At 54.7% G+C, this 135197-nt stretch overlaps 8 protein-coding genes, 2 long non-coding RNA genes, 2 other non-coding genes and 1 pseudogene across 25 annotated transcripts; 6 read left to right on the top strand and 7 right to left on the bottom strand.

Annotated features, from left to right (window-relative positions):
* The first annotated feature begins 13039 nt into the window (after positions 1–13039).
* On the top strand, positions 13040–18954 carry PLPPR3 (phospholipid phosphatase related 3). Its single transcript, XM_037042303.1, has 8 exons — positions 13040–13489; positions 13806–13926; positions 15793–15978; positions 16061–16202; positions 16303–16498; positions 16588–16645; positions 16820–16993; positions 17352–18954. Exons 2-8 carry the CDS (start codon positions 13852–13854, stop codon positions 18693–18695), a joined length of 2175 nt encoding a protein of 724 aa, XP_036898198.1. The 5' UTR covers positions 13040–13489; positions 13806–13851; the 3' UTR covers positions 18696–18954.
* Positions 18955–19239: 285 nt separating this feature from the next.
* PTBP1 (polypyrimidine tract binding protein 1) lies at positions 19240–33946 on the bottom strand. 3 transcript variants are annotated; one of them, XM_037042300.1, is made up of 16 exons: positions 33839–33946; positions 30760–30790; positions 26332–26407; positions 25877–26049; positions 25629–25775; positions 25364–25479; positions 25047–25101; positions 24865–24975; positions 24601–24775; positions 24250–24327; positions 23390–23538; positions 22184–22217; positions 21672–21764; positions 21371–21587; positions 20932–21009; positions 19240–20844 (listed from the first exon to the last, which is right to left on the bottom strand). In XM_037042300.1, exons 1-16 carry the CDS (start codon positions 33844–33846, stop codon positions 20712–20714), a joined length of 1674 nt encoding a protein of 557 aa, XP_036898195.1. In that variant the 5' UTR covers positions 33847–33946; the 3' UTR covers positions 19240–20711. The 3 variants fall into 3 exon arrangements, with proteins under 3 accessions (XP_036898195.1, XP_036898196.1, XP_036898197.1); XM_037042301.1 differs by lacking the exon at positions 25364–25479 and having other exon boundaries at positions 25047–25217; XM_037042302.1 differs by lacking the exons at positions 24250–24327; positions 25364–25479 and having other exon boundaries at positions 25047–25217.
* A 7282-nt stretch (positions 33947–41228) lies between these two features.
* Positions 41229–42979, bottom strand: LOC118984593 (uncharacterized). Its single transcript, XR_005065947.1, has 3 exons — positions 42553–42979; positions 42211–42273; positions 41229–42069 (listed from the first exon to the last, which is right to left on the bottom strand). It is a non-coding gene; the product is annotated as an uncharacterized LOC118984593 (long non-coding RNA).
* Positions 42980–47504: 4525 nt separating this feature from the next.
* On the top strand, positions 47505–47615 carry LOC118984657 (U6 spliceosomal RNA). The gene has a single exon (XR_005065951.1). It is a non-coding gene; the product is annotated as a U6 spliceosomal RNA (small nuclear RNA).
* Positions 47616–49701: 2086 nt separating this feature from the next.
* On the bottom strand, positions 49702–50567 carry LOC118984592 (exosome complex component RRP4-like; annotated as a pseudogene).
* A 6965-nt stretch (positions 50568–57532) lies between these two features.
* MISP (mitotic spindle positioning) lies at positions 57533–67876 on the bottom strand. Of its 3 annotated transcripts, none has more exons than XM_037042297.1 (5): positions 67802–67876; positions 61067–62789; positions 60144–60271; positions 59405–59443; positions 57533–58842 (listed from the first exon to the last, which is right to left on the bottom strand). In XM_037042297.1, the coding sequence occupies exons 2-5, from the start codon at positions 62733–62735 to the stop codon at positions 58753–58755; spliced, it is 1926 nt and encodes a 641-aa protein (XP_036898192.1). In that variant the 5' UTR covers positions 62736–62789; positions 67802–67876; the 3' UTR covers positions 57533–58752. The 3 variants fall into 3 exon arrangements, with proteins under 3 accessions (XP_036898192.1, XP_036898193.1, XP_036898194.1); XM_037042298.1 differs by lacking the exon at positions 67802–67876 and adding an exon at positions 66149–66205; XM_037042299.1 differs by lacking the exon at positions 59405–59443.
* A 123-nt stretch (positions 67877–67999) lies between these two features.
* PALM (paralemmin) lies at positions 68000–92249 on the bottom strand. 4 transcript variants are annotated; one of them, XM_037042288.1, is made up of 9 exons: positions 91792–92249; positions 81355–81406; positions 80872–80952; positions 80559–80689; positions 78729–78879; positions 77183–77233; positions 75922–75979; positions 73458–73589; positions 68000–70090 (listed from the first exon to the last, which is right to left on the bottom strand). In XM_037042288.1, the coding sequence occupies exons 1-9, from the start codon at positions 92232–92234 to the stop codon at positions 69558–69560; spliced, it is 1632 nt and encodes a 543-aa protein (XP_036898183.1). In that variant the 5' UTR covers positions 92235–92249; the 3' UTR covers positions 68000–69557. The 4 variants fall into 4 exon arrangements, with proteins under 4 accessions (XP_036898183.1, XP_036898184.1, XP_036898185.1 ...); XM_037042289.1 differs by having other exon boundaries at positions 75922–75981; positions 77200–77233; XM_037042290.1 differs by lacking the exon at positions 73458–73589.
* On the top strand, positions 91118–102215 carry PRSS57 (serine protease 57). Of its 2 annotated transcripts, XM_037042293.1 has the most exons (6): positions 91118–91206; positions 96414–96799; positions 97295–97448; positions 98750–98894; positions 100343–100606; positions 101815–102215. In XM_037042293.1, the coding sequence occupies exons 3-6, from the start codon at positions 97354–97356 to the stop codon at positions 102058–102060; spliced, it is 750 nt and encodes a 249-aa protein (XP_036898188.1). In that variant the 5' UTR covers positions 91118–91206; positions 96414–96799; positions 97295–97353; the 3' UTR covers positions 102061–102215. The 2 variants fall into 2 exon arrangements, with proteins under 2 accessions (XP_036898188.1, XP_036898187.1); XM_037042292.1 differs by lacking the exons at positions 91118–91206; positions 96414–96799 and adding an exon at positions 96810–96931.
* Positions 94369–94472, top strand: LOC118984661 (U6 spliceosomal RNA). The gene has a single exon (XR_005065955.1). It is a non-coding gene; the product is annotated as a U6 spliceosomal RNA (small nuclear RNA).
* A 339-nt stretch (positions 102216–102554) lies between the features above and the next one.
* On the bottom strand, positions 102555–108540 carry FSTL3 (follistatin like 3). Of its 5 annotated transcripts, none has more exons than XM_037042282.1 (5): positions 108403–108540; positions 106908–107132; positions 104528–104743; positions 103823–104050; positions 102555–103734 (listed from the first exon to the last, which is right to left on the bottom strand). In XM_037042282.1, the coding sequence occupies exons 1-5, from the start codon at positions 108512–108514 to the stop codon at positions 103676–103678; spliced, it is 840 nt and encodes a 279-aa protein (XP_036898177.1). In that variant the 5' UTR covers positions 108515–108540; the 3' UTR covers positions 102555–103675. The 5 variants fall into 5 exon arrangements, with proteins under 5 accessions (XP_036898177.1, XP_036898178.1, XP_036898179.1 ...); XM_037042283.1 differs by having other exon boundaries at positions 102555–103731; XM_037042284.1 differs by having other exon boundaries at positions 106914–107132.
* LOC118984381 (uncharacterized) lies at positions 104721–107000 on the top strand. The gene is made up of 3 exons (XR_005065923.1): positions 104721–104796; positions 105351–105465; positions 106922–107000. It is a non-coding gene; the product is annotated as an uncharacterized LOC118984381 (long non-coding RNA).
* A 6410-nt stretch (positions 108541–114950) lies between the features above and the next one.
* RNF126 (ring finger protein 126) lies at positions 114951–126095 on the top strand. 2 transcript variants are annotated; one of them, XM_037042281.1, is made up of 9 exons: positions 114951–115124; positions 121871–121929; positions 122247–122310; positions 122742–122889; positions 123931–124003; positions 124073–124142; positions 124867–124960; positions 125207–125322; positions 125427–126095. In XM_037042281.1, the coding sequence occupies exons 1-9, from the start codon at positions 115050–115052 to the stop codon at positions 125574–125576; spliced, it is 849 nt and encodes a 282-aa protein (XP_036898176.1). In that variant the 5' UTR covers positions 114951–115049; the 3' UTR covers positions 125577–126095. The 2 variants fall into 2 exon arrangements, with proteins under 2 accessions (XP_036898176.1, XP_036898175.1); XM_037042280.1 differs by having other exon boundaries at positions 114955–115124; positions 122645–122889; positions 123931–123999.
* A 1986-nt stretch (positions 126096–128081) lies between these two features.
* Positions 128082–130918, bottom strand: FGF22 (fibroblast growth factor 22). Its single transcript, XM_037042761.1, is given in 3 exon segments — positions 128082–128131; positions 128200–128435; positions 130680–130918. Coding segments are annotated over 3 exon segments (525 nt in total).
* Between the last annotated feature and the right edge of the window lie 4279 nt (positions 130919–135197).

Below are 135197 nucleotides of genomic sequence, written 5' to 3'. Positions count from 1 at the left end.
GCCCCTGGTATCGAGTGTGTGGGGCAAAGGACATCCTCAACCCCCCATAACGCCCACGATGGCTCCCCATGGAGTTGATCTGCTCCTCTGACCCCCAGGAGAGAGTGGAGAAGCCCTGGTTGATTGTTTGGGGAAAATCCGAGCTCACTCTCTGCTCATAGTAGATGCCAGAGTAAATCCCAGTGGTCAGACAGAAAAAACCAGATGGCTTCAGCATCTGTGCATCCCCTCCCCACTCCGTCCCACTCAGGCTGTGTGTTCAAATGTGTGTAGCCTCCCAGGACCTCCGTAGGCAGAGGAGGACCTCCACTGAGCAGGGAGTGTCCTGGGGCCGGTGGACTCCCTGACCCAGGGGTTAAAGGAATGAGGCGCTGACACTTGCTGCAATGTGGATGAGCCCTGGAAACGCGACGCTCAGTGAGAGAAGCCAGACACAAAAGGACAAACACTATTTGATTCCATTTATGTGAAATGTCCAGAAAAGGCAACTCCAGAGACAGGAAATGGGTTAGTAGTTGGTTGTGAGGAGCCGAGGGAGGGGTTTGGGGAGTGACTGCTGATGGGAATGGGAATTTCTTTTTGGGGTGATGAAATGTTCTGGAACTATATAGAGGTGGTGATTACACAACATTGGGAATGCACCAAATGCCATTGAATTGTTGAATAGGCAAGTTGTATATTTCATAAAGTATATTTCAACAAAGCTTTAACCAAAAAAGAAAAAGAAACACACACACACACACACAAACCCTGCTAGACAACTTACTCGCTAAGGATCTGGGGTCCTCCTTTCGAAGCACTCTGCCCCAGGTGTGCATCACAGGGAGGCCTGGGGGGCAGGCAGGTGAATGCTGGGGTGGGGCTGCCTGGAGGCGGAGGGGATGCTGGGATGGGAAAGCTGCTGGCTAGGGCGAAAGCTGGAGGCTGTGGAGAGCCTGGGGGGTGTAATAGGAGGGAACACCCTGGAGCCTCTGAGGGTTCAGCTGGCAGGTGGAGGGGAAGTAGGGGCTGGAATCTGTTTCCTGGCCCCTTCCCACTCCAACTGTGGGTGGCATAACAGGCAACGGCCTCAGGGGAGGGAAGCCAGGTTTATTGAGTCACCAGGACCCTGGCGTGGAGGGAGAGGGAGGGGGCGGGATGTCCAGCTTCAGCATCTTCGTCTATGTCTGCTGTTTCCTCTCCTCTCCTTAAAAAAGGAAAATATTCTCTTTTGAGTATTGGGGGCCTCCAAGCTGGGAGACCATATGCTCCTGGACCCCAGCCCCCTTTGGTTGGTTTCCTGTCTGAACCAAGAGCGGGCAGTGGCTCTACCTCTTTAAGCTGTGGTCAGGGCCCCTGGCCTGATTTAGTTTCCTGAGCCACTGACATTCCCCTCTGGGCCTCAGTCCCCCCGTGTGTAAAGTGGTTTGGTGGCAATGCAAATAACCATGGTGGCCTGCCAGTCTAGGTGAGTGTCAGCGGCTTCTAGGGGGCTGTGGGTAGCTTTGGGATCACCCACACTTGGGGCAGGGGACAGTGGGGTCCCATAAACCCTGATACCATGCAGTCCAGGGTGCAGCTGCAGCCCCCTTTGTACCGTTCAAGGGTCCCAGGCCTTTGTGGGCTGTGGCACGTATGCTTTTCTACATGCCTGGAACCCCAGGTGATCTGTGGCCCATTCCATGATTGAGGGGCTGCCTCTAGCAACTCAGATCAGCAACACCGATGGCCCCCTAAAATGCAGCTTGGCACCCATTCACAGGCTCCCTCTGGCACAAACAGGTGCACTTCTCTTCTTCAACTTAGTATTAGTCTTTTATAAAGATATTATTTATTTATATTTAGAGGGGAAGGGAAGGAGAGAAGGAGAGAAACATCAATGCATGGTTGCCTCTCGTGGGTCCCCTGCTGGGAACTGGCCTGCAACCCAGGCATGTGCCCTGACTGGGAATCAACCCCGATCCTTTGGTTTGCAGGCCCGTGCTCAATCCACTAAACTACACCAGCCAGGGCTGCAACTTAATATTAATTTTTAAATTTAATTTCCACCCTCATATGGTTCAACCATCTAAAAGATGTGTAAAAAGCTTCCCTCCGCAAAGACTGGACAGTCTCTCGCATCCCTGTCTCTTCGCACCCAGGTAAACTGATGGATTCTCTTGGACTTCTCGGTACTCCGACGGGCAAATGAGCATGCGCCCCTCACACATGCATACACATTACTCTGCCCAAGGGTCTTTCGTGTTCCCACTGTCTTGTAAAGGCCCCTAGGGTCAGTGAACAGGGTGCCTCCACCTTTTACAAAGCTGCATAATATTCCCCAACTGGCTGAACCAGATTTTGTGCATTTTGTGGTCTCCTCCTGAGGACACTGGGTTGTTTTCAGTCTCTTTTCCTTCTACACATGTGGCAGGAACAATCTTTGTACCCTTGTCATCTGCACAATGCAAAGTGGCAGGGGAGGCAAACCCGCGGGGTGGTGCTGTTAGCTCTGATGCCCAAGATCCAGCTCTGCTGGAGGCGTCCCAGTTACCTGCCCACTGAGGTGAACACGCACAGAGTTCTCAAACGCTATGGCTTGTGCACAGCCCATAGGCTGAAAAAATGGTATCCTTGAGAAAGTTTGCTCGTACTTCTAATATAATGAATAAAGGTGAAGGTGTTTCCATACCTTCAAGATTCCTTTGTGTTTCTTGGCTGTGGACTGCTCATCTCCTTTACCCATTTTTTATACTAGGACTGTTTCTTTCTTATTGATTTTAGGTGCTCTTCATATTTTAATCGTAACTATATCCCATTATATATTTTTAAATATACACATTTTATTTTTTAAAAGGTTTTGTTTATTTGTTTTTATACAGAGGGGAAGGAAAGGGGAAAGAGAGGGAGAGAAACATCAATGTGTGGCTGCCTCTCTCACGGTCCCTGCTGAGGACCTGGCCCGCAACCCAGGCATGTGCCCTGACTTCGACCCTTTGGTTCGAAGGCCAGCACTCAATCCACTGAGCTAATAGGACTAATAGCCAGGACTAATAAAAATTTATTTTAACAAACTACATTCTGTAATATAATTCTATTTATATATATTTTTATAAATTTTTTGGTTGTCAAATGATCTTTAGTTGAAATATCTTCCTCTGTAGATCTTAGCTGGCCGGGCATCCCACAGCACCGCTGTCCATGTTACCCGTGATGCTGTAGGGGTGGCAGCCATCACACTGCAGCCCACAGCCTGGGCCATCCCCGATCTCTTTGACGGTTCCAGGGAGCTCTCTAGCTGAAGATCCGTGCTGCATCTGTCCGGCAATGTTGACGATCTCATCAAGAGTGATATTTCCACTGTGCTTGATGATTTCTTATTTTTTTCTGTCTCGTGGCGGTTCTTTGAGGGCTTTGATGATCAGGGCAGAGGCAGAAGGCACTGCCTCAGTCTGGGCCTGTCTGTTCTGAATGGTCAGTTTCACTGTGATTCTCAGACCCTTCCAGTCACCGGTTGCTTTGGTGATGTCATCAGCAACCATTTTCTGGAGACAGGCCCGGGGGTGGATGTGGCACTGACTTTGCTGCCAGTGCACCTCAGGTAAATGACTGATCTCCTCGGGGCTGAACTTCGGTGGCTTGGTGGAGGCGGCTGGTGTGCATGAACCTGGATTCAGGATGACCAAGAAAGTCGCACCTTCACCTCCTCCAAGCTGAAAGCCAAAAGCATAATGGTTATTTATTATTTAATAGCGCTCCCTGTAGTAGGCGTATTAGTCTTCTGTGAGTCCAGTGGCAAACACTTTTTGGCCAGTGTCCTGTGTGCCTTTTGACTGACTTCCCTGCACAGTATATTCTTGGCCAAAATGACAGGTGGTTAAGGGGGTCTAGAATCTCACAGATTTGGGTTCAGATCCCACACTGGCTGTGTGGCCTCGGTGAGTCACCCGAGCTTTCTCAGCCTCGGTGTTCCCTCTGTCAGGTAGAGATGATGACAAGCCCTGGCTCTCAGGGCTGTGAGTGATTTCAGTGAGTGGAGGCCACTCTGCCAGTAAATGCTCCTTGCCTCCTGTCCCCAGTCCCCGCCTCCCTGGCAAAGCAGAGGCCAGGTGCAGAGAGAACAGGGGTGGCTCCTTTATTAGAGTCCCAACTGCACACGCTGAGATGTGGGTGGGGGACAGGCCCGGAGGTACGAGGTTACATGCCATCTTCCCAAGGGCTCAGCTGGGGGCTCCTCCGGCCAGTGCTGGTCCAGCAGGGAGTTTAAAACAGAATTGATCCAATCCTGGAAGAGTGCCACAAAGGCGAAGGTGTTAGGGCCCCTGCCGTAGGACTCCACCGAGAAGGAGGAGCCCAGCTGTTACAGATTAGGTGCCCCCATCACCCTGGATGGGTGGCAGACCAGTGAGGGCACCCCAGGCCCAGCTCACCACTCTACTGCAGCCACAGAATGAATGAGCTGGCCGCTGCCACCACAGCTTGAGCCTTTCTCCGGCAACCCTCAGACCTTGTTCCAACCCCATGTGCTCTCATGCTGCTAAAAATGCTCAGATATTCATCATCCAGGTCTAGTTCCATACTCAGTCCAGGGGTCCTTGTCCTGGCCTTGCTCTCGCCCACCATGGGGAACTAATTATCTTTCAAGATTCCTCCTCCCACCATGGGGGAGCCCATGCCAGGTTGTACCCAGCCTGTACCTGACAGATGCTGCCCTGGCAGGTGAGGTCGCCCCTGCACACATTTTGGGGTGACACTGGTCCAAGAAGGTCACAGTGATGTTGAAGACCTTTGGGAAACTGGAGAGAAGCCCCCTACAGCTCTGGCTGGTGGGCTCAATTGGTTAGGACATTGTCCCAATACGTGAAGGTCATGGGTTTGATCCCCAGTCAGGGCACATACAAGCAACAACAAATGAATACATTAAGCAGAACAATGAATTGATGTTTTTCTCCCTCTCCCCTTCTTCTTCTCTCTCTCTCTCAAATCAATAAAGTAAAAACTAAACTAAAATAAAAAAGCCCCCTGCACCTTTGGATCCCCCAGCCCACGGCCTAGAAGCTGATGGGCAATGGTACCAGTGCCATACCGCTGTGCTGCTGGTAAGGTCGCCACCCTCTATCTGGGGAGGGAAACCAAGTCAGGAGAAGTTGGAACTGGGACTGGAGTCCCATGGGGTTCAGCTGGAAGCCAGAGTGGCAGTGAAATGAATTCTAGTCTCTGAAGTGGTTTGAGTTCTAGTCCCAGTGCGAGCAATAAGCTGCTGTGGGATCCTGGTCAAGTCACTTGACCCCTCTGAGCCTCTGGTTCCTGCACCACAGAAAACTAATGGTCAACAGTTCCTGCCACAGCCCTGGCCGGGTAACTCGGTGGGTTAGGTCGTCAACCAGATACACCAGGCTTGCAGGTGTGATTGCCGGTCACGGCACATACAAGAAGCAACCAATGTACAAATCAATGAAACATTTATTTGTATATCTCCCTTTCTCTCTCTTAAAAGCTGTGGACCGGGGCACGCCTGCAGAAGTGCTGCCCCTGATGCTGAAAGGAGGTCAGGAATGGGGAACTCCTGTGACTTAGCCTTCTGTTCCCAACGAGGTCCACAGGTGGGGACTGAGCCAGGGGGTGGGACATGTGCAGTTCCTTAGTCCCAGCCCCACTCCTAGAGGGATACCCACCCCTGCTTCCCTCACCCCACCCAACACCTTCCCTAAGAAGATGGGCAGCCCCAGGTTCCCTGCACACCCCTTCAAGGACTATTCAGAAACAGTGTGGCTGTGTGGCATGGGCTAAATTGTTTTCCCTCTCTGAGCCTTAAGTCCAGAGGAGCAAGGACTAGGCTGCTGTCCCCTCCCACATGGGCCTTTCCCTCTGCAGCTGGACCCCCAGGAGAGATGGGCATGCCTGGCATGGGTGGGCACTTATCAGCCCTGGAAGTTGCCAGCAGGCTGGCCAGCAGAGCCAGGAGTCCGAGTGTGGGCATGACAGGACCGCTGAAGGTGCCTGGGGACGGGGCTGCTCTTATGCCTAGGGCTGTGGCTGTTGGCAGCACCCTCAGCACAGGGTCAGCCTCTCCTTGTGGAAAATGGAAAGTTGTCCAAGGCCTCCACTGGCCTCCAACTGCTCCGGGAACCTGTCTGGACTCTGCCAACTTGTTAGATAGGACAAGGGTCTCATGGTCTGAGTCATTCTTAGTAAAGGTTATTCTTGCTAAATATGAAAATGTAGTACAATATTTTGCAGACCAGCTGTAAACAGGGATTTGATAGGAACCCAACCCCATAAGCATGGCCAACTTTGAAGAAGAAATCAACATGTAATCGACCAAATAGTGTATATAAGCCATGGCTAATCCTCGCTTTAGGAAGGCAGGGCTTTGGTTATGAATCTCCTGTCTTCTTGTTGCAAGTGAATAAATAAAAGTACCTTGTGACAACCATGTCTTGTTTTTTTGTAATAGAGCACCCCAAGTGGTGAACCCCTGGAGTCCAGTAACAAACTGGCAACTCCAGATGGGACTCTTCTAAGAGGATTCCTCTTGGCCTTGTGTGGACGCTTGGCTAAGCAGTCAGCAGCAGCACCGTGTCCAAGGCTGACTTGCCTGCGTGGCCACTGGACAGAGAAGCTGTTCTATGGGATAACCCCGCTTGGTGCTGCCCACTGCAATAGCTGCCTGGTTGGCTCTACAGCAAAGCGGAATGGCCACCTGAGTCTGTTTCCTTCAGAACTTTGAATGGCAGGCCGGCGGGTCAGCCCCTGTCATCATTTTAATTAGTGTTTCTATTCCCGTTTTGGGTGTAGGGTTGTTGGAAAGGTAATCTCAACTTTTGTGCACTCTTGGTTTTGATTGGTTGGGCAGGAACTATCTCCAGGATGGTGGATTCAAGGGCCTGAGACAGATCTGACTCTGGAGGCTTGAGCAACTCCTGCGGGAAAATCCAGGACACGCTTGGGTGACCATCCCTGGTCTAGCCGTCTGCTTGTCTGTCCCACAGGAGATGGATTTTGCTCCTTGTGTGTGCATTTGGGGTTGCCTTGTTTGTCTGATATGTAAATGTGTAGGCTACAGGGAGCTCCAATTTGATCCCTGAATGCAGCTTCTTCAGAAATGGATAAAAAAGACTGTTTATTTGACTTAAAGAAATTAAACACTTAAAATAAATTAAGAAATATAACAGATAGCCCTGGTTGGTGTGGCTCAGTGGGTTGAGTGCTGGCCTGCAAACCAAAACGTCGCTGGTTCCATTCCTGATCAGGGCACATGCCTGGGTTGCAGGCCTATTGATGTATCTCTCACACATCGATATTTCTCTCTCTCTCTCTCTCTCTTTCTCTCTCCTTTCCCCTCTCTCTATAAATAAACAAAATCTTAAAAAATACTATAGCTACAGTCTCCTTAAAGTTTGGAAAAACATGCATTTAAAAAAAGAGAAATGTAACAAATAAGTTAGTGGTAGGAAACTGCTTGTCCTATTTGAAGCAGCCTTGCTCCAGGCTGGGATTGTATTGTGGATTTGAGAAACATGTTTTTTTTTTAATTGATTGATTGGTTGATTCTTTTTTCTTTTTTCAGAGAAAGAGATCAGAAAGGAGGGAGAGACAGCGTAACTGTTTTTCTGCTCCTTTATGCATTCATTGGTTGATTCCTGTATGCGTCTTGACGGGATTGAACCCATGACCCTGGCATACCGGGATGATGCTCTAACCAACTGAGCTACCCAGCCAGGCAAAAGGCATTGTTTTCTGAGTGCAGCTTCTTTGCTTCCTCAGGTTTCAACATTTAGTGACCACGCATAAGCTTTTCCCCAGACCCTGCCATCTGCTTCCGTCCAAGGAGTGCACTTTCTAGAACACCTACAGCCAGGGGGTGAGCTCTGCGGGCAAAGGGAATTAATTGCCTGCCAGCAGTTTCCTGAACTACCACGAGGTTCCCATCAGACAGGCTGTACCACCTTCACTGAGGAGGACAAGCTAGTGAGCTCCTGGTTTCCAAGGGAGGTGACCTGGGACAATCAAGCCTGAATGGCACCCTGGCCAGTTTGGATCAGTTGATTGGAGCATTTTCCTGTAAACTGAAAGGTTGTGAGTTGGATTCCTGGTCAGGGAACATGCCCGGTTTGTGGGTTTGGTCCCCGGTTGACGTGCACACGAGAGGTGGCCAATTGATATTTCTCTGTCACATCGATAGTTCTTTCCTTCACTTTCTCCCTTCCTTCTCCTCTCTCTAAAAATAAATAAAATCTTTAAAAAATTACATGGCAGCCCTGGTTGGTGTGCCTCAGTGGTTCGAGCACCAGCCTGCAAAGCCAGGGGTTGATTGTTTGATTCCCAGTCAGGGCGCATGCTTGGGTTGTGGACCAGGTCCCCAGTGGGGGGTTCACAAGAGGAAATCATACATTGACCTTTCTCCTTCTCTTCCTCTTCCTCTAAAAACAAATAAATAAAATCCTTTAAAAAATTACCTGGCACATCTCTTCGAAGAGTCTCATTGATATAAAGAGATATTCTATTAGAAGGTGTGATTTCAGAAATCTTACCACAGGTATGGTAACAGAGACCAAATATCCTAGGAATATTGGAAACTAAATAAAACTAAGATTACATGATTGGATTGGGGCAAGAAAAAGAGAAAAGCCTGCTATGATTCGAAAATGCAGTTTGAGTGCACTCCCTCTCCCAGAAGTGTGCCCACCCTTTCCCTGCCCCCACAGGCGCGCCTCTCCTGAACTCTACACTTGGCAATGAGGGGAGCAATGGGCTTGTCCAGGGCTAACCCCCTAAAACTGTCCCCAAGGCCCCTCTGTTATTTATTTTATCCTAAGCCCTTCCTTTGTTTCACTGTCCCCAGTGTTAATAAATGTAATAAATAAATAAATACTTTTGAGTCAGCTTTACTGGACTTTAACACAAAGCAGGTGGAATCAATCACAGGTTTTTTGGGGGTTCTTTTGAGAGAGAGGGAGGGAGAAACATTGATTTGTTGTTCCACTTACTCAGGCATACATTGGTTGATTCTAGTGTGTGCCCTGACCTGAGATCAAACCCACAGCCTTGGCAAATGGGGACGATACTCTAACCGATGGAACTATTTGGCCAGGGCCCACTTGTATGTGTTTTGAGACACAGAAGCCAAAAGGTGGGCTTCCTGGCCACATGGTATGGGAGAAAGGTGGAAATGACACAGGGAAATAAATTGCTAAAATATTAAAATTTTAGAGTAGTCTTAAGAAGTAATTTACTGGTTTCCTTTCCATTAAGCGGCAAAGACAGTGTTGAGATCACTGACTCTGGGCAGGTGCATGTTTATGCGTCCTTGTGTCAGAGCCCACTGAAGTCCAGAAGATGTATAAGACCTCAGTTTCTTTTCTGAGCCCATTAGCCTCCCCCTCCTTCAAAGTTGTGGGGTAGCTGGGGATGAGGCAGGTCCAGGTGAGAGAGCTTGCTCTCTGTACCCACAAACAGGACAAGGTACTTCTTAAGCTGTTTTCCCCTCCCTGGGGACTGGACCCACTCAGCCTGGGCCCAGACCCCTATGGCTTTGAGAGTCTGCTGACTGGCAATGGAGCGGGCTGGCCCGGGCTCTCACGCTGGGTGAAGCAGCCTAGGGTTTTGCTGTAGCAAGAAGCAGCCGTGGAAGTTTAGGGACAGAACACTGCCCTGCTAGTGTGTGATCTGCAAGGGAGACAGGTGCAGGGAGGCCACACCGCCCTAACCTTTAATTTTTTTATTTATTGATTTTAGAGAGTGAGTGAGAGGTGGGGGGAAACCACTGATTTGTTTTTCTGTTTATTTATGCATTCATCGGTCACTTCTTGTATGTGCCCTGACTGAGGATCAAACCTACAATGGTGATGTATTAGGATGATGTTACCTGGCCAGGGCCTGAACCTCCCCTTCAGCAGCACGTGAGCTGAGCTCTAAAACAAGGTATCCTGGTCTTGTCCTCTGCCTCTCGGAGTCCCAGTTGCCGGGAACTGGGCGGTCAGGGGGCAAGCCTTGCAGAGGTCTTCTCAGCCCTTCTCCAAGAGTCCAGAAGCCAGAGGACTGAGAAGAGCTGGGACCTGTCACTGCAGTAGGTGACTCTGCTGACATGCACATTCTTAGCCAGAGAGATGAGCTGAGGCTGGGCGGTGCCTCCCGTGAGAAGCTCCTTGTGGCATTAATGCTGGTTGTCTTTACTTTCCCTCCCGTTTCAATACCACCTGTGCTCACATATGTTTCCTGTCTTCACTTTATTTATCTTTTTAAAAGATTTTATTTGTTCATTTTTAGAGAGAGGGGAAAGGAGGGAGAAAGAGAGGGAAACATCCATGTGCCAGAGAAACATCATCAATGGTTGCCTCTCACATGCCCCCAACCCAGGCCTGGGCTTCAACCCAGTCATGAGTCCCAACTGAGAATGAACTGGTGACCTTTCGCTTTGTGGGGACGAAGCCTAGCAGCTGAGCCACCCCAGTCAAGGCCTGTCTTCACTTTCAGTCTTGAGCTCCCAATGTTTCCCAAGTGGGGACAAGAGGTAGAAGGAGCCACAGTCTGCAGAAGATGGAAAGTGGGGTAAACAGACCTCAGGTATTCACTCATCTCAAGGTTTGCTCCAGTGCTTCCTGGGCAGGGGGTTTGGTTGACAAAGAGGTAGCAAGTGACTGGTACTTTCTCCTTCTATCACAATTTTCAGAAGGGTTTTAAATCTCTGAACCGCAGCTGCGTGGCTTGCTAACTAGGCGAGGATGTCTAACAGGATGTCTGAACACAGAGGGCCCATGCTGTGAGGGCTTGAACAGCGTGGCCACACGTGTTGGACCGGAAGTGTACATACACACAGGGAATTTACAGTCCCAGAGAGTGCCTCCTGCCATTGCGGGGTGTGGATGGGGGGCTTTTCTGTGGTGCACTATCCCAAGACTGCTGATTCAGAGGGCTGTGTCAGAACTTCCTCCCAAGCTGTCCTCCCATCCCAGGCCAAGGTGCAGCTCTTCCCTTAGCCACATAGCAAGCATCCCTGAGCTTGAGAAACCACGGCATACTGACCGGTCCTATATGGTGCTCCTTCCCCCCACCCTGGAATTACTGTGCTTCACCCACTAAGCTTACCCTTCCTGCAGAGTCACTTCTTATGCAGATCCTACCTGTCCTTCAAAGTCCTGGACAGACCTAGCAGTCCAACATTTGCCCTTGCTGGCATCTTTGTCCTTAAGAAAGCTGTCACTCCGTTCCATCTTGCTCAGTAGATCCCCACCAGTGTGTGAGTTCATGAGTGGCAGGATTCATGAGTGGATTTTGGTCTCCTTGATTTTTCCCCTACTTCTTCTGCCTTACCTCTTCTGCTTCATGTCTCCTGTTACAGTAGAGCTCTCTATGCCCTCCCGTGCTCAGCAATCCCATAACCTAGGGGACCCTGAGACTTTCATAAGTCAGGCAGCCAGAGAATTTCACTTTCCTAACTCAAAGACATACTCTGTCCATGTTCAGAAAATAGTTACAGAGGTATGACCCTTGTCCCTAATTCCCTCCAGAATGAGGAGTGCAAAATCTCTAGGCGGAAGTGTTAGATAGGGCAAAGGTCCCAAGGTCTGGGTCATTCTTAGTAAATGCTATTCTTGCTAAATGTTAAAATGTAGCACAGTATTTTGTAGACCAGATGTAAACAGGATAAGCTTGACGGGAGCTCAACTTTTTAAGTGTAGCCAACTGCAAAGAAGAAATCAACATGTAATTGACAAAATAGTGTATATAAGCAATGGCTAAGCCTCTTCTGGGGAGAAAGAGGTTGGGATAGGAATCCCTTGTCTGTGTTTTCTTGCTGCAAGTAAGTAAAACTACCTTATGACAACCATGTCTCATTTTTCAATAATGCACCCCAAGTGGTGAACCCCTTGAGTTCGGTAGTACACTGTCTGCTCTTTGCCTCAGTTTCCCCATCTGTACAAGGGGGATATGCACAGTCCTCCCCCTTTCTGCAGAGTTGTGGTGAGTACAGAGTTTATGAGTCTCTGAGGAGCAACCTAGCATGCTCAACACCTCTTGCCTGCTCTAACCTCTTCCATGGCTCCCTAGTGCCCCAGACTCAAGCACAGAACCCCAGCCGGGCAATGTGCCACCACAGTTGGCTCTTGCTCCATCTCCACCACCAGAGACTTGATGATAAGAAGGAGCCCCCACCTCAGATCTGATATTTCCCCAGACCCTCAAGCTACCAGGAAGTTCCTCTTCATGCTCCTGCCACCCACACCCCCACCCCAGACCCCTGGGCCCAGGAGGTACCCAAGAGTGATTGTCCCATCTTCCACTCCTCCTCTTGCCTCTCAACGATTGACTGTTTGTAGTCACCTTTCAAGAGTAGATTCCCACCCATGGCCCAGGAAAACTGAGGCCAGTCCACCACCAGGCCTAGGGAGGTGTAACAGACAGCCCTGGTCTCACTGGACAGCCTTGGTGGAGTGTGAATGGCTGACCAGGAACAAAGGCCAGAGGCGAGCTCAATAACGCAGCCCTCACCCCCAACACTTGAGTACAAGGCTGAGCGTCTGGGCCTGTCCTATTTACCAGGGCCCTTGGTCCAGGACCAGGTGTACGGTTGGTGCTCAAGTGATAGTGAATAAATGAATAATATCCTGTCCGTTTGGGGGTCTGGTGACCTTACCAGTGACTTTTCAGTTCCCCGGGGCCTCAGTTTCCCCGTTTGTAAATGAGGGCTCAGCCAGCCCCCACCCCACAGGGCTGTGTGTCATAGGAGGAGATGACTACAAACGGCAAAAGCTGCCTAACTGCGCACCAAAATATTAGCCCCGAGAGCTCTACCCGCGGCCCCGCGAGTCTGGGGCTGCGGAGCCATTACACCTGGGCGGCGGTGGGCTTGCCTAAGGGGCTGGACCGGCGGATCTGACGGTGGACCGCGGCAGGCGCAGCGGCGAAAGTAGGCGGGGTGGAGGGAGGTCCGGTTGGGGGGAGGACAAGCCCCCCCCCCCCCCGCCCGTCTTCTTTGTGTACTGATTGCTCGGTGCTCAGGGAGCTCGCCATGGAAGCACCCGTGAGTTAGGGTAGAGACGCGGGGTCGGGGGGCGTCAGAGACAGGGAGAGACGCAGAGATGGCCCTAGACCCAGGAACCCAGACCCTCGCCCCCGGACCCAGCATCGATGGGTCTCCCGAGGCCTACCCTTGGAGGGGAGGAGACCGCAGACCCTGACCTTAGCTCGTCCACTCAGGACACTGGGACCCCTGGGACCCAGATACAGAGCAGGCGGGAGTCCGGGAGGCGGGGACCGCACGCCCAGGGCCTGGCCAGGACATCGACGCGCGCGACGCTTCCAACGCTTCGAGACAAAGAGCCTCCGCCCCTCGCGCCGCATCTAGGCAGTCGAGGGTGCTGGGTCTCCGAGCCGGGCGGTGTCCCCTCCGCCTTCCCCTTCCCTCTGCCCTCCGCCCCTCTCTCCCATCTCCCCTCCGCCCCTGCAGGGGAGGGGCCGTGCTTTGTGCTCCGCGCTCCGCGGAGCCGGCGCGGCCGCCAGCTCCGCCCTCCGAGCACCCGTGCGCCAGGTGAGGGGCCTGAGAGCCAGGCCCCAGACCCCCTGTTCTCCCGGAGGCCCCTGCCCCGGCGCGGGAACAGCGCCGGACTGAGACCCCTCAACCAGGCTGGCCCCGCCCTCTTTGCCCGACCTTCATCCTTGATGTGAGGGTGTCAGTAGCCGATTGTTTGTCAGGGCCACAGTGTGGGGAGAAGGCCGCAGGGACACCCCTCTCCCCTGGCCTCAGTTTCCCTGGGGGAATCCTGCCCATCCTTGCCCGCGCCTCCCCTGTTGTTGCCCGTTCCCTGGTCCCCGGACTCAGTCTGTGCCTCCCCTCCCTTCTCCAGCGCAGCTTTATCTCCTCCAACCACAGCCTGTGGTACCCGCGGCACCATGATCTCGACCAAGGAGAAGAATAAAAGCCCAAAGGACAGCATGACGCTTCTGCCCTGCTTCTACTTCGTGGAGGTGAGTGTGTGGTGGGGGGTGGCCCTGGCAGGGCCTGGCAGAGGTCTCAGTTCCACCAGCCCTGGGGACCCCCATGCTGAGGTGCAAGGGTGGCACCACTCAAGTCACCCTTAGGTAGGGGCACAGCTAGAGTACCTGAGGGTGGGGATCCGAGGAGTTGGCCTTTGCAGGACGGGTAGAAGTTCGAAGGGCGGAAGGGTATTCTAGGTTTCCTGAAAAGCCTGGGCAAACGCTGGGAGGTAGGACCTTCAGTCTGGGGTTCAGGCCAGTAGCTCGCCTGGAGGGGCTGGGACAAGGTGCTGGGGGTCATAAGGGTGCTGTGGTTAGTGAGGGTGCCGTGTCTTCCTCCAGCACGTGGGCTGTACAGCCTGAGGACCTGAGCTCACATCCCTGCTGTGCTGATCTTGGGTGCTGGTGCATTTCACTACAGCCTGGACACATAGAGAGGGCTGAATGAGTGTTTAAAAAGTAAAAGATAGGAAGTGCAACAACCATCTGGCACATAGAAGTGCTGATGATAACACGAGGTGGCCTTTGTCCATTTTTGGAGGTTTGGCACTGACTTTAGTCTCCCTGTAGGCAAAATCTCCCCAACTTGACATGCCAGCCAGCACTTTAAATGCTCCTTGGTCATGAGACCTGCTCTTAAAAACCCCACTAGGGCATTTCCCCCCCAAGATCCCTCAGCCTGGCCCCTCTCTCTGTCCCAGCCCTCACCATGAGGCTGGGGGCATCTGCCCCACTCTGTACCCTCTCCAGGGGTAGATGGATGGCTGTGGCCCCTCTTAACATGCCATACCAGGCAGATGTTAAGGAGGAAGCTTCTCTTGGGCTTCATCTGTGCTTCAGTTTCCTCATCTGTAAGATGGAGGTGGGAGCTTCTCAAGGCAGCTCCCCTTAGGCTCTTGCAAACGCTCTACCCTCTACCCCCCATGGTGCCATCATTGTCTGTCCCCTGTGACTATTTGAGTGAGACCCTAGGATGAAAGTGGGAGGCATAGAACTGAACGCTAGGGGAGTTTGCTTTCCCAGAAGATTCTGCCAGAATCTGTGCTCAAAGGCTGTTTGAGGCCCAAGTAAATAAACAAGTGAGTGATACTCCTCTGGGCACCATGCTTGCGTGATGTAATCAAGAACAGCTCAGCTTTCCCAGCCTCAGTCTTACTTCCTGTACCTCACGGATGGCATGAACATATGGGACCACCATATATGCTGTAGTGCCAGCTTGTATGTGTGTGGGGGACACATGACAAGGGTGTGCAGAGGACAGCTGCATGAATTAGCAAGTCAGTAATTTCTTTTGGGCATTCATTGGGCACCTGCCATGGGCCAGTTGTCTATGTTCTTGGGGCTGAGGGGCAGGTTGGCATGCAGGTTTTGGGGGCCCAGAGGAAATAAAGTAGTACAGGGATGGAGAGATGGGTGGCCAGGGAGGGCCCTTCTGAGGAGGGCTGGACACCAGAGGGATGTCTGAGGGCATCAATCCATCCTTAAGACAAAAATTCCAGAGGCAGAAACGTGTGCTATTTCTAAGTTGTTCAAGATGGCGAAAGTGGCTGGAAGGAAGAAATGGGTGGATGAATTGTGGTAAATGATGCATGGAAAGAAGGAAACGTGTGGATGGAGGGATGGGTAAATCCATGGATTTATGAATGAGTTCACGAGTGCAAGAAAAGCTATGATGAAGGGATGGACAATGGACACTGTGCAATGGGTGGTGGGCTAGCCACCACATGATGGGTGAGCTGACGGTTGGGTGAACTGCAGCATGGACAGGTGGATGGGTGGGGGGCTCAGTGGATGGGACTGAATTCACAGACAGGTGAGTCAGTGAATAGGTGTGACTGGCCAGCCATCTCTCCATAGCTGCCCATTGTGGCATCCTCCATCGTGTCCCTGTACTTCCTGGAGCTGACGGACCTTTTCAAGCCTGCCAAGGTAGGTTTCCAGTGCTATGACCGCACGCTCTCCATGCCCTATGTGGAGACCAACGAGGAGCTCATCCCGCTGCTCATGCTGCTCAGCTTGGCCTTCGCTGCCCCTGCAGCCTCGGTGAGTCCCAGTGTCCAAAGGGTCTCGGTCAGCCTGTGGGCACCCCTGGCCAGGATCCAGCTGAGCAACCTCCTTTCGGCAGATCATGATGGGCGAAGGCATGCTGTACTGTCTGCAGTCTCGGCTGTGGGGCCGTGGAGGTAGCCCAGGCGGGGCTGAAGGCAGCATCAACGCTGGCGGCTGCAACTTCAACTCCTTCCTGCGGCGCACTGTGCGCTTTGTGGGTGAGTCACTCACTGAACACACCCAACCCTCCATCCACACCCGGGTCTGGGCAGGTTCAGCCCCCAGCTCCCACACAGTCCCTGATCCTTTCACCCTCAGGAGTCCACGTGTTTGGCCTGTGTGCCACAGCCCTCGTGACAGATGTCATCCAGCTGGCCACAGGCTACCATGCGCCCTTCTTCCTGACGGTCTGCAAGCCCAATTACACACTGCTGGGGACTTCGTGCGAGGCTAACCCCTACATCACGCAGGATATCTGCTCTGGCCATGACACCCACGCTATCCTGTCTGCAAGGTGAGCCGGCCCCAACCCCTTTCCCATTTAGTATGGGGAAACTGAGGCACAGAGGGATACAGCGGGGCTTACTCAGACATCTCTTACAGAAAGACCTTCCCATCCCAGCATGCTACACTGTCGGCCTTTGCTGCAGTCTACGTGTCGGTGAGTCACCGGTTCAGGCCTTGCCCACCCTAACCTGCCCCACATCGCTCCTACCGGACCCCACTCTTGCCCCACCCACATCTGCCACAGCTGCCCTGGCCCCACCCTCCCCAGGCCCTCTCTCTCTTCCCCTACTTGCCTTTGCCACCACCCTGATCGCTGCACCGCCCCCAGATGTACTTCAACTCTGTCATCTCCGACACTACCAAGCTGCTCAAACCCAGCCTGGTGTTCGCCTTCGCCATTGCAGCGGGTGTCTGCGGGCTCACCCAGATCACACAGTACCGCAGCCATCCTGTGGATGTCTACGCCGGCTTCCTCATTGGTGCTGGCATTGCTGCCTACCTGGTGAGGGTCTGCCCAGGGAGTCTGGTGGCCATTAGGCTGGTCCTGGAGGGGGAGATCTGAAGGGGGCTTCTGGCCCCTGTGGGGGATGTCCGAGGGGGGGAGGCATGGGCAGCAAGGCCTGGCCCTGCCCTAGGGGACTCTGACAAGTCCCTTGGAATGCCAGAATCAGAATCTCATGGGCTCAGACCTGCCCATTGTGCAGAGTGTGAGTGCCCAGAGGTGAGAATATGCCCCACTGGGGAAAGATAGACTTTTCCCATCAAGGGCCAGGCCTCCCCTCAGACCCCCAAGTCTATGCCTGGTGGGGACTCTGATCTCCGGCCTCCGGCTTCACAGCCAGCCTGAATTTCACCCCCAGGCCTGCCACGCGGTGGGCAACTTCCAGGCCCCACCCACAGAGAAGCCCACAGCCCCAACACCTGCCAAGGATGCACTGCGGGCCTTGACCCAGCGGGGCCACGACTCAGTGTACCAGCAGAACAAGTCTGTGAGCACCGATGAGCTGGGCCCTCCAGGGCGGCTGGAGGGCGGGCCTGGGCCTGTGGCCCGAGAAAAGACCTCACTGGGCAGCCTGAAGCGGGCCAGTGTGGATGTGGACCTGCTGGCCCCACGCAGCCCCATGGGCAAGGAGAACATGGTGACTTTCAGCCACACACTGCCCCGAGTCAGTACACCCTCACTCGATGACCCAGCCCGCCGCCACATGACCATCCACGTGCCACTTGATGCCTCACGCTCTAAGCAGCTCATCAGCGAATGGAAGCAGAAGTCGCTGGAGGGCCGTGGCCTGGGGCTGCCTGATGAGGCCAGCCTGGGGCACATGCTGGTGCCTGAAGAGCCCATGGCAGAGGAGGAAGAGGAGGAGGAAGAGGAGGAAGAGGAGGGGGAGGAAGAGGGCCCAGCCCCACCCTCACTCTACCCCACAGTCCAGGCCAGGCCAGGCCTGGGGCCTCGGGTCATTCTCCCACCAAGAGCTGGGCCACAGCCACTGGTGCACATCCCTGAGGAGGGGGTACAGGCAGCAGCTGGCCTGTCCCCCAAAGGCAGTGTGGCTGTGCGGGCTAAGTGGCTCATGATGGCTGAGAAGAGCGGGGCTGCTGTGGCCACAGCCTCCACCCAGCCCCGCATAGCCAACCCACCCCGGCTGCTGCAGGTGATTGCCATGTCCAAGGCGCCAGGTGGACCTGGCTCCAAGGTGGCTGAGACAGCCTTGTCCTCCAGCTCCAGCTCTGACTCCTCACAGTACCGGTCACCATCAGACCGCGACTCGGCCAGCATTGTCACCATTGATGCACATGCACCGCACCACCCTGTGGTCCACCTATCTGCTGGTAACGGGCCCTGGGAGTGGAAGGCTGCCGGGACCAAGGGGTCAGAGGGTGAGGGTAGCTATGAGCTAGGGGATCTGGCTCATGGCTTTCGTGGTGGGCCCAAGCCACTGGGTGTGTCCCCTGGCTCATCTGTCAGTGATGTGGACCAGGAGGAGCCAAGATTTGGTGCTGTGGCCACAGTCAACCTGGCCACGGGTGAGGGGCTGCCCCCACTGGGCGTGACCGATGGGGCTCTGGGGCCAGCCAGCAGGGAGTCGACACTGAGGCGTAAAGCTGCCGGTGTAACACTGAGTGAGCGGGAGGCCTCCTGTGAATCAGAGGCTGAGAGCTACTACCACAAGATGCAGGCAGCCCGCAGGTTCAAGGACTGAGCACCCAGGGGCTCAGTGGACTGGGGTGGGACAAACAGCATGGGGGTACAGGGGGAATGAAGGCTGATCAGGTGTTTTATGATCAGACAATAAAACGTTATTGGAATCCTGGCTACAAAGTCAATTCTGGTCAGTGGGTCTTCCAATGCAGGCAGGCCATGCCATCCACCGGCCCCAGGGTCCTGGGCTGGCCAGTGCTCTCAGGCAGTGCTTGACTCCTTTATGGTGGGAGGCCACGAGCAAAATGACAACCTGGGCATGGATAGGACAATGGGTGATGTCATGTGCCCAGAAAGTTACCTTATCAAGACACACATGCATACTCCCCAGGGGAGGCTACCCTACAGGGATAAGTGGGACTCCTCAGCAGGTGTCACTGGCCCACAAGACTGCATGCCTGGACATCAAGTCCCACCCATGGGTAATCCCTCCTATCTTCCTTGTCCTAAATTGGGGGCAGGGGGAAGAGAGCAAAAATGTCTGAATTCACACAGAAGAGAGAACAGCAGTGAAGACAAGCAGGCCCAAAAAAGAGGGAAATGAGTGCAGGATACAGAGAATTTATTCAAAGTCCAGTACAGACTGCCCAGACTGCCTTTCTACAACGTGAACAGAGAGCCTGCAGAAAAGGCAAGAGTTGTTATAAAATCGCTTTAATTCAGTTCTCTCCACATTACAAGCCGTCAGGCAGGCAGTGGAATGTGCCATGCTCCACATTACAATACTGAGCCTGTAATTGCTGGTATCAAAATATACATTTGTGTCACCATAAAAAAAAAACACCCTGCATTTTTCTGCCCCTCATGCCTTACAACTGGTATAAAAAATTATAAATATTTAAACCCTTGTCCCTACCCCAACACGAACACTCAGGGGTCCAGGCCCCGAGAAGAGGGGCCGGCCAGCACAAGGTCTGTGCACAGGAAAGCCCCTCAGACACGTGAGTGCAGGACTACACAAGGTAAAGGAGACAGTTAAGACTCAACAGCTGTTGTCCCACCTTAAGGGGCCCCAGCATTAGAGGCAGACAAAAACAACTTTGGTCCAAAATCTGCAGGATATTAGAAACCCTGAAAGTTTAAGAGCCCTTGTCCTCCCAGCCAGAGGACAGGTTAGGTGTAAGGCGTCTGGAGGTCTCGGGCCTGGGCTCGCTAGAAAGAGCCCGGCTCCTCAGTGGCCCCCACTGCGTCTGCCCTGGAAACTAGATCCTGCCCTGCAACTTCATTACAAGGAATAAAATAAAAGTACAGTATACAAGGTCATATAAGCAGGAAATTTAGATTACACTCATACCATTTATCATCTTGCTATATAAAAGGTTACTTAAAACTATGTCTTTTGCATATAAATGAAGATTAGAATATTTGGTCAACTGGAAATATTGCTAGGCACAGACATCTGCAACTGCATCAAAGCACAATAGATTTTACAATGAAACAAAGCTCCAAGCTGAAGAAGGGCAGGGATGCACCCTCAGGGCAGGGGGTCTTAGCCCGGGAGGGGCACCTCAAGCCAGAGTGGGGTGGGGTGGGGTGGGTAGAATCACACACTTGATTAAATGAGATCAGCGGAGTATCAGCAGATCCTGCAGCTGGCAGCCTCCTCCCCTGCCAGGCACGTGATCCCTGCAGGAGGCTGTCCCCAATCCCCAAACCTCTACATTTGCTACTGAAAGAAGGCTCTGCCAGAGCAGTGGGTTTTAAGGCACAAGAAAATGGAATGGAGGTTTGGGACTGCCCACCCCGCAGGCTGCAAAAGGCACAGGCAAGGGGCCAGGGAGGAGCAGGCATAATGTCCATGTGTCACCAAGAGCCTGAGGCTGGCACCCCATTTCCCCAAGGTGAGCAAGGTGAATTAGATTTAATTTTTTTAAAAACAGGTAAACTGATTTCTCTTTAAAAAAATAGAATCTCTGGTCTTTTAAGGTCACTTCAGCTGCTTTTAAAGTGGCTATTTTCTGGAATGATGGAAGTTGTCACCGGGACAGCCCGGCAGGCTGGTCCTTGGTGGGGGAGCCTAGATGGTGGACTTGGAGAAGGACACCCGCAGGTGGTGGTTCTCGCCCAGGTCGTGGTTGTGCAGGTCAATGAGCGCCTGGATGGCTTCCTCCACGGAGCCCATCTGGATCAGCGCCATCTTGCGGTCCTTCCTGTGGGACAGGAGAGGGACAGGACATGAGGTGGGGAGGAGGCAGGGAGGAATCAGAGGACAAGCAGGGAGAAGGTTTTGTGCTCACTGGAAGAACTTGAACCCTTTGACAACTCCACCATTGCTGGAGAAGAGGATCTTGAGGTCATCCTCGGATACAGAGGGCCTGTGGAGAGAAGGAAGACCTGAGCCATGGTCCTCTGAGGAAGGCCAAGGCTACGGCTATTCCCTTGAGGACAGTAATTCTCAAGAGAGAAGCAAGACCTGTGGATTGCTCAACCTTTTAGGGACCCAGAAATAGGGTACTGAAGAATAATTGTATCAAAGTCTGCCAAAATCACAGAAAACATTCCATGTGGCTTCCAAAACTAACGCCAAAAAAAAAAAAAAAAAAAGCCACGCCTCTTCCCTCATCTGTTTTGAGTGTTCAAAAAGGACAGAAGCAGCACCTTGTAGCAAGACCACCTGTCAAAAGCCTAGGGTTTCAGGGAGGGGGGCCCCGCCCTGCCCACCCATAAGCCACCTACGGGATGTTGGAGAGGTGCAGGGTGGCTGAGGGTGGGAAGATGTTCTGAAAGTTCTTGGAGCCAGGTTTCTTGAAGCGGTGCAGGGGTGAATTCCCATAGTCCTTGGTGAGGCCCTGGTCTTCTTGGCCCTCACGGGGCAGCTGCACGTTCTGGTGCTTAGACAGCGTGATGCGCACAGGCTTCCCGTGCAGCTTGTGCCCATTGAGGTGGCTCATGGCTGAAAAGGAGAAACCCGTGTGACCCAAGGCCCCACAGGCACATGTCTGGCCCCCCACTCCCATCCCAGGCCATCACCCCTTACCCAGCTGTGCCTGGCTCCCGTCGGCCATCTGTACCAGGGCATTCTCCTTCTTGTTGAATAAAATCTTCACCCGCTGCACATCACCATACACGCCTTCAAAAGCGCGGGGACAGGGCCCTGAGCCTGGGATCTGCTGCCGCCTCCCCCACCAGCCCCCGTGACCCCGCACACCCTCACAGGGCTGGCTCTTCCCGAAGGTTTGCTATTCTGCCTCTGGGGACCTGCATCTAGTCACAGGGATGTTACCAGGAGGACTACCTTCAGCAAAGAAGTCATAAAATCCAGAAAAGGTCAATTGCCAAAGAGTCATCACTTTACATGCTACCAACACGCTTAACTGCGAGAGCATGCAGGGCAATGAACCATGCGTGTCTACAAAATCCAAATAAATACACAAACCGAAGGCAAACCAAGTAACGAGGCAGAAATGCAAACTCATAGTAAATCTTAGGGCGTAAAAATAACCTCAATTAAATGAAAACAAGATAATAAAAGTGTGAATGATAACATACCGAAAAGAATAAAGAGGCTTTGGGGTGTGACTCTCTTTAGAGGACAGCAGAGCAAGGCAGCGGAGGGACAGGGAAAGGGAGAGGTCAGGGGGCGAGTTGCCATCGTCCACCACGAGGAGGCAGCCCCGCAGGCGTGCAGGTTGATGGATGATGAAGTTGTCAGGATGTTAATATTCAAGGGCAGGTTGGTTTCCGGAGAGCAGGGTTTGAGGGGGAATTTTGTTTTTATTTATTTATGGTTTTGTTTTGTTTCAAGCAACAACAGGAAGCAGAAGTACCGTGCAGTCAGTTGGCAAAGAAATTCCGGATCAGAAAAAAAATTGGGAAAGGGGAAGGGGAGAAAAGAAAAAAAAAGTAGCAAAAAACACAGGTCAGTAAATACATAAGAAAATCCGCAGTGTTCCATCAGTCAGATCTACACACATTACTAGTCACAGGTCCACCTCGTGGAGCAGGCAGGAAAGCACCTGTCCGCACAGTGAGCAGGAGACGCTGCTGCCCCTCCGGCCTCGCCCTGCTCCTGCCAAGCCCCTTGCTTGGCTCAGTTCCCGGGAACCTGTGTCTCCTGCTGACTGCTGCGGGGAAAGTATAAACGCTCACACAAGCACCAGGGGTGGAGTCTGTTAGTGAGGCTTCTAGAGCATCTAACTCAGACAAGGCACCGGCCGCCCCAGGCCAAGAGATCACAGGAGTGGTCAGATAGATGAGAAAACAGTCTGAAATGCTAATTGAACATTAATCCCATCTTTCAAGAGTTAAATATTTTGAGCCTTGATCTCACCCAAGCTCTCTGGGCCAAACTTGGCCCAGAGCCAATTACAGGTTGGCTATTCTAGGGACTGTGACTCGGGAGTCATGGGGGCAGCGCAGACCATGGCCCTCCTGAGCAGAAGTGCCCAAAGACCTCTTCAGACAGAGGCGTGACTGGCTTGAAATTTTATGATTACTTTCACTTTCAAGTACTGAAAAATATTTCCACTCTGAATACTATGGAATTGGAAATGTAAACCAGGACATTAGGGGAGATCCCAGCCCAGTGGGAAGGAGGGGAAGATGCAGCGTGCACAAGTGGGGCTGCACAAGGACTGGCCTATGGGTGAGCTCCAGGGGGTTACAGGAGCGTGGCCTGCTAGCAGTTTGCACTAGGACCCGAGAGCACAACTCCCCTGCTAGACTGTCCGGGAATAGCCCGGAAGAGCCACGTACCTCGGGGTTGAGGTTGCTGACCAGCAGGACAGAATTTCCAGCACCTGCCAGGCCTGGGATGGCAATCCGGCCTGCTGCTGCTGCCGCTGCCGCTGCTGATGGGATGGCCAGAGGGGCCAGGGCCCCATGCACATTGGGAACAGAGAGGCCTGCAGAAAGAAAGGCAGTAAGGAGATGAACAGCAGCACCTGCTTTCCACCAGGAGAGGAGCAAAGTCCTGCCCATCCTCATGCAAAAGGAGATATGCAGAAGGCACCTGCATTCTGCCTGTCCTGGCCAAGTGGCCTGCTGGCTCCTTCATCTTCCTCACAGCAAACTGCACTGGGTTTGGACCCGGCTACATGCACCCATACAGCACAAAAGCTCTAGAGCTCCATGGATGCAGAATTGAGCCTTGGCCTTGTGTGCATGCAGGTGCCCATCACCATGCAGATGGCATGCTGGGCAGGACACAGCAGGCTCAAGACCTCATGAGAGTCACATGGTGACTGTCACGTGGTTGGGCGCCCAGCCCCCAGGAGGGATGCTCAGGTGTGCCCGCCCAGCTCATGCTGCTCTGCTTACCAGGACACTTAAATTCACCTACTAGGGACACAGCCCTCCAACCACTGTGTGTACACGTCCTTGCCCGGGAGGTGCTTAAAGGAATCAGATCAGAGACTGAGGGGTTAGAGTACTCTCTGCATGGCCCTGTCCTATAACTACCCTTGTCCAGGCTCCTCAGGAACCCAGAGGCCCGCGCCCAGGAAGATGGGCTCCCCCCGTGACTGTGCCCGTCAGCTCGCGTGTTGGCAGAGCTACTGAAAGGTGTGTGGGCATGCACAGTTGGCTGTGGGGACCAAGACCAAGTGTTTGAGTACCTGCAGCTTGAGGAATGGCAAAGGTGGGAGGGAAACCAGCTCCTGCATACGGAGAGGCTGACATTATACCAGGTGCACCTAGAAACAAATGAGACACTAATCATCGCACCCACAAACTCCGCCACCAGAGCCAAGTGAGCCGCGTCAGTGTATCCCCACACCCAGCAGGCAGGTCCAATGTCCACCTGTGCTGGGTGCCATGGCCATGTAAGGAGTAATGAGCACCAACCTCCCTGGGCGCGGGGCAGGCACCATGGGACTCCTGGGGCCTGGGCACTTAGAGACTGAGCTATGTGTCCTGGTCTACCACGGCACATGGTACTGGGTACCTCACCGGGCAGGGCATCTTACCGAAGGCTGCAGCCATGGTCTGGTCCAGTGAGGGCTGGCTGTCACCAGAGGGCAAGTCAGGACGAGTGTAGTCTCGGCTCTTGTCATTATTGTACTTGACATTGAGGCTGGTAAGCTTGGAAAAGTCAATGCGGAGTGTGCAGCAGGCGTTGTAGATGTTCTGCCCATCCAGTGACTGCAAGGAAAGATTGTGAGTGGCTGGGGCCCTGCTGCTGGGGTATTGGCAGGCAGGCAGGCAGGCAGGCATCCCCAGGACCCACTCACCAGCTTGGCGTGTTGGGCGCTCACAGGTTCAGCATATTGCAACAGTGCCTGGAACTGGTTGTTCTTGGTGAAAGTGATAATTTTCAGAACTGTGCCAAACTTGGAGAAGATCTACCAGAAAAGAACAGTCAACCTCTGCCCAGAGCCTGGATGGAAGATGGGGCACATGGATCCTACCTCACCTGGTGAAGCACATCCAGGGTGACCGGGTAAAAGAGGTTCTCCACGATGATCCTGAGCACTGGGCTCTGGCCAGCCATCGCCATCCCGGCATCCACAGCAGCGGCTGAGGCAGCTAGTGCCAGGTTCCCCGACTGAACCGAGTTCACAGCGTGTAAGGCTGCCTGGGCCCGCTGTGGGGGAGGGGAGACAGCTGTCAGCGCTCCCAGGCCCACACCAAGGGCCCTGCCCCAGACCCCAGAAGGGATGAAGGGATGAGGGGATGAGGGGATGAGGGGATGAGGACGCACTGCCTGGTTGGGGGAGCTGTCGGTCTTANAGCACTGGGCTCTGGCCAGCCATCGCCATCCCGGCATCCACAGCAGCGGCTGAGGCAGCTAGTGCCAGGTTCCCCGACTGAACCGAGTTCACAGCGTGTAAGGCTGCCTGGGCCCGCTGTGGGGGAGGGGAGACAGCTGTCAGCGCTCCCAGGCCCACACCAAGGGCCCTGCCCCAGATCCCAGAAGGGATGAAGGGATGAAGGGATGAAGGGATGAAGGGATGAGGGGATGAGGGGATGAGGGGATGAGGGGATGACGACGCACTGCCTGGTTGGGGGAGCTGTCGGTCTTAAGCTCCTTGTGGTTGGAGAACTGGATGTAGATGGGCTGGCCGCGGAGCACAGGTGTCACAGAGGTGTAGTAGTTCACCATGGTGTTGGCCGCCTCCTCGGTGTTCATCTCAATGAAGGCCTAGTGGGGTGAGAGCATGAGCCAGGCCCAGACCTCTGGAGAAGCCCTGCACCCCACCCTGAGAGCAGGCCCAAAGCCACTGCCAGGATGGGCTCACACACCTGATTTTTCCCTTTCAGCATCAGGAGATTGGTGACCTTCCCAAAGGGCAGTCCCAGAGAAATGACCTCGCCTTCGGTAACATCACTGGGGAGCTTCCGGATGTGAATCACTCTGGAGGGCACACCTGCACTTCTGTTGTCACCTTTGAACTTCTTACTATCATTTCCATTTGCTGAAAAGAGGGATTGTTTGTCTGGCACAGAGCACCTCCCAGGCTCCCACACAAGATTCCCCCTCCTCAGAACCAGCTTCTTCCATGACGTGGCCAGAGTGATTTCCACATCAGGTCCGGCCTGCCCCCAAACCCTAGTTTCCAGGTAAATGTGTCCGTGTGCGAACTGGGGCGCAAGATTACAGCCCAAGTCAGTTCACCTTAGGTGTCCCTCATAGCACAGAGCATACGACAGAGAGGGAACCCGTGAGGCAGGGACTAAGGGCTATAGTTAGCAGTTACCTGCAGAGGCCGAGTTGCTGCTCATGATAAAGGGTCCGTTAGTAACGCAGGCAGAGAAGAGCTCGTCCGATCCCCGCTGGAAGAGAGGGCGCACTGGAGCAGGGATGGAGGTGGCCTGGCAGATGGCTGCAGACCCCCTCTACTCCCAGAATACCTTGCCACTTGGACTGCCTGCCCTGTACCTGTCCCACCTTGAGATGGCCTCATAGTCCTCCTAAACCCCCCAGATGTAGCTGCTTATCCAAGACAGGGGCCTGCATGTCACTCCCATATCTCAGTTCTGGGGTTTTAGGAGGACTATCCGTTAGTAACGCAGGCAGAGAAGAGCTCGTCCGATCCCCGCTGGAAGAGAGGGCGCACTGGAGCAGGGATGGAGGTGGCCTGGCAGATGGCTGCAGACCCCCTCTACTCCCAGAATACCTTGCCACTTGGACTGCCTGCCCTGTACCTGTCCCACCTTGAGATGGCCTCATAGTCCTCCTAAACCCCCAGATGTAGCTGCTTATCCAAGACAGGGGCCTGCATGTCACTCCCATATCTCAGTTCTGGGGTTTTAGGAGGACTATCCGTTAGTAACGCAGGCAGAGAAGAGCTCGTCCGATCCCCGCTGGAAGAGAGGGCGCACTGGAGCAGGGATGGAGGTGGCCTGGCAGATGGCTGCAGACCCCCTCTACTCCCAGAATACCTTGCCACTTGGACTGCCTGCCCTGTACCTGTCCCACCTTGAGATGGCCTCATAGTCCTCCTAAACCCCCAGATGTAGCTGCTTATCCAAGACAGGGGCCTGCATGTCACTCCCATATCTCAGTTCTGGGGGACTCTTCCTGGGTCTATGGACAGACCTCAAGCCAGGTGCCTCAGTGGTAGGTCCAGCCACCCACCTTCAGACTCCTGAACAGTCTTCAATTCTCACAAAACTGCTCGCAAACGTGAAAACAAAGCCCCCTTGTCGCGATGCAGGTACTCCCTTGGCCTTAGGAGTTTGGCCTATTTTCCAGCTGTGTGAGGACACCTGAGCCACAGTCTCGTCACTCACTGACCAGAAACACTACCTGTCCGTGAGCCTGCGACACTATCCAGTGACTGCCCAAGTGACCAAGAAAATGGGGGCTGAGGGACGATCTTGAACTGCCTGTCTGCAAATGGACAGGCTCCTGTGACTTCTGACCTGTCTATTTTCTCTTTCCAGAAACAACTTGTTTACTCCTGAGTCTCAATCTAATTGAGTCAACTCCCTGATATGCTAGACTGACCCTGCTGTGGGGTTAGGCTTAAGGACAAGACTGCTTTACCCCAGGGGTGAGCTGAATCAGACTAGGCAGTACTTAAGTCAGAGACGTGGGTCGCAGCCCCCACCCCAGGACCACCCTGCTAGGAACAGGAACATGAGCATCAGGAGCTCGCAGGGAAAGGCAGGGTGCGCGCGTGTGTGTGTGGAGGTGCATGGCTGTAGCAGGGCTCCATCAACAGGAACAATGGATGAAGACAGGGAACCAGGGCAGGGTGCCCCCCGCACCTGCCCTCAGTCCCCTCAGGCCTGTGGCAGGAACAGGAAAGACCGGCTCAGCCGGGGCTCCCGCTCTCAGAGCTTAAGAGCCTCGCCCCTTCTCCCTCAAACTACCTTTTCTCAAGGACACCTTACCTTTGCCCTTCCTCCAAACTGCCAACTAGTTGTTACTCAAACAAGCACAACCATCGCGCTTGTGATGCTGCCATGTGGCCACCCATCTTTCACCAGAAAAACCGAGGTTCCTTAGAAACCCTCGGAACCCCACCCTGCCATGGGTGGCTGTTGAGACCTGAAAGGAGCCAAGGTTTACTTACAAACTGCCCTTTGGGAAGAGGACCAGGAAGGGCCACACCACCACTGGCTCCCTGCTGTGAGCATGTCCCCTTATTGAGGACGCCTGGCTGTGCAAGTACCTGAAGAGCCACCTAGTTCCCCAATGCCCAAGGTTTCATGGGCTGCACCATGGACAGGTGCTTACAACTGCAGTGCAGACCCAGGGCCGTAAGCACATGCCTTTGAATGGGGGCTGCTAAAACCCTGGGTGCTCAGAGCTGAGAAATGCAGTTAGACTGGTCTCTGAGGGCTGACATCTAATACAAAGTGAAATGTTCTACACCTATCATGATTCCGAGCTTTCCCCAAGTGAACACCCAGTGCTTCAAAGCTCAGCACCAAAGGGACAGGCCTCACTGTGGACGAAGCCATGAAGCAGAGCGAACTTACCCTAGCCCTATAGATAAGTCCCTCCCGCTCTCTGGACTAGGAGCTCTGACCCACACATTTCCCACCATTTCAAAGGTGCCCCCCCCTCCCAGTTGGACAAGAGCCAAGCACCATGTGGCTCCCATGTGTTGGCTGCACAACCTTAAAAAGGGCCATCTTGACTGCTGTCTTTGACCAGTGCCAGGCAGAGTGTCATTTGAGCAGTAGCATTCTTGGCCCTCAATGGCGTTCCCACGGCAGATGGCCTGGTGCTCCCACAACATCTGTGGGGCAAACCATAACCCTTGTCCATCCACATTCCCCCAAGCCCTTCTCCCCCTAGACACAGGCCTGGTTTGCTAAGCAGCAACACCCCTCACACCAAAGCACAGAGACACTCAGACACAGGTAGTGGCCAGCAGCTCAGAAGCAGACTGACCACTGGGGCAGACAATCCAAGGGCAGAACCCTAAAGGGACACAGGCCAGGTACTGAGGCTTCCCAAAGGATTTGTGACTTGAACACAGGTGGGCCAGGCTGCAGGCACAGCCACACTAAGAACATGACCCAAGCAAGACTCAGGGAACAGTCCAACTGCTTCTGGACAGGCCACCCACTGGACGGTGCCTTCCCAAACAGGCACTTAGGAAGATCCCACAGCACCTTCCCCAAAGTCAGTTAAGCATCTACTGGAAATGCCCAAGCTGTGTGCTTCCTGTTCCCAAGAGCATGTAGGGGGAACCTTTGCTTTTGCTTTTTAATCAACAGCTAAACATCATTAACCTCTGGACTCCTCTAACTTATGGCAGTTCACTCTAAAGCTGGGATGGTGGTCAATGGTGCCCAGAATCCAACTGTGCTGGCCTCCTGGTGGGCTGGGACACAAGTACCAGGCTGTGTTTGCAGAGGGCCTTAGCCCTGGCACACTGGAGCCTCAAAGGTTTGTCCCATGTAGGTCTAATTCTGAGAGCAGAGGTCCTCTGGGGCTGGCCAGAGGGGCCGCTCCAAGGACAGCCCAGGGCAGAGCTGCTGCAGCTAGAAGCAGGCAAAGCCAGGTGGATTAGGGGAAGCCAGACATTTTCTACAATGGTTACAAATGCTTCAGATGAAAGTCTCCCTCCTCCCGCCACTGAACAAACAGGTTTTATCTGCAGGAAGATCAGGACAGGCAGCATGTGAAGACAAGACTCCACCTGGAAAAACTGAAGCCTGGCCCAACAGCGTGGTCCACTGACCAAGCCACCTCCTGCAGTGGACTTCCCAGCCCCCAGTCCCTGCCAGCACACAGAATCAAGTCAGCCCCAGGCCTCCCTGGAGGCCATGTTCCTGGGACACACACAGGCCTGGTCCTCACCTGAGGGGAGGGGCGCCATGGCCCTCCTTTCCTGTGCAACAGTAGCAGCCAGCTCTACCCTTTCTACAGCTTAAATGCCCAAGCATTGAGAAGAGCACATAAAGGGGATCCAGCACCTCTATTTTCCTTTATTTCAAAAAATGCTACGGGCCCTGGTTGGTGTGGCTCAGTGGATTAAGTGCTGGCCTGTAAACCGAAAGCTCTCTGGTTTGATTCCCAGTCAGGGCACATGCCTGGGTTGTAGAGCCAAGCCCCCAACTGGGGGGCGTGCGAGAGGCAAGTGATGGATGTATTTCTCACAGATATTTCTCTCACTCTAAATGTAAATAAATAAATCTTAAAAACAAACAAGCAAAAAAAAGCTATGGGATTTTCAGGCCCAAAAGTATCTGAAATGCCATCAAAAGTAGCCCCTCTTTCCCCTCCTATACCACCAGCTACCCCACCAACTCCTTAGGGTACAATCAGGTTTTGACTTTTTCTGTATTGAACGAAGGATACTTAAAACACCCTGGGTAGATACACCCCCAGCCCCAACCGCACATATCCCAGGCCTCTCGCCAGGGCAGAGAGGGGAGGGGCCCTAAACGAAGACCAAAGGTGCATGCATTTACCACGGAGGGATCACTCAACCCACACTACTTGAAACAGCCTGGAATGAACTGGATGCAGACAGGACAAAGGGAAGATGTCTTTAGAATTCCTGGCCTGCACACCCTCCACCCCACTCGAACCACAGACCACAGGAGAACCGTCAGAAGGAAGTCCCAGTGCTCAGCAGCAGGAGGGAAGGGGCCCACACAGGCAGCACCAGATCAGAGGCCGCACCAGCTAACAGGGTAGCAGAGTCAGCAATGCCTACCTTTGTACCAACTGCTATGTCTGGGACAATGCTGTAGAGAGAGAGAGAAGGAGAACATTAGCAGGTGTACCACAGCTGCTGCTGCCAGGGCTCCAGGGACAGGCTGGCCAGTGTGGGCCTTCTCTGGCTGCACAAGCACCCCCCCCCCATTTAAGTCCTCAGGTAACTAGTAAGCTTAAGGCAGGGAAGTGAGCTGTTGTCCATTTAATCTCAACTTGAAAAGGAGCCATCATTGTCTTCCAGCTTCCCTCCCTCCCAGCAGGACCCCAGACAAAGACACCCCCTCCAAAGCCCCAGGAGGGACACTTGATGCTTGTTGTTAAAGGATGAGATGCTGTTGTTTGCTTTCTAAAAACTGAAAATGCTTGGAGAATGTTTTCAAGCATGGAAGGAAGACCAATGAGAAGACAACTCACAAGGCCCTGAGGTCAGAGCTCCAGGGGGTTGAGAGGGGAACTCAACAAGGAGACTCTGTTCAAAGAAAGGCAGGCTCCCTCAGAGGAAGGAGACAGCAGAGATGAAACAATTAGATTAAATTAACACAAGTTATTCATCAACCTGACTCAGTGTGATTGGACTTTCTCCCTGCCAGAGGCCCAGCTCAGAAAAGTGGATGCAGCGGTTCCTACAGGCCTCAACTGTAGATTAGCTCTCAGTACAAACACAAAACCCTCTGAGGGCTTCTACATGACAAATGTAAGCTGACAAGGTCCTCAATGACTCATGGAGAGGAACTCAGTCACCAGCGTCCCCCACCAGGTGACCTGGCTTAGCGGTCTGTGACCAGAGTCTCCCATGAATGTCACATGAAGATACCCACCTCACCCAGCCAGGGAAAGGCTGGTTCCAGAATGGGCAGAAGGCCCTGGGGCAGCTACCTGCACTACAACCCCTTTGTTCCTGCCCTCAGTGAGGCAAGTTCAAGGCACCAACCCCCCCCAAACAGCAGGACGGCAAGTGCAGAGCCCCAGTCCTGCCACCTGCACTCCTCGCCAGCTCATTCTAACCCACTACACCTCTACTCTACTGTAGGGCCTTCACCTCTTCACTATACAAAAGATTATCGACTAGTGTTAACAAAAATTTTAAAACTTTCTGAAGTCAAAGAAAAACTTCCCAGAAAAACTCAAAGAATGAAAAACTTGCCGCTTCCCATCTGCTAACCCAGGGCAACTCACTATTTCCTCCTCTCTGGGAGGGCCCCTCTGGCACAGAAAGTTTTACATAAAATGGCCCTTCTTAAAAAAGTTTCCAAACCTTCCAATAAAAGGCTTGGCCTGGCTGCCTAGGTAACACCACACTATCCACAAAAGGTTGCAAATGCGACTGGTCTCCCAAGCCACACATGGGGAATGAAACACTCCAACGGTCCTCCTCCAGTGAAGCAAAACCAGACGACTGGATCAGATAGTTAAGAAAATGCTTTCCTCCACTTTGCATCAAAATTTTCCCACAGGGGGCCTAAGTACCCACCTGTTTGAACCCACAGCCCAGGCCTACTGACTTGAAAAGGGATTCTCTGGGTGGTCTACCCCAAACTGAGATCATTAAGGACCCAAGATCATGTTCCTCATGCTCAGTTTTTCTAAAAAGCTGAATTAAATCCATTCAGCCTGAAACCTATCATTTCAAACCCAAAGCAGAGGCGGTGACCCCTCCAGGAAGACTGAAGGAAGGAGGGCTTTCAAAAATCAAAACACAATCAGACCTGCCTTCGGAATCTTCCGGATTACTGTTTTGTAACTGAACTTATTTGGGTAACGCTGGTTAATAAAACTGTAAGTTTCAGGCATGCAATGCTGCAAATGCTTCGTCTGTCTGTACACTGTACTGTTTACCATTCCAAGTCAAGTCTCCTTCCATCACCATTTACTTCTCCCCATTTAATATTACCGTCTTCTACCTCTCTCCCTAACCCACTTCAGGCTTACTTTTTAAAAAACAGAACCTAACCATGCCAGTGGGAAACGAAAATAATAAGGCTAACTCGCAAAATTGAAGAGCACTGTTTAAAGTTAGTTTCGTTTTAACAGATTCTGTCATTTTCCCCCTGACCAGAAACATCTAAATAGGGCTCGAACAAAATACAGTGTTATACCTAGGCCTTTAACATCAGTGTTAAAGTGAAACACATCTTTGGAACTGCAGATCTGTTCGAAACTACAGTAACTCACAATACACTAAGTAGATTACTTCACCGTCGCCCCTCCCATTTTTCTTGTCTCGAGCACACGCAGAAGCCCAGGAATTGACTGCATGTGCACCCAGAGCCCCTTCCCTCTTTCAGGGTGACCAGTCAGCCTTCCACATTGCTCTAAGGCTCAGGGTCCAGTGGTTAGTGGCTCGCTCCGCAGGATCTAGGGCGTGGAGCTCCAAGGAGCGGGTGGGGCAACTCATGCTTGAAGAATTCCCAAACAAGGAGCCCCGGGCTAGCGGGAACAAAGGGGGCGCACGGGCCCCTCCCCGACACCCCCGACCGTCCTTTGTGGGAAGCCCGGGGAGGAGCCGGGCGGGGGAGTAGGTCCCTCGCCCTTCCGGGCAGGAGGGCGGTGTCTCCCGGCCGCACCCGCGACCGCCGCGGGCGGGGTAGGCCGAACGCAGACTCGCCGCGGCGGGAAAGGCCGCGCACGCGCACTATAGCCTGAGGCGATTGCGGAAAGCTGCGCACGCGTGTGTGCGGGCCGGACGGGGAGCGGGAAGGGCCACACAGGGCGCGCGAAAGGGGTACGAGTAGCCGGAAAAACCACATGGGGCGCGCAAAAGGTGGCGCGGGTGGGATCCGCGGGAAGGAACGTTCACTCGCCGCGTGCTTTCGGAGGGAGCCGCGGGAAAACCGGAAACCAGGACAGGGGCGGGGAGGATTGGGCCCGGCTGACCCTGCCCAGAGAGATGTGGACCACCTTGCACCCCTAGCAGCCTCTTCCCGCGCCTGGGAGGAAGGGAGGGACCCCCAAAGAAGCTTGTGGGCCCGGGGCGGAGCGACAGGCTGGCCATCGCTCCGAGGAGGCCCAGGCAGCGGCAAGAGAAAGGTGAAACGTGAGAGGGGGGCGAGTAAGAAGCGCGTACAGACACAACTCACCCGTCCATTGCACACAGAAGAGACCCAGAGGGGACGGAGTGGAGGCGCCGGAATAGCAGGAACCGACCCAACGGCTCCGAGTTATAGACTCACAAAATGGCGGAGACGCCTGAACACGTCCCTCGCGCGCTCTGCCCATTGGCTCCCGCCGCTCACGGTGGGCGGGGAGAGCCCCTCAGGCCCCTGCCAGCGCCTCCGAATGGCTAGGAGGCCACTCGAGGGGTGGAGCAAAAGATAATGGCAGACGACCATTGGGGAATATGGCTGTCCGTCAGTGCTCAAGGCGGAAATGACCTGTGGAATCGGGGGAGGGGAGAAAAGCTGGGAGCACGTGTCAAAGCCTGGGCCAGTGAGCGAGCCGCCCTCCTGAGAGGAGCTTTTCGGGAGCAGCCATCTTGAGAGTGGGTACGTGGCGAGTCAGGCGGCGGGAAGTGTTCTTCCCGCAGGCTGCCGCCATCTTGCATACGGGCAGGGGTCTTTTACTTCACGCGTGAGGGCAGGGTGGTGTGTCGCCATCTTGGAGTCGGGCAGGACATCTTCGAGGCTCCATCTTGCTTGTGGGCGCATGGTAGAAAAGTCTAATTCAAATTGAGGAGTTGGCAGGTGGGAGCGGGGGGGGGGGGGGGGGGCGGTGGCAAAATCCATTTACGAGTCCCAGAAGCCCCAGGCCTCACTTCCCACTGCTGGCTACCAACTCTGCAGGCCCCATGTGGTCAGGGATAGCGCCCGACCATCCTTAGCCTCAGCGCAGCGAAGGCCAAGTGCAGTCTGCTCCCTAGCTGCAGGGATGGGGAAACTGAGGCCCGGGGCTCACTGACGATGCCGCCCACCCTCACCTGAGGAAACTGAGGCCAGGAGGAGGCACGCACGGGTCGATGCCGCCCACCCTGCGCGAAAGTAAACTGAGTCCAGGGTGCAGAGAGCAGAATCCTGCCATTATGGGACATTTGGAACAGGGTGCCTCTCCATCTCAGCAGCAGGAAAAACACCCTACAAGTATTCTCAAGAGCGCTGATACCAATACTCAAGAGTTGTGGCCGACAGAGGTGCCCTTCAGAGAGATGACCGGAAACTAGGGCCAGCTGGGTGGGGAAAAGGGGCCCATATGAGGTCAGAGAGACCAGAGCCAGGAAGGCTGCTTGTCGGTTGTGTCCTCCACCCCCATTAGAAGCACCAGGAGCTGATGGGCATCGCAGACTTGGCAAGATTCCCAGTATGTTGTTCAGAGGAACTCCACATAAACAGCGGAAGCTGTTATTGCAGTTTGCTATATGTCCACGCTGAAGAGGGGTTTTTATTGGGCAGCAGCCTAGACAGGGAGAAGCAATGACATTTTTCTTTTCTCTGCCTCAGGTTGGTTTCATTTCACCAGCGAATGCCCTTGGGCTGGGCAATAACACTTTCAGGGCCTTAAGATCTTGGATTTCGTTCAGGAGTCTTGGAGCTAGAGGGTTGTCTCAAATTAGATGCACAATTCTCTCCTTTATCCTCTCATTCTGAAGGCCAGAATTCTGAAATCAAGGTGTCAGCAGGGCCATTCTCCCTCCAGAGGCTCCAGGTTCCTGGTTTGTAGACACATCACTCTAGTCTCTGACTCTGTGATCACTTGGCCATTTTCTGTTTTCTCCATTATTCTCTCTGTTCCTTTTCCATGTGTCACTAAAAAGGACACTTCTCATTGGAGTTAGGCCCTACGAGGATAATTGAGGAAGATATCATCTAAGACCATTAATTATAACTGCAAAGGCCCCTTTCCCAAATAAAGTTATACTCACAGGTTCAGGGATTAGAATGTGAACATACCGCTTTTTGTGGATTCCAGTTAACCCCCCACACCATCTGAAAGTTGGGCCAGTGACAAAAGGTTGCTAGCGGGGTCCTCATGATTGCATCTAGGCTCCCAGGGGGGCCTCGTGGTTACCAATGCTTAGGGCCCACCATGGAGAATTAGATCCGTCCCTCTGATTTATTTAGGGGCAGGCCAACCTTTCTTTGTCTTCCTTTTCCCTTCTCGGTGCTTTCTTTCATCCTAGTTTTGCCAGCCAGCTGTCTCACTCATGAATGATTCAGGGTTAGGGACTGCGTGCTCACCTTGCAATTGTTTGATAATTTTGAAAATGATACTCTCTGTGGCAGGAGCAACGGGAGTGGATGGGGGCCACATGGAGGTGGAGGGCAGGTATCCCAGGCTCTAGTGGGGGGGACCTGCAGGGCCTCCATGCCCTTCTCAGATCAAATGGGTGTGGGGGCGATGGTGCCTCTGTTTACCCCTTCATCAAAACACAGGGGCAGGCCCAGGTCAGTCCCTCTTCACCTCCTGTGGGCTTACCTTCCTGTTTCAAATGGAAATAGCTTAATAGTTTTGTATTTAGTCACATGTTTGTTTATCCAGTGCCTTGATTACAAAAGCCTTGTGGGGGGTGAAGTATCCAAGGCTTGGGCTTGTATTAGTCATCCCACGTCTCCCCTCCCCTTGCAGTCCTCCCAGATTCTCTGACCCTTTTTCCGGATTTCCGTTGGATTGAGCTGGGGAGGTGGGGATATCAAAGAGGTTATTCCCAACCCCTCCAAGCTGGAGCCCCTCCCCTGTCCCAGCTGGGTAGCCTGGAGCCATTTCTGGACCTCCTGGAACTCCCTCTGGCCTAAGAATATTCAGAATCGGTCTCCAGCCTGGGTCTATCAGGGAACAGCCAACTCCCCAGGTCCAAGACTTGGGGCCAGTCTCCCAAGTCTCTTCCAATTAGGCCCTCTACCTCTTTCTTCTGCCCAGCCCCTTGTCTCTGCAAGGTGGGAAGGGGGCCCCCAAGGTGCTTCCCCTGAATTGTCATGGTCAACTCTCAAGGGTCTTATCTTTTACCCCACGTATCCAAGGCTCAGCCCTCTCCCTCCCCCAGGCCTTATTCGACCAAAGCAGCCTGGTTTACCTCTCCCCTTTCAGGAACCCACCCCCTCCCCAGCTAGAGCTGGGTTTCTGCCTCCAACCCCACTCCACCCCAGCCTGATCCACACCTGCTGGGAGCTCAGCCAGTGCTGGGTGCCTTCCAATTTTAACTCTTTAATCTTCTGAGTGTGAAATACTACCACTTCCTTTCCCCAGCCCAGAGAGGCTGAGTCAGCTGCCCTAGCCTCTCAGCCTGTAAGACAACCCCCTTCTCTGCCTTACCCCTGGCAAACAGTCTGGCCTGTCCACCGAAGAGTGCACGTAGAGTGACCACCTGACCCAGCAACACTTCTCCTAGGGGTGTGCTCAAGAGAAATGAAACATGTATACGAACACTTGTACAGGTGTGTTCACAGCAGCCAAAAAGTGGAAACAATAGACAAATGGACAAATACAAGTGGTCCAGCCACACGGCGAAGTATTACTCAGCCAGGAAAAGGAATGAAGCACTGACATATGCCATAAAGCCAACAGGGCCCCTCCTGTCCCCATGGCTCAACAGGGCTTGTGCTGACCCTGGCCTCCTAGCCACTGTGTCTGTTAGGCTTAGTCACTGGGAAGTCCCTCCCCTAACTGTCCTCTCAGGAGGGGGTCACCAGCTATAGCCCACAAAGAGGTGTGGGCCAGAGGTCTTTCTGTCAAATGGAGACAAGAGCCAAGGGCCCAAATGGCCCAAGGCCATGTCCGGGCTCCTGCTGGGCACTGGGCCTTGCAGGAAACCTAGGCCTCAGGGAAGGTGGACAATAAACCTGAAACTGAGGGTGGCAACATCAAGAGGCTGCAGGGAACCCTGCAGGAAATGGCCGGAGAGAAAGGCAGGAAGGGGCAGGACAGGGCAGGGCAAGGCAGCCTCACAGAGCAGCCACCTTTAGTTTGAGGGGGGCAGGCCAGCTACTGGAGGGCTGGAGAGTGTGGAGCAGGGAGCTGCAAGGGCTCTGCCACGGGCTGGATCATGATGCCAAAGGATGTCTCCATGCCCTGAACGCCACCCCCCGCACCCATGAGTGCGACCTTGCTTGGGAACAGGGTCTGTACAGGTGTAATTAGATAAGATGTGACACTGGGATGGAGTGGCCCTAATGCAATGACTGGTGTCTTTATAAAAAGGGAGATTTGCGTGCAGACAAACAAGGGAGAGGCCACATGACACAGGAGGCAGACCAGGGTGATGAGGTCACCAGAGTGGGACTCAGTGGTTGCTGGCACACCAGCAGGACACCCCTCTGAACCTCCACAAAGAACCAGTCTCCTAGCACCTGGGGCGTGGACTTCTGGCATACTAAACAGGGAGAGAGTAAACGTGTCGTTTTAAGTCGCCACTTCATGGCTTTTGCTCATGGCAGCCGCAAGAAACTCATTCTGCCTTTGAAAAGTGTGGCCAGGCAGGTGGACAGTGGCTGTCCTGCTTCGGCTGGCAGCTTTACCTGGTGACAGGAAAGTTGGCCTGCTTCAGTGGCCCTTGCAAAATTTATGAAAAGAAAGATGTCTTGATAGGAGAGGGAATGTGAGCTGGGCTGTAAGCGATCCGGTGGCCATCTGTTCAGTCGGCTGCCTGCCTGTCCGCAGGGTCGTGGGGCCACAGGCACCAGCTGGGACGGGGCCAGGCAGGGGCTCTGGGCTGCCCAGTGTGTCCGTACCTGAGCAGGAGCAGAGACCTAAGTCCTCACTCACTGAAGACTGAGAACCGCGGCCCCCTCCTGGTCACTGCAGTGGAGCCTTTACTTCATATAGTAAAGTAGCTGCTCTCACCCAGATATTCTTTTTGTCCCCCTGCTTGGCCACTGGGTGATGTCTGAGGACATCTGTGGTTGTCATACTGGGGGTACTCCCAACATCAAGTGGTTGGTGGCCAGGGATGCTGCTCCACATGCCACGGTGCCCAGGGTGGACACCCACAGAGAGGTGGTACTTGTCCGATGTCATCTGAGTTTAAATAAAGCCCCTGAGTCCTCTGCACATGACCCCCCAGAGGCCGGGCTGCACTGTGTGGCCCTCTGGAATCCTGGTAAGAAGGTACTTCTGGAAGGATCCAGGCACAGAGGAAGAAATGTGCCCCCAGCAGGCAGGCGGATAGGACTCCAGGACACGAGGGAGGGTGGCCCTTGTGTTTCATAACAGGTAACATATGAAACCCGAGACTGCCAGCCTCGTGGTGGTGACATTGCTGGTATCAATAGTTTACAGCAGGAACGGACACTTGATCTGGAGTCTCAGGAAGCTGGCTTGGATGGCCTCGGGGATGCCTGCCTGGGTGAGGCTCCTAATGACCAACCTGGGGTCAAGACAGAGGCTGTCCCTCATCTCAGTCTGAACACGCAACTGTTTGATGCCTTAGTTCCACAGAAGCCACCCCTTCTTGTCGTGGAGACACTGTGTCGCCATTTGTTCTTGTTTTGATGGGCCGAGGGGTGGGTGCTGCTTAGGGGCTCGTCCAAAGGAGGGTTTCTGCTCCTGACCACTGCAAGGCCCGGAGGATGGGAGAGATGATGGGAGGGACGTTGGGAAGGGGCTGAGGCCACTGGCTCCAAGTGCCTCTGCAGTTCTGAATAGACATTTCTGCAAAGACAGACAAATGACTGCCAAGACCACGGCAAGGCGCTCAACACCATGAGCCATCAAGGAAATGCTGACCAAACCCACGGTGCAGTGATGCCCCATACCCACAGGATGGCCGCCGTTCATGTGGGGTCTCGAGTGGGCGAGGCTGTGGAGAAGTTGGAGCCTCAGGCCACAGCTGCCGGGCTGGCAAGCGGGGCTGCCGCTGCAGCAAGCAGTGGCAATTCCTCCGAAGGGTGAACACGGAGCTACTGTCTGACCCAGCAACTTCATCGTAGGAATTTTACGCCAAGGGAAAAACAAACACACGTCCTGCCCTGGTTGGTGTGGCTCAGTTGGTTGGGTGTTGTCCCACAAACCAAAAGGTCACCAGTTCCATTCCCAGCTAGGGCGTCCGAGCAAGTGCCAGGGTTGCAGGTTCAGTTCCTGGCCGGGGAGCTGGGGAGTGTGGGAGAGCCAGCCAATTGATATTTCTTTCTCCCTCCCTTCCCCTCTCTCTAAAAAGAAATAAATAAACTCTTAAAAAAGACGATGCATGTCCACATAAAACTGTACACAAATGTTCACAGCAGCTTGATTCACAAGAGCCACAAGGTGAGAACGAGTGTCCATCGGCAGAGGAGTGGGGTCCAGCGTGCGCTGCAGTGGCAGGCGCCACAACATGGATGGACTTGGAACAAACGAAGTTCAGTCAGAGGAGCCAGACACAAAAGGCCACACAGTGTGTGATCCATTTATGTGGAATGTCCAGAACAGGCACGTCCACAGGGCCGGGAAGTAGGTAAGTGGCTGTCAGGGCTGGGGAGGGGGATGGGGAGTGACTGCTGATGGGGGGCGGGGGTTGCTCTTGTTCCTGAGGCTTTTCTACGTAGTTTTCTTACTGAGTTTAAAATGTATGTATATTGAATATTCACTATATACAATTACATAGCCAAATAGAAAAAAACTAAAAATTACCTGTAAACTCCACTTCGAAAGTCAGTGGTAACCACCTTTAACATCTGAGGCCTTCCTTTTATATTTCCTATATCTATTTATCTTATATGGAAAACAAGTGGAGCCCTAGCTGGTGTGGCTCAGTGGATTGAGCATCAACCTATGAACCAAAAAGTCACTGGTTCGATCCCCAGTCAGGGCACATGCCTGGGTTGCAGGCCAGGTCCCCATTGGGGAGTGTACAAGAGGCAACCAATTGATGTTTGGTATTTCTCTCCCACATCGATGTTTCTCTCCCTTTCTCCCTTCCTCCTCTCTCTCTAAAAATAAATAAAATCTTTAAAACCTACAAGATGAAATAAAAATAATAATAAGAAGAAAATAAGTGGAGCCTGTCATGTGCGGCTCAGTGGATTGAGCACTGGCCTGTGGACTGAAAGATCGCTGGTTGGATTCCCGGTTAGGGCACATACCTGGGTTGCAGGCCAGGTTCCCAGTTGGGGGCCTGCAAGAGGCAACAGGTGGAAGTTTCTCTCCCTCTCTTTCCCCCTCCCCCTCTCCAAAATATTTTTTAAAAAGAAAATAAGTGGATATGTAATGCAGATATGTGTATATGTACTGGCATGCATATGTGCAGATATACATACACATACTGTATACATATTTACATAACACATATAAACCCCATCATGGTCATACTTTCTAAACATTGGTTAGACGCCCTGGCTGGTGTAGCTCAGTGGATTGAGCGTGGGCCTGCAAACCACACAATCGAAGTTCGATTCCCAGTCAGAGCACATGCCTGGGTTGTAGGCCAGTTCCCAGCAGGGGACTCACAAGAAGCAACCATACATTGATGTTTCTCTCCTTCTCTCCTTCCCTTCCCCTCTAAAGATAAATAAATAAAATCTTTAAAAAAAAACATTGGTTAGAAACTAAGTATCACTGTAACTAATTCACACGCCCCCAGAATACAAAATAAACATGTAAAGCTCCTCTGCCCTATTCCTTGCATATTCCTGCTGTTCCAAGTTCTTGCTGCTTGCCCCCGGATTGTTCCCAGACATTTCCAAGGCCTATTTTCCACCTTGGAATCTGCGGGGACAGCACAGCCGTCCTGCGTGTGCGTGCTGTAAAGTAGCATCGTGATAGCGACTGCTACGCACCTTCATCTTTGCATCTTCCATCCTTTGCGTTTTAAGTGGTCCTCAGGCCTTTTGTATTCGTTTTTCCATGATGCATTTTGCATTTAACAACCAACCCGGTCACGTTAGTGTAGCAAAACATTTAAAAATAGAGTAGAAGAGGAAACGAACTGTCCCCCGTAATCCAGAGGGAACACCTGCTAGTGTGTCGGAGGGTATCCCCTTGGGCAGGGGCTTTGAGTTTTATTTTGTAGCTTCATTCTGTTCACCAAAGTGAGACTTGCTTCCTCATTCAGCAGGTTCTCCCTTCCCCTTCTTTTAAATCCTGAAACTTTCCAGGTGATATTAATGTTTCCTCTGAAACTCATTTTTTTATTGTAAAATATGCATAGCACAAAACTTACCCTTTCCACCCCTTTTCAATCATACAGCTCAGGGGTATCAAGTGCACTCGCATCGTTGTGGAACGGTCACCGCCTCCAGAATTTTTCCAACTTTCCAAACTGAAATTCTGGAAGCATCTTCCACACGTGCCAGACTGTTGCTGCTGACAGTCTCACACCCTCCTCCCGGTCAGCCAGCAGTGGGGGATCTGGGCCCCCCTCTTGACACGGGTGACACCTCCTTCCCGGTTTCTTTGACCTCAGAATGCCCTGGGGGTGACAGACATGTTCAGTCCTAAATCCGGGTGCCCACTCAGGGAGCACAGGGGTCAAGTACAATGTTCCTAGCCGCCCCGCCCCACATTCCAGGGGAGCCACGAGTCCTCCCAGCTCAGCTGACCCGGGACCAACCTGCCGCCTCTCCTGAGCCTCCAGAACCCGAACCTCTGACCAGTGCAACACCCAGGGGTCTCCCTACAGAACAGCAGAGTTCAACAAGCAACAAGAAAAACCCAGAAAGACTAAGATGATGAAAATCCTTCTTTCCCTAAAATCTACATCTTTTTTTTTTTTTTTAGGAAAGCCACGTTCCCCGCCGCCCCCCCTCCCCCCGCCCCAGCTTCTCTATCTAGCTAACGGAGTTTAAATTCCCAGGAATGACCCTGGAGGAAAATTCTAGAATTTGTTGAGCAAGCACAGGCTCCTTCCTTTTTGCTGGAGATAAAACAGGTCCAACCATAAAAACAAACATACTGAATGCTGCTGCTGTTTATCTTTAGAGTGAGGAATGCTGTGTCATTTCCAGACATTGTGGAGGGTTCCGGGTGAGGGGCCTCTGCACCGCCAGGCCAGGGCTTCGAACCACTGCTGTGAGTGCCCAGGTCCCTCCAGCAACCCATGGAGTTCATGGTTGCTTCTCCCCAAGAACCTTTCTTCTCTGGATTCTTCCATGAGGTTCTTCCTGCTCATGAATTCAAACCCTGAGGGGCTCCCCACCAAGACCCCCCCCAATGTCTCCCAGAGGGAGTCATCTCCATGACAGCAAAGTTCCTTTGTGTCAATAATTTTCTTTATCCTTTGCACCAAGCACAGAGCCTGGGGTGGCCTCAGGCCCTATAGGGTCAGAGCATCCGGAAGGGGACCTGGCCGCATTCCGGGCATTTCTTCTTTCATCCCCACTTGTTTGTTTGTTTGTTTTAAGGGATATGGCCCAGGAATTCCTTTTTCCATTTGATTTCTGCAGCTGGCAGCATTTCAGGACTTTGTATGTCCTGTCCCTGAGCCTCCAGCTGGCCGAGTCATAGGACATGCTAGTGCCCTCCTAAGCTGTGCCCCCCAGACATGCCATGCTGGGGTCATTCTGTCCACATGTATGCTCCCGGCCTGCCTGACCCCAGGCCCGCATGCTCTGTCGCCAGGCAGGCTGGCCACCCATGGCTGACTCGCCTCAGGCCACCCCCACTCCCCCGCCTGTCCCGCCCCCCCTCAAAACTGTCTGCCCTCTAGCCAGGCCAGTGGTGCCTCCCTCCACTTTGCCGCTGAAGGGAGGGAGGTGGAATGAGACTTCTGCCCTTTGCAGACCAGGCTGGGTGGTGATGGACTCAGGGGAGAAGGCAGAAGTTCAGATACTGGGTGGACAGGGGCCACCGCTGGCGGCCCACCAGATTCCCAGTGGCAAAACTGAGGCGGGCGTTACAACCGCTCCCCCAAGTCCTCAGCTGTGTCCACAATACTGAGTGTGTATTCACGTTCCCAGTGCCTGGGGCACAGTGGGCTCCTCAGAGAGGGATGGACTGACCCAGGTGGAGTCCAGGGGACAGCAGGTAATTTCAGGAGCTGTTTCACTCCCTGAGCCTCAATATGGTCTCTGAAGGGGGGACCAGGGTCACACCATGTAGAGCTGAGGTGCCTGGTCTGCAGAGAGCCCTTGACTCCTAGAGAGGATACCTCCCTCCTGTGTGACCTCGACCTCCTCCAGGAAGAAGAGCAGGATAGAAACAGACAATGCAGGTTAGGCCTCGGCTCGGTCTAGGGCACTCAGGTGGGTGTCAGTTGTTCAGAGGAGACTGTTCTCAGCAAACTAGCAAACTGGAGTTAGGGTCAGTTCAGTCCCAGCAGGTGCTATACTCCCAGCCTTTACTGCTCCCTGGGCCCATTTCTGGGGTCCGCAAAGAGTGGGTGCATGGTGGGCAGTCAGAGGGTGTGAGCGAGCTGGGAGTAAGCGGTTCTGAGCACAAGCCTTTTTTATCTTTTTATCTTTTATTTTTATTTATTTTTTAAATATATTTTATTGATTGTGCCATTATAGTTGTTGTTCTATTCCCCCCTTCATTCCCCTCCACCCTGCACACCCCTTCCCCACCATTCCCCCCTTTAGTTTATAACCACGTGTCTCAAGTTCTTTAGATTCTATATTTCCTCTATTATTCTTGCCCCCCCCCGCAATTTTTTACCTACCATCTATGCTACTTATTTTCTGTCTCTTCTCCCGCCTTCTCCTCCTCCCACTCCCCTGTTGCTAACCCTTCATGTGTTTTTCATTCCTATGGTTCCACTCCTGGTCTAGCTGTCCTTTTGGTTTGCTTTTGTTTTAGGTGTGGTTGTTAGTAACTGTGAATTTGCTGTCCTCTCACTGTTCCTATTTTTTATCTTCTTTTTCTTAGATAAGTCCCTCTAACATTTCATATAATAAGGGCTTGGTGATGATGAACTCCTTGAATTTGATCTTACTGAGAAGCACTTTATCTGTCCTTCCATTCTAAATGAAAGCTTTGCTGGATAAAGCAATCTTGGATATAGGTCTTTGCATTTCATGACTTGGAATACTTTCCAGCCCCTTGTTGCCTTAAGGTCTCTTTTGAGAAATCCACTGACAGTCTGATGGGAACTCCTTTGTAGGTGACTGTCCACTTCTCTCTTGCTGCTTCTAGGATTCTCTCCTTCATTTTAATCTTGGCTAATGTAATTATGATGTGCCTTGGTGTGTTCCTTCTTGGGTCCAACTTCTTTGGGACTCTCTGAGCTTCCTGGATTTCCCAGAAGTCTATTGCCTTTGCCAGATTGGGGAAGTTGTCCTTTATTATTTGTTCAAATAAGTTTCCCACTCGTGGTTGTTTGTTTTCCCCTTCTGGTACCCCTATAATTTGGATGTTGGAATGTTTCAAGGTGTCCTGGAGGTTCCTAAGCCTCTCCTCATTTTTTTGAATTCTTGTTTCTTCATTCTTTTCTGGTTGGATGTTTTGTTCTTCCTTCTGGTCCACTCCATTGATTTGAGTCCCAGTTTCCTTTCCATCACTATTGTTTTCCTGTGCATTTCCCTTCATTTCAATTAGTTTAGCCTTCATATGTTCCTCTAATTTGTGACTATAATCAACCAGTTCTGTGAGCATCCTGATCACCAGTATTTTGAACTGTGCATCTGAGAGGCTCACTATTTTTTTTTCACTTAGAGTTATCAGCTCTGGGGCTTTGAGTTCTTCTTGAGCCATATTTTGGACTGTTCGTGCCTGTTACGTATGAGGAGCGGAGCCCTAGGTGTTCACCGGGGTGGGGCAACTCAGTCGCTGGGTTGTGATGCTGTATGTGGGGGTGGGGTCAAAGGAAAGCAATGGCGGTCCCTCTGCCGCCTCCTGCCACTGGGGCCGAGAGAGAGGTCTGTCTCACTGCTCACTCCTCTACTGGTTTATCTGCCTGCGAATGTGTGACCGAGGTCAGCCTGCCCCATACCCTCACTGGGTCCACGATGCTACCCCGGCTGCCTGCTCGCCTAGGTCGGGGGATCCTTCCTGCTCGACCCTGCTCTGCTGCTGGCTCCGCCCCTTTTACCTGTCCCGATTGAACAGTTCGTTGTTGTCGGACTTCCATATAGTTCAATTTTCTGTTCTTTGGCTGCGTCTTTGTTTACTAAACTTTTGATGTATTCAAACTTGGTTGTGGGAGAAGGCACAGTGTTTCTACCTACGCCTCCATCTTGGCGGAAGTCTTCCTTTTTTAAAAAAGTTGACGTGAATGTCCTGACCAATGTGGCTTAATCGGGCGTCATCTCGTGAAGCTGAAGGTTGCTGGTTGATTTTCGGTCAGGGCATAAGCCTGGATTGTGTGTTTGGGCCCCCAAATGGGGCGTGTACAAGAGGCAACGGATGGTTGTCTCTCTCTCTCACATCATTGTTTCTCTCCCTCTCTTTCCCCTCCCTTCCCCTTTTTCTGAAAATAAACAAAATCTTTAAAAAATAAAATTGAGGTGAAATTCACATAATGTGGCATTAATCATTTCCCAGTGGCATTCAGCATATTTGTAATGCTGTGTAATCATCACCTCTATCCTTTTCCAGAACATTCCCTCACCCCCCAAAACAGCCCCATGAGCACTCGCTCTCCCAGCCCCTTCCTGCCCCTGACACTGACCCACTTCCTGTCCCTGCGGTTGGGTCTGTTCTGGACTTTTCACAGGAGCGGAATCACACACTGTGTGGCCTTGTGTCTGGCACCTCTCACTGGGCACCGCGTGTTGGCGCTCCATCCCCATCCTGGTGAGCATCACTGGTGAGTCCAGGGTGAGGGGGAACCACCCTGTGTTTGTCTGCTCACCTGTGGGTCCACCTCTGCCTGTTGTTGGTTATGCTGCCGTGAACAGTTGGGAACACATTTTTGTTTGAATGCCTGCTTTTGGTTATCTGGGGCACGTACCTAGCAGTGGAGTTGCTGGGACAAAGGTAACTGTCTAAGTTTGGTATTTTGGAGGGACTACTGACCTCCCCACAGTGGCCAACCTATTTCACTGCATTCCCACTGGTGAGCAGGATTCTTAGCGGTGTGGAAGCACGAGAAGCCTGGGCTCAAGCCTCTGCTTTTGGCCAACCCCACCCCCCCACCCCGAGGTCTCACTGGCTGAGTCAGGACCTGCTTGGCAAGGGTGTGTGTTAGACCAAATGGTGCATTTTCATCATTTGAGAGCTATGTGCACAGGAGGGAAATTTGGAAATCTGGACAAGTTCAGGCAGTCCCACTTGAGTTACCACCTTGGACTTCATGGCTGGAAAAACCTGCCGGCGACATTTGGTGCCCTGCAGATGTGAAACCAAAGGAAAACACACAGGCTGCACAGGGTGCTTATAGCATCTTCGCTCCTGATGGCCACATGTGGGAGCAGCCAAGATGCCCTTTGGCGGATGATGGGCAAATAAAGGGCAGTCCATCCAGGCACAGAATGTCATTTGGCGCTGAAAAGACATGAGCCATCAACCACGAGAAGATGTGGAGGAAACCTAAATGCATAGAACTGAGTGAAGGAAGCCAGTCTGAAAGGCTCTGTGCTGTATAATTCCAACTCTGGGACCTTTTGGAAAAGGCCAACACTGTGGAGACAGGGAAAGGAGGTGTGGATGTCAGGTGGGAGAGGGATAGCCAGAGCATAGAGGGTTTTAGGACTGTGACGCCACTCCGTGTGACACGGTAGTGGTGGGTGCATGTCATTGTGCATTTGTCCAAGCCCATAGAGTGTCCACCACCAGGAAAGGACCCTGAAGTCCACTGTGGATTTCAGTTAACAGTAATGTATCAATATTGGCCCATCAGTTATGAGAAATGTACCACCTCAGTGCAAGATACTAATCACAGCAGGAGATAGTAGGGAAATTGGTGTGAAGGTGTGTAGGAAGTCTATTATTGCTGCTTAATTTTTCTGTAAACCTAAAATTGCCCAAAAAGTGCTCGCTTCGGCAGGCAGCACATGTATTAAAATCAGAACAATACAGAGAAGATTAGCATGGCCCCTGTGCAAGAATGACATGAGAATTTGTGAAGTGTTCCATAGTTTTTTTTGCAAATAAGAATAACTCGTTTCTGCCCTGGCTGGTGTAGCTCAGTGGATTGAGCACGGGCTGCGAACCAAAAGACCACCAGTTCAATTCCCAATCAGGGCACATGCCTGGGTTGCCGACCAGGTCCCCAGTATGGGGTGTGGGAGAGGCAACTGCACATTGATATTTCTCTCCTTCTCTTCCCTTCTCTCTAAAAATGAATAAATAAAATCTTAAAAAAAGAATAATTTGTTTCTTTCTTCCCAATGCTCATGCCTTTGTTATTCTTTTTTGTTTTACTGCATTCACTGGGAACCTAGTTTAATGCTGAATAAAGGCTATGATGGAAAGCCAAAAATAAAGAAAGAAAGAAAATTGCTCAAAAAAATTAAAAAGTGGGCCCTGGCTGGGTAATTCATTTGGCTGGAGCATCATCCCAATATGCCGAGGTTGTGGGTTCGATTCCCTGGTAAGGGCACAAACAAGAGTTATCCAATGAATACGTCAGTAAGTGGAACAACAAATTGAAGCCTCTCTCTCTCTCCCTTCCTCCCTCTCTCTAAAATATCAACCAATAATTTTTTTTTTAAAGTGGGATGCTGGGAAGGGCAGGGAAGGACCCTCCTAACAGTGAGGTCCAGATGTGACACCGGTTGACAAATAACCCAATTAAAAAATGGGTGGAGGACCTGAATAGACATTCTTGCAAAGGGGACATACAGATGGCTGATGGACATATGAAAAAATGCGCAACATCACCAATCATCAGGGATACGCAAATTAAAGCCACAATGAGATGTCGCCTCACACCCATCAGAATGGCCACCGTCAATAAATCAATAAACAAATGCTGTCAAGGACGTGGAGGAAAGGGAACCCATGTGCACTGTGGGTGGGAACGCAGATTGGTGCAGCCACTTTGGAAAACAGTATGTAAGTTCCTCCAAAAATTAAGACTAGAACTACTTTTTGACTCAGCAATTCCTTTTCTGGGTATTTATCCAAAGGAATCCAAAACCGTAATTTGAAAACATATAAGTACGCTATGTTCATTACAGCGTTATTTACCGTTCCCAAGATGCGGAAGGAACTGAAGTGCCCATCAATAGACGAATGGATAAAGAAAATGTACATATAGACAACAGAATATGACTTGGCCATGAAAAGAACGAAATCTCCCCATTTGGGCAAGACGGAAGGACACGAAGCGTGCTATGCTGAGAGAGGAAAGTCAGAGAAAGACAAACACTGCACGCTCTCACTTATACCGGAAACCTAAGACAGTCAGACCCATGGGAACGGAGAGCAGACCGGCGGTCTGGGGGCCGGGCGGGCGGGGGCAGGGATGGGGGGTGTCGGTCAAAGAGTGCCCATATTCCGCTGGAAAGAGCAGCGTGGCAAACGTGGCGACAGCCCTGTGTTGTGTCCTGGAAATGTGCGGAGAGTGGGCCTTTAGTGTTCTCATCACAAGAAGAGGAGAGGTAGTTGGTTGAGAGAATGCGGGTGTTGATTAGCCTGATTGTGGTGCCCCCTTCACAGTGTCTATGGTTACCTAGCCATCATGTTCTACACCCTAAATACATACAATTTTGCCTTTGCTTGGTTGGCTTTATTCTTTCATTTGACTGCTGGGTTAACTTCACCAACTACTCTCTTGTGCGTCGTAACCGCGTCGCAGAGGAGGTGGGGGTGGGCGCCAGAACAGACCGTTTGGGGTCCAAGGAGGTCATGTTGTTCATAGGGGCGAATTCATGGGGCACTGTGCCTTCTGAATTGATGGTGAACAGAAGGCAGAAAATTATCCATGCGATGTCAGGATGGGAGTCCCCCTGGCTGGAACACTGTGTGCTTTTAAAGCCCCTAACCCTGGCTCCACCCCAGTGCCCTTTGATCTGCAGGCAGCTCAGAGGGCTTGAGGCCCAAGCTTTGCCTCTGAATGGAGAATCAGGACTGGGGGCCTGGCCTGGGGCAGCCCCCTGGAGGCCCAGTGAGGAGCTCTCCAGGCCAGAGTCTTTGCTGAGCCACATGCAGGGACCAGGATCAGACCCTTCACTTTCCAGAGTTGCTTGGGGCGGGGACCCAGTTCTGTCCTCTGGACGCTCCTCCTTACCCTTCCTGCTCTAAAACCCACTGATGCCTTTCCATCACAGTTGCTTGCATTACTTTTGACTGTAAAATGTCCTTAATCTGGTGTGGAAGGGGCGCCTCGCAGTGATACAGGATGCTGTTCTCGCACAGCCTCATCCTCTGAGTTACCAGTGAGACGAGGATACAGTTTTGAGGCTGGGAGGTCATCTCTGGGTCAGCAGGGAAGACAGGTTGGCAACGAAGCCCCCTGCAGCCTCTTCCTGGGCTCAGGTGTAGGGCAGATCCAGGTGAAGTGGCCGTTGCCCAGAATCCCTGAGGCACCACAAGGTGAGTGGTGGCAGTGAGTCTTCTGTCTGTCACCAGATAGGGAGACCTGGACCAGAACAGCCTGACCTGGTTTTCCGTGTGTCAGACCCCTGTGCGTGGAGAGACGGCTGGTCAGAGAACACCGCCTGGACCTCAGCACGGAGGGGGCCCTCTTCAGCAAAAATCCCTCTCTTCCCCAGCTCGCCTTCTGCAGATCTCCCCTTCACCTCTTCAATGGGAAGGTTCGAGGTGACAGAAGAAGGCTGCACCCAGCCTGGGGTGGGCCTCCACCTTCCCCTTCTTTCCTAGACCTTCTGTGATTCTCCCCATCGCCATGACGCCGACTTCGCCATCGCATCCGGTTTTCCAAGCTTTCACACAGATCAGCTGTTTACTCTCTCCACGGAGCCAGTCACAGACGCGACAAGTTCCTCTTCTCCCATACAAGTTTCACGGCCCCATATGAAGCCCGTGTCCGTGATGACTGTGTCGTCTGGCACCAGGCGTGTCTCGGTCTTGAGTCGCAGGCTGTCACCCACATGCTTGCAGGGGAGGGAAAGCCTCGCTTCCATTGCTGCCCTGGTGCCGAGGAACGCACGTGAGTGCAGCTCTCTGAGGTCAGCTGTACCTCAACAAAGCTGGGGAAAAAGGATGTGGAAAGCGTTGGCTTCCAGAAAGGCAAATCGGTGGAGTAAGTGAAATGGTGAGTTGGGACGGACTTTTTTTAGTATATCCATCTGAATTGTAGAAATTAAATTGTACGCAAACCTGGTAAAAGTATATTTTAAAACTATGAAGCAAAATCAACGATGCCATTCAATGGTTTTTAGTATATCCATAGAATTGTGCAGCCATGAGTACTATTAATTCTGGAACTTCCTCATCACCCCCCAAAAAATTGTCCCAACCAACAGTTACCCCCATCCCCCTCCCTCAGCCCCTGACAGCCACTGGCCCACTTCCTGTCTCTGTCCTGGACACGTCCCATACATGGAATCACACACTGCGTGGCCTTCTGTGTCTGGCTGCTCTCCCTGAGCATCGTGTGTTCAAGGTCCATCACATTGCAGCTGGTGTCAGTGCTTCACTCCTTTTCATGGCCGAGTGACGTTCCAGCGCGTGGAGGGACCGCGTTGTGTTTGCCCTTTCACCCACTGATGGACGGACGTGTGGGCTGTGCCCTCCTTTCAGCTGACGTGGACTGTGCTGCTGTGAGTTGTGAATGGTGAACCCGAGTATATAAATCGTTGTGTGTACGCGCGTTTCCAGTTCTCACCTTCATTTCCCACTGGGAGGGATTGGCTAGGTCACACAGTAATCACCTGTTTGACCTTTTGAGAAATGGCCTGAGCAGCAGCTTTGACGTCCTGACGTGGCCCATCCAGGGCATGGAGAGGGTGAGGCAGCCGCCTTTTCGCTGTTCCCTGGGGAAGAATCCTTCATCGTGCCGATGACTTATTGATGAGAGCAGTTCAGCGGGGCCAGGAGAACTTTCCATGGGTTCCTGTTATAAATAGGGCTGGGGCGCAGCGGGGAGGATCCTGGCCCCACCCTTCCGGCAGGCTCCAGATAAGGGAGCCACACTTCAGATGCTGCCTGTGCCGTTTTGCAGCCCCCTGGAATCAGGAGAGGGCTGTGGTCAGGGCTGACTTGCCCCTCAGCTGTCAGCCAATTTTCAGTCACTTTGTGAAGAATTAATTGTGAAGACCCCAGACATTTAATACCCAGAAAGGTTGGGCACTGATGACCCAGAGTGGGCACACTATTCCCGGCTGTCCACTCTGGCACCTCCAGCTCCCACTGTTCCAGGGGACCCAAAGTGGATAGGGATGGGGCGCAGGTCCTCAGGGAGCCCCTGTGGACAGCCATTTCCTCGTTCCCCACTGGGTATTTACACAAATTATTGACCTATGAGGCAGCCAGCCAGAGGGGACAAGATATAAATAGTGGCCTTCCCATCCATTACACTTGGCAGGAAATGGGGTTTTGTAACTTAAAATTGAGGATTTCATGCCAAACCTGCAGATTTGTTAGAAATACCCCAATGTGGGCCAGGGCAGGTGTCTTTGAGAAACATCCCTCCCGGGTTTCTTCTCAGATCAGGAGCACAGAATGGGACTGATGCCCCAGGTGACCCAGGACAAGTGAGGGTCCTTCTGGGAACCTCGGGTCTTTATCTGCGAATGAAGCCAGTCTCATTTTCTCTGTCCTCTGTGTGGAAAAGCTGATGCTACTCCTGGCAAACTGTCTTCTCAGTGACTCATCTGCTGGGCCTCCTTGCCTATAGAATTTAGTTCTAATTAAAACATTCACTGTTTTATTTTAAACAAGTTGGCTTGTCCACATATGCCATTAGGAGAGTCAAAAGGCTAAGCATAGGCCGGGAGAAGCTATTCATTCGCACAACATAACACAACAAAGAACTTGGGTCTAGCATGTGTAAAGAACACTCACAAATCAATGAAAGAAATCAGCCAATTCAAGTTAAGAAAATGGGCAAGGACTTGAAAGGCCAGGTCCCGAGAAAGGAGCGCCAGTGGTCCTAAGTGTGTACCTGACAGCAGGAGTCCACAGGGAAGTGCAGGTCGAAACCCCAGAGAGGGGCCACTACAGCAAGAGAACAGCCAAACCCCCGAGATGAGTCATGCCAGGTGCGGCGGCACCTGCCCCGGGGATTGATTCCCCGATGCCACAGATAAGAATGCAAAGGCGGCGTGGGAGTTATGGAACTGTCTTCTTTTAATTGAGATGTGATCGCATCCACAAAAACACACTATTTCAAAGTGGACTATCCAGTGTTTTTAGCACATTCACAGACTTGTGCAGCCCTCACCACTGTCTAATTCCAGAACACTTTCGTCACTGCACAAAGAAAGCTCCATGCCCACAAGCTGTGACCCTCCCCCAACTCAGCCAGTCCCAAGCAGGAAACCAGTGCAGGAAAAGTAGTTTGCAAGGGCTAGACTGGAGGAAAATTATATGTTCTGTTTGGAGTATAAATACAAAAATGTACATTTAAATCTAAAATAGTGCCACGAGTTTTAATATACATACTTTTAAAAAATTTCCACAAATTTTCAAGTACTATAATATTCTAGGGGATAAAGCTATTAAAATGTGATTAATTGCATTAAAATGTACGGGGGTGTGCATTTTCCTCTGTGGAACATAGCTCCATGGGCTCTGTCCACGGCCACTCCACGCCCAGGAGCCCGGGGGCGTTTTGTGGGGCAGGGGCTCTGGGGCTATGTTTTCCCCAGTCTGGGCGCTGGGGACCTTTTCTGCCAGGGAAAGGAATGGGAACTTGCCAGAGGCCGGGTGAGCAGGCCTCTCCGCCTGGTAGAAGGCACCTAATTGCTGGTGTTTCGCTGCCCTCTAGTGGCAGCATGCAGCTGCTCTTCTCAGTCTTGGTCCCTGGTTGTCTGGTGAGGATGGGTTTATTTGCTCGGTCAATAGTAACCGGAAACATTTCTTCAGCACCAATTGTGCGCCAGGTGCCTGGTAACCCTCATAACACCCCTGTGGGTTAGTAAGGCTGGGAGAAGAATGGGCAGTGATGGTGGATGCCTGAGCCAGTGAGCCGAGAAGCCTAGTCAAGGGCACGACAACCCCACCACTCCACAGAAAACCACTGTGACCACCTACTTAGTCTATTCTCGTGCCCACAAAGGCCCTGTCTCCAAGTGACTTCATACTCTGAAGTTCCAGGTGGATATGAGTTTGCAGGAACCCTGTTTAACCCAAGACAGAAACTGCCTTTGCAAAGCAGGGTTCGGGGGCCCTGAAAACAGGCTCAGATCTCAGACCCAGTTTTTACCCCATGTTGGGTCCCCCTGTGGAGACACCTGGAGTTGGAGAGGCTTATGGCAAGGGAGGATTTATCTTTAAAGAAACAGCTCTCACAAGGCCATCACTCATTTTTATTTAATTATAGTGTCTTCGCCACTCTTGTGCAAGGAAAATGTAAGGCGCTCTCCCTGTCACTTGGATCCACTTGGAGCCCGTCTGCAGGAGGCTGGGCAGGGCCTCGGGGCGCGTGAGCCTGTCTGACGAGCGGGTGCTGCTCTGCCCAGCCCGGTGCAGCTCCATGACACCCTGTGCAGCCTGGCCAGAGAGCCGGGACTTCTAAAGGGAGAAATCTAGGTTTTTAAAACTTCCTGATTTTTAACTGTTGGCAGATTCTTTTAAAGAAAACAAGGTAAAACACTGGTGGCTAAGAGAAGTCTGTTTTGAAAGCCTCCAATGTGAGACCTCGAGGGCAAGGAATTGGCAATCACCCGCGTTTCATTGGCCTGTCAGTCCTGTGGCCAAAGGGGTCACCTCCCCTTTAGTGATAGGGAAACGAGGTTCCGAAGGAGGAAATGGCTGGTTAACTTAAGACAACCTGAAGAATAGGACCTGGGGATGAGATTCTTTTTGTAAAAAAATATTTTATTTATTTATTTTTAGAGAGAGAGGAAGGGAAGGAGAAAGAGTGGGAGAGAAACATCAGTGTGTGGTTGCCTCTCATGTGTTCCCTACTGGGAACTGGCCTGCAACCCAGGCATATACCCTGACTGGGAATCGAACTGGCGACCCTTTGCTTCACAGGCCCGTGCTCAATCCACTGAGCTATGCCAGCCAGGGCTGAGAATGGGATTCTAACCCAATTCATCTCACCAGAGCCCTTGCCCTAAACCCTACTTTAGGTCCAAAATGGCCAGAATTCTGAGGTGACCCCAAGATTCCTGTCCCTGTGTACAAACCCTGTATGACGCCCTTGAGTGTGAGCTAGATGTTATTTATAGGTGGGGGGCTTTTTTCGGTATAATTAGTGTTTCCAAATCAGTAGACTCTGAGTTGATTCAAAGGGAGATTATGCCGGGTGGGCCTGGCCTAATTAGGTAAGACTTTTGTAAAGATCTGTGGAGCAGCAAATGGCTCTGAGTGAGCTGCTCATGGAGGGGGGCCATGTAGCAAGGACCTGGGGAGGCAGCAAGAAAACTGGGAGCCCAAGGACTGTGCATCCAGGAGGGACTGACTTTGGGGCCATTTATTTCCTGCCTTTTCCCCACAAACACGCCTCATTCGCCTGCAATGGCAAAAAGTAGGGGCTCCCCCATGACCTCCAGGTCCCTGTATCCAGCTCTTCCCTGGCCTCTACGGTCTATCCTCCACAAGGCCACCAGAGGGCGTGCGTGAGCATCTAGTCTGCTCTGCCCACTGCCCTCTTGAGGCTCCCAGGTCCCTCAGAGTAAAAGCACAAGTCCTGCTGTACTCACGAGACCTTGCAGGCCCTGTCTCCTCCATCATCCCTTTGCCTTTACCTCCCCTTCTTCCCCCTCATTCATTCTGCTCCAACCACACAGTTCTCCCTGCTGTTCCCTCAACACGCCAAGCTCCGTCCTGCCCCACAGCCTGAGCGTGTGCTGTGCCCGTTTCCTGGTTACGTTGCTCTGGCTCTTTCTTTCACCTAATTCTGGCCTTTTTCCAAGGTCGTCTCTTCCGAGAGGTCTCCCCGACCACCCGGGCTCAGAATGCTGCCTTGTCCCTTGCTACATTCTGTTCTTGCTTACAGTTTTCATTGCCTTGTGTGTGTCACCAGCCTTTGCATCACACATTTAAGTGTCATTATTTATTTATTTTTAAAAATATTTTATTTATTTTTTAGAGAGAGGAAGGAAGGAGAAAGAGAGGGAGAGAAATATTGAGGTGAGAGAGAAACATTGAGCAGTTGCCTCTTGTGTGCACCCTGACTGGGGATCAGACCTGCACCCCAGGCACGTGCCCTGACCGGGAATCGAACCTTGTGCTTTGTGGGATGGCACCCAACCAACTGAGCCACACCGGTGAGGGCTGTGCCCCTGTTTAATTCCTGTGAGCTCCATGGTGTGAACACCATGCTCCTTAGTCACAGTGGGTTCCAGTAATTTGAACAGCACCAGACACTTAGTAACTGATGAGAGACTGTGACATTTATTGAGCACCTATGGTTTGCCAGGCGCTGGTCTAGGCACTGTGTACATGACAGGGACAAGACAGATACCCCATCACCCCAGCCATCAGGCACTCCACCTGGCGGGACAACAGAACAGAATCAGACTGTCACACAATGGTTAATCAGAACCAGTGCTAACTTGGCATTCCCTGTGTACCAACCAGGTGCTTAGCACTCTGTCAGTTCATCACACCACTGCCCTGCGGAGGCGATACTCGACCCTCGATATCCCGTGCTACAAAAGAGGAAACTGAGGCACAGGGAGGGTAAGGGTCTTTTAAGTTCCCACGGTCTGTCAGGTTGCTCCAGGATCAGTCCTGCTGGCACAGGCCCCCCATGCTCCTGTGCCGCCCTCCTGTCATGTCTCAGTGCCGGTCCTGAGCCTCAGGCGGCCAGCAGAACTGCGGCGCAGGTGATGTGTGCACTCCAAGTGCTGGTGTTTCCAGACCTGCCTGTCCTGCTGCTCCTGGACGCCTACAAGTCCCTTGGGGGGAGAGCTGGCCAGCCTGGCAGTCGCCTCATCGAGGGCAGCCAGATTTAGTCATTGGAAACAGAGGACGGCCCTGGCGGGGTGGCTCTGTGGGTTAGAGCGTCACCCCGTGTGCGTGCGCGCACTCCCTTTCCCCTCCTTCCCCCCTCTTTGGAATCAGTAAACATATCCTTGGGTGAGATTTTTTTAAAAAAGAAAACAGGATGACCAGTTGCATTTGAACTTGAGGTAAACAAGGAATGATTTTTTTAAAGCATATACATGTCCCAAATATTGCGTGGGACATGCTCAGACTAAAAAAGCCACTTGTGTTTGGCCTGAAGTTCACATGGAACTGGATGTCCCCGGTTTTAGCTCACAACCCTGTCCCCCCAGCCAGTGGCAGTCCTGACTCCGCATGCAGGAAGGGGTTCCCCTGAGGGTCAAGGCTGACCACACTGGCATGGCCTCCTAAGGACCCCGCCATCCTGTGGGAGTCCGTTAGACAGGAGGCCAAGGTGGGGAGTACTGCGAGAAGTGCTGAGAAGCAGACAGGGGGAGGGAGGCAGGACTCTGGCATTTTAGATGGTAAGTCGGGTTTGTGTTTCAGCCTTTCTAATGGCCTGGGAGAGGACTCTCCTCCTTTCTCCAGTCATAATGTACTGAGCTGGAGGAGAACCAGGGAAGAGTAGTCACCCCTCGCAGAGGAGAATGAGGGGTGGCCAGGGATAGGCAGACCGAAGACCTGAGAAGGGCCGCCCACTGGCTGCCTGGCTGCGTTTAGCCCGACAGCCAGCCCTGAAGAACCGCCCCCCCTGCCCCTGCCCCTGCCCCTGCCCCTCTTTGGGGATTCCTCTAAGACTTTATTTCAACCACTCACCAAACACTCCTGGGCAGTCAGCCCAGCAGGTGGAGAGAATGCGATCTCGGCTTTCTAAGGGGGCTGCCTCGTTAAAGGAATTCAAATGCCAGCTAAGTCTTAAAAACAAGGCATTTCCAATGTTCACACTTCTGGACTCATCAGGACATGCCAGTCGGGATGAGTTAAGAATTTCAAAGAGGATGTTGCATTTTTAGGGCACTTCTAATGTTTTCTGAGCTTCCTCTGATTGTCCTAAGGGCCTTCCTATTCCTTTGAGAGAGCCAGTATGCCCCCATTTTTATCGTGTTAAGATGCACAGAACACAGCATTTACCACCCTAACAATTTTGGAGCGCGAAGCTCGGCAGCGTTAAGCAAGGCCACACTGTCGTGCAGCCGCCCCCACCAGTGTCTCCAGAACCTTCTCATCCTCCCAAACGGACGCTCTGACTCCCCTCCCCCAGCCCCTGGCTGCACCACCTACTTCTTGTCCCCGTGAGTCTGACTCCCCGAAGGACCCCTCTGAGTGGAGACTCTGGGAGTGCAGCCGACTCGGTGGGTCAGTGAGGCGACGTGGGAAGATTGGGCCTGGGTGGGACCAAAGACGGTCCCTCCACAAGCATTGATTGAGTGCCTACTGCATGCCGCGTGCTGGGAATGCTGAGGGTGACCCTGACAGCTGGTCATGGGGCCTGCAGCCTGTGGGAGGGTGGGGTGCAGGCCCCTTGGGGGCAGTGAACCAGGAGGGGGGAGGGTTTATTTCATGGTGGATGTGAACAAGCAGGTTGTCGGGGGAGCAGAAGGACCCCTTTCGGCTCACAAATCAAGCCCTTTTCTCGGCCAGGTCAGATGCTGTCCCCACGGGACCCCATCACGCCAGGCAGGGCTTTGCTGGTGCGCCGTAGAGGAGTAGAGGAGACTCCTTGACCGGGCAAAGGCCTCCAGATGGGGCGCTCAGATTTCCTTCCTCAGACTGGATGGTTTCCCAGGGCTGGAGCGGGCATGTCCCCCTTCGCAGACAGGGCCTTGGGGCGGGGCAAGTGTCTCTCCCCTCAGACCTGCAGCTTCTCAAGGTGCCAGGACCCATGCCTTCCTCCAGTCAGCCTCACTGCCCTCAGACTAGTGGGAACAATGACAACTGGAGTGGGGGAGGGGAGCTAGTCTCCTTCCTCCTTGGACAGAAGAGTATTTGGCAAAGTCCTTTCAAAGAAAGAATTCACAGAGGTCCCGTTTCAGCCCCAGCTTTAGACCCAGAAAAAGCAGAACAATTTCTCTAGGAAAGTAAAAGCAGAAAGCCCTCAAGTCCGAAGGCACAGCCACCCTCAGGGTTGTCAGCATGCTGTTTGTGGTTCTCGGATTGTGGATTTAAATGGGGACCTGTTTCCTAAAGGGGGGGGCGGCTGGGTGATGGTCTCGGCAGTTCCCATGGAGTCAGGGTGCCCCCATCTCCAGGCTCAGTAGTCATCCTCACTGGCATAGATACCGGCTTCCCAGAGTTCAGCCTTGGCGTTCTTGTGGCGCATCACCCGTGTGGCTTCCAGGACCTGCAAGAGGAGGCAGAGTCCCCATTACAGGTGCTAACCCCCACCCCAGACACCATTCCTGCTACCAACTCACAGGAGAGGCTTTGAACAAGGGTGAAGCAGGGGCATCCCCTCCTCTGTTTCAGATCTTCTACCCCTAGTAATAGCACCAAGGGTTGTGCTAACTCGTGCTGAGTTCCCCAGCAGCAAAAATGCCTGGGGCTGGCATTTTGGGCTCAGCCCAAAGATGGCCCCAAATGTATTCCACAAATCCATGGAGGTAGCTGCCCTTCTCATACTCTCAGAAGAACTTCTCCCTCAAAGAAAATGCCCTTGCCTTGGGCCCAATTTGCTCCAAACCCTTTGTTATTTGACAAAGCTGCAAGTGCACCCACTTCATACAATCTGTACCCATGGCAGGCACCACAAGCAGATCAGAGCAAATTCCAGAGCAGAAAGACACTATTAATTGAGAAGCTACCCAGTGAAGTCCTCACACCCACAAGAAAGGCTTTTGATGGCCCTGGTGCCATGGGGCAGGGGGCACAGACAGGGAAGGAAAAAGCCAGGGGCACATGCTCACCTCCAAGTTGACATGGTCTGAGGGGGTGATGCCAGCATACTACAGGAAAGGAACACGCGTCAGCCCCTGGGCCTCGCTGCCCCGCCCTGCCCCGCCCCAGAGCCCACCTGCAATCCAGTGCACAGCCCCCTCAGTCACCACTGAGGCAGGAGGGAAAGTGTTTCATGCCCACCATGACCCTCCTGAGTGCTCCTCGATCATCCCACTCAGTCATCCACCTTGCTGTCCCCTCAGTGCAGCCCGGTCTGTTATTTGCAATTATTATTTCTCTTTGTCAGCTTCGGCGCCATACAGACTGTTGGCATTCTTGGAGCTCTTGCCATGGCCAAGCCCTGTTGTGAGGCTTGGAACTGGCTGCTCTTACTGTCATGCTCATTCCACAGAGGAAGAGACTGAGGGGCAGAGAGGGGCAGAAACTTGCCCAACATCACATAGCCGGCATGTGGCAGGGCTGGGACTTGAACTTGGGTCACCGGGCTCCGCTCTAGGCCCCAGCCTGTGAGGCCAGGCTTGGTGTTATTCTCCATGGTGTCCCTAATACCCTGCTCAGAGAGGAGATGGCCTCACAGTCGCAAGTGTAGGGTGTGGACCCAGGCCAGGGTCAGGTCCCAGCTCAGGAACTCACAGACCACGTGACCCTTGGCAAGTCTTGCTCCACTCTCATGGGGCTCTAATTGGGGGTGGGGGGTGTCAGATCTCAGCCAGGCCTCTGAGGGGATGGGAGGGGTTCTAGACTCACCCATTGCTCCTTCTTTCTCTGCCCAGGAGCAGCCTCGGCAGGGGCCTCTGCCTTGCACACCAGGCCTGAGTGCAAGTGGATAGGGGTGAAGAAGTGTGATTCGGACACAGAATAGCTGCCCTCGATGCCTGTGTGGGGAGGAGGAAGGAAAGAACATCAGGGAGGGCGCCAGTGCCCCAGGGATGGAACGTCTGTCAGAACAAGGCTCAGGAGACACACAGAATGTCTGGCAAGTTAAGAAGACAAGTGAATGGACAGACATACAAAGTAGACAGCTTGTCAGCAAAGCTGATACCATGACCAAAATAACCAGTTGAGAGGGACTGGATTGATGGGTGGGCCAGCTGGGCAGGGTGGAAACATGAAAGTGACACAGAAGCCCTGGCTAGTATGGCTCAGTGGATTGAGTGCTGGCCTGCAAACCAAAGGTCACTGGTCCGATTCCCAGTCAGGGCACATGCTTGGGTTTCAAGCCAGGTCTCCAGTAGGGGGCGTGTGCGAGGCAACCACACATTGATGTCTCTCTCCCTCTCTTTCTCCCTCCCTTCCCCTCTCTCTAAAAATAAATAAATAAAATCTTTTTTTAAAAAAGAAAGTGACACAGGAGATAGTTAATATTGACAAAGAGAAGCAATGGACTAAAAAGTTACAATATCTATAAACCCTTATGCATCTAATAATAAATCATTCAAAAACCATAAAGCAAAAACCCAGGGGCAGAGTTGACATCTCTCTCCAAAATCTATAGCTTAAGAAAACATACAGGCAGATGGACCAGCCAAATGGGGGAATGGACAGAGTCCCCCAGATGTCCCTCCACCCTCAGGCCCTCCTGACACCCCCAAATTCCACTTCCCCACCCTCCTTTGCTCTAACATTTGAGACCTGGATCCAAGCAGCCATTCCCCAGGACACCTGCTCACCTGATGCCTGGGAGGAGCTCCTGGAGTCCCCGTCACAGTCTGGCTGCTCAAAGACCTCTGGGAAGAGAGCATTGCGTCGCTCCTCCGCCACCTCTCGCTCCCGCTTCAGAACATTCTCCACCTCCTTCTCCAGCAGCTCAGAGGACTGGGACCTTTGCAGCCTCAACAGTGGGGCCCCAGCCACTTCCCAGCCCCAGGTTCTGGGGACCTCAGCCTTCTGGGGAACATCCGGAATGCTGAACCTCAAAGGACGCAGGCGAAAGTACTCCCGTTGCACGACACCCCCATTGGCTGGCGGGGATCCCCTGGGGGGCTTCCAGAACTCCTGCTTTGTGCCTGAGGGTTTTCCAGAGGATTCCGAGAGATGCCTCTGAGACCCTGTGGCCTTTGGTGAGGCCACCACTTTGGCTGCATCTGCAGAGAGACCACTAGGCTTTCCGTAAGCCTGGAAAGCTGAGAAATTCTGCTGGGGGGCCCCAGAGCTCAAGTAAGACTGGTAGGCGTCAGGTGGAATGCGGTTCACCCTCCTTAGCTCTGGAGCAGGGTTGGCCGCGCTGGCGTCTGTGGCCGGGCCAAGGACAGAGTCTGAGCTAACTGCTCTCCGGAGTGCAGGCTGGGTATCCTCGGAGATCCCGGTGGGCACAGACACCCAGCCCGTCTGCAGGCCCTCCCTCCGGTGGTCCTCTTCACGCTGCGTCTCCTGCACCATATCACGCTGCATATAGAGTGATGGGCGCCCCCTGTCCCGCCGTGGGGCCGTGGTCAGGCTCACCTGGGTCAGCAGAGGCCGGGTGGGTATCTCCACCAGCTCCTGGTGGCTCATTGCCCGCCGCAGCCCCCTCTCCTCACGCAGAGCTTCCTCACGCTCCTGGGCCAGTCGGATCTCCCGCTCAATGGGTGTCTCCTTGGGGGCCTCCAGTGATTCTGCTTGGGACTGGAAGCTAGGGCTGTCCGTAGCTTGGACACCAAGGTCAGTAGACAAACCATGGGCACTCTTTTCTTGCACGACCACCTTCACCTGGGGCTTCACTGAGACAACATACCCATTGGACAGGGGCGGCTTGTTTAAGGTCTTGGGGGTCTGGCTGACCCTGGGTGGGGTACATGTTGGGCCCGCCCTGGCTTGAGGACTCTGAGGGACCCCCGCATTTGCCTGCTCCAGGCTCAGGAATTGCTGCCTTGCTGCCAGGAAGTCGATCTGCTCCCTGTCAATCACATTGTCCTCCAGGGTTGTGAACTGAGACCGTCTAGGGGTCCCAGGGTCCCCGTGGTCAGGGGTGCCATGAAGTGTGGCCACTGTGCCACTCTTCCTCACTGCCTGGCCCTGGATGACTGCCCAGCGCTCCTGCTCCAGGTCCAGCGGCTGCCTGGGCAGTGCACCCCTTGTGTCCAGGTGGCAGGCCTTCACCTTGTCCTCATCATCCTCCGGCTGCAGGGACTGCTGGCTGGGGAAGGCGCACAGGCCGCAAGGTGCCCCTGTCCTCAGCACATCTGGCTGGACCTTGTGATTAGCTGTCTGCACTATAGGCTTGTCCTGGCCCCAGCTGCTGCCGGAGGGCTCCACATCCACCAGCTGGAATGTGTGGCTGGTGTTCCCATTGAGGGCCAGGCCAGCCTTGCCTGGGGAGTGAGGGATGCTGAAGATGGGGTATCTGGTCACTCGGTCCATGTTCTGGGGGTTCGGCCCAGCACAGGTTCCAAGTGTGGAGATGCTCTCAGCTCCCTGAGGACGAGAGGAATGACGGCCACCAGGTCAGAGCAGTTGAGGGAAGGCACCATGTCCTTTTTCTCAAAAAGCAAAGTCCTGCCCAAGTGGCCTCTGTGATTGGTTCCAGGATGGACATATGACTCAACCTGGTCAATGACATGAAATCCTGGGACACAGCAATGAACGTGTGGAAATTGTACCCTCTTCCCGTTAGGCTTGTGAGTTTGGTGGGGCAAAACTGAGAAATGCCTAGGGTCTACACATGCCCCCTTGTGGACACAGTCTGCTCTAGAGCAACCCCAACACAACATCCTAAAAATGTTGTTTGAACTCCTGGATCCAGCCACACCTTCATCTCGCACCTGTACTAACCCAACAACTCACCCTATAGGTGTCTGACCTTTGCAAGCACCCCTGCCACCATCTTCCAGACACTGCACACCCTTGCCTTGGGGGTCCCCAGCTACCCTAACCCTACTCCTCCCCTCTTCCACTCAGTTTGCCATGCCTGCACCCAAAGCCACCCCTGGGCAGTCTCCCTGGGTCCCCAGCAGGACAGGTGTCTGCCTCTGTCCTGGGGCATACACACTCTGAAATGCCTTCTGTGACCGCTTTCATCTGACATTTACCGATGCTTCCAGGAGGCTTGCCCGCCGCTGAGGGGTGTCCAGTAGAAGAACTGAGGCCCAGAGAGGGGTGGCAACTGGCAGGCTCCAGCTTTCCAGGTCCCACAACCCAGTTCTCTCTCTTGCACCTGCCCAGCGGGACCCCTTGTCCCATCCCAGACAAACCATCAGCCTCAGCCCCATAAAGCCAAGACAGGCTAAGGAGAACCTTGGACCTTGTTCCCCTGGACTGGGTGACACCCTGACCCAGTGTCCCAGGGAGGCCCAGCTCCCCGCTCCCCCATAAATGTCCAGGTTCCTGCTGAGCATTACTCCAAGAACTTTCTAGAAGGTCACACCTCTGGTGTCACACTTCTGTGGCTGATGGCATCTCCAGAGTTCAGTTCTCACTGCCCTTCCCAGGCCCTCAAGGCCGCCTCCATCTGATCTCAGCACAAACCCCGAAACTCTGTAGGCACCTCCAACCCTTTGCCTGGAGGTCCTTTGTTTCTGCATCTCCAAACCCTCCTTAGCTGCAGCCCACAGGATAGCTTCTCCAGGAAGCCCCCCAGATTACCTCCATTGTTGGAGCCCATTATCTCGGGGCCTCCTGTGTGCCCTGCTCAGCACCCTAGTGCTAGGTGTCGCCATTTCGCTGCCAAGGAAAGGGAGGCAGACTGGTCCCAACTCCTCCAGCAGCCTTGCCCCTGGCCTTGGACTCCGGGTCCACCAGAGCTGCTGTACACGTTTGCTCCCTTTTCACACCACCTTGGCTGTAAAAGCTAAAGGTGGTTCTAAAAAGGGAAATGCAGTGTGTCGCTGAATTGGGGATGTGTCATCAAGCAATATAAAATTGATCCTGGGAACAATGTTACAGCGAACAGGTTATGTATTACACCCACTTTTGTATATATCAAAATTGAAACTATAATTAGGAAAACAATATTTAAAACAAGTGGCTTGGATAGTAAATCCCAGGCCACTGGGTTGAGCCTCTGTCCCAATGGCCAAATAGCCCCGCACAGAGATTTTCTCCTTGAAAGTTATTGGAGGAGGTGGACATGTCTTGGAAAGGGGAATAAATGTACTTAAGGCCTGTCTTCTCCCAGGAGAAGCCATCAGCCCAGGACCCTTTCTCCCAGGGGCCCCAGGTGAGCAACCCCACTGCAGCCTGGAGTCTGCCGTGCAGGGACTTAACAAAGGCGGGCTGAACAGGGTGCGGTCTCTGCAAACACTCCTCAGCCCCAGTGCTCAGGACGTGGGGCTGGGTTATTTTAGCTGCAGGCCTAGCTGCCCCTCCGTGGCCCGCCTTCAGGCCATGGCCTCTCCTCTGCGTCAGCTCTGTCCCCATGCACTGGGGCTCCCTGGAGAGCACAGGTGTGGCAGGGGTGACACGGGAGTGTTTGCTGAATGAGTAGCTGGATGTTCACTCACCAGGATTTATAAGCCACAGGGAACATGAACTCCTGCGAAAATGACCTGCCTGCCCAGGGGGTGTTGGGTCTCCCTGCCAGGTGGGACAAGGGTGGGGGGCACCACTTCTGCCTTGGCTCATTCCTCCCAGGTGATTCACTGAGGACAACAAGGCATGGGACTCAGGCTGGGTCTTGGGTTCGAAGTCCCAGAGCTCCTTTCACCTGTGGCCTTGGGCAAGTCTCAATTCAACCTTTATCTTATTTGCTCCTCACAAGATCCTGTGATTCTTGTCTCCAATTTACAGTAGAGGGAACCAAGGCCCAGAGAGGGGAAATTGCTCACCTGAGGCCACACAAGAGTGTCCTGAAGCTCAAATCCTCACTCCCAGTTAGTTGCCACCTCCTCCAGGAAGCCCCCCTTGGTTTGCTCCTTCCCAGCCCCACCCCATATCCATGTCAATACAAAACTGAAACTAGGTTAATGGCCCCTGGTGCCACACATCTGCTTCCTCACACCGAAACTGACCTTCCGCCCTCAGGGCAAAGGCCTGTTGGAGTAGCTGAGGCTTGGACAGGGAAGATCATACGGCAGCAGGGAGGGGCTCTGGGGGCTCCTCAACTGTCGCTCAGGGCTACAGTCCCCCAGGCCCCTGGCTGGGCAAAGCCCCTGCCCCTCTGGCATACCTGGACATTGGATTGAGTCTCTGTGTCTCCCCCTGGACAGCCTCCAGGCTGACACGGGACACGACGCTGACTGCCCCACCCCCACCCTCCTCCTGAGTGCCCCCACCAAGCTCTGGGCCCCGTGGGGGTATTGTATGCTGCTTCCCAAGCAAGGCTGTGGCTGGTGCTAAGTGCCTCCCCAGCAACCTCCAGAATTCCCAGAATTCATGGGCGAGGTCAGGGGGTGGGGGCTGCTCTCTGGCCTCTGGCCATGGTGTTGATTGGGCCCCTCCCTTGGAGGGCCAGGGCTCAAAGTTCTTAGATTTGGGGCCAGAAGCCCAGGGTGGAGACTGAGGCAAGGTTCAGGGATGGTTCAGGGATGGTGCTTGCGCTCCCAGGGCAGGGGGTGGGGAGGGCGGGAAGGTCACACACCTGGGGCCTCAGATCGATGCGTGTGCAGAGCAGTGGGAGACCCCCACCAGCCTGACACCCCAGCCTGACACCCCAGCCGGCTCCTGGTGGGCACGGGGCGAGGATGAGTGTTTCCCTCCATGCCACCCAGGGGTCCCCTGGTGAGCGGCTGATGCCAACTGACACACGAACCCCCATGCCCAAAACAGACCCCACTCCATGCAAGACCCCACCCCCCATAGCTTCGAGTGTATCCTGCTCCCGCACGCCCCTGCCTCACCTGCCAGCTCCTGGCCCCCAGTAGCCGGTAAGCCTCGGCTCCACTCTGGCGGCACTGCCCTGCCCATGGGTTGCCAGGGGACAGGGCCCCACCCAGGGGAGGCAAGGGTACCCCTCCTCCTCGGCCCCACCCGGGGTTAAGGAAACAAAGTCCTGAGAAAGAGAAAGAAAGCCGATACCCAGGCCTGGTGGAGGGCAGGCACTGTGCCCACAGCACGCTGCCCCCGGCCCCCAGCCCCCAAGGCCTCCGGCCCAGGAGCTGCAGCTCCTCCGAAACCTCCCTTTGGCTGCCACCTGGCTTTCCCACCACCTCCCAGTGCCACTCAGAGAAGGGACATCCCTTGCCCAGGGTCACACAGGTGGTCTGGGAACCAGCTGTCCATTTCTGGGTTGTGGGGGGTCTAGGTCCCCAACCCGCGTGGTGCCACCTGGCTCCGCCCACCCTTGGGGCTACTCCCCCTCAGCCCTCTTCTGAGACAAGCCCAGCTTGCCTGTCCTGGGGATTCCGTGAGTCTGGGCTCCAATCCCTGGGAACTCTCTGAGCCTCCGCTTCCTTCTGGTGAAATGGGGCCATCACACAGCTGGGAGAGCTCCCCAGGCCCTTGGCCATAAAGAGCCGACTGAGCACATGGAAAGTGCCAGACAGTGTTCAGGGGTGGGCAAGGCCCAAGTCCTGCTGACGGACGGGGCGCGGAAGTTGTCACTGGGCAGCATGTCCTCCCAGGTGCTCAGCTGTCCGGCCTGATTCTCTGTTGAGGCACGGAGAATGGCCAGGGCTGCAGGAGCTCAGTGTTTACAGAGAAGTCAGGCAACTGGGACCAGCAGCCAGTCTACGGGGGAAGGGGCGTAGTGGGTTGGGCTAGGCTTCTGTCTCTACCCTTGGCTGGCTGCAGGGATCCTCTGACCCTCAGTCTCGTCTTCCACTGAATGGGCCCCAAGCCCCAAACCTGGCAGGGCAGCCTGGGATGGGGGGTTTGAGACAGGTCGAGGTGAAGGGCCTAGCCCCAAATGGCAGCTCGAGCACGTAGCACGGGCCAGTTCAGCTAGAACCCGGGATGGCGGCCTGGCTGCCTCCCCCACACCACTGTGGGTCCTTTGATCTGTTTTGCAGACACAGAAACTGAGGTACAACAAGTTTCAAGTCCTAAGGGCAGACAGCATTCGTGACGGGGCTGGGCTTTGCACCTGAGCCTACCATACTTACCACCCTATTGCCGTAGGGAGAAACTGAGACCCCTAAAGGTGGAGACTGCATCACCCTGTGGGCTAGGGCACTGCAGAGTCAGGGACTCCAACGTTCTGCTCCCAGCTGGGGTAGCCTCCCAGTCAGGGTTCAAAGCCCACTGAACAGATGGGCAAACTGAGCCCCAAGGGGCAGTGACTTCTCCCAGTCACAGTGAGACAGAACAGGGTTGCAACCCCCATAAATGCTTCCTCCCTTGTGGCCCCATCTATTTTCCAGAGACTGGTTCCCTGCAGAACTTGGGGGTGTCTGTGGGGTCTTTTAGATTTCCTGGGGAGCTGTGAGCCCAGCAAGGGGCAGCCTCGCAGCCGAAGGACAGCAGAGGGCAGGGTGCATATGGAACGGAGGGCGCCGCAGGAACCAGAAAGGAAGTCCTGCACTGGCTGTGGCCCTGTTCCCGCCAGGTCTTACCTGCCCAGGTGCTGCCCGAATTTGCTCAGGTGCAGGTGTGGCCTCCACTGATGTCTCTACCACCGCACTGGTTGAGCTGGATGATGCAGGGGCCCCACACAGCCTCCCTTTTTGTACACTTCGGTGGGCCCCACCCCCTGGCTGGCCACACCCCCCACCCCACCTCCCGCCCCCGAAATCCAAGAACTCCAGGACACAGGGCGTTCACAGGGTTTATTTGCTTCTCTGGGAAGGTCAATTACACGGGCCTGTCACACATCGAAAGCAGAGGGGGCAGCAAGGGCACTTCAGCGGAGGCTCTCAGCTCGAGGACTTGGCAGCTCGAGGAGGGAGGGGGTCCATGCCACTGCCGGGAACCACCTCAGAGAGGGACTCTTCTCCTGCCATTGAGGGGCAGAGCTGAGACAGGCCAGGCTGGTTTCAGGCGATCCCTGCATGGCTCTGCTGAGGCAAAGCGTGGCCTCAGTATGGGCACAAGGCTGGGGGGGCCCCAGGAGAGGGGCCCAAGATGGGGCCTGGTCATCCTACAGCCCACACAGGAGAGGGTCTGTGAGCATGGACATGAATGTGCCTCTGAGGACTAGTGTGGCTGCAACCTGGGAGATGTGAGTGCACATCTGGGTGTCAGCTGCCCACAGGATGAGAGTCCCTCACCCCTCACCTCTTCTAGCAAGAGGGGTGAGGCTCATGTGGGGCTGGGTAGCCAATGGGGGCCTCCTGCTGTAGCCCAGGGGAAAGCTCCCTGCCCCAGGCTGTGTGCCCCTCCTCTGCCCAGAATGTGCCAAGCCCAGCACAGCTGGCAGTGGGCCTGATCTCTGGGGTATGGCTGGGGAGACCCAAGACCCTGGCCCAAGCAGCCTGGAGAATGGCCTGGGCGTCGCCCCCAGGGTCCCCAAATTAGCACCAGGAGGAAGGCAGGCCCAGTGAGGGTGGGAGCTCAAGACGAGAAGTGGCCCGCACAGCCCTGCTCTGTGCAGGGGGCAACTCAGAGACCCTCGCCTGCCCCTCCAGAGGACAGCACAGGCGTCACAGACTCCCCTAAGTTGGTGGGTGTCCTCTGGGCTCCCCCTTCCTAGGCTCCATCATCCGCTGGCCATGCCCACAGAGAGCACAAAGGGAAGGGCACAGAAGGCTGGGGTGTCCAGAGGGGCCCCTGCTCCGTTCTAAGAACTGGAGCCTGGTCCCTGAATGAGGCTGCCCAAGGAGGTGCGGCCTCACCCCAGCTGCCCAAGATCCCAACACCGGTGCCTTGGCTGGGGAACCCCACTTCCAGGGGCTGAGTGGGGACAGAAAAGGCCCCTGGGACCTCTCAGCTCCCTAGTCCCTCTCCAGCAGGATGTCCCCTTGGAGACCTCCTTGGAGGTGGCACGAAGGCACGGGCAGGAGGCCCAGAGGGTAGCGGGCTTGCTTGGGGCTGCACAGAGGCCCGGGTCCCGCCAGCCAGGAACCCTGTGGGCGAAAGCCCGTCTGTGGAGCTGCCGTGACATGTGGGGAATCCTCATGTTTTGGGAAAAGTGGGTCTGTCCGTGTCTCTGCCCTACCAGGTACGGGTGCACGGCTCAGCCGTTTAGGGCACGTCAGGGTGGTGATGGGCGCGGGACCCGTCCCTCTCTTTCTGGTGAAAGAAAACTCAGGAGGAAGATGTGACAACGTGGCACGTCCTGGGGCCCGTGACTGTGGGTGTAGGGCGGGCAGGCACCGGCCGGGCTGTGGGTGTTTGGTGTGGAGGGCGGGGCCAGGGTCTGGGGCCTGCGGCTCACATGATGGAGCAGCATTTACAGCGCTGCTTCTTCACATCAAGGTCCTGGGCATCGCCGGCAGGGGCCTCGGACCCCACCTGGTTCTCTTCCCTGGAGCCTGCAGGGGCAGGGGGCTCCGACACACTGCCATTGGGTGGGGCGGCCTCCTTGGGCCCCGCCTCATCCTCTATGACCACCAGCTCTGCGGTGATGGTGTCCTGCAGCCCCAGCACCTTCTGGGTCTCCGCCTCGTCCTCCACATTCTGGTACCCCATGAAGATCATGGTGACGGGGGGTTCCTGGCCGGGCTGGATGCCCGGTGGGCCTGACGTGGCCTCACCCGGCTGCGCCTGCACCCCAGTGATCTCCCGTCTGGAGGGTGTGGTGGTCTGGGCGGCTTCCTCAGACGTCCCCCTGGTCTCCACTGTCCCAGCCACGGGTCCTGCCTCACTCAGCGTCACCTCATCTGCCTTATGGATGAGTTCGTCCACCTCCGAGGAGCTCAGTGGTTGGATCCCGTTCATCGCAGTGCCGTCCACGGCGTGGACCACTGGTGGGGTGGAGAGAGGGAGAGAGAGAGTGAGTGAGGCCGGAGTGGGGGCCTGGCCGGTCCTTGAACCACCCTCCAGGCTAAACAGGAAAGTCATGAACCAAACTGGATGGGCGACCTGACCTCCCTATTGGGATTGGGGCCACAGCCAAACAGGTGTTCGGGGAAAATTCATGCACGAAAGCATGTGTGGTGAACAAAGACTGGAATTCAATGAACTGGGAGGTTATTGCCTTGCACTTTGAAGTATTTGTATCTTGCAAAGTAGTTGTTTTTTTATTTTTGTTTTCTTTTTTCTATTGAAAAGATGGTGGAAACAAGTTCTGAGAAAGGAAGTAACTAGCTCAGAGGCCATAGTTGGCCAAGCAGACCCGGCTCCCCACACCCACCCCCGGCCCTGAGGGGTTGCAGGGCTCCGAGTTTCTCCCTTCCCGCCGGTACTAGTGGGTCCTGAATTAAAGTTAGCTCATTCACCCAGTCTTTCTTGTTTTCTTGTAAATGCCCCAAAGGCTACATACACTTTCTCTGATTTTGGCTTTGGCTGCAGCGGATGGATTAGATTACCTTGTGCTCTTTCAAGTTTAAATAGTTTATAATTTCCATTTTGATTGAATGCTTCTCTAAACTGAGATTTTATTTAGAAGGATGATTTTAAATTTGGAGGGGAGAGGGGCTGTGGTCTCGGGACACGGAACATAAATGTAAATCGCCCCTTGTGGCTACCTCTGCAGCTCAGAGCACAGCCACTTTCTGCAAATGCTCCCCCCGTGTTTCAGGAGAACACACATTCACCTCGGGGCGGGGTTTCGTGCCTGCAGTTAATCCTTTCCCCCATGCCTCAGTCTTGTTAAATGCATTTTCCAAAACTCTCCGGCTTTCCTGCTCTATGTCTGTCTGACTGTCACCTCCTGAACTGTACTGCCGTCTCCGAGGACGAGATTTCAGCACGCAGAGGAGTCCCCACCCTGTGTGACGCCAGGCCCGGACAGAGCACAGCTTCCCTGCTGCCCTTGGCCCCCCGGAGGAGGAAGGGGTCCACAAGCTGAAGGACTTGTCTCCTCCCAGGCCAAGGGTCAGGGCTCAGATTCCTGGCTTCTAACCAGCTGGAAAACGCTCTCGACTTTCAGTTTCCAAACCCCCAGGGAGGGGCGTCCAGACTTCAAGGTCTCCAAGTGACTTTGGGCTGGAGGCCCAAGGGTAGGTGTGCCCGGGTGATAGAGTCAAGCTGAGCATTCCCACTGGCCACTGCCCCAAGACAGGAATCTGAGCCCTTGGCTGCCATGGAAATGGATCGCCTTCCCATTGCTAAGCAACCAGCGTCCAGTGGGGAGGGTCCTGACTCCCCAGGGGCTGGGCCTGGCTGGGCAGAGTGGCCATGGGGAGGACCTTCTGCTTAGCACAGGCATCTCCATTGCTTCTCAGCCTTGTGCCCGTTTCTGCCCAGGAGACAGGCGGCTGGGACTTGCCCAGGACCACACGGCTGGTGAGAGCTGGGCCCAAAGTCCTACCTGGGTCTAGGCCCCAAACCAGAGCAGAACTGGGCTATGATGGAGCCCCACAGTCACATTCTGGACACCCCAGAGGTTCACATAACCACTTTGGGAATAAAAACCACAGTGGAATGTCACTTCACACCTAATAGGATGGCTTTACTACTAATAAAAAAAACGGACATTAACGAGTGTTGTCAAGGATGTGGAGAAACTGGAACCCTCGTGCACTGCCGGTGAGAAAATAACACTGTGCAGCTGCTGCAGAAAACACCCCGGAAGCTCCTCGGAAGGGGAAGCAGAGGCCCCGGGTGACCCAGCAGTCCCACTCCTGGGTGACTGCCCGGGAGAAATGAAAATATGCACCCACATGAACTCATAAAACCATAATATGGAAACAACCTAGATGTCCATCAGCGGATGGCTGGAAAAACACAATGTGATCCATCCAAACCACAGAATATCCTTCAGCTGTAAAATATAAACACGATGGACCTTGCAAACACGATGCTCAGTGAGAGGAACCAGACACAAAAGACCACACAGTGCGTGAGTCCATTTACGTGGAATGTCCAAAACAGGCAAGTCCACAGGGACAGGAAGTGGGTTAGTGGTTGTCAGGGGCTGGAGGATGGGGGTGACAGGTTTCTATCCAAGGAACAAAAATCTCCTGGAATTAGACAGTGAGGGCGTACAGAGTGGCGGGGACACCCACACCCACTGAGCAGTGGGCGAACACCCTGGGTGCCCTCTTCTCGCTGGGCAGGTTTGTGGCCACGCCAACAGGCTCTGGGGCTGAGTGGCACGCGCCTTGTCCTGGGCTCGAGGGCTGGCCCTGTGAACTCCATTCCACGAAGAAAGCTAATGTTTGCCTTGATTTTTTAATGTACCTTTTTAATGTCTTCTTAAAATGTATTTTTTTTCACTGAAGTGGGTTTGTTTTATTTTACTAGCATCACAGTAGTGTAGCCCAGAATTCCCCCTCCCTAGGGTCCTTCACACATACCCTACAGGGCTGCCAGAAGCAAACAAAAGTTTAAATGCCAAGATGTTTATGAAACTGCTCTGTAAAGACTGACGGCCCGCACAGTTTAAGCGAATGTTCTCTGTGTTTAAATAAGAGGGGGTTTGATGGCAGGTGAATTATACTGAGACACACACTCATGGACTACGAGGCTTCTGCCCCAGCTCCCTTGCTGCTGTGTGTTCCGAGTGGGTGTCTCCCACAGCCTGTCCCCCTCCCCATCAGCAGAGGGAACACTAAGAATCAAATGAGATCTCACTGTGCCTGCTCAGCCCTCCCAAGCTTCTCCCATTTCTTCCCTCCACTCTGTACCAGCCCACAAGCTCCTCAGCCCTCCCAAGCTTCTCCCATTTCTTCCCTCCACTCTGTACCAGCCCACAAGCTCCTCCTGATTCCAGCCCAGCAAACTTCACCCCACCTCAGGGCCTTTGCACAGGGGCATGGTTCTCCCTTGCCCTGCTGTGTATCCACTGAGCTCCTGTTTACCGCCCTTGGCCTCCTCCCCATTCTGCTAGACCAGCTCATGGTCCCCTCTATATCTCGGGCTTTTTGTAGCCTCTATCGCAATAGTATCGGGATTTATTATGAGCTCAGGATTGTGGGGCTGGGCTCACTGGCCAGGGAGTCCTCCTGGGGGTTTGCTTCTCAGAGCCCAGCCTGTCACCTGGTGCTCAGCCAGCCTTCAAGGCAAGTGCCTGGAGTGAGGAAGGATGGCCATGGGTCCAGGCTCAGCAACAGTGAGCTGAGCCGGATGAGGCCCTGGCCCTGAATGACATCCCTCTCAAATTGGATAGGAGTCCGGCTCTCGCTCCGGCAGTGAGAGGGTTTGGGGCAGGGGATGGGGGTGTCGTACCTTTGGTCTCGTCCTCGTAGACCTTGACGCCCTGAGGGAGCGGCTCCCGAGGGAGCAAGGTGGTGCTGGACAGCACCCGGGTCTCCCCGGTCACCTTGTCTTTCTCCACCGTGATCTCAACCGAGTACATGGCTGATACGAGAGGCACGGGTTATGCCACAGCCACCCGCCCAAGTGCCCCCCGCTGGGCTGCAACCAAGCCAGGGAGGGGAGCCGGCAGTGCAGAGCCAAGCAATGGGGATACCCTAGGCATGGCCCTCCCCAGCTCAACATCCTTCCATGGCTCCCTAGTGCCCTGGCCACAGGCCCGGATTCCTCTGCTCCACATGAGCCCCATCCTTGCTGCCCAATCCCATCTGGAAATCCTTACACTATCCCATTTGCTCAGAGGACAGACTGGGCAGAGAGGGCCGCCTTCCCCATGGTTACAGCTACAGCTGGAACTTGGGTCAATCTGTCCTGGCTCCCTGCATTACCTGTTTTTCATATCTGGCTTTAGTCACCTATGGAACTTGTCTTCATCTGCTTCCTTATAAAAAATGGCTAATTCCTTCTTGAAATAGTGAAGGTCGTTATCCCTTAGGGCCTCTATTCCATACCCAGAATCTCGCCCACGTTCTTTGGAAATCATTAGCACAAAACCACAGGGGGAGACTGAGTCATAGCACTCACCCTCCCAGGACCTCACCCCGAATTCCAGTATCACAATACCTTCCCCATCCTCCATTTGGAGTCCCATGGGTACCCCCAAATCATTATGTCCCAGAGACCCAATCTCCCCTCTACACCTGATGCTTCTGGGTCTTCCTGCCCCAGTCAAGGCAGCTCCCTCCTCTCTCTCTCTCACCCCCTACTCTTTCCATCTGAAAATCCTGTGCACACCCTGAACCCAGCACACTTCTCACCCCGACTGCAGCCCATGGTCTGTTCTCCCTGTAGACACCAGAGGGCGCCAGTGAGCACCCCAAGTCAGATCTGGCCCTTTCTTCTCACACCTTGTCCTTCCACAGCCACCAGAGGGCGCCAGTGAGCGCCGAGTGGGTAATCTGCTCTGCCTGGCCCTCCCTGGCTCCAGCTCCCACAGGACCCTGCACCAAGTGCTCTGTCACCTCCTTGACCTCCGTTAGTCCCTCTCTCTCACTTATTCCACTCCAACCACACAGGCCTCCCCAATGTTCCTCCGACACACCAGGCACTGTCCAGTCTCAAGGCCTGTGCACATGTGGTGCCTTCCGCCTGGACTGCATTTACCCCAGGTGTCTGCATGCCTTGCTCCCTGGCTTCTTTTGGCTCCTTGCTCAAGTGCCACCTTCTAACTTTGGCCTTCCCTGAGCCCTCTGATTAAAACTGTACCCCCTCCAACTTCCCATGGTCTGCCTTATTTTCTCTGTAAGTTAATTTTATTGCCTGTAGTCCCTGTCTTTGTCACTCATGCCTGGCACACTACAGGGGCTCAATAAGCACTTGCTGAGAGGATGAATGAATGTTGTTTAATCTCATGTCCCTACACAGCCTAACACCCCCAATGTGCAGACACATAGTTGGGCAAGTTGCCCGCTGCACGAGATTGCCCACTGAGAGGACACGTGGGGGCCTCGGGGCTCCGTGGGGGCCTGGGCCGGTCTAACTGGCACAGACACCCTGAAGGCACCACCTTTCTCTGGGAAATAACTACCCTCTCTACCTACCCCCTGCCCCCTGCCTGAATGGTGCAGCAGACCCTGGACCTCCCTGCCACCTCCTTCCTTCCTGAGTGTTGTCTCGTGCTAACCACCCCACCCCGAAGAGGGTCTTCAGCTCCCAACTTGCTCCAATAAGAGCAGGGGAGCAAGATGGTTCTGCTGTCCGTTAGGATTTATCGTTGCTCTTGGGCTGGTTCTGTGACAGGCCTTAGGTGTCAGGTCACTGTAATGCCACCCCTCTCTCAGGTAGAGGAGGCTCACTACCGGTCCCTCGTAGACCCGACCTGGTAGAATGCTTAGAACTAACCCTGTCTCTCCTTGCTTCCTGGGAGGAATGTCTGAGGCCCAGCTTGGTCACCTCCAGTGACAGAGCACTGTCTTTCCTGAGGCAGCCTGAGGGTAGGGGAGGAGGACTTACAGTGGGCGGGGGGGGGGGGGTGTTTGAGCATGTACACCACCCCACCTGGCTCCCGGAGCGAGTGGCGTGGTTAAGGGGATGGAAGCTGTGAGAAAATGACGGGTTAGAGCAGCCATGCGAGGGGGCCCGTCTTCTTGGGGAAGCTGGACCGGCGTGTGGCCAAGGTGCCAAAGCAGAGGCATGGCCCCGGCCCCACCCCAGGCTTGGAGCTACAGCCTTGGTCCAGCCACCACCCCCATAACGACCACCTCTACCAAGGGCGCGTCTGCATCTGACATCGCCCCAGTCCCTCCAGGCTGCCCAGGGCCAGCACTCAGCCCAGGACAGCAGCTGGACGTGGTGGCTGAGGCTGGTGCTGACCTACCTGCCTTCATCATGGTGGAGCCTTCCACCATCCTCACGGGGGTGTTGCAGACTTGCTTCTCTGTTCAGAGAAAAGAGTGAAGAGAGAGACGAGGATCAGAGGAGAGACAATAATGCAGACCCTCCACAGACACCAGGATACCCCCTGAGGGCCCTGGACAGCACCCAGAAACGTGGGCACCTCCTAGCTCACCTAGCCAGATCCCGCGGCCCCCACTCTCACTCGCACACGTGGGCTGCTCCACACGCCCAGAACCCCCAGACACACCTGAAATCCTTCCTCCCGCAAAACACACACCAGCCCTCAGCCATTTCCTGTTTCTCAGCCCCAGTGATTTTCACAAAATCCCTGAGAGGCCTGTGTGGATTGTTTTTATTATAAATTTTTAATTCCACAGTAAGACAAGGAGAGACTCTCCTTATGAATAATTAACACAAAAGAAATCAGGCCAAGATGCTTCTGGCCACCACCTCTGATTCTAGTTGGTGGCTCTCCTTTCATGCGTTACAGAGGGAAGTAGACAAGTTCAATATGTATTTTTAAAGTACAATTTATATTAAATAACTTAATATACTTCATACAGTTAAGAAATATATATTTATATAACATTATATATTACATATTTATACCTAAGCACATATATTTAAATATCCCATATACATACGAAATACATGCTAATATGTATATTATACCTGTAATAATTGAGGGGGCATAAAATGGATCCCAGAGTTCAAACTTTGGGCTTTTTTCTTTGCCTGTTTCCTGGACCCTAGTTCTTTTAAATGGCGCCTGGCCCCCAGGACAGTGGAGACCTTGTTCTCCGTTCGAGCCCCTCTAAGTTCTCATCCCCACAGACTCTACTTCACAGATGTGAAAACGGAGCCCCTCCACCTGCCCAGGAGCTCAGAGCAAGTGGACAGAGAGGGTCAGCCAAGGCCAGGCACCCTCGTGTGGACAGAGCAGACCCAGAGCCTCAGCTCCGGGGCTGAAACCTCCGCCAGTCACACCCCTGCGAAGCCTCAGCTTCCTTAACTGTAAACCTGGGAAGTGCGGAGGCGGCGCTGCAGCAACTGCACCCAAGGGCGTTGTGAAGACTAAGTGCAGTGTTGATGAGGGCAGGAGGCCAGGCTCCAAGTCGGATCCTTGACCATAGTAACAATAACGAATTTTCTTACGATTATTACTTACTAGCAAGAAGACACACCCCCCCACATCCGCTATCCCCACTCTGGACACCAGAGGGCGCAGAGGCCCCACCAGCCCCTTCCAGAAGCTTACCTTTGGGTGTACCTTTGGGCGTGCCCACGGGGGTCTGCAAGAAAGAATAGAGGGAAGTCAGTGGTGCTGGCAACCCGCTCCCACTAACTAGGCTCCACCAGTTGGGGTAGAAGCCTGGGGTGAGTCTGGTTCAGCGAGGACCCCATCTGCCATCTTCTCCTGGACCCATCCCCCACCCCTGCCCTAGCCTGTGACCCTGCCCTGTTCAGAAGCATTGGTGACTCCCTAGTGCCCCAGAATCCTTTTTGAGGATGCCCTGAACTCTGTGTTAGCAGACCCCTGCCCACTGGCCTCTCCTTTCTCCCCATCGCTCTGGCTGGCTTCCCCGGCCTCCTGGCTATTCCTCCAACACACTCCTGCTCTAGGACCTTCTTGTGTCCCCTCCATTTGGGAGTCTATTCCCTGGATTTCACTCAGCTGGTTCCTCTCTCAGATCCCTGACTACCCAATCCAAAGGCAGCCCCCCGACCCCATCTCATGGCAGTCTCTCAGGTTACTACAGGGTGGGGCAAAGCAGGTTTACAGTTGTTCACATGGAAAACAACACAATAATTAATAAATAATAATACAAGAATAAACTCCGTGTTTCATGTACTCACAACTGTAAACCTATTTTTGCCCCACCCTGTATATTATCTGCCCAGCCAGTGTGTCTGTCCCACACCGCGCCCCCCCCCTCCCCCGGGACATGGACATCATGATGGCAGGGACCATGCCAACCCAGTCTGTGCCTAATCAGTCTCAGTGAAAGCCCACTTTCATTTCGAGTCTGCACTGGGAGAACTCCTATTCAACCTTCAAAACCCATTTCCTCTGGGAAGCCTGCCCAGCTCTCTCATGAATCAGGTGCCTCCTTGGGCATCTGAGATGGGGGTAAGAAGGGCTGGTAGGGAAGAGGAGGCATGCGCCACAGGCCCCTCGAGTCCTGAACACAACAAACGTGGTTGGGAGACTCCTGAATTTGCCTCAGCATACTGTGGTGACCACCAGCCTGGGGCCCACCACTCCTGGGTCTGGTTTCAACAGAAGTTGGCACAGACATCAGGCCCTGGAATCAACAGCTAAGCCCAGTAAAGAATACACCTCACTGTGCGGCCTGAACCCCTCTCTGCATCTCCCTGGACCTCAGTTTTTGTCCTCCATCAAATGGAGACACTCTTCCCACCTAAAAGGGCTGTCACAGGGCTTAGCCAGATGGCACCTAGAACATGCTTGGCACAGGCAGGCCAAGTATTCACAGGTGCCTGATAAAAGTAAGGACAAGGATGACAAGTCAGTGGCATTCGTGGAAAGCTCCCTAAGTGTCAGGCCCTGTACGAAGTGTGTGCCATCTATGGATTCACCTAACCCTCAAGTCACCCCTATTGTGTGGGGCCTCTTATAGGCGGGGAGACCGAGGCCCAGTGAGACAAAGCCACACGTTCCGGGTCACACGACTGGGAAGTGGCAGGCTGAGACTCCAATGCAAGCCCTAAACTCTGGCCACAGCAGGGGTGAGGCTGCACCCTGGTGCCCCGGAACCTCCTTACCTGCTGAGAATTCTGCACTGCCTCTGCCTTCTGGGTCTCCTTGGCCGGGCTGAGGGCCGGGCTGTGGGCCAGATGGGGCGCTGCCCTGTTCTCCCTGGCGGTGGCTGGGAGCGCATCTGCATTATCCAGCACCTCGATCTCCTTCTCCAGCCTGGGGAGAGGGCGAGAGGTGGCAGCCCTCACGAGGCACAGCCACATGCCCAGCACCACTCTGGGCACTCCATGGCAGGGGACCCCTTGGTTTTGAGGTTTCCTAACACTCTGTGAGGTATTCTTGTCGATGCCCTTCCTGACTGGGGAAACTGAGGCAGAGTGAAGCACACACGCAGCCAGCAAGTAGCAGAGCTGGGACCTGCACCCAGGCCGCTCTGTTCCTTCGTCACTTGCGCCATTGCCAACCTCATTTGCTTCCAACTCACTCTCCTTTTTTCCACTCAAATACATTTATTTTTACAGGAAGCTTTATCTCCTCAGCAAAACTGGAAAAAAGTATGTCACTCTCCAAGTATCGGAAGATAGCTACACATAAACCCGGTGAAAACAAAGCTGGCATATTAAATCCTGCCCAGCCATCGCCCATGAGAAGGACAAACAGGAGGTGCATCTGCAGCCTCCCAACAAAGTGAGCCCAGGTCAGCAGGATGAACACAGCTCGGGTCAGCCTGGAGGGCTTCCTGGAGGAGGTGTCTGGGCAGGGAGCACTGAATGGGCAAAATGCAGGGAGGCAGAGCCACTGAGAAGCCACTGAGTTACCTTGGGAAGGGGAAAGCCAAGGCCCCCATAGCACAACATGTGCCACAGTCACTATAGGGCTCAGGCGTGCCCTACCACTGCGGCCCCGCCTGCCTCCCCCATCCCCCTCCAGCAAGACCACACCCAGCAGTGTCGGAAGTAAAGGAGCTTTGTCCACCCGGCAAGCCCAGTGGCTGGTAATTTCCACTAACTTTCCAACCCACCCAGCATGGGACACTCTGCCTGGTCAGTCCCCACTGTCTCCACACAGACCTGTCTCAACCCCCAGCTTAACATTTGACGGGATTAAGATGCACAGGAGAACTTCTGTCTCCCTGTTCACAGGTGGAAAACCAGCCTGGGGAGGGTAATCCCAGCTCCCTTTTTTCCAAACCAAACACGCCAGGACAGGAGCCCAGGTCTCCACCGCAGAGCCGGCCTCGGCGTCCTCCAGGGCGATGGCCCAGTGTACTGTGGGGACCTGGGCAGACTCAGGCCTGTCAGGCTTTTCCTTGGCCAAGTGGACATTTGGAATTTTGGCTGTCACTTCTCTCCACCCTGACCCTGCTGCCCTGGAGCTGAGCCTGGGCCTCCTGCCTGCCCGGAAACTCTGAGCCTTTTGTCCCAGCCCAGGGGGGATGGTCACTTTCCCCAGCCTGCCCCTCCCAGCCTTCCTGCAGGCCCAGCTGCCAGGGCCTCTGTGGACTCCATTAGAACCTAGCCGGGAACAGCTCGTCAGCTGGGTTGGCGCCAGGAAGCCCCCAGGGAGGCCACTGCTGGCAACTCCCATCCTCAGGGACTCAGGGACCCGCCCTAACTCCACGTACCTCATGCACCTGCTGTGCTGGGGTGTCAGGAGAAGGGAGGGATTGAGCAGGGCAGCCCGATGCCCTGAGAGCCCTGTTACACGTCCCCATTACAACACGTAGGTCTGGCATCGGAGTCTGTGCACCCCTGTTCCATCTTGGGGGTCTCCCTGCTTCCACCATGCACGCAGCAAGGCAGCCAGGCCCCAGCCCTCAGGGAAGATCCTCACAGCCCACCGCTTAGGGTTCCCACACCCAGACTTCATGCAGGCCTCCAGGGCTCCCCACCCACCTGGAGATGGACTCCTCCAGGAGCCGGGCCTTCTGCTCATCCTCCTCCATCTGTCTTCTCATGTCCTTGTCCCCCTCGGAGGTGGAGGAAGGTGTCCCCTCCAGCAGCCAGCGTTCCCGCAATGCCTTGGACTGGAGGTGGCGGGGGTTGGGGTCAAAATCAGGGTCAAAGTCTGGGTCAGGGCCACCTCAGCCTTCCCGCTCACCCAATCCCATATTTGGCCGAGGCTCAGGGTCCCTGGGCACTGCTGTCCCCTCCTCGCCCTCCAGCCGAGGCCAGACTCTGGGGTGGAGGGCAGCCCGCTGCCCGGTACCTTTAGGTGCTGCAGCTGCCGCCGGTCATCTTCCAGTTGCCGGCGCTTGTTCTCGATCTCGGCCTGCTTCTTCCGTTTCTCCTGACGGATGGACACACGGAATGGAGTCAAGACCAGGCAGGGGGGCCACGAAGACCCCACCAATCCACCCAAGGGCCTGCCCACACAGATTCCGCATTTTCTGTAAATGGCACCCACTTGGCCCATTGGGCCCCACCTGGCCCCTCCGGCCCATCTCCCATCCTTGGCATAAGGGCAGGGCTCTAATACACCTCAGTTCCCCCGCCTGCGAGGGAGCCTGCGAGGGCTGGTGGTTTAAGATTCCACATTCTAAGGGCTAAGGAGAGATCTCTCTGTTTTCATTAGTGGGGAAGCGCCAGCAGGCACGACCGAGTCCTAGGAGCCCTGGGCTGAGTGTAGGGAGCCTCTGAGACGCCAAGTCCCTCCACGGGCCACACTGGCCAAAGGACAGAAAGCACTCACTGCAATGGCCTGCAGCCGCTCCTGCTGGAATGTGGTCTCCCCCGCCAGGACCCTGGGGGAGACAGACAAGGTGAAGCCAGGGGTCCACCCCATCCCTGCTTCCAGCAGACCCAATTCAAATCCCTGCCCTGTGTCTCCCAGCTGGGTGATCACAGCAAGAGCCCCCACCCCCACCCCCCCCACCCCCGCCCCGCAGAGGTAGCACCATCCTCTCCATCCAGCCTTATTACCTCATTAACCCTCCCAACAAATTCTCCTGACAACCCCCTCAGGGAAGAACCGAGAGGCAGGAAGGGCAAGGCTCTGCCCAAAGTTCCAGGAAGGGTCCGGGGAGGAGAGGGCATTGAGGCTGGGCCATGAAGGATGCACAGGGGTTCCCCAGGAATCAAAGGGTGAAGGGCATTCCAGGGCACACTGTATCACCTCCCACCCAGACAAGGCTGCCGATCAGGACAGCCCCCCTCCTCACCCTCCCGCCCATGGAGCGTTCTCCAGCCCTGGGCCAGGGGTGGGAGAGAGGGGGTCTTGAGCTCTGCTACAAACCCAGAATGACCCCAGGGCCCTCCCCCCTGGGAGGCATGGACAGCAGGCCCTGGGGGACAGGGCTGGTTGGTTGGCTGAGGTGGTGAGGTTTGAGCAGTCGGAGCCAGACCACGCCCAGCCGCCCCTGTCTCCTGCCCAAAGCCCTGCGTCTTCACAGGGACTGAAATTACAGACCAGTCTCCGGTTCTGCTGCCAACCCCACACCCCTTGGCCTGCACCAGGGTCCAGAGCCACCCCGTGGCCTCTGAAGACCCTCTGCCCCTCTGGGCTTCCGTTCCCCCACCTGCGCAGTGGGAGCAGACACCCAGCTCTAAAGCCTCCCCCTCATCGGCTCAAACGTCGGCTCAAATCACAGTGCGCTGGGTTCGCCCGGGCCCAAGCTGGACCCCCCCATCCCCCGCATCCAGGTGTCCTTGGGGTGATCTATCCTGGGCCACAGGGCCCTGTCTGCCCGCTGCATTCAGCTTCAGTTTCCTGGCCTCACTGAGACCTCTGAAGTCATCTGGCTCCCACGCCCCAGCCAGGTGACCCCACTCAGCTCTTCCCTTCCTGGCAGGCGGCACTTGCCCCCACTCTGTGACTCCTAGAGGCCCAGCAGCACAGCCACACCCTCTGCGGCTTCCCTCTCTCCTTCCACAGGGAGGCTGTGTTCAGCTGGATGGAGTTCAGGAAAGGCTTGATCCACCTATTCAGTTCACAGGCCCTTCCTGAAGGGCTGGATCAGCTCCGTTTCTGGCTCTGTCCCATTGCCCTGTGTGATGCAGGCAGGTAGCACCCCTGTGTTCCCATGTAGGCCCATCCCCTCACTTCCCACAAACCCCACATTTCCCACCCACCCCAGCCCAAGATTCTACCACCACCTGCCATCTCCCTGGTCCCTGACAGCCCTCTCTCCACCCCACAACCACAGGCAACATCTCAAAAGAAGAATCATACCCTGCCACTCTCCTGCTCTAAAGTTCCCCTGGCTCCCACCACCCCTTGAAAGAAATCATGATTCTGGCGTAGCCTAGCCCCTCCCCCTTCTCTGCCCTCATCACTGCTGCTCTCCTTCCTCACTGTTCCAGCCAGCAGGACCTCCTGGCTGTGCCCAAGCCGCACTAAGGTCATTTCTACCTGAAGGCCTTTGCACTTGCTGTGTTCTTCCCATGGCGGGAAACCAAGCCCAGAGAGGGCAAGTTGCTTGCCCAAAGTCACACAGATAGAAAGAGGCAGAGCTCAGATTCAAACCACAACTGCCCAGCTCTGGGCCATACCAGGCCATCGGTTTTCCCAACTCTAATCAGGCCTACTCGATCTCTCCAGGAAGGAGACAGAGTTGGGGGGGAGGGCATACAGCAGCTCAGACCCCAGTGCACACAGGGCCATGCTGGGCAGAAGGATGGGCCACCTAATGCCACATTTCCACCATGCCATGCAGGTGGCCATTTAGGCTGGACACAGGGACACAGGATTGGCCGTGAGGCCTGCCCCCCAGGCTGCAGACAAGGAGGGCAGTGTCTTCCCTCCGGTGGCCTGTCTCTGCCGGTCAGGCCAGGGCAGGGGAAGGCCAGGAGGGCCCAGGAAGAGAATTTTCATCCCTGCCCAGTCCTGTCCCTGTCACAGTCCAAGGGGCTCAGGCTGTGCACCCCCCTCAGAGCCCCCCCAACACCAGGGCCTGAGGGTGCCAGAGCCGCCCTGCCCCACCAGGGCGCCACTGCCTCCCTCCGGATGATGGATGGCGGCCCTCGGGAGGCGGTCACCCTGGCAACCGCGCCGTCCCCAAGGCAACTGGGAGGCCCACGTGGGGCCCGCCAAGCATCTCCCGCCCCCAGCCCTGCGCTGGGGGTGTAGAGGCTTCAGGCCCTGGGCTTCGGGGGGCTTCCGAGAGAGACTAGGAGGCAGTTAACTGGCTCCCCCACCCCAGGGCTGGAGGGACGGTCCCACCTTGGGTCCAGGGGCTCCAGCCCAGGGAGGGGCTTCTACCGGGGAAGGTTCTGGACACATCCCTGGCCCAGAGGTAGCCAAGGTCAAGCCAAGATAATGTTCAGCATCATAAATGTGAAAAATAAAACAAATTAGGACCATAGAACCGTCATGAGACAGCGACAAATAAGAACTCCTTGCCAGAAGATCCTTGCCTTGCAGGCTTGTCTCAGCCCCATCTAACAGGAGGGAGAGTTAAAGCTGGGGAGGAGGGGGGCCTTTAAATGACATATGCCAAGTGTCCCTCCTGCTGATGGTCCTGTGAGGTTGGGAGGATGGTTATACTCGTTTTATCAGTGGATGGAGTGAAGCTGCTCAATGGTGGTGACGAGACCTCAGTTCCTACAGGGAGGCTCAGGGGCCGGAGGAGCACAGAGTCTCCCCGAGGTCTGGCAGGAACTGGCATGGGTGGGGGCAGGGAGGCGGTCAGTGGGATGGTTGAAATGCTCACTAGGGCTCAGTGACGGAAGCAGAGGCCAGATCACAAAAGATCTTACATGCTGGGTGGAGAAGTGCAGGAGGATTTAGGGCTGCATGGCAGCTGCCCCCGTGGGCTGGGACCTGGGTGAGTCACTGGCATCTCTGAGTCTCCACTGCGCAACGGGCCACAGCGCACTCTCTGCCGCTGGCAAAGGGATTCGCCCTTCGCCTGGACGCCCACCCTCAGCGCATGCAGACTCCAGTGCTTGTGCGATTATTTTTATGGCACTTGGAGCAAATTCTGGGCTGGAGCGGCAATGTGGGCGGCTCAGGACAAGGCAAGGGTGTCGGCTGCTAGCGCATGAGATAATCCCGGCCCCAGGAGATGAGCTAATGAAGCCCAAACCCAAGGAGCCCTGAGCCCCAGCACAGGCCCCAGCTTTTTGGAGCGTTTATTTTTTAAAGACCCAGAGAGGTTACGCAACCAGCCCAAGGTCACCCGGCGGGCAGGACAGGCGGGACCGGAGGCGGGTGGAGGAGATCACACTAGTTCTTCCAGAGCCCATGCCTGGGCAGCTCCAGCCAGAATGAGGGGGTCCAGGCTCAGGCAGGCTCAGAGCCCAGAGCTGGAACATTCCTGTGTTAATTGAAAGGAAACAGCTGACAAAGACCTTGGCCATGGGGGAGGGTGGCAGCAGAGTCACGGGGGCTGGGAGGTGGGGGTGAGGGAGCCCAGTGGCCAGTGGGCCCCTTCCCCCATTGGACTGGGCGGGAGATGCGGAGCGGGGGAAGTCCCCATTCCATCCGCTGTTTCCCCTCTCCCCTGTGAGGCCTTTGTCTCCCCCCCCACCCCACCCCCTGCACCTTCCTGGCTCTAATTCTCCACAGCTCCATCCCCCTGAGAAAACCTCAGCCTCTTAGCCCTCTATTCAAGCCCTCCACAGTTTACCCATCATCTTACATCAGCTCCCCCTGCCTTCTGCTTTCCCTCCTCCACCTCCCAGCTCAGTTCAAGTGCAGTCCCTTCTTCCAGGAAGCCTTCCTGGATCTCGTCCCTTCATCAGGTGTACTACTGATGTTCCAATTACAGGAACACTACTGTAATTAGTGAGGTAAACAGCCCATGAGGCATGAGCTTCCTAGGAGATTCAAGACTAAGAGGCAGCCCCCCCACATGGTGGGGACCGAGGTCAGAGCAGGACACAGACCCAGAGGAGCAAACCTGTTGCCTATTAACCTGGGGCAGTGAGGGGGAGGAGCTGGACCCTGCCCTGGGCTCTGGACAGGAAGGTCAGTGAAGCGTGAATGGAGGTGTTGCAGGTAGAGGCCTTCCCCAGGGAACATGTCTCAAGGCAAATCCAGCTGCAGAGACCAGCCCCAAAGACCCATGGTCCCTGGACACCCCACCCTGCAGCCACACTCAGACATTCCAAGTACATTCCCACCCCATGGCCTTTGCACTGGCTGTGTCCCCTGCCTGGTGCACACTCTCCCTGCACCCACAGGCCTCACTAATTTCTGCAGGCCTCTCCTCAGACGTCACCTCCTCATTAAGGCCTTCTCTGATCTCCCCATTTAAGTCCCCAGGAGCCCAGGTCAGCTCTCACCCTCATGCAACACGCGGGACCTTTACTTATTTTGTTTCTCACTTCCCCACGAGGACAGTAACTGTCTCTTTTTGTCCCTGCCATGTGCCCCGCACCCAGGACACAGCAGGTACTCAACACGGGTTCACTGGACCAGCAACTCAATGAGGTCTTTCCATTTTTGGATGAGGCCTTCACCTAAGGGCCCCCCTCCCCTTGTCACATTCCAGCCACCCCCATGGACTGACCACCTGTCTTATGATCACCTCCTTTTTTTTTTTTTTAAGAAACTCTGTCACTCCCTGGCTGGTGTAGCTCAGTGGATTGAGCGCGGGCCTGCAAACCACACGATTGCGGTTCGATTCTTAGTCAGGGCATATGCCTGGGTTGCAGGCCAGTTCCCAGCAGGGGACTCATGAGAGGCAACCATACAGTGATATTTCTCTCCTTCTCTCCTTCCCTTCCTCCCTCTCTAAAGATAAATAAATAAAATCTTAAAAAAAAAAGAAACTCTGTCACATTGATCTAAAACACAATCTGGGTTCTGTGCATCCAGCAAAGGACAAGGGACAAGTCCCAACCACCTTGAAAGTGACTGTATGAATTAATATATAAAACAACTCAAATGTCCACCAGTGATGGATGGATTAACACAATGTGGTCTATCCAGACCCTGGAATATTACTCGGCCATGAAAAGGGGGGAAGCACCAACATTGCTACATCAAGGCGAATCCTGAACACATGATGCTCAGTGAGAGAAGCCGACACAAAAGGCCACACCGTGTGTGATTCTGTTTATGTGACACGTGCAGGACAGGCACTTCAGAGACAGCAGCTGAGTCAGTGGTTGCCAGGGGCTGGGGGGGGAGGATGATGGGAGTGACTACAATTGGTGATTGGGCTTGTTTTGGGGGTGATGGAATGTTCTGGAATTAGAGGACATGGTTGTACAATTATGTGGGTGTACTGAAAACCACTGAATTGTATACTTTAGGTGGGTGGATTGTGTGGTGTATGAATATCTCAATAAAGCTGGTAAAAATAAATATATACCTTCATGCAGCAGAAATGACGACCCTCTCACTGAGAGCTGAGGCAGAGCCAGAGGTGGGGTCCTGCCCTGCCGGTCCTGCCCTGGGACTCTCCATGATCAGAAGGATCTGAACACAAAGCGACCGGGGCATCACATGCTCACTCCCTGCAGGGCACCCCCCGCCCCCATGCTCACCCAGGCTGGGCTTCCAGGCGTGGCCCCGTCCCACCACTACCACTGCCCATGCAGCAGCTCCCACCCAGCCTGCCCACCACAGGTCTGGCTTGGGACCCACCTCTGGCTTTCTAGCCCTATCCAGACTGCCCCAGCGATGGGCTGACTGTCACTGAATTCTTGCTTGAAACCCTTGGGCAGGAGACAGACACCCCAGTCCAATTTCATGATCCTCAGATATAAGACCTCTACGCGGCCTTCCTACGCTGCACAGAGACCCCTCGGCAGCATGGCCAGGGCGCCCTCTAGCCTCCCTGTGCATCCAGGGCCTGGGCCGTCTCTCCTGGACCAGGCTGCCTGGCTCTGTGCATGGCTCTGACAACACACAGCTCTGAAATCACTTCCATGTCCACCCAGACGTTGGGTCCTGCTCCCCTGACCCTGGCACTTGTCTCTGAGCCGCCCCCACAGGCCCTGTCCTGGCCGCACCCTGACTTGCTCCTCATTGATCTGGCCCCTCAGCTGCCAGAGCCCCTTCTCGGTGCCTGGCATCTGCTCTCACTTCTCCAGAGCTCAGACACCCCAGAGGGATACTCTAGGCCTATTAAGACCTAGCCCCAATAGCATAAACCAAAGAATGCTCCCTTCGTCCAATGCCTTCCCACCTATGGGCCTTTACATGGGCCACGCTTTCTACCAGGTGCTCCCTTCTGCCTGCAGGGTAAACCGTTAAATACCTCTCACAGAAAAGATCCATGATGGGAAAGGACCAGGAAACCTTCCTCCACACTCAAAACAGACCCTCCAGGGGACAGTCCCAGCCTTCTGATCCTGCATGGGGCTAGGATGATCAGTAGGGAGCACTTAATTTTTTTAATCCTCATCAGAGGATTTGAGACAGAGGAAGAGAGAAGTATCAATGTGGGAGGGAAACACTGATTGGTTGCCTCCTGTACATGCCCCAGTCGGGGGACTGAACTTACGATCTAAGTACGTGCCCTGACCAGGAATCGAGCCTGCAAACCTTTTGGTCCCCGGGACAATGCTCCAACCAACTGAGCCACCTGGCTAGGGCAGCAGGGAGCATTTCTCAAATGAACAGAGGAGGCACTTCCTGGGTGGAGGGAGGATGGACGGGAACAGGGTCCCAGACTTGGGAAAGGTGATGTAATGTTGTTGGGTTTTTTTTCAGAATGTCAATCCATTTCCCAGTATCGAAATCTGAGACCCCTGAGGGCAGGTCTCTTATGGGGCTGCGGGTGGCCCTTAGAAGCTTCGAGTCCACAAAGCTTAGCACCCTCTCCTCTTCTGACTGTGTCCCACCTGGGAAGGTGCCCAGACGGGACTGGGTGGGCTTAGATCCCCATTCACCAAATGTGAAAAATGAGGCCCAAGCAAGACAAGCGACGTGCCCAGTCTCATAAGGAGTCAGGGCACCACCGTTTCATGCCCCGCTCTCAAAGGCCCTCACAGTAAGGGCCTTTGTGGGGGAGGATGCAGGGGCAGATACTCCCAGGGGCAAAGACCACCAGCCCGATTGAAGAGCTATGCCGGAACACCTAGCAACCCTACAGAGTAGTCCAGAGCCTCTGGGAAACAGGAAGGTACCAAGATTCCCTACCCACCACACCCCACCCCCGACTCCCCCTGCTGACCCCAACCCCTGACCCTCCACCCACCCCTTTATAGCTGTGTGACTTCGGGCTTGTCATGTCACCATTCTGCGCCTCAGTTTCCCCACCTCACAGAGCCGCTGTAAGGATCAAGAGAATACACAGGGACAAAGCACTCAGCGCAGAGCCTGGTATACAGCAAGTGCTCACTAAGTGATTTATAAGTAAATAAATGATGCCAGCGCTACTCTAACCACCTTCCCACGTTCCTACGTTCCTGCCACCAAAGCTGGTATTATCTGCATGTTCCTTCCCTTCATATCACTTACTGTTTGAATCAACCCCCCTTGTTTTAGATTAGAAGGACACATTTCATTGTTAACAAGACCAAGAAAACGAGAAGCCACTGCCAGAGTTAAAACCCTGGGAAATAGACACACTGAAAATGAAAGCGTGTTATTCAATGATCACTATATACTTCTGCCTTTTACCTGGCTGTGCCTCTCATTAAAAAGGGAGATTAGCACCGTGACTGGCTGGGCGTCGTCCCACAAAGCCAAAGGTCCCTGGTTCGATTCCCATAGACTCGGGGTTGTGGGTTCAGCCCCTGGATGGGCTCATAAGATGGATGTTTTCCTCTCACATGGGGGTTTCTCTCCCTCTCTTTCTTCCTCACTTCCCTCTCTTTAAAAATAAATAAATAAGCCCATTTTATAAAAAGGGAGATTAGCAAGTGTGAAAGAAACGTGGAGGACCCAGTTAGCACCCAACAGTGACTGCTGGAGGATGTCCAGGCCTGAAGGCGGGACGGCCTCTGGGAAGGTCCCGCCCCAGCTCTTCTCTCCTGCTCCGGTCCCAGGGCAGGGCTTGGGCATCTGAGAATGGCTGCTCTGAGCCAAAACATCCTTCTTTCACCGGCCAGACCCTGAGGCTCCCAGGGGAGCAGTACCTCACCCCACACGCAGCAAATCTCCCCGCAGGACTGGCATGCAGCTCCCCTCCCAGGAGTGTGTCCCTGTTCTGCCCCCACCCAACTCTCGTCCCATCTTCGCAGCATCAGCCATCTCTCCTACCACCTTGGTGATTATTCACTTGCTATTTTTCAATAAATCCTTAAATTTTTAAACTAGTGAAAATCTGTCTAACCCTTTAACGAAATTTTGTCAAATTCTTAAATTTATTTTTAAAAGAAACTTTCTGGCACCACCCTAAGCCACAACCACCTCCTGTGACTCTGCCGGCAAAATCCATGGAAACGGAACAAGGTGAGTGATTTGTTCTAGTGGCTGCAGCCTCTGTGCCTGGGGCCTGCTCTGCCCGCCTGGAAAGGGACCCGGAGCTGGGGCAGGTGTTCCGGTCAGGGCAGCCCCTCCCCGCCATCACCCTGAGCACTGGGGGCGGAGGCTTTCCTAAGCCGGTACTACCAGGGCCCAGCCCACATCTGTACCCAGAAAAGCCAGTGCTTCAACTAATGGGGGGCCATGGCACCATATCTGGCCTGGGACCAAGAAGGTGCAGGGCAGGGGTACCCTCCTTGTGCCATGTGACTCTGGGGCATGCTGCCCCTCCCCAGACCTCAGTGTCCACACTGAGAAAGAAAACGGTGGTAGGAAAGACAACAATGGGGTCCAACCAAAATATCCCCTCACTTCTCTGCTCTGAGTGGGCATTTTCCTAGATTTCCACCCCTCATCCCCTGAGGCAGCCCCCTCCCCAGGGTCTGGTGTCCGGAGACCCAGAGGCACCCCTTCAGCCTAGGGAGCAGAGCAGGTAAACAAATGGGGGATCCTAGTGCAGACAAGTCTTGGCCCTGGCTCCCCTGAGCCCCTGGCTAGGCTCCCAGGGTGTGTTGGGGTGCAGCTGAGCTTTTGTCTGGGTTTTCAAAAACAGAGGACACTGGGTGTCGAGTTCAGGGGAGGGCGGCAGGCGGAGGCTCCCACCCAGCTGAGGGTGTGGTGGGTCACGGGTGAATCCCTAGAGGAAAGGTGTATGCTTGGAAAACACGCCCAGTGGGAAGGGCAAGAGGAGCTGGACTGGCTGGACCTCCAGGTCCAGGCCTCCAGCCCCATGGGGACCAGGGCCAGAGCAGGGAAGCAGATGCCCGCCCCCAGTCCACACATACTGGGCGGGCAGCTGGAGCCCCAGACACCTGCTTCCCATCCCTGCCCTGGCAAACACACCCCACAGCCTCTCAGCACCCACCTGTGGGAATGGAGGTGTGGGGCCACCCTGACGCCAGAAAGGACTCTGCCTGAAATGACCATGCACACTCATTCAGCACCTGCTTGTGCAAGAATCATCTGTTGCCCAGAGCTCCTCTCTTAAACTCCACAGACCCAAGCCACCCTCTCTATTCCAGCCTGGGCCCAGCGGACTCTTGGCTACACCATCTGGGGCCCCATTTAGGGGACAGTTTCCCGGGAGGGGATCTCAGCTCCAAGCTCCCCTGTTGGAAAGCACCTGGATTTCACACATCCCAGACTGGAAGCCTGGAGAGAAGGCCCCTCCCTCCAGCGGTAACTCGGCACAACATCTGGCAACCCACCGGGCCTTAGCAGGGTCTCTGGACAGCACTCGGGGCCCTTGGGGACGGCTGCCAGGAGGGAGTACTAGCCCGTGGGCGCGTCCAGGGCACAGGGAGCGGCCAGCTTAGGATAGGGGGTGAGGGGGTGATGTGGGGGTGGCGGATGACCTCAAGGCCTGACGGTGCAATGGGGAGGGACTGCTCCATCATCCCAGGGAGCCCACTCTGGAGTCCACAGGTGGCCCAGGCTAGCCCAGGGGCGCCAACAAGACGCGGGCGGGGTGCAGACAGAGACACGCGCCACCCCCTCCCAGTGTCCCGGGCTGCCCCCAGTCGCTGCCTCCCGAGTCCCTCTGAGATGGTGGGCCGCCTGGGTCGGATAGGGGGAGGCCTCAGGGCGGGCGCTGCCCAGCCCAAGTCCTTCCGAGATGAGATGGGAGTCCCAGAAGCCCCTCGACACCTCCCTCTCTAGGAGGGGCCGCGAGGTTCCGGACGGGGTGGGGTGGAAACCTCACTCCTTGCTCGGTCCCCCCCACCCACTCGAGCTCCCCGCCCCCGACCGAGAGCGCCTACTCACTCCATTTCCCCAGCGGAGGTCCGAGTGGGTCCGTGATGCTGAGCGGGGGCGAACGCGGGTGGGTGCGCAGGGGCGGGGAGGGAGGGTGGGGGTGGGGGCGGCGGGCTAAGGCCTAGCGACCCGGGCTGCGCGGCGCGGGGGCGTAGGCACCGGCTCGGGCATCGCCCCGCGCGCGGCTGTTTATTGTCCGGGCGGCGGCGGGCGCGGGGGGTGGGCTGAGTGCGCGCGTCGCCGCCGCCGCCAAAGCGCTTCTCTGTCTCTCCCCTCCCCGCTCGGTCCCCTCCCACCTCCCCGCGCAGCGGTTCGCGCTGCGCCTCCTGCCGGCCGTCGCGGCTGCCGCAGCGTCCCCATCCCCGCGCGCGGGCCTTGCCAGCAACCTCCGCTAAGTCCGTAGGCCTGGCCTGTAACGTTGGAGCCGTGCCCGGTTCCCCGCCCGGAGTCATTTATCCCAGGTCCGAGAAGCCTAATGCTGCCGGCCAGGGTTGATCTGCGCACCGGCCCTAGCAATGACCTCCCCAAATCCCACCCCTCCCCGGTTCCTGGTCCAGAGGGTAAGCGGGTGGAGGGGCAGTGGGGCGACAGGGACGAGGCACGAACGGGACCCCAGGGGAAGTCCGGGAGGCCGCTCCAAGGAGCCGACTTCGCTGCAGCCTGGAGGTCTGAAAGAGGAGCGTTTGGGTGGAGGGCACTGCAAGTGCAAAGGCGCGGCGGTGGGACCCAGCCAGGCCCGTTTGAAATGACAATACAGCAATTCCTGACGTTTCTGAGCACTTGCTGGGCTCTGGTCCTGGTCCTAAAGTCGGAGGAAGTTTAATGATTTCAATCTGCCTCAGCTCCCACAGCACACACTGCAGGCCCCTGTGGCCAGAGTGAGTGAGATGGGTAGAGGAGGGAGGAAGGAGAGCCCAGGCTTTGTCCTGAGGGCACTGGGGAGTCACGGAAGAGTTTAGAGCAGGAGAGGGACCAACCCAGCTTATATATTTTTTAAGGAAGTTTATATATATATATGTGTGTGTGTGTGTGTGTGTGTGTGTGAGATTTTTATTTATTTACTTTTAGAGGGAGGGGAAGGGGGGAGAAAGAGAGGGAGAGAAGCATCCATCAGTTGCCTCTCACTAACCCCCACCTGGAGACCTGGCAGCAGCCCAGGCATGTGCCCACAACCTGGGAATCAACCGAGGATCCTTTGGTTCACAGGCCGGCATGCAATCTGCTGAGCCACACCAGCCAAGGCCTATTTATTTTTGTTAAGGACCCTTTGGCTGCCAGGAGGGGAGTGGATTAACTAGGGTAAAACAGAGAGGCTTGGAGGCCTAGAAGAGGCTGGACAGGGCTCCCCAGAACATGCTGAGGCTGGATAAGGTCGAGGGGCTGGTGGATTGTGTATGGATCTTGAAGGAAGAACAGATGGGAGGTGGCAGGCCTTGGGGGCCCCCCATTTGCAGATTGAACCACTGGAAAGACATGCAGACGTGGGTGGTGTTGAGGGGACAACAAAGGGTGACACTGGCCGGGCAGCTGGGCACCCAGGTTGGAGTTTATGGTGAGGCCTGGCCTGCCCTAGGGGAAGTCTCAGTAAGCTCATGTGGGGATCAGACGCAGGCAGAAGACAAGCACCCAGTTGTCCTGCCTTCCCCTTGATTTCTCACAGTCTGTCTTGAGTCCTTCGTGCTGCGTGTATCATCTTGTGGATCCCATGGACCAGGAGTCAGGCAGGACCCGTCACTGCCAACACATAGACTGTGGCCCTACCTTCCCACGTTTTTGTGAGAATACTGGTCCCTGGCCCCAAACACACTTACTGGGATCTGGCTGGGGGGAGGGGCAGGACAGGGAGCGTCTTCTAAACGCCTTTATTTTCTTGTAAGTAAAATAGTGCTACGGAGCATGTGCTCAATAAATGTATGTGTGCTCAAAGGAAAATAACTTTGGATGGGTTCTCGGGAAAGATGCATCAGGATGCACCCTGGAGGGGCAGGGACACTGCCGCCTCTTCCTTTACTTGCCTTTTCGTTTCCCCTTTTTACAGTGAATGTGCATTCATTTGGCATTCAAACAGTGAGAAAAATGAGCAGATTTAGAAAAGAAAAGAGAACCCGAGAAACATCAGGGGCCCTGAGCTTGAGTTCCAGCTCAGAGCCACGTGTGCTGTGTGACCCTGGGTCTGTTTCTTAACCTGTCTGAGCCTCACTTCCCCATCTCCGAGGGCGGCTGGAAGAGATACCACAGTGGATACCCAGGAAAGGTTTGGAACAGGGCCCAGCACACAGGAGCTCAGGGTTTGACATACTCTTTCTGTAAAGGGCCAGATAGTAAATATTTCAGCATTGCAGCCCCGGATCTTCCATTGCAACATGAAGGCAACCAGGAGCAATATGTACACGTATGGCTGAGCAAAAGGGAGCTGTGTCCACTCAGTCCAAAAAGATTTATCGAGCACCTACTGTGCACCTGGCGGTGTTAGGTGCCAGGGATGCAGAAGCCTTATGCTTGGAGAAATGACTTTTTTGTCTACTAAGTAAATGATTCAAGGTTTGAGGGATGCTGGGTGCATTTTGTTTAAAAATAGGAGGAAGAGTGCTCACTTCGGCAGCACATATACTAAAATTGGAATGACACAGAGATTAGCATGGCTCCTGGGAGAGGATGACATGCAAATTCATGAAGCGTTAAAAAAAAAGAAAGAAAATAGGAGGAAGAGGAGGAGTGTGTATTGACTGCTGGGACCCCCCCCCCTTCCCACGAACCATTCTCCAGTGTTGCTATCCCAACTTTCCTGGACTCCCATCTCTCTCAGACCAAAAGCCAAATTCGTTGAAGTTCTCAAGCGGCTGCCTGAGGACTCCAGGTCCCCAACATCCACACCCCAGATGCAAGCATGTATGTAGTCACTTGCAGGGGACTGGCTGGAGGTGGACAACATCTGAGCTGAGGAATTGAGGCCAGGCCCAGAGGGTGGGGAGAGGCATCCCTGGTGGGAGGGGCAGACCTCAAAAAGGCATGGAGGCAACCAGTAGGTGTTTTTCTCAAGCTTCAATGTGTCTCTTCCTCTTTCTCCCCAACCCTCTCTCTAAAAAATAAATAAAATCTTTAAAAAGAAAAGAAAAAGCACGGCGGGGGAACTAGGCAGGTCATGTCATGAACTAAAGCAGTGGTCTCGAGTAGACCTCGCACCTTTCACCCTCCAGAGAGGCGTCCACCTTGCCCACTCCCTCCTCTTCTCTGTTCAGGGTGCTGGAGCTCCTGTCTGTGTGGGGTCCCGCCCCCTTTCTGGACCACTTGCAACCACAGTTTCTATGATGACTCCCCTTCCCCTCCCACTTCCTTGGCCTCCTCTGCCTATCTAGGATGTCACCATCCCCAGCACCCCTGCCTCTGCCCTGAGCCCACCTCACAGCTGCAGCTGCCCCAAGACGTCCTCTGGGGCCCTTGGACTCCAGGGGAGTGGACCCCAAAAGCCCACTCCTCTTCTCTCTCTGAGTCAGAGACCCCTTTACCTCCCCCCTAGCCCTGACTCCAGCTCATGCCTTGTGTCTCCCATTCCAAAGGGGCCAAGAAAGGTTAAACTGGACATGAAAGGGACTGTATCGCAGAAGGAAGGGGCTCTGGAGCTCCCCCTCCCCCAGCTTCATAACTCCAAACCTCAGGCCCAGACCAGATTGGGCCCTTTACAGAGCAGCATGCCAGAGCCCTGAGCCCTGCTACCGTCCTGGTCTGCTCCATGGCCCTGGGAGCCCTGGACTTAACAGGTAAGGGGAATGGGGATCTGATGGGGCTACCCAGTTCTGGCCAGTTCAGCACTGATCCATCTGTAAATCAGCAGAGCCTAAATTCACTTCCCAGGGAGGCTGTGTCTCTGCACCTGAGAGTTCTCAAAAAAGGAATTAATATGACCATGAGTTAATCTCCTCAATATATAAAGAGCTCCAACAAATCAATAATAAAAGTGTTTAGTAAGCAGAGCTATCATCATCATCGTCACCATTGTTGAGTCTCCTCTGACTGAGAAAACCACCCAATCCTCCATGAAAAGATCCACCAAGGACTATAGTCCAGGAGTTCTGGGTTCAAGACCATCTTCCACATAGCCCCATCTTCAAGCCAGTTTTGGGTTGGACAATGCTGGCCCTTACCCAGCCCATTACTCAGGGCTTCTGGGAGCTTGGTTAGTCGGGGCCATAAAGGACAGTTGCGGGTTTCACAACTGCTTATCAGATGGGGAGGAAGTGGGCCCACCTGTGAGAGAAACTGGCCCCTGATAGAGATAGTGGCTGTCCTGAGACTACAACCCTGGTCCCCTCACTCCCTCTCTGTGTGACCCTGGCCAAGGCACTTAACCTCTCTCTGCCTCAGGTTCCCCATCAGTGACGTGAGGATAGAAATAACACACCCCTGGGTCACTCCAGGATTAAATGAGTTTCCACATATCTGAAGCTTCAGTTGATATTTATGTGTTTTTTTAAATCACCCAAGGATATGGTGTTTTTTTAGTTGATTTTTAGAGAGAGAAGAAGGGAAAGGGGCAGAGGGGACATCTGTGTGGAGAGAAACATCAATTGGCTGCCTCGTGTATGCACCCTGACCGGGATCGAACCTGCAACCTCAGTATATGCCCTGACCAGGAATCGAACCCAACTCTTTGTGGATGGGATGACACTTCCAACCGAGCCACACATCCACGGTGTCAGCTGATATTTACGCCAAGCCCCCAAGGGTGTGTGGCTGGAAGAACTGACCAAGACGCTGGGTAAATTGGGGGACAGAGAAGGTAAGTGACCCCTGGGGTCACAGTGACTGGCAGAGCCAGGGTCTGCCTGGGCAGGCAGCCCCCTGCTCCCCTCCACTGCCCTGTTTCCTCCCCTGCGATTATGATCAACAACCTCAAGGCGGTTGAATTATTGGTGTCCCAGAACCACCAGTTCAGATCTGGTCGTTGCTGATGGGGCCTGGCAGGGCCTCCGACCACAGACCACAGCTGGGTTCCCCCTTTCCGGGCCGTTGGATGAGGGTAAGAGCCTCAGTCCTCAAAGTTCTCCAGGGAGACTCCAGCCTGTACCAGCCATGGGGCCTCAGGTGGCGGGCTGGGACCATCTGTTGCTGACCGTGGCTACTGCCCTGATGCTGTCCATGAGGCCTCCAGGTGAGGACCCCCGGGTGCCCCTGTGCAGGGGGTCCAAGGTGCCCCAAGGCTCCGACTTGATGCAGCTACACAGCCCCGGCTGGTCACCCTCTGGAGCCTCGGCAGGGCGTGGGGCAGGATGCCCAGCTACGGTCTTGACAGGCCCGAGCCCAGGTTTTCTGGCTTTCAGTCCTCCTCCCAGCACAGGCAAGGGCCTTCTCTGGGCTCCTCGTCGCTCTAGTCCTTCTGCATCTCTTTCCAGCTCTGTCTCTGCCCATCTCTGGCTCTTTCTCCCCCAAGTCAACCCCATCCCATCCAGTGCCTGAGTTGCCCCCATTAACCCTTCTTCCTGACGTACCCCACACGTTCCCCTTCCCTCTGCAGGCTCCTGGGGGGCCAGGATCATCGGGGGCCGAGAGGTGATCCCACACTCCCGTCCCTACATGGCGTCGGTGACCTTCAATGGCCAGCATCACTGTGGGGGCTTCCTGCTCCGTGCCCGATGGGTGGTCTCAGCAGCCCACTGCTTCAGCGACATGTGAGCCCACCCTGGGACCCCTCCCCCTGCCTGTTGCCACTTGGGACCCCAGTATGCTGTGGACACAGGGTGGGGGTGGTGGCAGGAGTGGTGAGAGGGGTTCCCCGTGTGGGCATTGTTACATTCCAGGTAGGGGCATGATTCAAATAGCCAGATCCCACCCTTCCCCTGCGGGGGTCTTGAGGGAGGAGGCATCTCAGTGGGGTTAGCTTTATGGGACAACAATGGGGAAGAGGGTGGAGTCCACAAGTGGAGTGCCGAAGGAGCTTTCATCACTGTGCTCATTCTAAGTATATGTTTTTAAGATTTTTATTTGTTTATTTTTAGAGAAAGGGGAAGGGAGGGAGAGAGAGGGAGAAAAACATTGATATGCCAGAGATACATCCTTTGGTTGCCTCTCACATGCCCTCAACCTGGGACCTGGCCCGCGGCATGGGCATGTGCCCTGACGGGGAATCAAACCAGCGGCCTTTCAGTTTGTGGTATATCGCTCATCCCACTGAGTCATACCAGTCAGGGCAAAGTATACTTTTATAAAAATCATTAACCATATTAAGATTATTGGAAGAAGAAAATTTTCTCCACTTTCCTAGGTCCTTCCAGATGGTCTAATAGTTAAATCTACATGAGACAGATTAACAAGAGAAAATAACCACATTTAATATATAGGTACACATGGGAGCCCCACACCCATGAGGGGGTCACAGGCCCCACACCTATGAGAGGTTCAGGAACAGAAAGGAGGGATGAGGTACATGCGTCACCTGAGCCAGTGATGATGCTGGGTGCCTGAGGCATCAGTGGGGAGAAGGGTCCTCGAGCCTTAGAGGGCTGCCCTGCTCTCTAGAGGGACCATAAAAGGTACCTCTGGTGATACCTCTCACGGTGGATGAGGCTCCCATTTAGACCCATGCAGGTGATTAAGCGAGAGGCAGCAGTTTCTTGGGAGCCCGCAAGGTCTTGGTGGCCTTCGGTTCAGAATAATCCACATGCCAAGGGGACACATCTTGGGGAGGCCTGTTCTGAACCCCTGCAGAGGTAATAATATAATTGAGGTGGGAATTATAATAAATATTCTATTCATTCTAAGTATAGTTTGTAATAGTTATTAGAATTCATATTGCGACAATTAGAGTTAATGCTATAATTGCAGCGGGAGCGGTAACAAACATCATTATTATCGCAGGGCTGGCATCAGGATTAAACAGACTGCTGTGCACTGGCTTTGAAAATGGAGCTGCCAGAGCCCGTGACCGGCAGCCCTGTCCCAGTCTCGCTCACTCCACCCCTCCCTCCCACAGAGACCCCCGAACGATGCTGGTGGTGCTGGGGGCCCACGCCCTTCGCACCTCAGAGCCCACCCAGCAGGTGTTTGGCATCTCAGCTGTCATCGGGCACCCTGACTACCACCCCACAACCCACGCCAATGACATCTGTCTGCTGCAGGTGAGCTTTGTGGTGGAGTGGGGGGGAGGGCCACTGGACTTAGGTCTTGCCTGTCCCAGCCACCCCTCTGATGACTGGACATGTTTTAGAAGTAGCTGAAGGATCCCGAAACACCTGAGTCAGATTAAGTCTTTGCTCAAACGCCGCCTTCACAGGAGGCGTCCCTGTAGGACCACCCCATCCTGCGCCCTGGTCCCGTCCTGCCCTCCCTTCTTGCTATTCCCTCTTTCTTTCCTTTGGCGTGGCTGTCATCTGCTAGCAGCAGCTGCACGTTCACTGTTTCTCCATTCCTCACCGTTTCCTCTCGACCTGAGGGCAGGAATTTTTACCTCGTTCGTGACCATTTATGGCACATAGCTGGCGCTCAATGTCCAGGCTAAAAGGGGGACACGTGAGGGATGAGGGCCATGAAAGACTCTGCCACTGGGCCCTGCTTGGGGCTTTCTGGCCAGGAGGTGGCTCTTCCCCAAAGCATGAGTTTCCTTCTGCCCTGCCATGAGGGGTGCCCTTTCAGACTACCCCTTCCTGCAGCTCCCACCCAGGCACCCCAAATTCAACTCCAGTCATCCCCAGGGCCTCAGTTTTAAAGGGAGAATGTCCCAAACTTGTTCTCCAAATGTGGTAAAAAACTCAAGTGGAGAGATACTCAATGTGCCTGAATAGGTCCCTGGGAACAGTAGGGCCTAGGGAACAGAAAGGCCTGGAACCCGCTGTTCTGACTTACCCATCATCCCATTGTGTGGGTGGGAACACTGAGGTTGGGGGTGGTCAGGGTTGTGCCCAAGGTCAGGGAATACCGAAACCAGGGGTCCGAGTCATTCATTCCATAACTGTTGACTGAGTGCCAGCTGTGTGCCAGTCAGCAGGGACACAGTCCTCGAACCCGAGGACTGATCCCCTTAGAGCCACCAGTCTAAGAGGGTGGCAGCTGGGTAAACTGGCTTTGACAAGAGCACATGGGAGCCCAGAGGAAGTGCCTGCTCTTGCCTGCGAATCTTGGAAGGCTTCCTGGAGGAGATAATATCTAAGTTGAGACCTGAAAGCTAGATGGGAAAGGTGCTCCAGGTGGGGGGTGGGGTGGGTACAATGTGAGCAAAAGTGTGGAGCTGGGCCCAGGGCATGGCATTGAATTCATTCTGGCTGGAGGGGAGGGCTGAATGGGGGCGGAGGAGAAGAGGTTTTATCTTGAGGGCAATGGGGAGCCATGGGAGAGCTTAGAGCAGGGAAAGAGATAATAATTAGAAAGACCCTTTGGGCAGCTGAGGAGGTAAGGGGAAGCCACAGTCTTGGGCTGAGTGGGTAGGGCCTGATGGCAAAAGCGGCAGACCTTCCAACAGCTGTTGCTTTCTCTGTATAAGGCCAGGAGACCAGGTGTCACAGATGGGTAAACTGAGGCAGGAGCAGCAGTGACAGTTTCAGTGGTCCAAAACTCAGTGTTCTCCCCACAGCTGAACAGCTCTGCCATCCTGGGTCCTGCAGTGGGACTGCTGGGGTTGCCTAAAAGAGACGCCAGGCCACTCAGGGCTGGGGCGCGGTGCCGGGTGGCCGGCTGGGGCTCTGTGTCCAACTTTGAAGAGCTGCCACCCGGGCTGATGGAAGCCGAGGTCCGTGTGCTGGACTTGAACATCTGCAACAGCTCCTGGAGGGGCCATCTGAGCCCTGCTATGGTCTGCACTCACAGTGGGGACCGACGGCGACGAGGCTTCTGCTCAGTAAGATACTCATTCTCCATCCCTCCCACAGACCACATGGGAAACCAAGGCCCACAGAGAACGGTCAGAGCTGGGCAGAGCCTTGAGAACTCAACCCCAACTTACCTTTGAGCAGATGGGCCTCACCTGGGGCCCAAGGTCACAGGGCTCCCATATATGGCGGGTTGTGCAGTGCACAGAGCTTCACCTTTGTGTGTTCGTAAGCAGTGGCCAGTAGGGGGCAGTAGCAGATCTCGAGGAAAAAGCTACTGCTCCTAATACCCTGTTTGGACAAATGGCAACCTTCACCCTACTGCAGAGGGAGACACTCAGCCTGAAGGATCTTTTGTTTCAGAGAGAGTTCAGTGGTTCAGAACACAGGTTCTGGAGCCCAACTGGTCGAAATCCAGACTATGCCACTTTCCAGAGGTATGGCCTTGGGAAAGTCACTTCACTTCTCTGGATCTCACTCTGTCTTTCTCCACTTATAGAACTGCCACCTCATAGGGACAGAGCTACCAGTAATTCCAGATAATAATTTTGGTGAGATCAGGAGGGGAGGGGGCAGGAATTTTAGGGTGAGTATTCAGGAAGGCTTCTCTGAGGATAGCACCTTTGAGCTGAGTCATAAAGGAACCTTAAGATCTAAGAAAGGGCATGCCCGGTAGAGAGACAATCATAGGGTTGCCATGCACAGCCAAGCAGGTCTATACTGAACAAACAACTGCAGACTTCTCTGTTTATACAAGCAGTGTCCAGCAGGGGGCAGTAACAAGCAAAAGTTTGCAGGGGTGTCCAACCTTTCGGTGTCTCTAGGCCACACTGGAAGAAGAGCTGTCTTGGGTTACACATTAAATACATGGTGACATGTAATCACAAAGAATTCTCATAATGTTTTGAGTAAATTTACAATTTTGTGTTGGGACGCATTCATAGCCATCCTGAGCTGCATGAGGCCCATGGGTAGCAGGCTGGACACCCCTGGAAGAGGCTGGATGAAGCTTGGCTTGCTCCAGGAATAGCCAGGAAGGCTGGTGAATGAGGGAGAGAAGGGCAAACAGGTGGATGGGATCCACAGGGTCTTGAAAGCTGAGGTGAGGGGGTGTAGCCTCTGCTCTAAGGGCACTAGGGTGTCATGGAAAGGGTCCTGGTGGGCTTTACCTGCAGAAGCCCCTTCAGGCAAAGTGAGGCTGAGAAAACCCCTGGCCTCGTCTCTCCCTTCATTCCAGGCAGACTCTGGGGGGCCCCTGGTGTGCAGGAACCGGGCCCAAGGCCTTGTTTCCTTCTCCGGCGTCTGGTGTGGCGACCCCAAGACTCCAGATGTGTACACACAGGTGTCCACTTTCGTACCCTGGATCTGGGACGTGGTTCGGCGGCGCCTGCATAGCCCTCAGCCCAGTCCCCCACCCAGGACCACTGAGGCCCCCACAGGAGCTGCCCAAACCACAGCAGCACTGGGTACACAAATGAGATGACAACCAGTGCAAACAGCTCCAGCCTGAGAAACTCTATGGCTGGTGCAGGGGGTCCATGGGGCCCCCAAACCCAGGAAGCTTGGGTTAAGGTGTGGGCATCAGTTACAAACAAAAAGGGCCAAAATAACTGAATAAACGTTAACTAACTAACCAGACACGATTGTCTACCCACATTCCTTGAGCTTTTTCTTGGCTTCAAAGTGGCTGGGAGTCCAGCTGAGCCACTAGCTTGGCTTCCTTTCTCTCCCACTTACCGCTGCCCCCCGCCCTCCCTCCCATCTCAGCCCTCTCTCCAGCTGCCACCCACTGCCGAGGTGGGCACTGAGGCCTGAAGATGGACAGTGGCTGCCCCTGTCCATACACTCACATGACTCCCCTGGATGCTTTCAGAGGTCCCCACTTACCATTCTAATAGCAACCCAGGCTCCAGGCTCCCAAAGTGGGTGGCGCAGAGGATCGGAGAGAGTGGAGCAAACCAGACATTGACCCCAAAGTGGCTTTTTACAATTTTTATTTCTTTGGTGAGGCAGGACCCCAGGGCAGGGGAAATTGCCTTATTGGGAGATTGGAGCAAATTCACCTACTCAAGGGTACTTTTCTGGGTGTCACAGGTAAGGCACTTTCTGGAGACTGAGAGAGGGTGTGTACATTGTCCCCTGCGCTCCTTGGCCCCATATCCAGTCTGAGCCTCTGGTCTACATGAAGGCACAGGGAGGTGTCAGAGTGACAGCCCAGATAGAATGGAGGGAATTGGCTCTAGGCTAGCATTGGGCAGGGTCAAGACCCCTGAACCTTGCTGGTGGGTAAAGAGGGGCCAACTAAAAAATGGGCATAGAAGCCTGGCAAGGGTGGGCCTCGTGGGACCAAGGGCTTCAGGGTCTAGACCTCACCTGTGGACAGGTCAGCAGTCACTAGAGGTGCTGCTCAGACAGATAGCTCCAGGAGGCCAGGTGCGCAGTGGACCCTAGCAGGTATAGCCCACGTGGGCCAGTGGGTAAGCAGGGTCTCCTGGGCCCCACCAGGTCCCATCCTCTTCTGAGCTGATGCTGAGCTAAGGCCTAGGTCAGGAGGCAGACAGTGCCTCCCCCATCAGGGGACAAGCTGGACTTTTCTCAGTGGCCTTCACCAGTACATGGAGGCAGTGGGGAAGGAAAGCCCTGGATTCAGGGGCTGGTAAGGGACAGAGGTTGCGACCGTGGCCTGCGGGGGGACCTGAATCATGTTCCAAGGCTCATGTATACACCCCCCCCCCCAGGCTGTGGACCCCCTCCTCATCCCTTGGTCCCTGTTCTAGGCCAGGGTGACTTTTCATTAATTGCTGGCAGAGAATCCCCAGACCTCCTGGTGGCAGCCATAATTACTAGTAATCCTGGAGGAAGCATAAGCAGGGTCCCCTTCAGTGTCTGGGGCAGAGGCCCCACCTACCAGCACTGCTCCGGGGCCTTCTGCCCCCAATCCCTCCGAGGTACCCTGCTGTTTGGGGAAAGGGTCCAGGGCTCCCCACAGTGGTCCAGTCCTGGGGCTGGGGAGTGTCCATGGGACATAAATTAGGCTTTGCTCTGGCAATAAATAAAATGGGGGAGGCTTTGAACGCCAGGCCCAGGCCATCCTTAAGTCACACGAAGTTCTCCTCCTCTTCCTTCGACTCAGCATCTGAAGGCTCAGGGGTGCCTGCTGAGCAGGAGGGAAGAACAGAGAAATTGGGGGTACGGAATGGGGCTGGGAGCTACATCCCACTCCTGCTCCTTGCCCCGCCCCGCACCTGCGCAGCTGCCCGGGTGGCGCACGCCAATGGAGCGGCCCAGGAAGCAGGTGGCCTGGCGGAGATGGCACGAAGACATGTAGGTGATGTTGTTGTTGCCGCAAAGCTCATGGCCGGGGCTGGAGGGGGCAGGGCAGGGCGCTGCGCGGCACATCACGCAGTGGGCGCTGCCGGTCTGGTCCACCACGCACGTCTGCGGCCTCTGGCACACCACGTGCGTGCACGACTCTGCGGGCGAGACGCTAGGTTGGGATAGGAGCTCATTCGAGACCACGAACGCCGTCCATAACAGAGTCCCGCCTCCTCTGGGTGTGCCAGATCTTGCCACCCTTCTACGAGACCCCTCCCACAGCTCAAGTCCACCCTGAACCCCGGCCCCCTCTGATTACACCAACAAGGCCCTGAGTCACACACCCATACCTCATACCCCAGAACCCCACTTTCCAAACTTCCACCCTAGTCTTTCATAAAAAACCAATCCACTGACTCTCTCTCAGTACAATAAAGACTCCCTTTATTAGATCCCAACCTCGCCATCTAGGCCCCGCCTACCAAAAATCACGCTTCAACCTCCAAAACCTTTACCTATGCTACTAAGCATTTTGCACCGAAGGCCCTGCAGGCCCCACCCTCACGCCCTGCTGCGCCAGTACAGACGCGCAGGTCTGGGGGCCCCGCCCTCCCGCTGACCCGGCCCCCACGTACTGCGACAGCGGCCCATATACATGACACGCAGGTCCGGGTGGCCGCGGCAGCGCGCCACACGCAGCTCACACTCGTCACGGTAGGTGGCGCCGTCCGAGCCACAGACCTGCAGGCGCGCCGGGAGCTCCAGGCAGTCGTGCACGCACTCGCAGTGCGGGCGGCCCCCCAACATGCGGCACGCCTTGCCGGGACCGCACTCCACGCCCTCGCACGAATCTGCGGACACAGGATATGCGCCTGTGGGCTGGGGCGCGTGGCAGTGACCAGAGGTCTTCTGAGCCCACAGCTCCTCGCTCCCTTTTCTGAGGGATAGGAGCCGGGCAGGAGTTGGGGGCTGTCCCGAGTCAGAGCGCAGGGGGAGGGTACTGGCTCCGGGTCTGGGTGAGAGGGCTGTTGTGGGAGAGGTTTAGTCATTACCCTGATGGACGCCTGGGGCTGGGGGCTGTGTCTGGAGGCGGGGCTCAGTGTGGGCGGGAAGGGCGTCTCTGCTATGAATCTTGGGGTCAGGAACAGGCTGCTAGCACCCTCGTGCCACTCTCATTGACGTCTGTTCCCTGACTCGGGTTTCTGGGCAGGCCGATGGGGGCCCGAGCGGCGTCTGCCCCTTGGTAGGGGGGGGGTCCACCCCACTCAGGCGCGGGTCTAGGAAGGACTGGCAGTGTCTGTTCCCGGTGTCTGCCAGGACCTCCCCGGAGGAGGGGACAGGGAGGGCGGGGTATCGGCGCCTGGCCCGAGGCTCATTTCCTGGGGAGCGGGCCTCCCACAGCCCAAGCCATCTGAACTAAGGGTTATTCACCATCTGGAAGCCCCATTTCTCAGGTAGGGAAACAGGTCTGACCAGAAGAAGTCTACCACTCAGGCCCCTGGACCTTCAGAGAAGCAAATCGGACCCCACTAATGCCTGCTCCTGCCCTCAGGCCTTCCCAGGCTCATTGCAGGTTGGAACCACCCTACAAGGTCATACTGTTTCGTCACACTTTACGAAAAGGGGAAACTGAGGCCCCTACACCCCTGACTGGAGGGGAGGAGCCAGGAGAACCTCAGCATAACTCCAGGCCATGTCCTAGATGGACCCCCCCTTTCTCCACCCAGTTCTGTTGCTTTTGGGTCTGGAGGACAGACTCTGAGCCTTTTACACTTTAGTCTCAGCTTCCCTGTGTGTAAAGTGGGGTTGATGGGGGAACCCACCTTACAGAGTGAGCATAAAATAAGTGGCTATTTTAGCAATGCTAAGAGAATGGCGGGAGAGGGGGAGGCCATGTTGGTTGCCCCTGCCAGGGCATGTGGGCTGCACCTGGGCGCCTCCCGCCCACACGCACATCTGGAAATGCTCTGCCTGTGTGGCTTCATGCAAGAGGGAACAGAAGGGAGGGGGGGCTGAGTTCCCATCCCCAAGGCCAGAATGGGGAGGGGGGTGTCCTGGACAATCTCATGCCCAGGCCAGGCACTTTTTGAAATCTGTCCTCCTCTCAGAAGCCAAAGGGGGTTCTAGAATGAGCCAGGGTATGTGGCAGTGAAATTAGGACCACCCAGCCAGGCTGATCTGGGATTAATCACATCCCAGAAGCCGGCTGGTCTCAGCTTGGCCTTCAGGTCTGTGGCCCTCAGCTCCAGCCTCCTCCCTGCTCCTCTGCCCCAACCCCACCCACGACGACCTTATCCTAGGCCTCTGCTGATGCTCTCTCCCCCAATAATTTCTCCATCTGGTAAACTTCTAATTACCCCCCAACACTCTGTCTCTAATGTTTACTGCCTTCAAGTCATGTCCCCTTTTGGTCCCTACAGGTTCATCCCTGACCACAGAGGCCTTGGAGGGCCCCCAACCCCTTCTACAGGGCTGTATGTATCAGGGTCATTAGGCCTTCTACAATATGCCTTATTCATTCAGCCCCTGAAGAGCTCCTTGTCTGCTGGAGGAGGCAGCATTTCTCAGAACATGGTTCAGAAGGCACATGCTTATTAAACATGCAGCTAGGGGCTCACCACAGTTCCCTGGACTCTGTGGGGTTAAGGGCAGGCAAGCACAGTTGGGAATATTGAGTGTGGGGTCACAAACCAGAATGGCCAGTCAGGAAAATCCACTTTCCCAGGAGTTAGGTGTGAGCTGAGTGTACTTCCACTACGTGGGGAGCAGGTGGGGTACAGGTGGCCAAGGCCATCCTGGCAGAGGGCTTGGTGTAAGCAACTACCTAGAGGTTGGACACCAAGCTGGGGAGTCAGAGCTTCTTCCTGAATCTTAAACAGAGGGAAGCTGGGATCCCCTTCCCAACTGGTCCTTCCAGTGGCCTTGGCCTCCTCCTGCATACCCCTGAGACAGGGAGCTCACTTTCAGCTGGTCCACTTTCAACCATAGTGACCCTGGCCTGGCCTGGGGTCTCACCTTTACCTTTGCAGGGGAGGCAGTGGACCAGGCCCAAGAAGCCCAGGAGGCTGATCTTGTTCCCTGGGTAGGTGAAGTTGGACCAGGCAGTATCAATGTTGCCGGAGGCACAACACTCAGCCTGGCTCACGTCGGTCTTCAGCACCAGGCTGCAAATGGCCTCTCTGCCCTGCTGGAGCCAGCAGACACCACCTGTGGACCCGGGAGTTGGGGGGGGGGCAGTTCCTATGGGATTAGAGTTGCCCTCCTGTACCACCCCTAACACCCAGGCCTTGACCTTGTACCCAGCTTCCAGCCCCAGGGAAGGGGGAAGGAGGGGCTCTGGATCTTTCTGAAATTCTCCTCTCTGAGCTCCACCCTCTACGCTGCTCCACACCAACCCCTAACCATCCCAAGATGCTCTCCTCCCTCCCAGCTACCCACCTCCCACCAAGCTCCCCTACCCACCGGGGCCTGGCATCCTGCTTAATCAGACAAACATCCAGGGCTGTCTGTATCAGGGTCATTAGGCCTTGGAGCTGCCTCTCTTGACTCTGTCCTCTGTCTAAACAGCATCTGAGGGCACACAGAACCCCCCCTCTCCTGGCAGCACCCCCCCTCCCATCGCCTGGACTGCCTCTTACTCACTCCAACTTGGGAACATTCCCCTTGCATGAGCTCACTGTCTCCCTGGGGACACGGCCTTCGAGGAGGGGGCTCCACTCTCCCCTCCCTCTGTGCAGAGCTGGGTGGGGCTGCTGGGTTGGGGGGGGGCAAATGACCTCAGTTTCTTCGCCCTTAAATGGGGGTAGGAATGGCCGTGGCCCCCATCCCAGAAAACTCAGCAGACTCAGAAAGCTCACTGTTCACAGGTGCTATACTGACTGCGGCCCAGGGACCAGCTCTGGGAACTCAGCACCTTGGCACTCATAAAGGGGAAATTCATGCCAAGAGTGGGGATGTTACTCTCCTGGCTTCATCCAGTAAGTGGCAGGCATGACATTCTAATGATCCATTTGCCTAACCCAGACCCAGGAAAGACCTGGGGCCCTTGCTGGAGGTCCTGGGTCTGGCCACCCAGCCCTGTCTCTCTGTGGTGTCAGGACCCAGGTGGTCCAGGTTTCAGTTCTGTCTCTGCCACTTACAGACTTTGTGACCCCGTGTGGAAAACAGGCATAATAGGAGTTCCCATGCCATTAGGCTGTTATATGGATTTAGGGAAGTAAGAGGTAGACACTAAGTGCTCAGTAAACGTCGGGTCAGTGTGACTACTATTGGTCACAGTGGTTGAGGGAGTCACATCTGTTCTGCTGACCTCCTGGTTACCCTCCTTCAGGCCCTGTGGGCCTAGGGGAACCCCAACCCTCCAGGGTTTAATCTTCGGTGGCCTCTTGTCACCGCCCTCCACCCCCAGCTGCCACCTACCCTGCGACCCCCAACATTCCCTCAGCCCGCATTCCAGGCAGACTCACATGGGTGGCCCACCACGCCCGCCCCTTCCGGCCACCCCACTCACCGGGCACGGGGTCCCCCGAGCCCACGGAGCCCACGGAGCCCACGAAGCCCACAGCCCAAGCCAGGGCCCCCCAAGGCAGTGGCCACAGTGGCCCGGGCGCCCCGGGATGCATGGCGAGCGCAGAGACGGCAGCGGTGGCCCCTGCGTCGGGCGCCGAGGGCGGGCGTCTGGGAGGGCGGCGGCGGCACCGACTTCCCAGTGCTCCTCGGTCGGCGCTCCCTATAAAGGTCCCGCTGGCTGCGGGCGGGGCGGGGCCGGGCTGGGGCGGGGCGCGTGAATGGCGGGGCACGAGGCTGAGTCGTACGCGATGTGTGAAGGGGCTGGGCTTGGCCACCCGGGTGGCAGCTGGTGGGTGGTGATTTCGACCTGGGAGCCCGAGAATTTATGTGGGAAGGTGTTGTCAGTTGCCGATGCGAGGGGTCAAACTGCGACCTGGGGTGTGAGTTCGAGGTGTCGCATTGTTTGGGGGTCTTCAGCTGTAAGGCTGTGGCTGAGCTAACTGGTAACTCAAGAGGAGCATACACCGCGTTGTGGATTGCGTGTGATCACTTGCATGGCCCACGTGTGATCCTTCCATTCCTATATGCCCCACATCTGGGGCTCTCAGCCCTAGACAGGCCACCCACCTAAACCACCTGGCCGCTGGAGCTGGTGGGCACATCTGGGTGTGAGAAAGTGTGTGTGTGTGGGTGGGGCACAGGTAGGGACCCAGGGACACAAATGGTCCCAACAATACCTCTGACTGCAGCAGTCACACCACAAGCTTTCCGAAGCGCCTGCATGCCGCTGCCAGATCCCTGCAGATGCTGTGCCAGGGCCACACCCCGATGAAGAACTTACTGTCTTAGGGGGATTTCCTCCTCTCCGCCCAGGTTTAGCACCCCGGAATCTCCGGTGTCCTGCAATTTATGATGGCAACACCAGTGTGAACTTGGGAAGTGAGTCCAGGGGCCCTTGGTGCAGGCAGACACTCTTGCTATTTTAGAATCTATTCCTTCTACTTTGGGAGCCTTCCAAATTGTAAGAGCACTCTCAACCTGCTCATGGGTTCTCTGCAGCTCCTCTGTGTTTGTGCTTCTAAGAAATCATTAATGATCATCTTCTTGTGGCAGGGCCCATTAGTGGGGGGGTGGGGAGTGGGGGTTGGTAGGGTTCCAGGGTGACCAAGGTGGACCCAGTCTTGTCATCAGGGAGCTCATGGTTTGTAGGGACCATAGCCAATAAAATAAATTAGCATTATGACTTCAGAGAGTGGTAAATGCTTTCAGGAAAATTAAAAAGATGGAGAGCGATTGGATATCTCCCACGGGGTGCCTCTGCCTCTTCATCCCCTGTTCCTGCATCAGCCCCCTCCCCAGGTGTGGAAATTTAGGCTTCCTGTGGCCGGCCACGCAGCACAGACCTGCTCTACATGCATAAGAACTTCTGCCATCAGATGCCACACCCAGAACCCTTCCTCTACCTGAGTAGCCCAGTCTGACCCATATCCCCCAGCCAGTAGCCAAGGGCCACATCACTGCCTAGAGGCATTGAGGAAAGATGCCAAGCTGTTTCACTGTGGCCTTAGCCTCTGACAGTCCGAGGGGACTCTCCCTTGGTTGGGGAATGGGTCAGTTATGGGCTGAACCCTCTGTGTTCTCACAAGGGTGTGAAGGGGCTGGACAGTGTGACCTTGGCCAAGACCTGACCTCAGACACCCTGGTCTGGGCTGTGCAAATCAAAAGATCATTGTCAGCCCAGTGTGGGTTCCAAGTGAAGACCAGCTGCCAGTGGTCTGCTCCCTAGCCTGGCGTATCTTCCCAACCCAGAGGCCATATGCTGGGTGACCTCAAGCAAGTCACCGGCCCTCCTCAGAGGAGCCCCTGCCTCCCCTTTTGAGTCTCTCCCATTTGTACCTTCCTTTTTACCCTGACCCAGCCTCAGCCTCACTCACACTGCAGCCCACTTTCCTACCCCAACTGCCCCAGGTTCCTTCTCAGCTCAAACACCCACCATGACTCCCGAATAGCCCTGGCTCACCATCCCAGGCTTCTCCCTACCCCAGACCCCACAGGTAAACTGTACCTGATGACAGTGATCAGAGCTGTGATGGAGAGTGCCCCGAAGCCACACCTGACTCAGCCTGGGAGAGACTGAGCAAGACTTCTCAGAAAAACAGGACATTTAAGTGGAGACTTGGGCTCTGGTCATTGTGGCTCAGTGGGTTGGGCATTGTACTACAAAGTGAAAGGTGTCCAGTTCAATTGTTAGTCAGGGCACATATCTGGGTTGTGGGCCTGGTCCTCGGCTAGGGGCAAGTGAGGGACAATGGACAGATGTTTCTCTCTCACACTGATGTTTCTCACCCTCTTTCGCCCTCCCTTCCTTTCCTTCTAAGTAAATAAATAATTAATTACTTTAAAAAATCTTAAGTAAATACAATCTTAAAAAAGAGTAAATTGAGACTTGGGAGATGGACTGAACCATGGGAAGGAGGGGGGTGGGAACAGAAGTGGGCAGCCTGTTCTTGTTCCCACTGCCTTGCCAGAGCCTTGCCTGTGTATGGCACACAGAAGGTACTCACTAATGTTTACTTATTCAAGACTCTATTGAGCATGTACTGTATGTTGGGTGTTGGCCTCACATATTGGGAAACACCATTGCTAACCCCTGCATTAGGGATTAGGGCAGGGGTATCTGGACGTTTGTACCAAGAGAAAGCCCAAATTTACCCAAGACATTTGTCCAATCCTAATCCCTGGACCCTGTAACTACGTCACCTTCAGTGGCAAATGGGGTTACGTTAAGCACCTTGGGATGGGGAGAAAATCCTGGATTACCAGGATTTTACCCTGAGCCCGGGCCATCACAGGATCCCGTAAAGTGGAAGCCTTCCCCACTGTGGTCAGAGTGCTATATGAGGAGGACACGACCTGCCATTGCTGGCTGTGAAGATGGAGGGAGTGGCCAAGAGCCAAGGAATGTGGGCAGCCTGTAGAAGCTATAAAAGGCTGGGAACAGAGCCTGCCTTGGAGCCTCCTAAAAGGAATGCTGCTCTGCCGATACCTTGATTTTAGTTCTGCAAAACCCGTGTTGGACTTCTGACCTTCAGAAGAAAAAGATTTTCTTGCCACCAGGTTGGTTGTGATTTATACAGTAGCAATAGGCCAATATAGGTGGGAGGGCCCTTTGGGTGGGTTCAGTGTGTCACCAAGGTCTCTTCTAGGCTGGAAACAAAGAAGGGAGTGAACAAGGTGTGATGACAGGTGGCAGTACAGAGACCCTGGGAACAGGAAGGTTGTGGTCACCTCTCTGAGGAGGTGACCCTGAGGCTGGAGGGAGGAGTGTCCAGTACAGGCTCTGCCACCTTGGCCAGATCACATGTGACCTCTGTGGGCCTCTGTTTTCTTATCTTTGAAATGGGCATGGATCCCAGTACTGCAGAGTGCAGGCAGAACACCAGAGACAGTGCCTGGCTCACAATGGGGGTATGACGTGTGAATGGATTCTTATGGGTGATTTGGCTGTGGCAGGTACATGATGAGTCTTCTTTGCCCCTCACCATGATGCTGTAAGGCAAGCACCCAATTTACAGAGGAGAAATTAAGGCTGGAGGAGAGAAAGGGATTTCTGGAATCACCAAGTCTCACAGAGTTGGGACGGGAGTCAATACCAGGTAAGCAAGATTCTAGGACCAGTGTGCTGAGTTGTGGGGCAGGGCCCTCAGGGCCCTTCTCTTTCTGAATTGAATGAGTGGTGGTCCCCAAGTGATAACTGTCATCGCCCTTATGGCCCCAGCACATCCTAGGCAGTGCAGAAGACCTGTACAAAGGTTGAGAGGTACAGAGAACTGGAGACACATAGTCACAGTAGCCATTTACAGAGTGGCCTCCCTGTGAGCCTCTGGGCACAGCTGAGAGACCCATTATACAGGTGGAAGACTGAGGCTCAGAGGACTATCTGTCCTTGACCTGCAGTACTTGAAGAGGAAGGCACAACCAAGTCTGAGCGGGGAGGCACGGCCCTGCCCTGGGTCTGAGGAGTGAGGCCCTGCCCTATCCCCAGTGGTCTGGAAGAGTTGATAGGGTCCTGCCCTGGGCAGTGTGGAGGGGCCAGGCCATACTCCACCTCCATGTTTAAAGCCTTTCCGGGGATATTTTTCTGGGAAACCATCACTAGATACCTATGTCTTGCCATGTCCGGTGGTCAGAGAGCCTCCCAAGTGTATCCCAACAGGCTGGACAATAAATTCCTGAGGGCCCCAGAACCTCAGGGCCACTGGGCCACAAGTATGACCAGATTTGAGCCTCAGTCTTCTCATCTGTAGAGTGAGGTCATAACTGTTGCACCTCATGGTGCTTGTGAGGAAATTAAACTTCAGACCTGGCACCTCCCGAGCTCATAGTTTTATAACATACAAAACCGTGTGTTCTTGTTCCCACTGCATTGCCAGAGCCTTGCCTGTGTATGGCACACAGAAGTTACTCACTAATGTTTACTTATTCAAGACTCTATTGAGCATGTACTGTATGTTGGATGTTGGCCTCACATATTGGGAAACACCATTGCTAACCCCTGCATTAGGGAATGGCAGAGGTGGAAGAAATCAGGGTGCTGGGCAGCAAGATGCAGTCGGGGATGGGGTTCCCCCAGGAAGGGATGGGGGTAACCTTCCAAGAAACAGGGAAAGAGGAGGAACACAGGGAAGGGCACTCCCAGCAGAGGGCATGTCCAGGCAAAAGTCCTCAGGTGAGATTCAGCTTGGCCCACCCAAGGGAGCTAATGCGGCTGGTTTAGGGAGAGAATGGGTGAGGGGCAGAGGACCTCAGGTCAGGCATTAGGGCCCACTGAAGACTGAGGAGTTACTGTGGCTACCCATATGTGCCTCAAGCCTCATCTAATCCTAAAACCTTGGGAGGCAGTTTCTGCCACCTGCCCAGAGAGGTCAAGAAACTTGGCCAGGGTCACACAGCCAGTGTGGTGTGTGGAATTTGAACACGAGTATGTTGGCTCCGAGGTCTCTTGGGTGGTACCTCATACACTTCTGCAGAATGAATGAGTGAATGAAGATTGGTGGTAGGAAGTCATCGAAGAGCTGGGCATAGAGGCCTGAGGCAAAAGATTGCTCCTCCTTAGACGTGAGGGCTCCTGGATTCCCAGTAATGGGGCCGGTGCGCACTCTAGTGGTCAGAGTAGGAATGGCTTGGAATCACCCCTGAGTCTTGAGGAGGATCAGAGGGTGGTTGGCAAACAAGTCCCTATCCCTAGCCTCTTGACACACAAGACCGTATTCCATGGGCTCCAGTTTTTATTTCCTCAATACCCTGACTCCGATTCCCCCCCTCCCAGGAAGCTCTGTCTGTCTTCCCAGGAAGAGCCAGAATTACCCTAAGATCCCATCCTCTGGCTCAACCTCAAGGGTCTGGGGGTGTTTAAACACATCTCTGTCTTCCCAGAAAGAGTATTTTCCCTTTTCAAAGAGTATTACCCTTTTCTTCTTTTAAAAATTATTTTATTGTTGTTCAGTCACAGTCATCTGCATTTCCCCCCACCAACCCCCCCTCCCCACCCCAGCCAAACCCACCTCCCTCCCTTGCTTCCACACTCCCGCTTGGTTTTGTCCACATGTCCTTTAAAGTAGTTCCTGAAAACACTTCCCCCCCATTATCCCCTCCCTCCTCCCCTCTGGTTACTGTCAGATTGTTCTTAATTTAAATGTCTCTGGTTATATTTTGTTTTTTTCTTTTGTTGATTATGTTTCAGTTAAAGGTGAGATCATAAGGTATTTGTCCTTCACTGCCTGGCTTATTTCACTTATCATAGTGCTCTCCAGTTCCATCCATGCTGTTGCAAAGGGTAGGAGCTCTTTCTTTCTCTCTGCTGCATAGTATTCCATTGTGTAAATGTACCACAGTTTTTAGAGTATTACCATTTTCATTGTCGTTTCCCCTGCTGTGTCCTTGCAGCCAGGTGCTCAATGAATATTTGCTGAGTAGGTAAATAAATAAATGCACAATTGAGCTGGAACCTCCCTTGATCCAGGAATGAGTTTCCTGCCTGCATTCATTCAATGAGTGTTTTCGGAATGCCTGTGTACCAAGCACTGTTATGAATCCAGCTGGGAACAAAATACAAACATCCCATCTGCTGTGGAGCTGACTCGACAGTAAGTGCTATTGAGGAGGGAATCGCAATAGGTTAGACACTTGAAAGACTTGAAAGACATGAGAAAGAACGCCACGCGGGTGTCTGGGGGAACCAGTGCAAAGGCCCAGAGGTGAGAGCGCGCCTGTCGCGTCCCAGGAGCAATGAAAACAGTGAGGAGAGATACTGAGACTTGAGGGAGAAGAAATAATAAGGGGAAGTGGGGGCCTCTGGAGGTTTAAAGGAGATTGACCTAGCCCTGCTCATGTTCCAACTCTTTTGTTCGGCGCCCAGCTCAGGAGGTTCCTGCACCAAGTTTGCCCCTCGGCAGCCACCGTCGTTCGGGCCAGCCCAGTTTTGCCTACCGCCAGATTTGCTCCCGCGCTCCCCACTCCACCCTACGCGCAGTGCGTACTATGCGTGCTGTGCGTGAGCGTGCGCGGGCTCGTCGGCCGGCTAGGGAGCAGCAAACGGCCGGCGCCGCCGCGCGGGGGGCGGGCGGCGCGGAGGAGGCGGCGGCGGCCATGGCCGAGGCGTCGCCGCAACCCGGACGGTACTTCTGCCACTGCTGCTCGGTTGAGATCGTGCCGCGCCTGCCGGTGAGTTCCGAAAAGGGCGGTAGACCCTCTCCTTTGGCTTGAGACGAGCTGGCCAGGCAAGGAAATAGCCCCGGCAGCGTTAGCCCGGGCCCCCGCGGAGGTTTCCGAGGCGGAGCCTGTGCTCGGTGGCGCAGCGGTGCCGGTGATCCCGATCCACGGTTTCCCGCCCCATGAGGCCGCTGCGTCCCAGACGGGGAAACGGAGGCCCGTAGAGGCCGCGTGACCTTCTCCATCGCGCTGCCCAGGAGGAAGCGGGGCGCCCGAGGAGAGGGGATCGGGGGCCGTTCCCTGAGCGCGTCGTCGGCGCCGCGCCTCCCTGCAGGCTGTCCAGTGGAAGTCCCCTGCCTGCTCTTGGTTTTCCGGACGAGTGGCTGTGGCCCTTCTCGGGTCTGACAGCTGCGGAGAGCCTGCGTTCTTGCCCTTCCCTGGGGCTTTAGCCCAACCTGTGGCCCGGTATTGCCTCCTGCTTATTTAGGCCAATGTCTCACAAGATGACCTAATAGTTCCGTGTGGTGCAAGAGAGGGCTACAGACAGTTTTCCAGGCTCTCTGGACTGGGACCAGTGTTCCCTTGCCTCTGGCTAACCCGTCCCCACTTCACAGGTGAAAAAATAGGCCCACAGCGGCCTAGGCCATCCATGGTCCTGACATTTGCAATTGGGCCAGCTCACGCGAAACAGGTGTGGCATCTGGGAGTGGGGAGGATTTAGTGAGCACCTACAGGGTGCGTTCCTTGTACTTTACTTCCCCACAGTCACCTGGCTGGTGGGTGGAAGAGCCTGTTTTGATTTCAGAGCCACACTATTAGTCCTTCCTTTCCAGCTGTGGGGTTCCCTGGGAAGAGGAATTGCTACTGGGAGGGGGCCAGGAGGAGCCAGGAGAAAGAATCTTGCATTGTGCCAAATACAGAAAAGAAAAGGAACTAGAGCCTGGGTTTGGATAGTGGTGCCTAGGTCCGGAGGCAGAGAAAGGGTGGGGGTGGTGTCGACACCAGAGACAAGGGGATTCCCCACCTCCTCAGGGGAAGGGGAATATAAAACGAAACCTCACGAGGGCTGCTGGTGAAGACACGGAGGAGCCAGAACTTGCCCCACTCCAGTCTCCCGGAAGTCTTGCTTTTGCCTCTTCCGGTTTCCTGCATGCCCCAATTTCTGGGTCTTTCTTTCTCCATCATAGCAGGAAGGGGCTGATCACCTGATAGCTCACCAGCATGGATTAGTTGCATGCAGACCCTTACAGGGGGTGCAAGCCCCAGGACCGATCCTGGGTCTTAGGCTCACCCCAAAGCATCTTGTCTAGAACCACCAGGAAGCTGGAGGCTGAGGCTACAGCTGGGCTGGGGCCAACGCAGGGCCTGGGTCCTGGCCTGGTGTGGCCACTTCCTGGCCATGTGGCCTTGGACCAGGAGCACCCTGACCTCTTCTGTTACTGGTCTGATGAGGACATTTCTAGTCACAGAATCCAGTGGTGAAAAGGTAGCCATGACCTTTACCTTAAAAGTTTATAGGCTGGTCAGGGATCCAATCTTGAATTGTCAAAATATTTAGTCAGGAATGTTGGTAAACATCATAAGAGCAAATATGTCAGGGAGGAGGCATCCAGGTGGTGGGAGGGTACTTGGAGTGGGATTCAACGAGCCTCAGTAGACAGGGGAATTTTGTCATTAAGGGTCACACCTGATGTTGTCAGGGAGGGAAAACTGGCTCTTTGTAACAGCGGGAGGGCCTAACTAGCACTCGCCCCCTGAAACTGGAACTTCTGTTTGTGGGAAACCAGCCCCACTGTGTCTGCTGTGAGATGCTTGTGCTGGTTTTTATATAGCTCCTACTACTGTTGTGACAGGAACTAGCTGTTGTCACTGTAGCACCTTCTCAGGCACCCCGAGCTTGGGCTTGCCTCTACCAGCAGGGCTTCACTGTAGGGTCAGGTTGAGGCTGCCCCCAGCTGCCCCATTTCTCAGCTGTATGTTTCTGGGTGAGGTATTCAACCTCCCTGGGCCTCAGTCTGCTCGCTGTCAGGTGGGTTTGATGAGATCATCCACACTTGCCCGATGAGGTCCAGTGGGAGTACACGTGTGCAGAGGAGCCCAGCGCTTAACTCCCAGAATGTACAGGGAGAGGCGGGCGGCCTAGCTGGAGTGCTGCATGTGGGAGCAGGAACCAGACAGGCCAGCTGGCTCGGAGGCCCTGAGGCTGGTGCACAGGCCCAGACCCAATTTTTCCCCGGAAGCAGGAGTGCTGTCGACGTGGTGGATGTACATGACTGCAGGGTCCTGGATATGGGCCTGCTGCACCCAACACCCTTGGGGCTTGTGCAGAGGTCAGTTCTCCTTCAGTGCAGGTTCTTGCATACCTGTTGTGTCTTTGGGAGATGGAATCGCAGTATTTGTTGATGGTGTCAGAAGCAGCCTGGAAAGACAGAGGAATCTTGGGCTAGGTGGGTGCCGCGGGTTAAACCATGTGTTGAGGTCTGTATGTGTACAATGCATGTGTGGCTGGCCTTAGGTGACACCAGGTCCCGCAGGGCTCTGCACTGTTGTGTCCAGTGGTGTGTGTAGGGCTCATGGAGGCTTGGGGGCACAGACGGGGTGTGACTGGGGTGTGAGGAGCAGGGATGAGACTGGGTCAGCTTTCTCATGAGATCTGGGCAGGTCTCTGCCCAGTGACATTTGAGGAAGGCCACGTGGGCGAGGGAGCAGCAAGTGTACCCTGGGGTCCAAGGGCTGTAGGGATGTCATATTATCTATATTTGGGTCTGAGTCCATGCACCCCTGCTGCAGCTCTGTCCTATTTGGGGCTTGTGCTGCACCTGGAGCTCCGCTTCTTCCCGAGTGACCCCAATGGGCCTGAACCCCAGAGGCCAATGTCATTGTAGAGTGGGTGAACATGTGGGGCCAGCTCCTGCCTCAGTTTCCTCAACTTCACTGTGTGCTCCTGGCTGTGGACCCTCTGTGCGTGTAGCCACAGTTAGGATAAAGGCTGGTGCCCATCCTTAGGGCTGGCCCTGGTGACCTTGTGCCCTTCCCCCCCCTCTGTCAAAGCCCCCATGTCCTCCCTATCCCCAAGGAGGGTCCAGATAGAATCTCCTGGGCACGCCCTGGGGGCCTAGTGCATGGAGTGAGTGGTCAGTGAATTTAGCATCTATGTGTGTCATCTTTGATGCTCTGGCCATTGCTGTTGCCATGGTGATGGTGATGGTGTGGGCCCCTTATATTTCACCCCTCTCTCTGAGGGGAGAGGTAACTAATTTACCCCAAGTCATTGGCTAGAAATAGGTGCTTACAAGTTAGGACCCAGCAAGCAGGTGTTCCTCACCACCTGAAAGGGGAGGAGTCACCTTGGTCCCGTTGCCAGAGGCAGGTTCTGTCCTGTGGCAGGGATTCCTTCGTCTCACAGTCCCCTTGCTGGGATGTGGGTTTCTACCATTAGCTACTCTGATTTACTAAAAATCTCTGGGATGTGCTCTCCAAGGAGGAGGGCATTGGGAGACCCCTGGTTCTGGTTCCTTCCCTACCACCTGCAAGCAGAGGCCAGAGGCCTGCCTCAAGTCTGGGGCAGCCCACGACTCAGACAGGCTGCTGTGGACGCGACATGGACCCCGTTGAGAACAGAGTGCAGAGGCAGGGCCTGATCATGACCCACTGACAAACCACAGCTCTTGGGTCCTTGACGGTTGCTGGATTTCAGAGCCCTGGGGTTGAGGCCATCCTCCGTTTACAGGTGGGGAGACCGAGGATTGCAGCCAGGAGGTGACGTTTGAGCAGAGACCCAGCTTCCGTGAGGGGGCCAGCCAGGTAGATATATGGGGAAGAGTGCTCCTGCAGAGGGGCTGGTGTAAGGCTGCCAGGGGGAGAGGGAGAGGGAGAGGGCTGAGGAAGTCTGGACTGGGGTCTGGAGGGGTGGAGGGTGGAGCTGTGGGAGTGGCTGGGCCAGATCATTCTGGAGCTGACCGTTTGCTGACTGTGCTCTGTGCTGAGAGGGGGCGGTGATTTGTGAACACAGCAGTTGGGTTCAGGGAGGTGTGGGGATTGTGAAGGATAAGAGTGATGCACAGGCTACACAGGCTGAGAGCATTGAGTGCCCAGGAGCTGCAGCAAGCCATAAGTGGGCAAATAGTTCTAACTATTCGCTCAGTTGGTTGGGCATCGTCCCACAGACCGAAAGGTCACTGGTTCGATTCCTGGTCAGGGCACGTGCTTGGGTTGTAGGCCAGGTCCTTGGTTGGGGGAGTGCAAGAGGCAACCTATTGATGTTTCTCTTCCTTTCTTTCTCCCTCCCTTCCCCTCTCTCTAAAAATAACTAAATCAAAATTTTTTTTGAAGTGGGAGAATGGGTTGCCCGTTTCCAGCAGATCAAACTGAGGTTCAGGCTGAGGCCAAATGGCACATCTGTGGGGTGGGGGTGGGGGCTCCGCCAGGATTTGGTGAGAGCTCAGACCTTCCCGTGGGTCCAGAGCTGAGCAGTTCCCTTCCCTGGGTAGACCCCTGGTGGCAGGCCAGAGTTCAGGTTTGTCTGACCTTGCCATGTTTGTGGGGGTGTCTGGTTCCCCACATCCCAACTGCGGCCAGCCTGGCTCCTCTGCAGCCCCATTTCCCCACGGGCCTGTGCACAAAGCTACCTGTAGCTGCGTGAAACCTTGAAGTAAACAACAGGCTGCTGCTGCCAGGAGGGCAGTAGGAGGAGCCCCTGAATGACAACCTACTGGCTGAGAATCCCATGTAGCGTTGTGACTCTCATGGTCACTCACTGTGATGGAGCTGTCCCTTGTCCCCATGCCTTTTCTCAGGAGGGCAGAGGGCTGTCCTCACCATTAACGACCCATTTGAAGTATGTACTCACTGTGGTCAGACACCTGCAGTCCCACACCCATCCCCTCCATCTGATTCCAGAACATTTCATCACCCCAAAAGAAACCTGTCCCCATCAGCAGTCACCCCGTCCTCCTCTCCAGTCCCTGACAACCACTGACCCACTCTCTGTCCTTGTGGATTTGCCTTTTCTCGAGATTTCACATAAATGTGTGGCCTTTTGTGCCTGGCTTTTCCCACTGAGTGCTGTGTGTTCACGGCCCGCCCACGTTGTAGTGGGTGTCAGAGCTTCACTCCTTTTCACGGCTGGATGACGTTCCAGTGTGCGGGTGACAGCATTCGTGCATTGATGGAGGGATATTTGGGTTGTTACCATGTTGTGGCTCTTGTAAACGGAGCCGTGGACTTGCTTATATGGGATTCTCTGTGGATGTCTTTTAATTTCTCTTGGGTGGACACGTAGCAGTGGCATTGCAGGGTCACGTGGTGGCTGTGTGACCTTTGGAAGAGCTGCTCGCTCTGTTGCAGACAGACTGCCTGTTGTATGTTCCCACCAGCGTGTCAGAGGGTCTGATTCCTCCTTGTCCTTGCCAGCACTTGCCACCGCTGCCTGAGCATAGTCACCCTGTGAGTGCACAGCACGTCTCACTGGTTGCAACCTGCGTTTCCCTGTGCCTGGTGGTATCCAGTGTCTTTCCATGGGCAGTGGCCATCTGTGGATCTGAAGAAATGACCCTTTAGTCATTTTTTAAATGGGTGCTTTGTTTTTTTATTGTTGAATTGTAAGAGTTCTTAATCTGGTGTGGATACGAGGCCCCACGCTCTGTGCAGCCCCCACCTGCCCTCCCCACTTTGCTTCAGCCACTTTGTTTTTGGCAGCAGGGCAGGTGCAGGGGACCAGGTATGCTCTGTGGTGTCCAGCTGGAGGTGCTTGGCATGCCGCCCCCCGCCCGGGGTTGTTCCTACAGAGGGCACTGTCACATAGGACAGTCATGAAATGTCACCTTGGGCAGAAGTAGGCCTTGTACACAGGTCTTGTCTCCTGTCTTTGACTTTAGGGACCCCTCTGCTGGCCGGAACCTGCACACGCCCAGTGAGCACGACATGGGCTGGGCTTGTTTCAGGCCCATCAGCCTGGTTGGGTCTCACACACATTGTGCCAGGGGCAGGTCCTGCGTTCTCCACTCAGGAGATGACAGTCTCTGCCACTGGGCTTGGGGAGGGAGGGGTACCAAGAGTGTGGCCAATGAGGATGGGTCACACTCCAGCTTAGGATGGCAAGTTGTGTGTTAGGACTGCCAGAATGTTCCAGAAATGCCACCATGGGGCCTGCCCCTCTGCCCTCAGTGGCTGCCTTCCTGGGAGCTGACCTGCTCTGAGGCCTAGAGAGCCCTGGAGGCCCACAGACAGCTCCTGGTGTGGCCCTCCAGGAGTGTAGGGTCAGGCGCCCGTCCGGGGCCAGGTCTCCTTGGTGTGTGGGGGGTGTCACTCAGGACATTCTCGTGAACAGCTTGCTAGACCCATGTTAGCTGGCCTGTCTTGCTGCAGGCCTTGTCAGAGCCTTCATCAGTCGATGTGCTGAGTGGACACTCTTCAACTCTGCGACTTGGTGGGCAGGCAGGAAGGTCACCCGCAGAGGGGCAGGTTGAGGTGCAGCAGTTGTAGCCGTGGCTGACGGGTGTTTGTGCCTGTGCTCTGCTTGTGCCCGCCTGCTGGGCCTCTGCTGAGTCTGTCCCCGGGCTGGAGCATGTTTATGGATGGGTTTCTTGGGGTGACATCCATCCTGGACCTCACTCCTGTCCTCTGCTGCTTGCTGTGGCCCAGGGGTGGGGCTGAAGGTGTGTCCTGCTCCAGGCAGGGGTGTCCAGTGAGCTTCCAGATTCAGATGACACGGGGGCGGGGACACTGAGACCACGCTCACCTGCTCTCTCCTCCCGCAGGATTACATCTGCCCACGATGTGAGTCTGGTTTCATCGAGGAGCTTCCGGAGGAGACCAGGTAATGCAGCCCCTTGGTCACAGAGGCCTCGGGCCCAGGCTGCTAGGACAAGAGAGTGGAGTTGTGATGAGGGACATGTAGGCGCTGCGCCCAGTGCTGGTTCAGAACCATCTCGGTGGGCAGGGGGTGGGATCTGGGCAGTGCCCTGGAGTCCCTGGGCAGCCAGATGTTGAGATAGTCTCCACTCCACTTACTTGGGATGAGGGCAGGGACTGCAGAGGGCAGAGAGTGACCCTGAGGCCCGTGGGGGTCAGGCAGGGGTCCTGCCTCTTCTCCAGCGGGTCACCCCACTGCTGACTTGCACCGTGTCCACCCAGGAGTACAGAGAACGGTTCCGCTCCCTCCACAGCCCCCACAGACCAAAGCAGGCAGCCATTTGAGGTGAGTTGACCGGCCTCCCCTGACAACGGACCATGCCCCCCCACGGCTGAGGAACAGGCTCAGCCCCTTGTCCTGCAGGCGGCTGTTCACTCTCTAGGAGACCCTGTACCCCAACAGGCAGGGCTGTCCTTCTCCTTGACCCCTGGTCCTCCTGAGCTTCCCTTCCTGGGCCCCTCCTGCCCTCCTGTGTCTTACACATGTGCCAAGATTTCCCTGGTGTCTCCCTGTCCCCTCGAAGCGTGTCCCTTCCCGCTGAGCCTAGGACAGTGGCCACAGTGGGGAGGAACAGTGGCGCCCATGCAAGGGGCCCACAGTCACGGCCTTCCTCCCACAGAACATGGACCAGTACCATTTCATGCTGCCTCAGAACTTCGGGCAGTTTGCTTTCGGCATCTTTGACGACAGCTTTGAGATCCCCACGTTCCCCCCAGGGGCACTGGCCGACAATGGCAGGGACCCTGAGAGCCGGCGGGAGAGAGAGCAGCAGTCCCGGCACCGGTATGGCGCCCGGCAGCCCCGAGCCCGCCTCACCCCGAGGCGGGCCCCCAGCCGGCACGAAGGCGTCCCTACGCTGGAAGGGTGAGGGGGCTAGGTGTCGCTGGTGGGCGGGTCTCTCTTGGGGGCTTCCAGCCTGCCGCACCCCACTCAGGCAGAGCAAGTCTGCCCATCCTGAAGTTTTTGTGGGTGCAGAGCTGTGGGTGCTGTCTCTGGGCAGGGTGGTTCCCACTTGGGTTCTGGCAGAGCTAGCCAAGCCCACTGTGCAAGACGGGTGGTGCAGGTGGGGGTCAAGGACCTGCACAGAGCTGGGGATTCTCATGTCCACTCATGTCCACTGAATGTCCCCATCATCCTTTTGAGCAGGGTCTCATTGGCTTGGGCATGGCTGGTTCCCCTTCAGGTCTTTGTCCCAGAGCTGCAGCTGGCGGGCAGTTCCTAGCACCCCTGCCCTGTAGCAGTGCCCCTAGCCCCTCCCACACATGCAGGTTGTCACTAGAATGGCTTTTTAGCTTGAGGACAGCATAGGAGGACTCAGAATAAAAACTGAACATTTCTTACAGGCCTTGTCCCTCCAGAGGAGGCAGGGCTAGGCTTCCCACATGTCTCTGAGACGGCCTTGACTGTACACGGAGAAGCACCTATGTCACAATGGGCTTAAACCCACCCAGAGCTTATCCATTTTCCTCACTGTGAGCTGGAGGCCCAGCCCACCGCTCATGTTACAGCTGTCTCGTGTTTGAGTGGCACCCATGTCCCACTGACCCTGGGCTCTGGGTCTACCAGGACCTGGTCTGGATGTTCCAGGGCCACTGGGAATAGCAGGGCTGACCCCACAGCTCTCATGACCTCCAGGGTGTTCCCCGGGTTGGATCATGGTGGTGACAGCCACAGGTGCCATCCCGGCCTTGGGGCATTCTGGCCTGGAATTCAGCGAGAGAGAGGTGCCTCTCTGGGGCCCTCTCATGTTTCATTCTTGTTTCTCACCACAAATCTCACTGGTTGAAAGCACACCCTTTAAACGCTGTGTGTTTAGAAGCTGGGCTCCAGTCTCCCGTGTGTCTGCCCGGGGTGCCCTTGCCCTGGGAAAGTGCTGACCACATGCTTGGCCTTGGTGTGTTCCAGGATCATCCAGCAGCTGGTCAACGGCATCATCACTCCAGCCACCATCCCCAACCTGGGCCTGGGCCCCTGGTGAGTAGGTGGGTGGATCCCCCAAGCCCCACCCAGCCCCTCTGCCACTTGAACCCCACACGTCTCTGCCCAGGGGTGTCCTGCACTCAAATCCGATGGACTACGCCTGGGGGGCCAACGGGCTGGATGCGATCATCACGCAGGTATGGGGTGGGTCTTCCCAGGTGGTACTAGGGGCATCACCTCTTTCCTTCAGATGGGCCTAGGAGTTTGGAGCACTGAGAGGACTGTGGAGTGTGTTCCTGGTAGAGTGCGTCTCTGACATGAATGCTTTGCTTCCTAGCTCCCCACCTCCCCATAACTTCCATCCTGGGCCTGGGGTACACCAGCCAAACGATTTCTGCAGGCACAGAACCACTGTGGAGAAGGAAACGGTGTGCTGGCGTTGTAGGTCCTGGCTTGGTCCCATGTGGGATCCCACGCTCTCCCTGGCCTGTCCTGAGATGGGTGTCCACTGTGATTTCAGTGGCACCTGTGAGGCAGGAACATTGCCACTTTCAGAGCTGCTTGCCAACAATCCCTTTGAATATTGTGTCTCTGGTGGGATCGGCCCTGTGGTTCTGGCTGATGCCCTGTAGGATGCAGGATTATATGAGCCCCTGGGTGGGGACCCTTAGCCCCAGTGCGTGGTCTTCCCACCCTGGCTGTGAGGAGACGATGACTAGATGAGCAGAACAGCGGGTTGGGCCCATGACTGGGCCTCATGGGGTACCTGACCTCTGACCCCTAAGTGGGGGTTCTGGGGAACCAGAACAAACTTGGCCTTGGTGCTTTTGCAGGTAACCCAGCCTTGCATTTCAGAGTCCAGCGGGGCGAGGGGCCCCGCCCGCCGACCGAGTTCCCGTACTCTGGCCTCTTGTCTTTCAGCTCCTCAATCAGTTTGAAAACACAGGCCCCCCTCCCGCAGACAAAGAGAAAATCCAGGCCCTCCCCACCATCCCTGTCACTGAGGAACACGTAGGTACGTGGCCTTTAGTCACCCAGCTTCTCAGCTTCTTTTCAGGATACTTTCCTTGGGGCTTTTCTGTTGGACTAAAGGTCGGCTTAAAGGGGAGGCTTTATCAGTGTCCCCTTTGTTCCCCTGGGACACAGGACTCAGGACACAGCCTCTTTCCCTCCCCTGGGTCCAAGGTAGCCCTGGATGAGCAGACTCCCCAGTGGGACACTGTCGGTTGGGGGTGTCACAGGGGTTCCCCGCTTCCCACAGGCTCTGGGCTGGAGTGCCCCGTGTGCAAGGACGACTACGAGCTGGGTGAGCATGTGCGGCAGCTGCCCTGCAACCACCTCTTCCATGATGGCTGCATCGTGCCCTGGCTGGAACAGGTGAGCAGGCGGGTGGCCAAGGCCACAGGGCCTACCCCACCCCTGCCTCCCCCACCCCCCCCACCTCTGAACTGCTTCCCTCTTCCCATTCTGTCCCTACAAAGCATGACAGCTGCCCCGTCTGCCGAAAAAGCCTCACAGGACAGAACACGGCCACCAACCCCCCAGGCCTCACTGGGGTGAGCTTCTCCTCCTCCTCGTCGTCCTCCTCCTCCAGCTCGCCCAGCAATGAGAACCCAGCAAGCAACTCCTGAGTCTCCCCTGCCAGTCCCCAGAGTAAGCACAGGACCCCGGCCAGCCCAGGCTTGGTGGGCATGGGGACACCAACGTCCTGGAGCCCAGGAGGTGCCCCTACCCGTCTCGGCTCTCATACCACCATGGCTCCCATGGACTCTGGTGCCAGCTGTGCCCCCACCTGTGGGCAGAGTCTCAGAGGACCCACTGCCTCCAGGTTGTGGAGGAAGCCTGACCCTCCCCCAGGAACTTCTCTTGAAGGGCTGGGCATAGAGGTGTGCAGGGCACATGTCGCCCCCAGGCGTCCCCAGCATCCCCCGTCTCATCTGTCTCCAACTTCACCTTCTACATGTTGAACAGCGGAAAGGTTTTTATAATTTTAAATTATTACTGCTTTGAAATAAATGGACATTAGCTTACACACAACCCTGCATGATCTGTGTGAAGACGGGGTAGGGCCGCTCAGCCGGGGTCTTGGCCCCACCAGATAGGCCAGCAGCCCCCACCCTGAGTGTGGGGGGGCTCGGGACCACAAAGATGACCAGCAACAAAAACTGAACAAAACTGCTCTGACTTTTTTAAAAGGAAAAAAAATACGTGTATCTTGAAAATTATTTAAAAAATACACCTACCTAGAAAGAGAAGCAGGTGGTTGGCGTTTTCCTTCTGCGCCGAACCCTAGGGTTGTGCCCTTGGGCACCAGGCAACACCGCTGTCCCAAACCAGAACCCTGGAAGCGGGCTGGCAAGGTTCAGTAAGAAAGGTGCAGGGGGTCGCTGCCTCCGAAATGGGGAACTGAGGAGCCCCAGTGTGCTGAGGTGTAAGGTGGGGCCTTCCCAGCTGGCCCTCCCTGCAGCGGATGGGGTTTCATGTACGAAGGCTACTTTGGAGTGCAGGGTCACCTGGGTAGAACCGCTGGCCCTGACCACAGTGAGGGTCTGTTCTACACCCCCCAGGTAAGTGACCTGACTTTGTTTTCTGTATTCTAAGTGGCAGGAGGAGGCTGGGAGGGGTGAGACTCCACCCCCCACTCCCAGGGACTGTTACCTACCTCAAGAAGAATGTTCCACCTTGGCTGGGAGGGGCTCCCATGTTAGCCCCCCCTAAAACTCCATGGGGTAGGTGGCATCATCATCTCCACTTGATAGAAAGGGAAACTGAGCCCCAGAGTGGAACTGCCTGGCCCAAGGCTGCCAAACTCACTCAGCCCCTGGGTAGGGGCTCAGGGGTGCTGGGAGGTCGGTGGGTACTTCCCCAGGCACAGCACTCCCGTGTCCCTTCACTTCCCCCAAGCCTGTGGAGGGTGCTGACATGGAGCCCCTCAGCCTGCACACAGCAGCACCCCTGCCCCGGGAAGAACTTGGGAGCGCTGAAGACGTTGCTCGATTTCAGACCCCATGTATGTTTCTACAGCTGCTGTGACAAATCACCAAAACTTTGTGGCTTAAACCACACATTTATTCTCTAACAGTTCTGAGGTCAGGAGCTTTACATAAGTTTCACAGGCTAACCCAGCTGTGAGCAGGACCAGTCCTTCCAGAAGCTCCAGGGAGAACCACTTCTGACCTTTTCCAGCTTCTAGAGGGGCCACATCCCTGGCTCGTGGCCCCTTCCTCTGTCCTCACAGCCAGCAGCGCAGCCTCTTCCAGCTCTGACTCACCCTCCTCCCTCCTACGAGGACTCTATGATGACATTGGGCCCCCTGGAAATCCAGGGTCATCCCCATCTCAGGCCTTGACTTAATTCTACCTGCAGAGTCTCTACCTTGTGAGACAATCAGGGCCTGTCACCCCACAGTGTGGCCATGTTGCCCTCCCTCCACTGGCCCCTAGACCCCCTCACTACACCTGGCTCCCCCATTCCTTGCTGCCTCAACACTCCAATGGGTTCCCACTGCTGAGCCTTTGACAGNGCCCCCTGGAAATCCAGGGTCATCCCCATCTCAGGCCTTGACTTAATTCTACCTGCAGAGTCTCTACCTTGTGAGACAATCAGGGCCTGTCACCCCACAGTGTGGCCATGTTGCCCTCCCTCCACTGGCCCCTAGACCCCCTCACTACACCTGGCTCCCCCATTCCTTGCTGCCTCACTCCAATGGGTTCCCACTGCTGAGCCTTTGACAGACTGTCCCAGCCTGGAGTGCCCTTCTCGGGCCTTCTGGTGACCACACAGGTGAATCCTTCTGTTTCTAGGCCAGGAGGTGCATTGCTGGGGACTCTTCACTACCCAGCTCATGACTGGACACCTCCAGCTCCTGCCCAGCCGAGTGTCCATCCCCCTGTCAGACTCATATGAGGGCCAGGCCACTCCTGTGGGGTTCCTCGCAGGTTCCCCAAAGCCTTGCACATAGCAGGCACTCAATGCTTATGAAATGAATGAGTGACCAGGCATCATGGCTTGGCCACAGCCTGGGTGGCCTCCAGCCTCTGGCCCCTGGCTGCCTGCCCAGGTGTCTTCTGGAATCTCATCTAGCCAGTCCTCAGCCCCTCAGGGACCATGATAGGCAAGAAGTGGGTGGATAGGTGTTACCCCCTGGTCTGGCCACTGCATTGCAGGGCACCCTCCCTGTCCAGTGCTGTGGTGACAACAGCAAAGTGAAGCACAGGTGGTATAGCCATTTTCTTCTGCTCTCCTCGAACCCACTGGGCGGTGCAGGGCCATTGTGGAGGGTTGGGCACGTGAGGTGGCTGCTAGAGCCCCATTTTCTGTCAGTGCCTGCCCACCGCCCGCCATCCCCACCATGCACCCAGAAACGGACCCAATGGTTTATGGCCACGAAGAAGCTGATGTGCACAGCCTTAAGCTCCTCAATGACCATGCAGATGGAGCGGATCTCAATAGTGCCTGCTGGGAGAGGCTCAGTCAGGGCCCTGGGCCATCATCTACTCCCCATGTCCTCCCATTCATTCATTCAACATTCACTAAGTACCACATGTGTGTCTGGCTCTGCTGGGTGTGGGGACACACTGGGGACCACACATGCCCAGTCAGGAGCTGTCCAAAGGATGTGGCTCTGACACAGCAGCTGTGGGGCGTCCCTGGGTTCTCACCACCTTTGCCATGTCCAGCCCTGACGGTGCACCCTGCTGCAGAGATGAAACTCCAGAAGGGAGGCACCACCCAGGCAAAGGTCTGGGGTGGGACACGGGGTGTTTATAGCAAAGTGCATTCAACTTGATAGCAGCTAACACTGCTTGAGTGCCAGCTGTATGTCAAGCACTGCACCCCACTAAGCCCACACAGCAGCTACAGATGAGAGGTGCTGACCGTGCTCACTTCCCAGAGAGGGAACTGAGGTCTGAAAAGGAGCAGGGCCAGCTTCAGGCCCCATCTGTCCACCCATGGGTGACCCTGGGTGATTTCTGCCTGGCTTTGAGCCAGTGTTTCCTGTCCAGCAAAGCAGGGCTTTGGGACAAATCACCACACATATCCTCAGCCCCACCGGTGCACTGAGGTCTAATCTGGAGTCAAGGCTGTGCCCTCTGGTCTTCAGTCTGGACTTGGATACCTGAGGCAACACAGAACTCACCCCATCCCCATAGTGCCTTGTACCTGCTGCCTCATTGGCTAGGCCCCTGGCTCCTCTTGTGTGTGGTCAGCTCCTTCTCTCAATGAGGCTCAACTCAAGCCTGCCTCCTTGAAGAGGCACCTCCACCCTGCAGTCATATCTTGTACATTGCCCTGTTGTCATCCTCTCGGCATCCCATGTGGTCCCCCTCTGAAATTATATTACTTGTACGCGTGCTTAATTGTTTTACCCTTTGCTCTGGAACCCCATGAGGATGAGCTTTCCTGGTGCCTCTCACAGCATACAAGAGGTACCCATTTTTGTTACTTTCATTTTTTAAGATTTTATTTATTTACATTTTTTTGAAAGAGGGAAAGGAAGGGATAAAGAGAGAGAAACTTCAATGTGTGAGAGATGCATGGTTGCCCCTTGCATGCCACCAAATGGGGACCTGGCCCACAACCCAGGCATGTGCCCTGACTGGGAATTGAACTGGAGACCTTTTGGTTTGCAGGTTGGTGCTCAATCCATTGGGCCACAACAGCCAGGGCAAAGTGTCCATTTAATAACCACTGAATTAATGAAGGATACAAGACCTCCAAGCCCAACCCACACAGAGCTGCTCATCATCTGTCACCCCATCACTGCCCAGATGGGGAAACGGGTTCAGAGAAAAGGAGCAACTGTCAGGTCACCCAGCAAAACCAGGCCTCACCCCCAGCTGGAGACCACCCTGCCTGGCTCTGTACACCGTCGGTCGACCAGCCCAGCCAGACCCCTGCCATTGTCTTGGTTTGGTGAACCTAATGAGGGCCTTGGGAGCCCTAGATGAAAGCATCTAGGAAGGGCAGGGGTATTTTCTGCACTAATGGTGGTGATTCAGGCAGTGGCCAGCAATCAGCTCCATTGCCTGCCTCCTCCTGCCCGGACCTCAGAGTTGTGAGGAGACTGAGGCAGGCCCGTGGGATCACCAACCATCCTGGCCTCCCAGGGGTTCTCAACTCCTTCCTCTTTGCCCCTGCATCTCCTCTGGCTCATACATTCCACAGATACTTATTGAGTGCCTGTTGTTGGCTGAATGGGGCAGCAGGGACAGTGACCGCAACTCGATGAGGTTCTTGGGCATCAAGGAGCCCTAGCAAAACCAAACCCTAGCAGTGTGACCCTGGGCAGACCATTTCTTCTCTCTTCATAGGAAGTTTCATAGGAAGAAATACAGGGGTCCCCAACCAGGCAGATCCTGAGTTTTGTTTTGCAGTGTGGGAGTTGAGTTCAAAGCTGGGAGTTGAGCCCAGCTTTGCCCCATCACATTATATAACTTCCTGGAGTCTCAGTTTCCCCTCTCTGAATGGTCTTAGTGACCGCAAACTCAATTATTTTGCAAAGACCCTTCTCTGCTACTGAGCCAATCCTGGAGCTGGGAGCTTCCTCTGTGAACATTTGGTTTGGCCCATTTTACAGTTGAGGAAAATGAGGCCCCAGAAGGGAAATGACTTGGCCATACAACCACAGGAGGCCCTAGGACACTTCGTCGCTGAAAGAGGACCCAGCTCATCCTTAAGGTGACTGTAGTAGTTGCTATTGCCAGAACCTCCCTTCTTCCCATCCCAGTCACCGGGCAGCCCCCTGCGACTCACTGCCAGGACTGTGGCACCAGCGGGTACCTTGCACGATGCCGCTGGGGTCCGTGCGCAGAAAGAGGTGGGTGGAGGTGAAGAAGCGCCACCGCCAGCACTCGTCGCTCTCTAGGTGTCTGTAGCTGTGTAGCCTCCTCGCACCTCTTGGCGTCCCCGCAGCGCCGGGAGCTCGTGCCTGCAGCAGCCATGCCAGGCCCAGTCACAGGCAGCTGCGCATGGCTTCGTGCCCACTCGCTCGCTGCCGGCTCTCCCCTCCCGGAGCAAGTCAGTGTCAGCCAATGCTGAGTCGGGGGTGGAGGACCTTCCTGCAGGGGCCAATAGGGAGCCTCGGGGCTGTGGACCCGCAACTCAGGGGCAGGGCAACTGGGCGGGGCCAGAACCGGGTAGGCGCGGGGCTAGGGTGACCCGTTGGGGGCTCCGATTGTGTTTGTCTTGCCCTGTGGGAATGGCGGTGTGTGTCTGAGTCACCGGAGTGGCCTGCAGGGGCTTCGGGGTGTAATCATGAGAGAGGCCGGCCGCAGAGTTGGAGGGAGGCAGACAGAAACAGAGAGAGATGGGAGACAGAAACACGGAGAGGCAGAGAGACAGACAGAGAAACAGAGATAGAAACAAAGATGGAGGAGAGACATGGAGATAAAGGCAGAGACAGACTAAGGGACCTTGACAAAGAGACTTGAGAGGCAGACTGTGAGAATGAGGCCGAGAAAGATTTGAGAGACATGGAACGAGACAGAAATGCAGATACTGTGATACACAAAGACAGAGTCTAAGAGAGAGCTTCAAGGAGAAACGGAGATTATGAGACACAGGGAGAGATGGCTAAGAGAGGCAGAGAGAGGTACAGCGAGAGACAGATGTGGCAACACAGAGGATAAGTCAGACAGAGAGGCAGGAAGAAGTGGAGCTGCTCAGGGGTCAGAGGTTGGGTTGGAATTTCCGGCCTGAGTGTTGTCTGCACTGGCCAGGCCCCTGGATTGGGCACGCCCAGGTGGAACTTGTCTGTCCTCCAAACTGGAGCTTCCTAGAGCCAGGTCCCTGGGCAGGAGGCTTCGCTGGCAGGTGGGCATGGGGGGTGGACAGGCGCAGACAAACGTTTGGGGGATAGTGTGCGAATGGACATTTGGGCAGGTGGGTGGATGGAGTGTCGTGGGTGGGTGGATTGGGAAAGCAGATGATAGGAGAATGGACTCATGGGCATGTCTGTGGCCAGTGAATGGTGATCCAGGCCAGCACCCCATCCCCAGCATCTGGAACTGCGGTCCTAAGCATTAGGAGTGGGGTGGCCCTGTTTATAAGCACACCTGCTCATCATTTACAGCCACATCTGAGCCTCACTGGGAGCCACCCCATGCCGTGGGCCCTTAATGGTGAGTACAGTGAACTTCACAGACTCAAAGCCAAGAGGCAGCATTGACAGGTGGGGAAACTGAGGTCTGGGAGGGACAGCAACTTCCCCATGGACCCACACAGGACACATCCCAGAGTTCCAGTCCCTGATCCTCTGCTCCCATCAGCCCAGTCCTACAGCCCCAGCCCCAGGTGGAACCTTTAAATGGCACCAGGGTGAAGAAAAGGTGATAAGCCTGCCCTAAAGGAACACTGGAGGGATAACTGGTCCAGCTGAAAGCTGGGTTGTCTTCCTGGTAGCTCTGGGGATTCTCAATCCCCCTTCCTGGCCTCAGGAGGGCCGTGCAGGAGCTATGGCAAATGCCCAAGCCCCAGGACCCCAGGCATGAGATGGGGTAAGGTGCCCCTATGGCCTGGGTCTAGCCCAGCCTGTCTCGCCCTACTGGGGGCCTGAGGCCAACACCTGAGGGACTTCTGTGTGTGCGTCACCTCCCCAAATTTATTCTCTGGAAAATGGGCTAGGAAGTGACTGGTGTGGCTCAGTTGGTTGGGCATAGTCCCACAGACAGAGAGGTCACTGGTTCCATTCCCAGTCAGGGCGCATGCCTGGGTTGCAGGCTTTTTACTCTGTCCCTTGTTGGAGGTGATTACAGATGGTGACCAGTTGATGCTTCTCTCTCACATCAATGTTTCTTTCTCTCCCTCTCTTCCCCTCTCTCTAAAATAAAATAAGAAAATGGGCCAGGAAAGGGAAGGCTGGAGGGATGGAATGAGATACTCTATGGCCTTGTTGGGCAGAGGTATAGCACACAGACTTGGAATAACATTCCACTTGCCAGCCAGCCAGAAACTTGGTCTTCTCTTCCTAGAGGGTTTTTATCCCGTCCACCCCTGGTAGGGTAATTTTGGGCACCCTGTGCAATGGATGGGACCCACGTCTGGGAAGCTGATCCTGCCCCAGGTGTTGTTGGAGTTTAATAAAAGCTTTACTGAAATTAATTTGAAAATATACATATAATTCACACACCACACAGTGTTTTCAGTACATGCAGAGTTTTCGACCACCCCTATCTAGTTTCAGAATATTCCATCACCCCCAAATGAAACCCCTTCTTCATTAGCATCCACTCCCTACCCTCTCCCTCTGCCCCTGTCACCCACTAACCCACCTCCTGCCTGTGGATTTGCCTGTTCTGGACATGTCACAGACATGGAATGACACACAGTGTGGTCTTTGGTGTCTGGCTTCTTTCACTGAGCATCGTGCTTTCAAGGTCCACCAGTGTTATAGTACATGTCAGTGCCTCGCCCCTTTTCATGGCCGAGTGATATTCCAGTGTGTGGATGCGGCACATTATGTTTATCCATTGACCTGTTAATGGCCACTTGGTTATTTTTACCTTTTGGCTGCTGTATATCACGTTGCTGAAGGCATGTGTATACAGTTGTTGGCGTGGGCACATGTTTTTATTTCTCTCATGTATATACCTAGGAGTAGAATTCCTGGATCATGTGATTATTCTACAACTAGCTTTTTGAAGAACATCCAGACTGTTTTCCACAGCACCTGCACCATTTTATACTCCCATCCACTGTGCACGAGGGTTTCAGTTACTCCATATCCTCACCCGCACTTGGGGTTGTCAGCTGGATTATAGCCATCTTAGTGGGTAAAGCACAATGAATGCCCTGTACCTGGAGTCCCCAAATACAGATCTTTTTTTTGCCCTCCATCAGCATTAGAATGGGTCATATACAGCAGCAAATGCACAAGGGAATACTATGCAGTCACGAAAAAGAATAACCTCCTGAAACACACAACACTGATTACTCTCAGACATCATACTGAGTAAGCAGCCAGACACAGAAGAGATCTATTTCTGTGATATTCTAAAACAGGGAAACCAGTATATGGTGTGAGGCATCAGGGTGGGGGTGTCACCCTTGGAGGCAATGACGGAGTTGGGCTTGAGGGGATTTTGGCAGCTGGGTTTTCTTTGGAACACCTGTGTGTTCAGTTTGTTAAAATGAACTGAGCTGTATTCTTGATGTGTCCACTTCTTACATTACACCTCAAAAAATACACACATGTAGTGTTTTTCTGTGCAATAAGTGGATATTTGAGAATGAGCCACAGGGACGGTGCTGCTTCCCCTGTAAGCACATCAGATGCGTCTCCTGAAGGCATGGTCCTCATCATAACCCAGCTGCAATCTAATCCACCATCTGTGCTCAGATTTCCCCCAGTGTCCCCATAGTGCCCTTGGATAACTTTTTTTCTGACCCCAAACCACAAAGGGCATTTGGTTTTCCCTTTAGTCTCTGGAATCAGCTGAATAATGGCCCCCAAATATATGTGCACATTCTAATCCCTAGAACTTGTGAATTTTACCTTATTTGCATAAAGAGTTTTGGCAGATGCAATTAAGATGTTCAGATGAGGAGATCGCCCTAGTGGGCACTAAATGCAGTCACAAGTATCCTTATGAGAGAGACAGGGAGATTTAACAGACACACAGGGAGAAGACAAGTGACAACAGAAGCAGAGCCTAGAAGGGCGCGGCCACAAACCCAGGGATCCCTGGCACCTCCAGAAGCTGAAAGAGACAGGAAGGACCCTCCCTGGGAGCCTTTCGAAGGAATGTGGCCTTGTCCACACCCTGAGTTTAGATTTCTGGCTTGTGGAACCGGGAGACAATAAATTTCTGTTGTTTAAGGCACCAAATTTGTTGTAATTTGTTTCAGCAGCCCCAGGAATCAGATGCCGTCTCCTTCCATCTAGAGATCCCCACTTTTTCTTGGCCTTGTCAACAAGGACACTTCTGAAGTCTCATGGAGTGAGACCTACTATCCAAGTTCATCTGAATATTTCCTGGACAAAATTTGGACAAAATGTTTTTGGATGAGATCCTGATATACATGAACACTCTCTAAAACATGGCATTGCCCAGCCTCCAACTTCTGGACACTGTATTCTTTACCTAATTACATCTGCCTCATCTGTCTTGTGTCTTACTGTGTTGCCAGTTTAAGTTTTACAGGGAAACTTGGTATCATCATCAGGAAAGGAAAGCTAGTGCTATACATTGACATAATGACTTTAAACATAAGCCCTGGCTAGTGTGGCTCAGTGGACTGAGCCCTAGCCT

Source organism: Sturnira hondurensis, unplaced genomic scaffold, assembly GCF_014824575.4.
Source record: "Sturnira hondurensis isolate 20B ecotype Veracruz unplaced genomic scaffold, ASM1482457v3 Scaffold0003693, whole genome shotgun sequence".
In the NCBI taxonomy this organism is placed as follows: domain Eukaryota; kingdom Metazoa; phylum Chordata; class Mammalia; order Chiroptera; family Phyllostomidae; genus Sturnira; species Sturnira hondurensis.
Note: the sequence above shows the minus strand (reverse complement) of the source record. Positions and strands in the feature narration are given on the sequence as shown.

Bases quoted from the DNA above. Each gene is read 5' to 3' on its own strand.
- PLPPR3 (XM_037042303.1), top strand. From the start codon at position 13,852: ATGATCTCGACCAAGGAGAAGAATAAAAGCCCAAAGGACAGCATGACG. The intron at 13,927-15,792 runs GTGAGTGTGTGG...ATCTCTCCATAG, and splicing joins CCTGCTTCTACTTCGTGGAG to CTGCCCATTGTGGCATCCTC. The intron at 15,979-16,060 runs GTGAGTCCCAGT...TCCTTTCGGCAG, and splicing joins TCGCTGCCCCTGCAGCCTCG to ATCATGATGGGCGAAGGCAT.
- PTBP1 (XM_037042300.1), bottom strand. The intron at 26,050-26,331 runs GTAACTGCTAAC...CCCTCTTTTCAG, and splicing joins CAGCAACTCGGCCTCTGCAG to CAAATGGAAATGATAGTAAG. The intron at 24,328-24,600 runs GTAAGATGCCCT...ATTTGTTTCTAG, and splicing joins GACCATGGCTGCAGCCTTCG to GTGCACCTGGTATAATGTCA.
- MISP (XM_037042297.1), bottom strand. From the start codon at position 62,735: ATGGACCGAGTGACCAGATACCCCATCTTCAGCATCCCTCACTCCCCA. The intron at 60,272-61,066 runs GTGAGCAGGTGT...CTCCCCACACAG, and splicing joins GAGCTCCTCCCAGGCATCAG to GCATCGAGGGCAGCTATTCT. The intron at 58,843-59,404 runs GTGAGCATGTGC...CTCCTCTTGCAG, and splicing joins CAGACCATGTCAACTTGGAG to GTCCTGGAAGCCACACGGGT.
- PALM (XM_037042288.1), bottom strand. From the start codon at position 92,234: ATGACTCCGGGCGGGGAACCGGGCACGGCTCCAACGTTACAGGCCAGG. The intron at 77,234-78,728 runs GTAAGGAGGTTC...TCTTTCTTGCAG, and splicing joins CAGTGCAGAATTCTCAGCAG to ACCCCCGTGGGCACGCCCAA. The intron at 70,091-73,457 runs GTACGACACCCC...CCACCCCACCAG, and splicing joins CTACGAGGACGAGACCAAAG to TGGTCCACGCCGTGGACGGC.
- PRSS57 (XM_037042292.1), top strand. From the start codon at position 96,853: ATGGGGCCTCAGGTGGCGGGCTGGGACCATCTGTTGCTGACCGTGGCT. The intron at 97,449-98,749 runs GTGAGCCCACCC...TCCCTCCCACAG, and splicing joins GCCCACTGCTTCAGCGACAT to AGACCCCCGAACGATGCTGG. The intron at 98,895-100,342 runs GTGAGCTTTGTG...TTCTCCCCACAG, and splicing joins ATGACATCTGTCTGCTGCAG to CTGAACAGCTCTGCCATCCT.
- FSTL3 (XM_037042282.1), bottom strand. From the start codon at position 108,514: ATGCATCCCGGGGCGCCCGGGCCACTGTGGCCACTGCCTTGGGGGGCC. The intron at 107,133-108,402 runs GTGAGTGGGGTG...CTAATCCCATAG, and splicing joins CTCGGGGGACCCCGTGCCCG to GAACTGCCCCCCCCCCAACT. The intron at 104,744-106,907 runs GTGAGACCCCAG...CTGTGTCCGCAG, and splicing joins CCTCCCCTGCAAAGGTAAAG to ATTCGTGCGAGGGCGTGGAG.
- RNF126 (XM_037042280.1), top strand. From the start codon at position 115,050: ATGGCCGAGGCGTCGCCGCAACCCGGACGGTACTTCTGCCACTGCTGC. The intron at 115,125-121,870 runs GTGAGTTCCGAA...CTCCTCCCGCAG, and splicing joins AGATCGTGCCGCGCCTGCCG to GATTACATCTGCCCACGATG. The intron at 122,890-123,930 runs GTGAGGGGGCTA...GGTGTGTTCCAG, and splicing joins GGCGTCCCTACGCTGGAAGG to GATCATCCAGCAGCTGGTCA.